Source organism: Ranitomeya variabilis, chromosome 2 (genome assembly GCF_051348905.1).
Source record: "Ranitomeya variabilis isolate aRanVar5 chromosome 2, aRanVar5.hap1, whole genome shotgun sequence".
Classification (NCBI taxonomy): Eukaryota; Metazoa; Chordata; class Amphibia; order Anura; family Dendrobatidae; genus Ranitomeya; species Ranitomeya variabilis.
The window spans coordinates 225,720,728-225,864,906 of NC_135233.1; the positions used below are offsets into that span (position 1 = coordinate 225,720,728).

The 144,179-nt window shown below is 44.4% G+C and overlaps 1 protein-coding gene across 1 annotated transcript; it reads left to right on the forward strand.

The window, feature by feature from the left end:
* The first annotated feature begins 2,974 nt into the window (after window positions 1–2,974).
* DUSP9 (dual specificity phosphatase 9) lies at window positions 2,975–70,460 on the forward strand. Its single transcript, XM_077283791.1, has 5 exons — window positions 2,975–3,259; window positions 25,499–26,023; window positions 48,820–49,299; window positions 58,401–58,844; window positions 61,544–70,460. Exons 3-5 carry the CDS (start codon window positions 48,942–48,944, stop codon window positions 61,846–61,848), a joined length of 1,107 nt encoding a protein of 368 aa, XP_077139906.1. The 5' UTR covers window positions 2,975–3,259; window positions 25,499–26,023; window positions 48,820–48,941; the 3' UTR covers window positions 61,849–70,460.
* The last annotated feature ends 73,719 nt before the right edge of the window (window positions 70,461–144,179 follow it).

Below are 144,179 nucleotides of genomic sequence, written 5' to 3' on the forward strand. Positions count from 1 at the left end.
TAATTACCCCGGGTGCTTGATGGATTTGGTTAGTTTAGATGACTTTAGTGGTCTTTACATCTGTGAGTAATCTGGAGATCGGCTACGTGAAACAAAACAAGGAGAGGATCTTCCAGGTGAAAGCAGAGGCTGAAGTCAATTTTAGTGTATTCATGGCTGAGGGGGTGGGGTGGGGACTGTAGTCTTATTGAGAGTTTTTTTTTATTTGGAGGAACTATTTTTTTTTATGAAAATGTATGTAACAAAATAGAATTATTTTTATGTTAAAAAGCGATCAAAAGCACCTGCTGACAACCCTCATATAATACCATAAAGGAGAACCACTATCTCAGCTAATGCTTCATATCCCCAAAATATTGGCATAATTACCAGGGTACCACAAATAGCAGCTGCCATAAGACTCAACATCTAAGGCCAGTTTCACTCGTCCATCTTCACGCTCTGAGTTTATCATGCATGGACTGGCTGCTGGTCTCCTGATCCAAACTCAAGAGCCTCACAAATGCCTGAAAGCCTGCAGAGTTCAGGTCAGGAGGTCCATGCCCCATGGATGCCCATGTCCACTCAAAGGCATGGTGCAACTAGCGTTTATAAATGGTGGAAACTGGCTTTGGAAAATTAAATTGGAACCCTGAGTTTTGCAATAGGGCCACCTGTCTCCTCCCTGGTTGCTTATTGTACTCCATCCCTCTACTTCAGCATCAGTTTTTGTATTGTCTCTGAACTGCCATGTCACACTATATGCAACACTACGGTACTGCAATATCATTAGGTGCTTTATACTTAGGGTATGTGCACACGATGCAGATTTAGTGCAGAATTGGTGCAGAACTGCAGCAGATTTTTCTGCTGCAGAAACACTGCAGTACTGCACTGTGATTGAGGCTATGTGCACACGTTCAGGGTTTTTCGCGTTTTTTTCGCGATAAAAACGCTATAAAAACTCATTAAAAACGCATACATTATGCATTCTATCATTTAGAATGCATTCTGCATGTTTTGTGCACATGGTTTTTTCCGTAAAAAAAACGCATCGCGGTAAAAAAAGCAGCATGTTCATTAATTTTGCGGATTTTCCGCGTTTTTTTCCCGCGATTCTATGCATTTGGAAAAAAACGCACAAAAAACGCGTCAAAACGCTGTAAAATCGCGGTAAAAACGCATGCAGATTTCTGGCAGAAGTGTCCGTTTTTTGTCAGAAACATTTCTGCCAGAAATCCTGACGTGTGCACATAGCCTGACAGTACAATGTAAATCAATGTGAAAAAAAAAAAGCTGTGCACATGGTGCAGAAAAATCTGCGCAGAAACGCTGCAGATTTCAAAGAAGTGCATGTCGCTTCTTTTGTGCAGTTCTGCAGCGTTTCTGCACCCCTCCATGATAAAAATCTGCACTGGTAAAATCTGCATATTATCTCTATAATGTGACATCACTGTGTATATTATCCCTGTACTGTGACATCACTGTGTATATTATCTCTATAATGTGACATCACTGTTTATTATCCCTGTACTGTGACATCACTGTGTATATTATCCCTGTACTGTGACATCACTGTGTATATTATCCCTGTACTGTGACATCACTGTGTTTATTATCCCTGTACTGTGACATCACTGTGTATATTATCCCTGCACTGTGACATCACTGTGTATATTATTCCTGTACTGTGACATCACTGTGTATATTATCCCTGTACTGTGACATCACTGTGTATATTATCCCTGTACTGTGACATCACTGTGTTTATTATCCCTGTACTGTGACATCACTGTGTATATTATCCCTGCACTGTGACATCACTGTGTATATTATCCCTGTACTGTGACATCACTGTGTTTATTATCCCTGTACTGTGACATCACTGTGTGTATTGTCCCTGTACTGTGACATCACTGTGTTTATTATCCCTGTACTGTGACATCACTGTGTTTATTATCCCTGTACTGTGACATCACTGTGTATATTATCCCTGTACTGTGACATCACTGTGTATATTATCTCTGTACTGTGACATCACTGTGTATATTATCCCTGTACTGTGACATCACTGTGTATATTATCCCTGTACTGTGACATCACTGTGTATATTATCCCTGTACTGTGACATCACTGTGTATATTATCCCTGTACTGTGACATCACTGTGTATATTATCTCTGTACTGTGACATCACTGTGTATATTATCCCTGTACTGTGACATCACTGTGTATATTATCTCTGTACTGTGACATCACTGTGTTTATTATCCCTGTACTGTGACATCACTGTTTATTATCCCTGTACTGTGACATCACTGTGTTTATTATCTCTATACTGTGACATCACTGTGTTTATTATCTCTGTACTGTGACATCACTGTGTGTATTATCCCTGTACTGTGACATAACTGTTTGTTATCTCTATACTGTGACATCACTGTATATTAACACTGTACTGTGACATCACTGTGTATTATTCCTTTACTTTTATATTATTAACTGATATTGACATTATCCTTATGGGGCCCTAATGGTTATATGGTCCAAAACCACGTCAGATGATTGTCTACTTCTCTCAAGAACCGATGCCCACCAGCATCTGGCAGCATCCATGCACATCAAATTGTGGTCAGATGCCTCTGATAATGAGAAAGAAGCAGCTCCAATCTCTATATACCCTGCTCAAAGAAAAAAAAAATGCATCGGCCTCAATGAATGCACTAGTTTTATTTTTTTGTTACTGCAATACATTTGCCAAAAAATCTTGATTGGCACTTCTACTCTCCTACCCAAATGGCCTCAGCAGTAATGCAGGAGTTAATTCTCTCTCATTCCTGAAGATGATCATTACACAGGCTCAGTCCTGAAAATGACTCAGAAATCCCCAGGCCCCCACTTTCCTGTGTAACCTGACATCAACCCAGGCCTCTGGTACTATGAATCCCCTCCCCGAATCCCAAATCATCCAGTATGGAGCAGCAGGCTGGGCTTCAGGTTGTACACAGCTTGCACGTGTACTGGGAGGAGGATACTGGGGAATGATGGAAGGAGAAGAGGAGGGAGGCATAAGGGTTTGCTTCTTTTTTTTTTTTGCAAGAGGAAACACAGCAGCCAAGCTGTGCTGGAAATCATTAAAAGTCTTGCTTGCCTGCCAGCGTGCAAAGACAAGAAGCAAAAGCCTGAAGCAGGTTCTCTCGCCCTTCTCTGGTCTTCTTAAACGTTCTTTGCATGTACCAGGACAACTGGGTTCAAGGGTGGACTTTATCCCATCTTCCCAGGTAAGATATTGCCATAGTGGGACATGCTGTCTACATCTGGAGTGGGCGGTGAGGCTCAGGGGAACTGCAAGGAGGTCCTCCTTTGCTGGATGGTTGGAGGATTTGTGGAAATAGCAAGGCTAGGAGGAGGCAAAGAATGGAGAACGCTGTACAGATGTAGACCGGGTTTTACTGAAAAAATGGATGGAAGTACTAACAAACAGGAAGATCCAATGTCTAAAATTCCCTTATATCATCAAAAATATTTAGAATTGAGAGTCCTCAGTGGTTGATACCTTTTAATGGCTAACTGAAAAGATGGTAACAAATTGCAAGCTTTCAAGACTACTCAGGTCTCTTCATCAGGCGTAGACTAATACTAAATCAAAATCTTACATCATCTATACATACTTAGTAGTAGATTCTGTTCTTTCAGGGGCTGGAAGATTGGAGTAGACTTGACCATTGTACCAAAAGTTTTTAGCTTGGGTATTAGTAAAGTGACACCCTTTGACCAGATGATAGAAGAAACCAGGACTAATTGCTACGATGCCCATAATGACCATAACGTCAACATTTTTTAGCTCTTCTCTTCCTCCGTCACTTCTTCCATAGTATTTTTCCACTTAATTTGAAGCAGACGGAGCACCACAGAGAAAGAGACAGAAGTTATATTGGGCGCCCATTGTCAACAGTACATTGTGTGATACCAAACAATTAATGTCCATAAATTTGATGAACATTTGTCTTTTTTTCGAAAATATTAGGTATGTAACTGGCAACACACAGTGTAGGAGTTTTTGGCTTCTATCAAACCCTCTCTTGGAAACCCCTAATTAACCATGTAGCAGAACAAATACGGGTCAAGTCGTTTTGGCCAGTAGAAAATAGTGTTAGAGACCTTATGGAAATGTGTTGATGCTAGTCAATGTGGGTGTTTGGGCAAACATTATGTGGTTTGGGATAAACAATTAATACATGTCGAGGAATCCAAAGGAAATGATGATAATATGCATGCAGAACGGACCAAATATGTCCCCTGTGCTTGCCAGGAGGATAAAATTAGTTCCATAAATGCGGTGATGATGATGCTGGGAACATGCTTTCCCAGATCTGTCATATGCATGGCAATGTAGACCATAAAAGTCAAAGGATATTAAGGCTTTTCCATGACGGGTATCAAAAAGCTTTCAACAAAATTAATCTTTCCTTAGTCAAAAACTGTTAATAGCGACCTATTCCATGCACTTCGGGATGTCCATTGGTGCCCTAATATAGGCACATCAGGTCTTATTTGGCAATCTGGGTGTTCAGTGATTGGTGCTAAGCTTTTTTGGAGTCGATTGATTCACATCTCTTGGGAATTTCTACTAGTAGTTTCTAGGTCTACAAGAGGCTGACCTATGCGAGTAGGATTCTTAGGTAGGACCATAGAGAAGAAGGGTTGGAAGCCCTGAAGCTCACCCTTTCTCCTTCCTATTTTTCTTCTTATTCTTTCCCATCTCTGATTCCTCTCTCTCTCCCGCATCCCTCTATTTCTTTCCCCTCTGTCTCTGCTTTTCCACCCTCTCTCCAGTACGGAGGCGATCAGCACATTTTCCATGCTCTGCAAAGCTTTTGATTCACAAGTAGGGATGTAACAGCTTCACGCAGATTCCTGCCCAGTCGCTGCTTCCAGGCTGATGTTATAAAGGAGACTTTGTGCCGAGCTGTGATGTAGTGGTGAAAAACCACAAAACGGAATTTTAAGGGGGATAGCCTGGAGGGCGGTTGACTTCAGAGAATAACATATATATAGTTTAGACCCCAATAAATATGAAATCTCATCGTATTTTTAAGACCGAGATCACGGGCCATGGTCTGTTACACGTCTATTGGAACCTCCTTGGAGTTGGTTTGTCCTTCCCTCATTCTTAAATGTCTCATAAATTCCTCAATGCCTTTTTCTTGGCATCTTAAAGACATATTACACACGGGACGTATTGTGTTGTCTACCAAATCTTCTACTCATTCTCTGAGAATTCCCAGTCCGAACATTTTGCATGGGTCTTGTTTTCATTTTGTAAAGTGGTTACCAAAGCAACTCTTTATATATATAAAAAACTTTTGCACTTAATATATGCTAAAGAGGGTGTACACTTTTTGGATATTTCCTACTCGGAATGAGATTGCCATATGCTCAATTTAAAGGGAAGGAGTGGGAGGAAATTTCATTGCAATAAACAGTTCTGGATAGTGGCTAGCCTCATGAAAGATAGAGATAGATTTAGGCAAGTAGAAAAATGGTTTGTATAATTCGGGTACAGGGTCACAGAGACTTTGAGCCAGAGAGGAGAGTTTGTAAGAATCAGTGACTCTTGTGGACGTGGCTTGTTCATGTAAGAGATGAATGAACTTAATCTGCATGAACTTCTACTATTGCTCTGTAGTCGTCAGTGCAGGAGAGATAAGCCAAATGCAAATTCTGCTGATCATTAAAGGTCAAGTTCGCGAGACCCTCAACCAATTTCAACATCTCAGGAGCCAGAGTCATGGGATCATCTCAGTGCACCAATGGCTATCATATAAAACAATTTGTTAATGCTCTTTCGAAAAATCCAGCAAATGGTTGGTGGCTGCAGACAACTAACAAGAATTATCCAAGGAAGGTGGAGAAGCCATTTACTTAGTCTGTGACATATTTAATGCATTAATCACTATACTAAATGGAAACTGTTGATAAATTGTTCAGTCCCTGGTGGGAGCAGTCATCCACTTTGCTTTTCTTTGTAGTCTTCAATGACCTCTGTTACGTAGAGTATATTCCTCGAAGAAAAGTTATGAAGTCCTTGAGATGTCTTCTTCTATAAAGCAGGTCACCATTTCCGCTCCCACAGATCTTGTTGTTTCATCTCTCATACTGATGAATGATTAGGCAGATTTATCATGGGAAAAAGGCTGCCTAACACCCCTATATTAGTTGTGATGGGATTTTAAGAAGCATCGAATGGATTTCTAAAAAAGCTTTGCTTAAGATGTCCTCCTTTAACGGTTGCAGCAGTAAAGTATAACCACTGGCATAATCAAATTATGACCGGCTGAATTCTGCAAGACAGTGGATGTTTTTTTTTTTTTTTTGTATTCTTATTTCTGACAACAGGAAACGTTCTTGTGATCACCACCACGCATATGTTTCTCATTAATTAGGACTACAACCCCTGCACTTGTCTCTGTAATGCCAAGAGTGACTGGTGGCAGACCTAAATTACTACATAAGCTTTTCTTTGGACAGTCATCCATGAAAGTCAGCTCCTGATCTATTTTGGCTAGGATCACCCAAGCGTAGCTGCAATTCTTGACTTGTATTTTTGGAAAGGAGATCTCTTGTATTGATGAGTTTGCAATCATGTTCAGTAGTTTCCCCTCTGTTAATGAGTTGGATGCTTAACCTTTACTCCGAAATGCTATAAATTCAGATTTTGGGGTCTTGCTTGGAACTCTAAAAGTACACTGGAAGATAGCAAGTGTTGGTAGTACTTAAGAGGTTGTCTTATGATGATCACCCCTATTAAGTTAATTCATTTCCATTGGTCCATCTCCAGGTGTTATCACCAGGAAAAGGTAAATATATGGTAGTTGAAAGTTGCTAAATTGGTGCTTTCATTCCTACAAAAGTTCCAAAGATAGGGAAAAAGATGCTAGCTTAATTTTCTTTTTACTCAAATCAGCTGTGAAAACCAAATCTAGAAAAAATACAGATTTTCCTATGTCAAGTGGTGGAGAATGCGGGCAGATAACAAGTAAAATAACATACTGGCAAATTATGGATTATAATAGCTGATAATTTTCTTTATTATTGACAACCCTTTTATATTAAGTATGCAGCTACTGTTCGGTATCCCTATTGATAAAAAGTTTGGAACTACAGATATAATCTTATAGCTATTGAGGTGCCCAAAAAAACCTGGGATGTCCCATGGTATATCAATAGACTTACTTACTGGAGAAGTGGAGAAAAAACTTCCTCAGATGAATGAAGAATGTACAGATGTTATCCAAATGCTGCCCTTGCTAGAATCAAACCCATGATTTCTGGCTACAATGATGACCCTGGTTCCTTGCCACCCATCTCCACATATTTTCTGAATCTCTTCCTCCCGTTTATGGGAGAAATGTTATAAGCAACTCAATTAAGAAGCTAATAATGTGTCGTAATATGCTGTATGAGAAAACACAAGAAGAAAAAAAAGAAACCACAAAGAAAAAAATTAAATCAAATCTAAATTACGAAAATTGTCCAAAATGTACTGTTCTTAGAAGAGTCTCATTTAGTTAAAGAGAAATCAACCCCCTAAATAGTTAAAAGAAATACATCTGTTTACTATAGAAATTGGAACCAGGTCTGAGTTTCTGTAATTGTGTCTTCAAGAGGCTCTGCGGCATGAGGAATCGGGGACATCCCAAAAGCAAACATCTCATATACTGGGGATGATTATTACTTTTCACTGGCGACTCCAACTGTAAACATGAACATATAAAATGTAATTCAAGTGAAATTACTATCGGTTTAATATTGATGTTATTTCATAAATTTCATGACTTTTTAAATCAGCTATATGGTTCTAGAGATATGGACCTTTTTATTTAGTGAAAATTTTTATGATCCAAATCAAATGGGAGTGGCTCACTGGATCCTCTGGGGCCTGTCTTTAGACTGCTCTGAATAATTACTATGTGAGCTACGGCCTCTTATGAAAGACCATAAATATTAGCACAAAACAGAAAAGCCCATATTTTTGTAACTCATTTACTTAAAAAGCTGAAAACTTAAAGAGAACCTGTCACCTCCAGGTAAGCCCCTGATGCCGGTGGGCTTAGCTCATCTTCGATTTTGGGGGTGACAGGTTCCCTTTAAGGGAGTAGAGAGAGAGTAAAATAGGAGCAAAATCTGGATACTTTTGACCTGGTGACAGATCCTTTTTAAAACATACCTACTGTATAGCCAAAATGTAAGATGTGAAGTGTTCTCCTGAATCCATAACATCAATTGGTCTCTCGTAGGCATACTTTACAGCTCTCCCAGAATGGGAGGCTCCTTTAAAAAGTGAGGACCTGCTAGACAGATTGGCAAGTTTTTTTAGGCTTTCTAGTGTTAGGGTACTGTCACACTCTGCAACTTTCCAACGATCACGACCAGTGATACGACCTGGCCGTGATCGTTGGAAAGTCGTTGTGTGGTCGCTGGAGAGCTGTCACACAGACCGCTCTCTAGCGACCAACGATGCCAAGGGCCCCGGGTAACCAGGGTAAACATCGGGTTACTAAGCGCAGGGCCGCGCTTAGTAACCCGATGTTTACCCTGGTTACCATCGTAAAAGTAAAAAAAACCAAACAGTACATACTCACATTCCGGTGTCCGTCAGGGTCCCTCGCAGTCTGCTTCCCGCTCTGACTGAGTGCCGCCGTAAAGTGAAAGCAGATCACAGCGGTGACGTCACCGCTGTGCTCTGCTTACTTTCCGGCCGGCAGTCAGTCAGGGCGGGAAGCAGACTGCGAGGGACCCTGACGGACACCGGAATGTGAGTATGTACTGTTTGTTTTTTTTTACTTTTACGATGGTAACCAGGGTAAACATCGGGTTACTAAGCGCGGCCCTGCACTTAGTAACCCGATGTTTACCCTGGTTACAAGCGAACGCATCGTTGGATCGGTGTCACACACACCGATCCAACGATGACAGCGGGAGATCCAGCGACGAAAGAAAGTTCCAAACGATCTGCTACGACGTACGTGGCCTCTGTTCACACAGCATGCATCATAGTTAGCACTGGGCAACCCGCCATAGCGCGTCATTAATAGGCTGAGAACCAGATGCTCTGCATTCATTGTGTGAACATTGCCACATACAGAGTATATATTTTAGTGCATTGGTGTACCACACGGCCAATCCCTGATTGAAGGCTGGCTGCTTCATTTGGTATTATTGCACCTGTGCAGTTGCCATTTTACTTGGGTCCGCTGCACCCTGGTAGTGCAATAGTATTGAGGCCCATTTAGACAGGTAAGCATCTCTTCCTGTTTTTTTTTTTTTTTAGTTATCCAATGCACATAATCCCTTTAAGCAGATAATGGGATTGGTGCAAAGCCCATTAAATATGGCATGGGGTGTTTTTGATTTCAGAACATATGCAGGTTATGACCACCCAATGACTAATCGCCATTTTTTCTAACGCTCATAAGGGAACTTTGGCAGTGTCTTGAAAACATTTTTTGCTAAAATAGAAATTGTATACATCATTTTCCACGCTCGGCCCATATATGTAATCCATAACCTCCTTCCATATATCATAAAGTGAGCAAAAACCAATAACTCCACCCAGGGCCGGCTCCAGGTTTTTGAGGGCCCCGAGCGAAAGAGTCTCAGTGGGCCCCCCCTTTAACACATACCACGATTCATGATTGCATATAACACAGCCATGTAGTATATAACACAGCCCACGTAGCAAATAACAGCCCATTTAGTATATAGAACAGCCACATATTATATAACACAGCCCTCGTAGTATATAGCACAGCCCACATAGCATATAACAGCCCATATAGTATATAGCACAGCCACATAGTATATAACACGGCCCATCTAGTATATAGAACAGCCATGTACTGTATTATATAGCAAAGCCCACGTAGTATATAACAGCAATGTAGTGTATAGCAGACATGTAGTATACAGCACAGCCCACGTAGCATATAACAGCCCATATAGTATATAGCAAAGCCCACGTAGTATATAACACAGCCATGTAGTATATAGCACAGCCCACGTAGCATATAACAGCCCATATACTATATAGCACAGCCCACGTAGTATATAACACACCCATGTAGTATATAGCACAGCCATGTAGTATACACCACAGCCCCCCTTCCCCCAAGAATGGCCCCATAGTCCAGTACTCACTGTTATAGTTACAAAAAAAACCACTCCTCACCTCTCAACTTGCCTGCGCTGCGTGCTGCTCCCTGCTCCGGTCTTAGCGGCTGCCGCTGCACTGCCTGACACACAGCGAGTGCACAATGACATCATCGCGCACCCACAACGGCAGTGTCAGAGGCAGAGTGGGGAATTATGGGAGAGGGAGCGTCAGGTGACGCTCTCTCCTCCATCATTTGCTTTGAACTTTACCGGCAGACACCACTGGTATAGTTCAATGTGGCGGCGGGGGAGTTGAGCTGGCGACAGGCGGGCCCCCCTGCCTCACCGAGGCCCCATAGCGGCTGCTGATGTGCCGCTAGCTGAGGACCCCTGGGGGAGCGGGGGCCCTAAGCAGCTGCCTGCCCCTAACGCTGGCCCTGAATGGGCCCCCCTGTCTCGCCAGGGCCCCGGCACTTGCCCGGGTACGCCAGGTGCTGGCGCCGGCCCTGACTCCACCAAGCAGAAAAAAAAAATCAAGATGTGTAGAATATCGTATGAAGCTTCAGCCTTGGAAGCCTAGTCAGTGCCCGGGTAGTTCCAGAATTTGGGTGGTCAGATATCATGGCACACCACTACATTTATATCCTGGCTGTCTGCAGTACTTGTTGACATCTTGGACAAGGCTTGGTGGGCTACAGCTTCTACCAGTGGCATAACTTGAAGCTCGTGGCCCGATGCCCACTCTACTACAAAATTCAACGGTATCAACATCATGTTGACGGTGATACAATTCAAAGTAATACTCACCCGGAGATCTGGGGGCATCCGTCCAGAAGTCCGGAGTATATGCCTATCCCTGGATCTTCTTCTGATTAGCTGGCTTTTGTCCACACCATCGTTGCGGCACGACACGCATATGACCTTGTGCCAGAACGGCTAATCAAAAGAAGAGCCGCTTATGTAGTCAAGTAGGAGGTGGTTCTCAGGGTTCCCATCCAGTAACCACAGATTTACGACATGGCCACAGAACCAGCTCCTGCGAATCCATATACACCATCTCTAATTCTTACTATGTTATTATTAGCCATGTCCCATGAAACAGGAAGTGGAATAGAATTGTAGAGAGCCCCAAATATTTTCCCTTTGAAACCTCAATATAGTCTTGGGTTTGAACCCTTTGAAAGATCTGGATATCATCGTACAATCATCTTGGTCCATATGTCCAGATTTCTCCTCTATCCCTGATCCCTGAGATCAATGAATAGCGGAGACTTTGGACCTTTCTCACTTGCACCCTATGTGCCGGTGGAGCACCCCCTTTTCGTTTTAATAATACAAGGGTTGCGTTGGTTGATTAATCTTCTTGTGTTACATGCAAAGGCGTAAATTCCTCCCTCCGCCAAAAGTTGGCCATATGCAGAGCTTTGCTATAAATATCCCAAAGTCTGGTCATGCTGGAACACTTTTCTAAATCTTATTTTGCTCATAGTTTCCTTCGGGCACTGGGATAATTGATACTGCTCTTACGGCTTTTCAGTGTAGCGTCATCCCAGCTCTGCACAGGCAGTAAATGTAATTGTTTCTCGTCTTACCCGGGCAGAAGACATAAATGGCATGGTATCTGTTTATCACACCGTTGCAGCCTCGGGCATCACATCTGTCTTTTTTGTATATTGAGTGCCTTGTGTTCTTTTTTTTCTGGCTTCACGGGGGTTAACAGAACATGGCGCTGGTGGGTAGCCATGTGCCAGTCAAGTTCTAGCTTGCTCAGGTAGCAAACCTCCTGCCTCTCCTCACCTCAAACCATCCCACAACCCCAAACCAGTCGCTACACGTTCTCCCTGCCAAGTCCTTTTTTCTTTCTTAAAGGCCAACCCTTGGAAATGAGACACGGGCTGTTCCAGGAACCTGCAATTACACATCCAGGAAAATGAGGAGTGATGGCGGGCATGTTCCATGGCTATTTCTCTTGGAGTGGAGCACATTAACCCCATCACTGCCATTGATTGAGGGGGGAACCCTAGCTATGATGCCAGACGTGAACATTGGTTTTTGTTTGCTAGAGCCTTGTTTGAGCAGAGAAGATTGCTGGTAGGGTTTTTATTGGCAGTGGAAGGGGTTAAGGCCGACAGCTCGAGGACCCCTGATAGAAGTGCCATTGTTGGGGGGGAGAAAAAAAAAAAAGAGGCTTGCAGCTGCAGGCACAGTGTGGCGGTGTGGGCTCTGTCACGAGTTGGTATGGGGAGGAACAGAGCAAAGTCACATGATTAACAACATGCAATGATGTGATGCTGCTGCTAATGTCAATACCATCCAGTACCGGCCATGGCAGAAGCTGCAGATGAGCTGTAGCAAGCTGGTACATTTTATACATAGAGGTCTATGTTCCAATTCGATGTGAATATGCTATATGTATATATAGATGTGTGTATATATATATATATATATATATATATATATATATATATATATATATATTTTTTATATGCCAAATATATCTATATATATATGTATGTGGTGTGTGTATATGTATATTTTCATATATATCTGTCTCTCTCCCCATCTACAATATATATATATATATTTTATACCCACATAAAATATTGACCCGTCATTTGACATAAATATTAAATCCTTTTCCCTGGAGTAAATGCCGCTGTTCTCCTGAATCCGGCGTTGTTTTTCTCTTGTTCCTGCGCCTCTCCGTTCCTGAGATATGGCCATCTATTCCCTTTATATAAATGTAGTCTATTTAAACAACAGGGCGTGGCCCTTAGGTTTACGCCCACAAAGATGTGATGACCATGCCCGCTTGTCTAACAAGACTACATTTATATCTAGGGAAAAAAGGGCCATATCTCATGAACAAAGAGGCGCAGGAACAAAAGAAAAACAACGCCGGATTCAGGAGAACAGCGGCATTTACATCAGGTATATATATATATATATATATATATATATATATATATATATATATATATATATATATATATATATATATATAAAACATACTCGTGGCAAGTGACCGATCTTTTTTAGGAGCATACTATAACGCATAGCAGGCATAAATGAGTGTAGCATGATCAGTGATGGATAATTTCTACTAATTTACCAGGCACAGGTGATAAACTCCAGGCGCCCAAAAAAAGCCTTTCACATAGAACTAATCTCATTACTGTATGACGGGCTAAGGAGAAATATTTTGAAAAACATTTGTTCCGAAAGGTGAATGGAGAGACTCAGTATCCCTCACATTAATGCATTATATTACTGGAGGGTGTGCATTAAAAAGCATGTACAAAAAAAAACATAATTGTAAATTTTACTATATTTATGACAGTGCTGAGTTGGTCACCGGACAGGCAACAACAACGCCCAGTGGACTCGATTTACTAGAATGGAGTCCATCGGATCCCAGAAAGCTGGACTGTAACCGATATGGCTGCCATTATTACCATTGTCACTGGGGATGGGAGAGTGGAATAATTCTGCAGCCCCCTATACAGTTTTAACCCATTATCAAATATCTCCCAAATTTGCAGACAATGTCCTGAGTTTTGGCAAACTTTCCTGGTAATTGGTAATTGCACCAAAACGTAGCCGAACATTGAAAGGGGGAATCCAAAAATTGGTCTTTTTGTCTGGTAGCACATTTTCCAACCAAAACCTTTAAAGAAGTATTCACAGGGGTGATTATAACACCTTAGGGACCCTTCTTTACCCCTGCATCCATCGTAACGCCTGTGCATAGTGGGGCTATCTAGGGTCCAAGCTCTAGGGAGTGCAGTGGTTGTGATCACACTTGGATTTTGGACGTGCCCAAGATGGATAAATTGCTCCCTTTGCCCCATAAATGGATATCATACCACCATAATTGTGGACCACTGTTGAAGATTTGGTACTATTGCCATGAAACTCTACCCCAAGTTATGGAGCAATCTGGCCATAAGACTTTAGATTAATTTGTCCGGCCAACAGCTGTTCCTCTCGACTCCCCCATACTGTTGTGCATGGATGCCAGCGGGGACTTCTCGAGCTTTATCCCCCTTGAGACCTCCCTTACAGAGTGGATTTGAAGTAAAGTACTATATTGATTTCTTCTTTGTAAGTAACTTGTAAATGATTTCTCCTGCCTCTATCAGAACGTGGCCCATGGGAGCTCGGAGGATTAGTGGCGTTTTGTAGCTACTGTTAAACCGTGAGCGTCGCCGTTGCATTAAAAAATAAATCAGTTTTTTTCTTTATCCCTTGAGTGGATGGTGTGAGCTAAGTAGTGTACTGGATGAAAAAGATATGCTGGACTCTCATGGGGAAGAACGTCCAGAGCGTCCGATAGTAAGAGGAAGACTCCGGTGATGTCACTAATTGTCTAAATGGCTTTTTATGGTCTCAGGCTTAGCTTCCATTAGAGGCTCACTTTCACCACTGAAGATGCCCGAGGCTGTAAAACACAAATTAGGAGATTTTTGGTAATGAACTGAATATGGGAGATTGTCATGACCACAAAAATGTTACAGTACATACCAAAAGTTTGGACACACCTTCTCATTTAAAGATTTTTCTGTATTTTTATAACTATGAAAATTGTAAATTCACACTGAAGGCATCAAAACTATGAATTAACACATGTGGAATTATATACTTAACAAAAAAGTGTAAAACAACTGAAATTATGTCTTATATTCTAGGTTCTTCAAAGTAGCCACCTTTTGCTTTGATGACTGCTTTGCACACTCTTGGCATTCTCTTGATGAGCTTCAAGAGGTAGTCACCGGGAATGGTCTTCCAACAATCTTGAAGGAGTTCCCAGAGATGCTTAGCACTTGTTGGCCCTTTTGCCTTCACTCTGCGGTCCAGCTCACCCCAAACCATCTCGATTGGGTTCAGGTCTGGTGACTGTGGAGGCCAGGACATCTGGCGTAGCACCCCATCACTCTCCCTCTTGGTCAAATAGCCCTTACATAGCCTGGAGATGTGTTTGGGGTCATTGTCCTGTTGAAAAATAAATGATGGTTCAACTAAACGCAAACCGGTGGTAGTCATGCTGGTTCAGTATGCCTTCAATTTTGAATAAATCTCCAACAGTAGTCAGGTCAAGAGTGTTGCACTCTAAAATTTATGTGGTGCTCAAAGGAAAAAAGCCAAAATATAGAAAGAGAAAACCTTCGGCACTCAACTAGTCCACAACGTATTATTTTTTATATTATTTTATATTTATTTATTGACGGAGACAGCCAGCAAAAAAACAGACATAAAAAAAAATTCCAACGTTTCGGCATACAATGCCTTCTTCAAGGAAGTCTGTACACTGTGAGAGAAAATCCTCAAATTATATATGCCTGTGTAGGCTAATATAAGCGGTTCTGGCGAGGCGCAGCTCAGTGCCGGCGTGTGTCCCGTAGCTCCAAGGCAGGATGACCTACATCAGTGTCACCAGCAAAGCACCCCCACACCATCACACCTCCTCCTCCATGCTTCACGGTGGGAACCAGGCATGTAGAGTCCATCCGTTCACCTTTTCTGCATTGCACAAAGACACGGTGCTTGGAACCAAAGATCTCAAATTTGGACTCATCAGACAAAAGCACAGATTTCCACTGGTCTAATGTCCATTCCTTGTGTTCTTTAGCCCAAACAAGTCTCTTCTGCTTGTTGCCTGTCCTTAGCAGTGGTTTCCTAGCAGCTATTTTACCATGAAGGCCTGCTGCACAAAGTCTCCTCTTAACAGTTGTTGTAGAGATGTGTCTGCTGCTAGAACTCTGTGTGGCATTGACCTGGTGTCTAATCTGAGCTGCTGTTAACCTGTGATTTCTGAGGCTGGTGACTCGGATAAACTTATCCTCAGAAGCAGAGGTGACTCTTGTTCTTCCTTTCCTGGGGTGGTCCTCATGTGAGCCAGTTTCTTTGTAGCGCTTGATGGTTTTTGCCACTGCACTTGAGGACACTTTCAAAGTTTTCCCAATTTTTCGGACTGACTGACCATCATTTCTTCAAGTAATGATGGCCACTTGTTTTTCTTTACTTAGCTGCTTTTTTCTTGCCATAATACAAATTCTTACAGTCTATTCAGTAGGACTATCAGCTGCGTATCCACCAGACTTCTGCACAACACAACTGATGGTCCCAACCCCATTTATAAGGCAAGAAATCCCACTTATTAAGCCTGACAGGGCACACCTGTGAAGTGAAAACCATTCCCGGTGACTACCTCTTGAAGCTCATCAAGAGAATGCCAAGAGTGTGCAAAGCAGTCATCAAAGCAAAAGGTGGCTACTTTGAAGAACCGAAGAACCTAGATTATAAGACTGTAATAATCATATGGGTACTACGGAATCTAATAGCATGGGATAAAGCCAGTCCGAGAACAAAGTTGCAGCAAAGAATGTTTTAACGCGAAACAGAATTGTAAACAGAATTGACACAGATATTTCTGCAATTGCAACAAAGTCTTCAGCTCTATATAATAAATAGCAAACAGAGCATAATGCAGATATTCCTGCAGTAGTAACAAGGTCCTCAGCACAATAAAGTAAATCACAGCAGACTTAGAGGCAAACAGATATTTAAACAAGGAAGTCCAATAAGGTTATAGTGCGAATGCACACAGTACTTAAAAATGAGGAAGTCCAGCAAAACTTGATCACACATGTGCCAGTACTTGTTAGGCCGGTTTCACACGTCAGTGGCTCCAGTACGTGAGGTGACAGTTTCCTCACGTACCGGAGCCACTGACACACGTAAACACATTGAAATCAATGCATCTGTGCAGATGTCATTGATTTTTTGCGGACCGTGTCTCCGTGTGCCAAACACGGAGACATGTCAGTGTTCGTGGGAGCGCACGGATTACACGGACCCATTAAAGTCAATGGGTCCGTGTAAAACACGTACCGCACACGGACGTTGTCCGTGTGCAGTCCGTGTGCCGTGCAGGAGACAGCGCTACTGTAAGCGCTGTCCCCCCCACATGGTGCTGAAGCCGCCATTCATATCTTCTCTGCAGCAGCGTTTGCTGTAGAGAAGATATGAATAATCCTTTTTTTTTTTTGTTTGTCGTGTTTAACATAAAGATCCATGTCCTCACCCCCTGTGCGCCCGCCCGCTGTTATTAAAATACTCACCCGCCTCCCTCGCAGTGTCCTGTCCTGGCCGCAGCTTCTCCTGTATGCGGTCACGTGGGGCCGTCCATTACAGAAATGAATATGCGGCTCCACCCCTATGGGAGGTGGAGCCGCATATTCATGACTGTAATCGGTGGCCCCATGTGACTGCTCATACAGTAGAAGGTGCGGCCAGGACAGAAAGCAGCGCCAGCGAGGGAGCCGGGTGAGTATTTTAATAACAGCGGGCGGGTGCACAGGGGGTGGGGACATGGATCTTTATGTTAAACACGAGAAACAAAAAAAAAAAAGGATTATTCATATCTTCTCTACAGCAAACGCTGCTGCAGAGAAGATATGAATGGCGGCTTCAGCACCACGTGGGGGGCACAGCGCTTATCTCTAGCGCTGTCTCCTGCACGGTGCGTGTGGTACCCAGTCGGCACACGGGCAGCACACGTGTGCCGCACGTGTGCCACACTGATGTGCCACAGAAACGCACGGGCACACGGACACGGATAATTCCGGTACCGATTTTTCCGGTACCGGAATTATCTGGACGTGTGAGACTGGCCTTAGTAGGAGTCCAATAATTCACAGATGATGCGTTGTGTGAATGCAGTCCTGGTGTGGTTGTGCAAAGACGAACAACACTGGGAAAAGTTTTGCAAACAAAGAAGACACTTCCACTGGTGCGCAGCTCGTCGCAGAAGTTCCAGAGGCGTGAGGTAGCTGAATGAAGAAAGGCAGACCTCCGAGTAGTGAGCAGAAGAAGCAGGGAGTTCACCAGCAAACTGGCAGAAGCTCAGGAGCCAGCAGCACAAAATACTCAGGCACCTTAGAACACATGACCCGGACTTAAATAATGAGGACAGCCAGGAAGTTCCATGACAGGGCGAGATCCAAGACTCCATCTTGGATCAGGGCGAACAGGCACCAGGAAAGTCCAGAATCCTTACAAAGACATAATTTCAGTTGTTTCACACTTTTTTGTTAAGTATATAATTCCACATGTGTTGATTCATAGTTTTGATTCCTTCAGTGTGAATGTACAATTTTCATAGTCGTGAAAATACAAAAAAATCTTTAAATGAGAAGGTGTGTCCAAACTTTTGGTCTGTACTGTATATTATATTAGCCCTTATGGGGAAGGAAAAGTGGTTTCTGGCTAACTTGAGGTATCCAACATCATTGTTGTCATTTTTTCCAAATAGGTGGCTAGTGTATCCATAATATATCCAATGAAATTTGGGTTATGCCTGCCACCTACCGTATATACTCGAGTATAAGCCGAGATTTTCAGCCCAAATTTTTGGGCTGAAAGTGCCCCTCTCGGCTTATACTCGAGTCATGATCGGTGGTGGGGTCGGCGGGTGAGGACTGTCATATACTCACCTAGTCCCGGCGTTCCTGGCGCTGTCCCTGCAGTCCCACTGTCTTCGGTGCCTCAGCCTCTTCCCCTGAGCGGTCACGTGGGACCGCTCATTAGAGAAATGAATAGGCTGCTCCACCCCCCATAGGGGCGGAGCCGCATAATTCATTTCTCTAATCAGCGGTGCCGGTGACCGCTGACAGAGGAAGAGGCTGCGGCACCGAAGAACAGCTGTCCGGGGGAAGGAGCGGGACGCCGGGAGCAGGTAAGTATCGCATATTCACCTGTCCTCGTTCCACACGCCGGGCGCCGATCCATCTTCCCGGCGTCTCTCTCTCCGCACTGACTGTGCAGGTCAGAGGGCGCGATGACGCATATAGTGTGCGCGCCGCCCTCTGCCTGATCAGTCAGTGCGGAGAGACGCTGGGACGGGACGCTGAGGAGCTGCAAGCAAGAGAGGTGAGTATGTGTTTTTTTTTTTTTTTTTTTATTGCAGCAGCAGCAATGGCACAGAGTTATGTGAAGTATCTATGGGGCAACGGTGCAGAGCACTATATGGCACAGCTATGGGGCAACGGTGCAGAGCACTATATGGCACAGCTATGGGGCAACGGTGCAGAGCACTATATGGCACAGCTATGGGGCAACGGTGCAGAGCACTATATGGCACAGCTATGGGGCAACGGTGCAGAGCACTATATGGCACAGCTATGGGGCAACGGTGCAGAGCACTATATGGCACAGCTATGGGGCAACGGTGCAGAGCACTATATGGCACAGCTATGGGGCAATGGTGCAGAGCACTATATGGCACAGCTATGGGGCAACGGTGCAGAGCATTATATATATGGCACAGCTATGGGGCAACGGTGCAGAGAACTATATGGCACAGCTATCTATGGGGCAACGGTGCAGAGCATTGTATATATGGCACAGCTTTATGTGGAGTATCTATGGGGCAATGGTGCAGAGCATTGTATATATGGCATAGCTTTATGTGGAGCATCTATGGGGCCATAATGAACGGTGCAGAGCATTATATATGGCACAGCTTTATGTGGAGCATCTATGGGGCCATAATGAACGGTATGGAGTATCTATTTTTAATTTTGAAATTCACCGGTACCTGCTGCATTTTCCACCCTAGGCTTATACTCGAGTCAATAAGTTTTCCCAGTTTTTTGTGGCAAAATTAGGGGGGTCGGCTTATACTCGGGTCGGCTTATACTCGAGTATATACGGTATTTGGAAAATCCAGATATTTGGGAAATCCCCTACTGCTTTTTGCCTCTAGAGGGAACCATTCATCCCTGCAGCCATTCACCATTAGAGGAAGCCATTCACCATTGAAATCATTCAACTCTAGAGGGAGCCATTCACCACTTCAGCCATTCATCACTAGAGACAGCTTGTATTTATGTTGACCCTATTGGTCTGTATACATCTGTATGCAGTGAGCTCCCCCTTGTGGAGTCTACAGGTGACAGGAGTTTGATAATGTCAATCTTTGGCTTTGTGAAGAGAAGCTCTATGCTCGCACCCTGCTTGGATTGTGGCTTATTGGAGGCACAACACTGACGATAAAGGGAATAGCAAGTTAGCTTGGAGCCCTGTGGCAAGAACAGGAAAGGGGTCTGCAAATCACAATGACCTCATTAAGCTGTGATGTCACAGAGAAGGGCACTCAGCCAGGGTAGCAATCTGGCACACTCCCTCCGTAATTATCACAAGCTGCACCTTATTATTTATAAGGAAATGGGCATCTTTTGATGTATGGACCCATGTATTGTGAACTCTGTTTTTGGGCTCCCTCTTGTGGTCACAAGTGGTACTGTGTGAGTGCTGTCTTTGGGCTCCCTCTGGTGGCTCTTTGTGTCATTCTGCAGGTCTGAGGCCGGATCAGCTGTCTCGTTATCTGTTAGCTGGTTTCCTATTTAGCTCACCTGGACTATCAGTTGTTGCCTGCTGTCGATGTATTCAGTGCTATTTTGATATCTCCTGAATTCCTTCGCTATCAGTCTCTTCAAGAGAAGCTAAGTTTTCTGTTTGGTTATTTTTTGCTCATCAGTGTTTAATATGTTCCTTGGTTATTTATTTGTCCTTGTCCAGCTTGCTAATATGTGATTTCCTAGCTTGCTGGTAGCTCTGGGGGGCTGAGTTTCTCCCCTCACACCGTTAGTTGGTGTGGGGGTTCTTGAATTCTCAGCGTGGATATTTTGAATAGGGTTTTTTACTGACCGCACAGTTCCCTGCCTGTCTTCTGCTATCTAGTATTAGTGGGCCTCATTTGCTGAATCTGTTTTCATTTCTACGTTTTGTATTTTCCCCTTACCTCACCGTTATTATTTGTTGGGGGCTTCCTATATCTTTGGGGTCATTTCTCTGAGGCAAGTGAGGTCTTACTTTCTCTATAGGGGTAGCAAGTTTCTCAGGCTGCGTTGAGACGTCCAGGAATTTAGGCACGTTCACCGGCTACCTTCAGTGTGTTTGGTTAGGATCAGGTTTTGCGGTCAGTCCAGTTACCACCTCCCTAGAGCTTGTTCTATGTTCAGTAACTTAGCTCGTTCGTTCTGTGATCCTCAGCCACTAAGGATCATAACACCCATGGCAGCTCCTACACCTGCTTACATGTCACCCCTCTGCTGATTGTCTCCTGTGTTGCCCCATAAGATAGGGGTTAATAACTAAACTCTAGGGGTCCGATCGTTGGCGCCCCCAGTGATCCTGAGAACGAGTCTTTGGATCCTTGGCTGTGTCTTGAATGGTGTGGAGGTGCGCATGCTCGATCTCTGCTCCACTCATTGTCTACGTGACTGTCGGAGATAGTGGAGCGCTGTACTCTGCTTTCTTCAGCAGTCCCATAGACAAGGAATAGAGGCGAGGAGGAGCACGTGCATCTCCGCTCCATTCAAGATGGTTCTGGGGATCCTAATTCTCAGGATCACTGGGGATGCCAGCAGTCAGACCTCCTATAGTAAGGATAAGGTATAACTTACAATTAAACCCCTTAATAGATCACTGCATAGGATTTTGCCATGTAGTTAATTCATAACATCTTCCATGAATATTAATATGTAACAAGTGAGGATAACCCGATCTGGCAAGAACTACTGGGCATGTGCCATGAAGGCCAATAGATCATCTTTTAAGATTAGCCAGATTCTGCTTCTAGGTAGAAGATAGCTATATTATCCGACCGTTCTGTGTCTACATCTCCTATGCACCCTTATGTATCTCCATGGTAACAGACTACAAACAAACCCTGACTCTGTACTCATCCGTCCTTACTTTTTTACTGACGTACATTCATCGGATTAACGAGAAGCAAGAGGCAGATACTGCAGGAAAACTCTATAATTGGGCTTGTTTGCATATTCATTGGAGACACATAAGTCTGCCTAGGAGCTGCAAACAGAAAGCGGTAGTTGTAAAGATGAGGAACTGGCAACCTATTGGAGGAGTAGAGGCAGCACCACAGCTCTGAAGGACCCTCCATTTCATGAATGTCACATTTTAGCTGGTGGTGGAGGACTTCCGGTAATGAGGCGCTTTTGCCATAATATTCTATATGTGCCTCGAGGACCATGAGAGATAGAATTACTTCATTGTACAGATGGGAAAAAGATAATTACCAGTTGTTTTCAAGTCATGTACATTTCCTGGAAAGTCCTTATGTCCCTATTCATGGAAATATAAAAGAGGCTGCGTATATTACATGCTCCATGATTGCCGGTGTAAATCAATATTCTTTTATATAGAGGATCTCGCCTACTCCTTAGTCACTATTCCGCGTACATAAGGAGCTTAGCACCCCCCCCAAAAGCCTAAAACTAAACTATAAAGCAAGCGCTCCCATCCAGAGAATAGCTATACTATTGTAACCTGCTTCTTTATATGTCACATAACAATATTCCTAATTTTCTAGCATTTTTACCACAATCTCCTGTGGATTTTTTATTTTTTAATCTCATTCCATTCACTGCAGTAAGCAGAGATCTTAACAATGAAGAATTGAAAGCACAAAAGGGCCCCATTCATTATCGCATTTGCGCTATTTTTGATTCACAGCAAATACTGTTTTTTTTTCCATTAACTTATTTTATATTTTTCCGCATGGTTTTTATTTTATTTTTTTTCCAGATGTTTGCAGGCAATCGATTGCGATTTGAAAAAAAAGCAAAAAAAAAAACTTGCCACATTCTTACACTAATAAACTCCAGTTTTCTTCCCATGCCCCCCTGGAATGATTTTACGTGCATGTCTAATTTGTGCACAAATTTTGCACCATTTTTAGAGGAATATGAGACTTTTTTTTTTTTTGCACAAAAAAATAGGTAAAAGATAAAAATAAAACAGTTTTGATTTTGTGCAAAAATATGTTGCTTACATGCGCCATTTTGAAAAATACGGCACAAAAGACCCATCTATAAATACAAGACAAAAAAATGACAAGTGACCAAAAGTACTGTGTATATCCACAAAATCTGACCGTAACCACATTCAGAACATTTTTGGACAGATTTTTTTTTTTTTTGCATATTTTACTTAGAAAAGTCAAAGATCAGACCTGTTGAATAACAATAGGACTAATCCTTGTTCAGATGCGTGGCAGGAAAAGTCAGACCCCTTGTGCATGTAAATAGTTTCTTTGGTAAAAAAAAAATTCTCTTTGAAACGTTTTTATTGCTTCCATAACTTTAGAGTTAAACATAAAAACACATACACAGGATAACAGAGAAAAAGGATTCACACATCTCGGTATCGATGTGAAATATACTAAAAATACAACATAGTTATACATAGCTCAGTGTAATAGTCAATGGCAGGCAAGTGGCAGATTTATCCAGTTCTGTCTGCTTGTTTGTTGGTTGAGGGGGCCAGTGACGTACAGAAAAAATCAGGGGTCCCTTTTGCTAAGGTCCAAATTTGTGCTTTAAACCATGGGCCCCTGGCTACCATTAAAAGAAATCTGTCACCATATTTTTGCTGCTTCATCTGAGAACTGCATGATATAGGGGCAAAGACCCTGATTCCAGCGATGTATCACTTACTTTACTAGGTGCAGCAGTTTTGATAAAATCACAGTTTTTTCTGCTGTAGATCTAGTAGTTCTCAGAACGCTGAGCTGTATATATCCCCGCCTACACCACTGATTGGCTGCTTTCTCTATACACTGTGCATAGACAGAAAGCTACCAATCAGTGGTGGGGGCGTGGTTGGACCAGGAAGCTCAAGGCACCTAGTCCTGTAGTGATAATCTCCTGCTGATAAAGCACTGATTTTCTTGAAGCAGTAGCACACAGCCTAGTAAGTGATACATCGCTAGGATCAGGGTCTCAACCCCTACGTCATGCTGATATCAGATTACATAGTAAAAGTTGCTGATTTAAACACCCCATTAATTCATACTATTGCGCCATGGGGAAAACATGGGAGTGACAAAAGGCAACCTCCCATCTAACCGCTTAGATGCCATGGTAGCTGGTAAGAAGGTCATCTAAGGGGGTTTAACTTCTTCTTCTGCAATCTGCTCAGTGTAACAATCAATACCAGGAAAGCGGCAGATTTATCCAGTTCTGTCTTGTGTGCTGGTTGAGGGAGTCAGTGCGCATAGATATCAGAGGTCCCTCTAGCTGACCTCCAAATTGGGCCCGATGCCATGGATCCCTTGCTGCCATTAATCAACCCCCTGACTATATGCATTTGCACCATTGGGGCAAAATTGGAATAACAGACAACAACCCTCCATCTAACCGCTTAGATGCCATAGTCACTGTTCAACATGTCATCTAAAGGGTTAAACTTTAGCCTTCAGAGCTAGCACTAATTTGAATCAGTTATAAGGGGGGTGTTTGCTGGGCAAAATAATCATCATTCGCTGGGTATAGAGTGGGTTCAATGCCTGAGCCCACTGCATAGAAATCCTCCTCAGTGGATTGTGGGAAACGTGGGAGGACACTAGACAAATGAAGACCCCATAGTAGTCGTGTGGCCTGTCACCATTAGAGGGCAAAAATATTCACACATTTTGCATGATTATGGAGGGGTGGCTGGGTAGGAGACCACTCGATCAGGTTCCACGGTGATGGGTTCCGCATGGGCACCCAAGTATTTAGGTGTAGGGTGAGGGTGAAAGACAGCTCAGCTGCTGTTCTGGGTCCATCTGTCAAGTATTTCAGCTCTTTAGGTAGGTTGTGATGGGACAACTATATCTTAGTACTCCATGTGTGGAAAAATATGGGTAAAGGAATGTAACAACAGAGGGTGGAGGGACAGAATTCGATCACCAGCCCTAGCACTTGATGAAGCCCAATAGGACTCCCAATGTTCTCCCATAGGAGACCATCAATACTATGGAAGGCACATGATGTTCGCTGACACTGGTAGAGTTTTGCATTGAGGCCTATGAAGTCCAATCTGCACCTCTGAGTGATTCGATTCCATAAAGATAACTCATTTGGGACCCATGGTAATAGAAGCTCATTTCATAATTTGCACAACTCTCTTTTAGAGATGAAACTCCATGACATTGGAGGAAAACCAACAGTAATGGTAGTCCTAGGCAAAGACTGGGTGTGAACTAGATGTGGAGCCTTCAACTCAGGCATAGGAGAGGAGCTTAATGTTGATTTTCGCAGTGATGACTTCTGCTCTATGACCAGTGGTGATGAATGATGAAGGAGCTCACTCAGCACATGGAACGATTGTGTCACATCCTCTACACAAGCTGAGGTCATGTCAGTAGGAAGCCTGCTAACAGCATGTAGAACAACCCAGGTCCTGGGGAGGAAACTGAGGGGGTGAACTTCCAGGAAAATGGGCAGTGAGCTCCTCTTAGTTTGGTTCTCAATGACTCCTCTCAGTCTTACTGTGCTGTTTTTTTGCCTTTGCAGATCTAAAAAACGTCAACGTGGGACACACTGGACCATTCAGCATTGGACCCCAAAAAATCAAGAAGCCGAGTTATCTGACTTCTCATACTGGAAGACACCTGGATGCCTTCTCGCCAAAGACGCATGACCAGAAGGAAGGCCGCTGTGTTATCTGAGTTGCAGCTTGGAATGTCTTGTGGTTTTGGATAGGCTGGAGAAGACGCCTGTAGACATTTCAGTTTGGGAGGACCATATCCAGAACTATTGCACGAAAGAGATGCTAAACGCAAAAAAGTATAGGACAGAAAGAGAAAACAGGATTTATGAATGAGTAGAAAGGGACATTAATCCGGAAAAGTCCCATAGATAGTCCTGTAGATGGAACATTGACGTTATTGAGCTGGATTAGTAATCTCACACCACTTCTTCAATCCTGGTAAATTCGATAATGATTGCCTGGAGGATCCGCCCCACATTCTGTTTTACATTGTCATAATAATTCTTGGTTTGAATGACCTAAACAAGAATGGAACATATATGAGCAAGGTAAGTGTTAACTTCAAGATGTGAGGAGATACAGAGGTGCCAAGGTAATAGAGAAGTGTTTCTTTTTTTCCCCCACTACCAGCTCCATTCTTATCCATAGGTTGTGGGTGATCCTAAGATTCAGCTCCATTCATAGTTTGGAAACTCCTTTGTCCATTGAATTCAACCTATGGCCTATCATGTTGATTAAGAGGAAGGCAAACCCCCCCATGAAGCAAAAGATCATTACCCCATATTAGGGGGGGGGGGAAGGAATCCTTCCCAATTACACATATGGCAATCAGACTAGTTTCTTAGATTAATATCCAGTCTCCAGAATCTGATATTTAAACCTGTGTAAGTGTATTAATCATTGAATTTGTTGAATCAACTATTACAACATATTGTGACAAAGTTTTATAGTCTCACTGCTCGTACAGTAAAGAATCCATAGTCGCACTATTAGTACAATAAAGAATCCATAGTCTTACTGCTCATACAGTAAAGAATCCATAGTCTCACTACTAGTACAGTAAAGAATCCCCAATCTCACTACTAGTACAGTAAAGAATCCATAGTCTCACTACTAGTACAGTAAAGAATCCCCAATCTCACTACTAGTACAGTAAAGAATCCATAGTCTCACTACTAGTACAGTAAAGAATCCCCAATCTCACTACTAGTACAGTAAAGAATCCATAGTCTCACTACTAGTACAGTAAAAAATCCCCAATCTCACTACGAGTACAGTAAAGAATCCATAGTCTCACTACTAGTACAGTAAAGAATCCCCAATCTCACTACTAGTACAGTAAAGAATCCACAGTCTCACTACTAGTACAGTAAAGAATCCCCAATCTCACTACTAGTACAGTAAAGAATCCATAGTCTCACTACTAGTACAATAAAGAATCCCCAATTTCACTACTAGTACAGTAAAGAATCCATAGTCTCACTGCTCGTGCAGTAAAGAATCCATAGTCTCACTACTAGTACAATAAAGAATCCATATTCTTACTGCTCGTGCAGTAAAGAATCCATAGTCTCAACGTGTACAGTAAAAAAATCCATAGTCTTACTGCTCATACATTAAAGAATCCATAGCCTCAATGTTCATACAGTAAAGAATCCATAGTCTTACTGCTCATACAGTAAAGAATCCATAGTCTTACTGTTCATACAGTAAAGAATCCATAGCCTCAATGTTCATACAGTAAAGAATCCATAGTCTTACTGCTCATACAGTAAAGAATCAATAGCCTCAATGTTCATACAGTAAAAATTCAATAGTCCTAGGGTACCGTTACACAAAACGATTTACCAACGATCACGACCAGCGATATGACCTGGCCGTGATCGTTGGTAAGTCGTTGTGTGGTCGCTGGAGAGCTGTCACACAGACAGCTCTCCAGCGACCAACGATGCCGAAGTCCCCGGGTAACCAGGGTAAACATCGGGTTACTAAGCGCAGGGCCGCGCTTAGTAACCGATGTTTACCCTGGTTACCATCGTAAATGTAAAAAAAAACAACAGTACATACTCACATTCCGGTGTCCGTCAGGTCCTTTTACTTTACGGCCGGCAGTCAGTCAGTGCGGGAAGCTGACGGCGAGGGACCTGACGGACACCGGAATGTGAGTATGTACTGTTTGTTTTTTTTACATTTACGATGGTAACCAGGGTAAACATCGGGTTAATAAGCGCGGCCCTGCGCTTAGTAACCCGATGTTTACCCTGGTTACAAGCGAACGCATCGCTGGATCGGTGTCACACACACCGATCCAGCGATGACAGCGGGAGATCCAGCGACGAAATAAAGTTCCAAACGATCTGCTACGACATACGATTCTCAGCGGGGTCCCTGATCACTGCTGCGTGTCAGACACAGCGATATCGTATGGATATCGCTGGAACGTCACGGATCGTGCCGTCGTAGCGACAAAAGTGCCACTGTGAGACGGTACCCTTACTGCTCATACAGTAAAGAATCCATAGTCTTACTGTTCATACAGTAAAGAATCACCATCTGTGATAATAATTAAACCTTCTTTTAATCATCATGTAAGAACATGGTGTGATGTTGAGTCACTTCTCAAGGACAAGCCGTGAGTTGGGATAGTCAAGGAATCCGAAGGTCAAAAGCCAGGAGGGTACGTCATAAACAGAAGTAAGAGATAAAGACATAGTCAGGTAACGGTCCGAGGTCAAAATATAGCGTTTCAGACAAAGGGGTTAAACAGGCAGAGTGTCAGAACGAGGTCCACGTTCAGGCAGTGACAGATCATTTAGCAAAACACTAGGCACAGTGAAAACCAACCACACTTAGCTGAAGCTATGTCTGGCAGAGGTCTGGGACTGACAGCCCAGCTAAGTAGCTGGGCAATCAGCTGGGACAGGGAACACCTGAAGGCAGCCCAGCACCATCCTATCTCAGATTGAACAGCTGAGCTGTCAATCAAAACACTGGCAGCTCAGCACGCCCCTGCACCAGACTGGATGACAGAGCTGTCAGTAACTGCATCCCAGACACACTGAGGGATGGAATCGTGACATATGGCAGACAAGACACAGCCCTTGTACAGGAGTAGCACTATGATAAAAAAAAACTAAATTTTTAATTTCAGGCAGCATTACTTAGAGTCTTATGGCTGCTAAACCATCTTCAGCAATAGACATGGGGCTTTAAGGCCACATTGAAACTTTCCTTTGTGGTCGAATATTGATTTAGGAACAAAGAAAGTCAACTTTGCTCAATAAAGTAGATGTGGTGACAAGTGCCCTGAGGATGGTCCCAGTATCAGAATGTGCTCCAGATCCTTGAAGTTAACGTACCTCCAACCAATGCATTCACAAATCCTTTTTTTTCTAGATTATAAGCCATATTTTTTACGCCATTGGGACTTCTTTATTTGACCTTAAGTCACTCAGTTGTTTCACCTTTTCTACTCTTGGGTCTTCCTGACAGTTGATCACAGTTTGGGATCTCTCCGTGTTCTGCTGTGGAACCAATCAGCCACTCTGCCTTGGCCAGGTTATTTAGATACAGGATTAGTGCTGCAATGTGAATATGTTCCTCAGCGGAAGACAAGCCTAGCTACAGCTCTGGCTTCACCTATATTATTTCAGGTTTTTGGCATTTTCTACTCATCTTATGTTCCATGACTTTACAGTATGAAACCGATCACTGAAAAAAAGTGTAGGAGTTGCCCAAAGCTAAAAAATGACAACTAGATTCTAATTGAAGCCACTTGTGCCAGTTTTCACAGAAGAAGCCCAGTTTGACTGATAGCTGCCAGGTGGTGTCAGCCTAGTGAATCCAACTCATAGAGTCAAGGGACTTTCATTTAAAGTGGATTTTCACCTTAAAAGAAAAATTGCTCAAATATTAGTAAATCATAAATGAGAGCGATGGACAAAGTTTGGTTCTTCTACTTTATTTCCTTATGAAGATATTGCCATTTTTCTGTGTTACTGTGGCGGCCATTTTTGCAAAGGTGACATCAGGAAGTGCATTCATATTAATGTAACTTTTAAATTAGCATTTTCAAAGAGGTTAGTTCATGTAATGTTAGAGTGGCTTATAAATCCACTAAATAGCCCCATGTTCTAAGGGGGATGGGGGGTGAAAATGTAATTACCTGCTGTTCTCATGAGGAGCCCTTGTAGCCAATCAGAAGTGCTAAGAGAAATCACATCTTGGCTATTGGCACTTCTGATTGGCTACAAGTAGGGTTGAGCGACTTTTGCTTTTTTAGGATCGAGTCGGGTCTCGTGAAACCTGACTGTCTCGAAAGTCGGATCGTTTGAAATCGGCTGATTATTGTGAAAAGTCGGGGGCCAACCGAAACACGAAACCCAATGCAGGTCAATGGTGATTTTTTTTTTCTCTCTCTCTCTCTTTCTCGCTCTCTCTCTCTCTCCTCCGTCCCTGAAAAGTTTGTGTTTCACTGTGCAAATCGCTATATCCCAAACGTTAAAATGGCGGTTTTACCCCCTGTGACGCCGCACAAAGCAAGCCGGAACCTATGTCATCATGCTGCCCACACTCCTTCATTGGCTGAAAAAATGGCGGGGAAAGCGTCATATGAAACGCGACTTTGGCGCGAAGATCGCCGACCGCATGGCCGATCCCACAGTGGGATCGGGTTGGGTTTCATGAAACCCGACTTTGCTGAAAGTCGGCGACTTTTGAAAATGTCCGATCCGTTTCGCTCAACCCTAGCTACAAGGGCTCCTCACGAGCATGGTACGTACAAAAACTTTGGTAGTACATGTGTACTCACTAAGCATAGATCATGGTTATCCTAAGAATATAAGCCCTCCGTGATAACAGATCCTGATCAGTGAGAACAAGAACTGGTCCTAGGAAGGACCATCAGTGGGATTACTATGACGCCGTTTTCTTTTTTTTAACATTGTTTATACTACAATACTACACCAGTCTTTGCGGTCCAGAAGGCTGCAGAATGTTCTTTTATTTCCATGTGCTTTATGAGTCCTTGTCGGCTTATCATCTCATCCCTTCGTGTTCGGGTGTGATTTATTAGACGCCTGTTAAATCTGGTGACTGATGATAAGTTCATTTGTCCAGTTTTTCAATACACATCCATAAAGCGTGCAGAGTGTTCCATGTCCTATTAAAATCTTTGTCCAATCTTTTTTTTTTGTTGGAAAGGTTTCCCTAAAAAAAATAAAATGGTCACAGGTTGTGTTGCTCAGGGATCAGCAGTAATTTACAGTGGCATGTAAATGTTTGGGCACCCCTGGTCATAATTACTGTTATTGTGAACAGTTGAGCAAGTTGAAGATGAAACGATCTCTAAAAGGCCTAAAGTTAAAGATAATACATTTCCTTTGTATTTTAGGCAATAAAAAAAATATTTTTCTTCATCTTTTACATTTTAAAAATGAAAGAAAAAAATGGTCCGATGTTAAAGTTTGGGCACCCTGCATGGTTGGTACCTTGTAGCAGCCTCTTTTGCAAGCAGCGTAGCTTGTAAATGCTTTTTGTAGCCAGACAAGAGTCTTTCAATTCTTGTTTGAGGGATTCTCATCCATTCTTCCTTGGAGAATTTTTCCAGTTCTGTGAGATTCCTGGGTAGTCTTGCATGCACTGTTATGTTGAGATCTAGCCACAGATTTTCAATGATATTCAGATGAGTGGACTGTGAGGGCCATTGTAAATCCTTCAGATTGCGCCTTTTGAGATTGTCGCTTTGTGGATTTTGACATGTGTTTAGGATCATTATCTGTTTGTAGAAGTCATCCTCTTTTCACCTTTAGCTATTTTACAGATGGTGTTATGTTTGCATCAAGAATTTGTTGAAATTTAATTGAATCCGTTCTTCCCTCTACCTGTGAAATGTTCCCCGTGCCATTGGCTGTAACAAAGCATAATTGATCCAACATCATGCTTAATAGTTGGCAAGATGTTTTTTACCTGAAATTCTGTGCCCTTTTTTCTCCACACATACCATTGATCATTGTGGCCAAAGAGTTTTAATTTAATCGCATTGGTCTACAGGACTTGTTTTGAAGATGTGTCAGGCTTGTTTAGATGATCTTTTGCACACTCCTGATGCTAAATTTTATGGTGGGGAAGCAGGAGAGGTTTTCTTCTGATGACTCTTCTATGAAGGCCATATTTGTGCAGGTGTCTGTGAACAGTAGAACAATGTACCACAACTCCAGAGTCTGATAAATCTTTCTGAAGGTTTTTGCAGTCAAGTCAGGGTCCTGATTTGCCTCTCTAGCAATCCTACGAGCAGCTATGACTGAAATTTTGCTTGGTCTTCCAGACCTTATCTTGACCTTCACTGTCCCAGTTAACTGCCATTTCTTAATTACATTTCAAACTGAGGAAAGGGAAACTTGAAAACACTTTGCTATCTTCTTATAGCCTCCTCCTGCTTTGTGTAACTCCACCATTTTTATTTTCACAGTGCTAGGCAGCTGCTTAGAAGAACCCATGACTCCTGTTTTTGGCACAAGGTTAGAGGAGGCTGAGTTTTTATAAAGCTGAGAAATTTGCATCATTTGGCCTTTCCTAATGATGGTAGTGAAGAAGTCATAAGTTCCTTAACAAGCTAATTTACCACTTTACCCACTAAGTTGGTTTGCACATTAATGACCAAGCCAATTTTTACAATTTTGACCAGTGTCACTTTATGACATTATAGCTCTGGAACGCTTCAATGGATCCCACTGATTCTGAGAATGTTTTTACATTACATATTGTACTTCATGATAGTTGTAAAATATATTTGATATGCCTTGTGTTTACTTAAAAAACAAAACAGAAGTTTGGCAAAAATTTTGCAACCTTCAAACTTATTCTTATAAACAATTCTTATGCCCTTAAATCAGAGAATTTTGTCACACAAAATAGTTAGTAAATAACATTTCCCACATGTCTACTTTACATCAGCGCAATTTGTGAAACAAATATTTTGTTAGGAAGTTATCAGTGTTAAATTTGACCAGCGATTTCTCATTTTTCCAAAAAATTTACAAAACCATTTTTTTAGAGACCGCATCAAGTGACAGAAAATACCCAAAACTGACACTATTATAAAAATTTCACCCTTCAAGGTGCTCAAACCCACATTCAAAAAGTTTCTTAATCTTTCATGTGCTTCACAGGAATTTTTGGAATGTGGAAGAAAAAATGAACACAACTTTTTTTCACAAAAATGTTACTTTTGACCCCATTTTTTTTTATTTTTGCAAGGGTAGAAGTAAAAAACAGACCCCAAAATATGTTTTGCAATTTCTCCTGAGCATGCTAATGCTCTATATGTGGGGGAAAGCCACTGTGTGGGCGCACTGCAGAGCTCAGAAGGGAAGGAGCGCCATTTGGCTTTTTTAATTCAACATTTGATGGCACAATTAGTGAACACCATGTTGTATTTGGAGAGCCCCTGATGTGCTTAAACAATGACATTTTGGAAACTAGGCCCCTCAGCAAACTTACCTAGATGTGTGGTGAGCACATCGAACCCCCAGGTGCTTCAAATAAGTTTATAACGTGCTGTGAAAATAAAAAAAAACAAATCTAATTTTTGCCACAAAAATGTTTTTAGCCCCAAATTTTGCATTTGAATAATGGTAACAGGAGAAATTGCACCATGTAACTTGTTGTGCAATTTCTCCTGAGTACACCGATACCCCACATGTGGGGTAAAACTACTTTTTTGGTATAGTGCAAGGCGCAGAAGGGAAGAAGCGCCACATTGGAGTTCAGATTTTGTTGGAATAGTTTGATGAGGGTGCCATATCATATTGGCAGAGCCCCTGAGGAGCCGGAACAGCAGAAACCCCCTATATGTATACTTTACAAACTAAACCCCCCAATGAATTCATCTAGGGGTGCAGTGATTATATTGACACCACATGTGCCTCACAGAAGTTTATACCATTGAGCAATGAAGAATTAATTGCATTTTTACCACTAAAATGTTGTTTTAGCCCCAATTTACTTTTTCTAAGGTCTAATAGGAGAATTTTTTTTACAAGAAGCTGAGGTCCATTTTTTCCTAAGTGCGCCAATACCCTACATGTAATCAGGAAATATTTTTCGGGCACAGTGCAAAGCTCAGAAGGGAATGAGCACCATATTTATAGTTCAGAGTCTACTGTTACGGTTTGCGGGTGCCATGACCTACTGGGAGAGTCCCTGAGGTGCCAGTACAGCAGAATCCCCTTAAGTGACCCCATTTTACAAACTACATCTTTCAATGAATTCATCTAGGGGTGCAGTGATCATATTGACACCACGGGTGTGTCACAAAATATTATACCATTGCGCAGTGAAATAAAAATATTTTTATTTTTACCACCAACATTTTGCTTTAGCACCAGATTTTACATTTTCACACAAGAAGTGGGTAAAATTGGCAACAAAATTTGTCCCACAATTTCTACTGAATGTGGCAATAGCCCATATGTGGCTGTACAGTAATGCTTAGCCATACGGAGAGACTCGGGAAGGACAGAGCGCTATTTGACTCCTGGAATGCAGATTTTCCTAGAATAGTTTGTAGACTCCATATACAGAAACTCTAAGTGCTAGAAGAGAAGAATTCCTCCCTCAAGTGACCCCATTTTGGAAATTATACCCCTTGGGAACTTATCTACAGGTGTAGTGACAATTTGACTCCATGGCTGATTTCCAGAAACAAGGAGCAATGGATGTTTACTGAGTGAAAATTGCAAACTGCCGTTGTAGTGACCAGTACGTTGTAGTAACCAGTACGTTATGCCCAGCTCATGCTTTTCGAGACATGCACCTGTAAATTAGGTGGTCTCTCATCGCTACAGAAATGACAAACATGTGGATGCTATATGTGGTTTAGGTACACTGTAGGGCTCACAAGGGAGGGGGGCATTTGGATTTGGGAGCGCAGAATTTGCTGAATTTCTTTTGGCGGGGGAGCCTTTGTACTACCAGTTGCGTGGAAGTCCCCTATATTTCTATTAACAGATGATGGATCTGAGTGGGGACTTGCTTTTTTGTGGATTGAGATGAAGCTTTTGTTAGGAACATTTTACATAATGTTTGCTATCACATTTATCCGGAGCTCTATGCTGAGCACTTACATCAGGGTTTCCATCTAAATCTCTGAGTGACGTGATTCAGATGAGACCTCCGAGGGATCCATTCACTATAATGAGGCAGCAGAGTTACTCTGGACTCAGTCTGGCCTATGTTCAGCAGTGTCCTTTTCAGGAGTGCACAAAACTGTGGCCGACTGCACTTTTATGTATACCTAAAAAGACGGACATAGCTAGATCACAGGTCAGACGGTGTCCAGAGTGCCTTCATCTGCCTCATTATAGGGAATCTTCCACCTTGGGTTCCACCTGAATCACGTATTTCAGAGATTCACACTGAAGCCCCAGTGTAAGCACTCAGCGCAGTGCACAGGATAAATGTTGTCCGAGCCTCACTGCGATCTTTGGAAGGCAGAATGAATAAATCAACAACAGGTGAAGAATTGGTTTTATTTTTTATGCCATTCCTCGTGCGGTATAAGTGATTAGATGATTTTAATCTTTGGGTCGATGCAATTACAGCGATATCAGATTTATATTTTTTTTATGATCGGCTGCTGTCACACAATAAAAGATGCTTTTTTTTGCAAAAACTATTTTTTGCATCGTCATATTTTGGGAGCTAACATTTTTTCCAGATTTCAGCCCACAGAGTCATGTGAGGGCTTGGTTTTTTTGTGAGATGTGCTGACGTTTTTATTGATACCATTTTCAGACACATGACATTTTTTGATCGCTTTCAATTCATTTTTTGGGAGACAGAATGAACAAAAACCAGCAATTCAGGTTTTTTTTTCTATACCGTTCGGAGTGTGGTAAAATTGATAAGGCAGCTTTATTCTTTGGGTCAGTATGATTTCAGCGATACCCCATTTATATAGTTTTTTTATGTTTTGGAGCTTTTACACAATACTAACTAAATAATACTAAATATTTATTTTTTGCGTCGCTTTATTCAGGGAGCTATAACTTTATTTTTTCACTGATGGAGCTGTATGGCGGCTTGTTTTTTTGTGGGACAGGATGACGTTTTCAGCTGTACCATGTTTATTTATATGTATTTTTGATTGCGCTTGGTTTCACTTTTTGTTTGGCAGTATGATAAAGCGTTTTTTTGCCTTTTTTTAAATTTTTTTTCATTAAAGGGATTAACTAGTGGGACAATCTTATAGGTTGGGCCGTCCTGGATGCAGCAATACCAAATATGTGCAGTTTTATTTTTATATATATATATATCTTTCTTGTAAAAATATTTATCCCCTTAACGACCGCCGATACGCCTTTTAACGGCGGCAGTTAAGGGTGCTTAAACCACAGCGCCGTTAATTAACGGCGCTGTGGAAAAAGTGAATAGCGCCCCCCAGAGTTGGATTTTCTCTGGGGTCTCGGTTACCGGGGGTAGCCGAGACACCAGAGAACATGATTCGGGGGTTTTTTACCGATCCCCGAGTTGCGATCGCCGGTAACTAACAGTTTACCGGTGGTCGCAAAAAAAAAATATTGCGATTTCCCATTTAATTTCTCTGTCCTCCGATGTGATCGCACATTAGAGGACAGAGAAATGGGGTCCCCGATCGCCCCCGATACTCACCTGTCTCCCCCGGTGCTCCTCGTGGCTTCCGATGGGCGCCGCCATCTTGTTGCGGCCAAAAAATGGCGGGCGCATGCGCAGTGCGCCCGCCAGCCGGCACCCGGAAGATCTTTGGGGTCTCGGCTGCCGGGGGTAGCCGAGACCCCAAAGAACATTATCGGGGTCGGTTTTTACCGACCCCTGTTTTGCGATCGCCGATAATTAACTGTTTACCGGCGTCCGCAAAAAAAAAAAGCGATGTGTAATTCTCTGTCCTCTGATGTGATCATCAGATAGGGGGATTTGGGGACCCTGTTATACTTACCGGTGTCCCTGGGTCCTCCTGTGTCCTCTCCTGGCCGCCGGCTTCTTCCTCCAGTAAGAAAATGGCGGGCGCATGCGCAGTATCCCCGCCATGATCTGCCGGCCGGCAGCTAGAGGAGTTGGGGCTAAAATTAGGGTTAGGGTTAGGGTTGGGGCTAAATTTAGGGTTAGGGTTGGGGCTAAAGTTAGGGTTAGGGTTGGGGCTAAATTTAGGGTTAGGGTTGGGGCTAAATTTAGGGTTAGGGTTAGGGGCTAAATTTAGGGTTAGGGTTGGGGCTAAATTTAGGGTTGGAGCTAAAGTTAGGGCTAGGGTTAGGGTTGGGGCTAAAGTTAGGGCTAGGGTTAGGGTCGGGGCTAAATTTAAGGTTAGGGTTGGGGCTAAAGTTAGGGTTGGAGCTACAGTTAGGGCTAGGTTTGGGGCTAATGTTAGGACTAGGGTTGTGGCTAAAGTTAGGGTTAGAGTTGGAATTAGGCTTAGGGTTTGGATTAGGGTTGGCATTAGGGTTACGTTTGGGATTAGGGTTAGGTTTGGGATTAGGGTTAAGATTAGGGTTGGGATTAGGATTAGGGGTGTATTGGGATTAGGGTTAGGTTTAAGGTTAGGGTTGAGATTAGGATTAGGGGTGTGTTGGATTTAGGGTTCTGATTAGGGTTATGGTTGTTTTGGGGTTAGGGTTGTGATTAGGATTATGGATCGGGTTGGGATTAGGGTTAGGGGTGTGTTGGCGTTAGGGTTGGAGTTAGAATTGGGGGGTTTCCACTGTTTAGGTACATCAGGGGGTCTCTAAACGCCACAGCCAATTTTGTGCTCAAAAAGTCAAATGGTGCTCCCTCCCTTCTGAGCTCTGCCGTGCGCCCAAACAGTCGTTTACCCCCACATATGGGGCATCAGCGTACTCAGGATAAATTGGACAACAACTTTTGGGGTCCAATTTCTCCTGTTACCCTTGCAAAAATGAAAACTTGGGGGCTAAAAATTCTTTTTGTGGAAAATTTTTATTTTTTTTATTTTCACAACTCTGCATTATAAACTTCTGTGAAGCACTTGGACATTCAAAGTTCTCACAACACATCTAGATAAGTTCCTTGGGGGGGTCTAGTTTCCAAAATGGGGTCACTTGTGGGGGGTTTCTACTGTTTAGGCACATCAGGGGCTCTGCAAATGCAACATAACGCCCGCAGACCATTCTATCAAAGTCTGCATTCCAAAATAGCGCTCCTTTCCTTCCGAGCTTTGCCATGCGCCCAAACAGTGGTTTACCCCCACATATGGGGTATCAGCCTACTCAGCATTAATTGCACAATAAATTTAGGGGTCCAATTTCTCCTGTTACCCTTGTGAAAGTAAAAAATTTGGGGGTGAAAAGATCATTTTTGTGGAAAAAATGATTTTTTTATTTTCATGGCTCTACATTATAAACTTCTGTGAAGCAGTTGGGGGTTCACAGTGCTCACCACACATCTAGATAAGCTCTTTGGGGGGTCTAGTTTCCAAAATAGTGTCACTTGTGGGGGGTTTCTACTGTTTAGGTACATCAGGAGCTCTGCAAATGCAACATGACGCCCGCAGACCATCCCATAAAAAGTCTGCATTCCAAGCGGCGCTCCTTCCCTTCCGAGCCCCGATGGGTGCCCAAACAGTTCCCCCCCCCCACATATGGGGTATCAGCGTACTCAGGACAAACTGGTCAACAGATTTTGGGGTCCAATGTCTCCTGTTACCCTTGAGAAAATAAGAAATTGCAGGCTAAAAAATCATTTTTGAAGGAAAAAAAAGGATTTTTTATTTTCACGGCTCTACGTTATAAATTTCTGTGAAGCACTTGGGGGTTTAAAGTGCTCACCACTAGTGTTGAGCATTCCGATACCGCAAGTATCGGGTATTGGCCGATATTTGCTGTATCGGAATTCCGATACCGAGATCCGATACTTTTGTGGTATCCGGTATCGGTATCGAAACAACATTAATGTGTAAAAGAAAGAATTAAAATAAAAAATATTGCTATACTCACCTCTCCGACGCAGCCTGGACCTCACCGAGGGAACCGGCAGCGTTCTTTGCTTAAAATGCGCGCGTTTCCTTCCTTCCGTGACGTCACGGCTTGTGATTGGTCGCGTGCCGCCCATGTGGCCGCGACGCGACCAATCACAGCAAGCCGTGACGTAATTTTCAGGTCCTTCTAGGCATTCAGTATTTTAAAATTACGTTCCGGCTTTGTGATTGGTCGCGTCGCGGTCACATGGGCGACGCGACCAATCACAAGCCGTGACGTCACAGGAGGCAAGAAACGCGCGCATTTTTAAAATTACATCACGGCTTGTGATTGGTCGCGTCGCCCATTTTAAAATGCGCGCGTGTCCAGCCTCCCGTGACGTCACGGCTTGTGATTGGTCGCGTCGCCCATGTGACCGCGACGCGACCAATCACAAGCCAGAACGTAATTTTAAAATCCTGAAGGACCTGAAATTACATCACGGCTTGCTGTGATTGGTCGCGTCGCGGCCACATGGGCGGCACGCGACCAATCACAAGCCGGGACTTCACGTAAGGAAGTAAACGCGCGAATTTTAAGCAAAGAACGCTGCCGGTTCCCTCGGTGAGGTGAGTATAGCAATATTTTTTATTTTAATTCTTTCTTTTACACATTAATATGGATCCCAGGGCCTGAAGGAGAGTTTCCTCTCCTTCAGACCCTGGGAACCATCAGGGATACCGTCCGATACTTGAGTCCCATTGACTTGTATTGGTATCGGGTATCGGTATCGGATTGGATCCGATACTTTGCCGGTATCGGCCGATACTTTCCGATACCGATACTTTCAAGTATCGGACGGTATCGCTCAACACTACTCACCACACATCTAGATAGGTTCCTTAAGGGGTCTAGTTTCCAAAATGGGGTCACTTGTGGTGGGTTTCTACTGTTTAGGCACATCAGGGGCTCTCCAAACGCGACATGGTGTCAGATCTCAATTCCAGCCAATTCTACATTGAAAAAGTAAAACGGCACTCCTTCACTTCCAAGCTCTGCGGTGTGCCCAAACAGTGGTTTACCCCCACATATGGGGTATCGACATACTCAGGAGAAATTGCACAACAACTTTTGTGGTTTAATTTCTCCTGTTACCCTTGTCAAAATAAGAATTTGTGGGCGAAAAGATCATTTTTGTGTAAACAAATGCGATTTTTTATTTTCACGGCTCTACTTTATAAACTTCTGTGAAGCACTTGGGGGCTCAAATTGCTCACCACACATCTAGATAAGTTCCTTAAGGGGTCTAGTTTCCAAAATGGTGTCACTTGTCGGGGGTTTCCACTGTTTAGGCACATCAGGGGCTCTCCAAATGCGACATGGCGTCCGATCTCAATTCCAGACAATTCTGCATTGAAAAAGTCAAACTGCGGTGCGCCCAAACAGTGGTTTACCCCCACATATGGGGTATCGGTGTATTCAGAAGAAATTGCACAACAAAATTTATGGTTAAATTTCAGTTTTTACACTTGTGAAAATAAAAAAATGGTTCTGAAGTAAAATGTTTGCAAAAAAAAGTTAAATGTTCATTTTTTCCTTCCACATTGTTTCAGTTCCTGTGAAGCACGTAAAGGGTTGATAAACTTATTGAATGTGGTTTTGAGCACCTTGAGGGGTGCAGTTTTTAGAATGGTATCACACTTGGTTATTTTCTATCATATAGACCCCTCAAAATGACTTCAAATGTGATGTGGTCCCTAAAAAAAATGGTGTTGTAAAAATTAGAAATTGCTGGTCAACTTTTAACCCTTATAACTGCCTAACAAAAAAAAAATTTTGTTTCCAAAATTGTGCTGATGTAAGGTAGACATCCCCTGGATCAACATGTTAGGGCATGTTAGGTTAGCCTATGGGTTGAACTAGATGGACTTACAGTCTTCCTTCAACCTTAATAACTATGTAACTATGTGACATGTGGGAAATGTTATTTATTAACTATTTTTTGTGACATATCTCTCTGATTTAAGGGAATAAAAATACAAAGTTTGAAAATTGCAAAATTTTAAAAATTTTCGCCATATTTCCATTTTTTTCATAAATAATCACAAGTAATATAGAAGAAATGTTACCACTAACATGAAGTACAATATGTCCCAAAAAAACAATCTCAGAATCAGCAGGATCTGTTAAAGCATTCCAGAGTTATAACCTCATAAAGTGACAGTGGTCAGAATTTTAAAAATTGGTTCGGTCATTAAGTACCAAATTGGCTCTGTCACTAAGTGGTTATATATGGGTACAATGTACATATAGATGTATTTATTTATATATAATATTTTTCCCCCCAAAAAATCATTTTTTTTCACCTTTTAACTTTTGTTTACTTTGTCCCACCATGGGACTATCATTTTTTTGCAGGCTGATTGCTTCTATAGCATGGGCATACAGCAGCATCCCTATGCTATGCAAACTGTCAGCGCTGCACTGACAGACAATGTTTCTTCATCATGCTCTGAGCATGATCAAGAGACTTTGCTAGCTCTGGTGACAATATTTATATTTTTTTGCCTAAAATAGAAAAGAAATGTGTCATCTTTAACTTTAGGCCTTTTAGAGACCATTCCATCTTCAACTTGCTACAACAGTAATTTTGACCAGGGATGCCCAAACTTTGACACCACTGTATGAATGAACCATACAAGAAGTGTAGAATTTCCCTGCAGCGCCTCCACAGGAGAAACAAAGTATCACTTATTTGAATAAATGTAAATCACAGATGTGCCTCGTTTTCCGGAACATTGTATGTTGTTTGTCTTCTTTTCAGTTAATCAATTAATTTTTAGATGTTGTTCTCCTAATTTCAAGTAAATTAGTGGGGTCCGGTGACCCCTAGTGATCGCTCAAAATGCCACTGAGAGATGCACAGGTCAGGAGACAGGTGAATGAAACTCCTGCCTCAACGAGCACATACATGAGAGTTATGCACCCCCAGAGGTGTTCTTGAGCGATCGGTGGGGGTCCCAGGGCCCAAACCACCTACTAATCTACTTGCAATTAACAGAACAACAACATATAAAATATAACAACAAATGTTTAGTTACTCTACAAATAGATGACACTGGTGTAATTACTTTAAAAAATTCATGTCGACACAGCTGGGATACATATATGAGTATTTTATCAGTTCAGATATAAAAGCTCAAGTGTATTCAATCTCCACTCACCCAGCCTGCCTGCCGCAGCTTATACTGAACAGTGTGAGATTTCCAGCAGCAGGGAGGAGTGACACTGAGGAGCTGTCATTCAAGCTAGATGCATTGAGATTCAGCAGCATCAGGGAGGAGGGACACTGAGAAGCTGTCATTTAGACTAGATGGGCGGAGATTCAGCAGCAGGGAGGAGGGACACTGAGGAGCTGTCATTTAGACTAGATGGGTGGAGATTCAGCAGCAGGGAGAAGACACTGAGGAGCTGTCATTTAGACTAGATGGGTGGAGATTCAGCAGCAGGGAGAAGGGACACTGAGGAGCTGTCATTTAGACTAGATGGGTAGAGATTCAGCAGCAGGGAGGAGGGACACTGAGAAGCTGTCATTTAGACTAGATGGGCAGAGATTCAGCAGCAGGGAGGAGGGACACTGAGGAGCTGTCATTTAGACTAGATGGGCAAAGATTTAGCCTCAGGGAGGAGGGACACTGAGAAGCTGTCATTTAGACTAGATGGGTGGAGATTCAGCAGCAGGAGGGAGGGACACTGAGGAGCTGTCAAACTAGATGAGCAGAGATTCAGCAGCAGGGAGAAGGGAGGCTGAGGAGCTGTCATTTAGACTAGATGGACAAAGATTCAGCAGCAGGGAGGAGGGACACTGAGAAGTTGTCATATAGACTAGATGGGTGAAGATTCAGCAGCAGTGAGAAGGGACACTGAGGAGCTGTTATTTACAGTAGATGGACATAGATTCAGCAGCAGCAGGGAAGAGGGGCACTGAGGAGCTGTCAATTAGACTAGATGGGCAGAGATTCAGCAGCAGGGAGGAGGGACACTGAGGAGCTGTCATTTAGACTAGATGAGCAGAGATTCAGCAGCAGGGAGAAGGGACACTGAGGAGCTGTCATTTAGACTAGATGGGTGAAGATTCAGCAGCAGGGAGAAGGGACACTGAGGAGCTGTCACTCAGGCTGCTAGGCGGAGAATCATCAACAGGAAGGAGGGACACTGAAGAGCTGTCAATTAGGCTATGTATTGTGAGACTGCACAGGTACATACACAAGGTCAACGTACAATCCAAGAAGACTAATACTTAAACCTGACATATCCCTGATCAGACTGATAAAAGCCCTCCTCTGCCACCTCTGTAACTAGTCCCTGTTCATGCTGAGCCTTGTGTATTCCACCACTGGTCTACCTGTGCTCTCGCTTTCACCTCCTTTCCAACATAGACTACTCTTTCCCACTGGTCCCCCCATAGAAATCTGCCTCCTCCAGGGGCCGGCCTTGCAGTTAACCCTGCTGGAGGCTGACACAGACCACAGCCAATAGGGATAAAAACTTTTTATAATAACTGAGAATATAACAAAGCATATTTTTAATGTTAACTAAATGATGTCTTCATGACAGGGGTATAAAAGCTCGACCACCCCCTCACACTTAAAATTATACAGCTTTTCTGATGGGAACTCGTAGAGTAAAGACTCCAGCCTTATCAAGTGTAAGATCTATTTAACAATTTATGCAGTTTGTATTGCAGTTCATAATAGTATTTTCTGGTCTAAACCCTTAAAAGGTTTTCCCTATCCTAACAGAGTATCTTACCCAGAGGATAAGTGATTACTTTCTGTGACCCCCACTGACCCCAAGGACAGACCACTGAAGGGTCTCATTTGAAGGGAGCAACAGCCACCCATGCGCACCATCACTCCATTCATTTTTTGATGGGACTGTCGGAGATGTCCCAAATGTTTTAGAAAATGCATGACTACAGTCTTTGGGAGGGAAACCAATACTAAATGCGGCTTCCTAGCTATAGAAGCATCATAAAAATTTGTGGAACCTTGCTGTTAACCAAGTTCTAAATTACCTATCTGAACTCACGTTTTATGTATTGTTTATTGATATTACCCGTTATTTCATTTAGACCTAGTAATCCTTCGTACTGTTTTTGGTAGGTCTACAAAGTCCCCTATCTACTGCATTGAGGTCCATGGCTCATCTAATTATCTGTTATCCACTCGACAATACAGACACGGCGTCACGACGCATCATGGACAACATGCATACATTGTGCTGTACAGATGTTAATTAGACCGTTCACATTTTTCCCCTATACTACGCTATTCATTAATGCTGCAGATAAGTATCGCGGCTGTCACGAGATCACTCTCTTCAGCAGTTCTACATCGGCTCTTGGAGAGGACCTTCCATTAGGCTAGCAATGCTCTTTTATTAATACATAAAGTATTGTGTATTAAGCAAAAGATGAAAAGTGTTCTTTTTAAAGGAACAGTAACCCCAAAACAAGCAGTTTTCTTAAAGGGGATGATCAACATCTCCATCTACAAGCCTATGGATGAAATTAGTTTTTTTATTATTTGTCAGAATCACTGTGGACATTTGAGGAGTATAGTTTCTAGTCCCACCTAGCACCTCATTCACCACTTTCTCATGAGTGCTCCTATTACTATGGGATATCTCAGCAATGAGGAAGGGTACAATTTACTTTTCATATTAATTTGAGGTTGTAATAAGACCCTTTAGCTAATATGTTGCCATATTCCTCTTTAGTGGTACCCGTACGTTTTTTGGTTCCTGTTTTGAGTTGTATTCACCCTACCATGTTGTGCCTAATGGTAGACTTTTTTTGTTTTTAATAACCCAGAGACAAGTCATTTCCCTCACTGGTCACTGGCGTAGTTAGAGTCCGATGAGCCTTAGTGCAAAATTTTGACCTGGGCCCCCCTGAATGTTGGTCAGATGTATGGGCTCTTGAAGCATTCTAAATCCTATAAGGACATATGTCTCATCCTGGGCCCATTGTGTTATTTATGTACCCCATCCTGGTATATATGTCCCCCGTCTTGGGCCCATCCTGGTTTATACATATATATGTCCCACATCCTGGTATACATGTCCCCCATCCTGGGCCCATCCTGGTATATGTACTCCATCCTGGTATATGTGTTCCCTATCCTGGGCCCATTCTGGTATATATGTCCTCCATCCTGGTATACGTGTTCCCCATCCTGGGCCCATTCTGGTATATATGTCCTCCATCCTGGTATATGTGTTCCCCATCCTGGGCCCATCCTGGTATATATATCCCCCATCCTGGGCCCATTCTGGTATATATGTCCTCCATCCTGGTATACGTGTTCCCAATCCTGGGCCCATCCAGGTATATGTGTCCCCCATCCTGGTATATGTGTCCCCCATCCTGGTATATGTCCCCCATCCTGGTATATGTGTCCCCCATCCTGGTATGTGTCCCCCATCCTGGTATATGTGCCCCCATCCTGGTATATATGTTCCCCATCCTAGTACATATATTCCCATCCTGGTATATGTCCCCCATTCTGCTGCTGTTCTTTAACGCATAAAAAATATAAACAATTCCAGTCACCTTTTCCTGCTTTAACAACGTGTGGTGTCCTCTGCTGTAGCCGGCAGCTGACTTCAGCACGAAAGCGACAAGCAGAGCATTATGTATTTGCTATGTGCCACCAGTAACTTGAAAACCCAACATCAGCTGCTGGCTTCTGAATGGCCGCATCTTGTATTGCGGTGCAGGAACCCAGTGGGTCTCTGCACCACAATTCATTTCAGCTGAATGTGCGACCTCAGACTTACATCCAGCTGAAATATGCACTGGCATCGACGGGCAACCCTCCCACACAGACCAGGTCACGGTCTCACTCTCTGCAACTGCAATTCTTATACCAAAAGCCCTGGCAGACATGTTTCTCTCCTGGGTACAGGGTTGACACTATACCAGAATACAGAGTGATATTGCCAAAAGACATAGAAACTTGCCTATGCCAAGTCATCAGCTACATACTGCAGTGCCATCAGGAAAATCAACAATGTACAAGACTCTGAATTATTGAATTCCCCTTTAATAAAGGGTATACCCTTTAATAAAGGGTATACAGTCCGATGGAAGTGCTTTACCTCTCCACCGCACAATAAACCAAGATGTTTAACAAATCACACAGCAACAATACACCCATTAGCCGAGTGCAACTGCCTCCTAAGCCCAAAAACTTACTGACCACCCTCCAAAGACCAGTTGGGCTCTAGTTGCACTAAGCCGACCCCTATCTGTCCAGGGACAGTCACTTGTCCACCTGCCATGACCAACTAATGGGGACTTGCCATCACGTATACATCCACTGATGCATGGCCCTGCTGTGCCCAGGTAAGGTCCAACAATTGTGGCCCTCCTGGGCTGCAATCTGTAACTTTTGATTTACTATACAAGGTGGGCTTACTAAGCAGGTGACTTAATCAGTTTTAACCCTATTTCACTCACCTTTCCCTGCTCTTTCTCCAATCAAAGCCACAGATTTATTACAAGTAGATGTGTCCCAACCTAACCGCCATCGTTTCAAGACAGGTCACTAATATCAGATTGTTGGGGTCAACACTAGTGGGCATGTCCAGCTCCCGTAACAGCTTCTCGAATTCAACAAGGCATTTCAGAGTCCCATTCTCATGACTGGTGGTTGTTTCATTGTACGAACACCCAGCAATCTGCAATCCAGTGGATCGGTGATAACTTTAAATGTTGGGAATAATCTTCTAAAGGATTTGTCCACTTTGGACAATTCCTGTGAAGCACTGACCTGAGTTGAAGTAGTGATATTGCAACCACTAGGGGGAGCACCGGCAGGTAGCGTTGTCAGAATAAAGCCACAGGTTAGTACATGGAGCAGCAGTAGGATCTTGAGGATAAGCGTGAATTGTAGTCAAGATATAGCCACAGGTCAGTACATGGAGCAGTGGTAGGATCTTGAGGATAAGCGTGAATTGTAGTCAGGATATAGCCACAGGTCAGTACATGGAGCAGCAGTAGGATCTTGAGGATAAGCGTGAATTGTAGTCAGGATATAGCCACAGGTCAGTACATGGAGCAGCAGTAGGATCTGGAGGATAAGCTGGAATTGTAGTCAGGATATAGCCACAGGTCAGTACATGGAGCAGCAGTAGGATCTGGAGGGTAAGCTGGAATTGTAGTCAGGATATAGCCACAGGTCAGTACATGGAGCAGCAGTAGGATCTTGAGGATAAGCTGGAATTGTAGTCAGGATATAGCCACAGGTCAGTACATGGAGCAGCAGTAGGATCTTGAGGATAAGCGTGAATTGTAGTCAGGATATAGCCACAGGTCAGTACATGGTGCAGCAGTAGGATCTTGAGGATAAGCGGGAATTGTAGTCAGGATGTAGCCACAGGTCAGTACATGGAGCAGCAGTAGGATCTTGAGGATAAGCGGGAATTGTAGTCAGGATATAGCCACAGGTCAGTACATGGAGCAGCAGTAGGATCTGGAGGATAAGCGGGAATTGTAGTCAGGATATAGCCACAGGTCAGTACATGGAGCAGCAGTAGGATCTTGAGGATAAGCGGGAATTGTAGTCAGGATATAGCCACAGGTCAGTACATGGAGCAGCAGTAGGATCTGGAGGATAAGCGGGAATTGTAGTCAGGATATAGCCACAGCTCAGTACATGGAGCAGCAGTAGGATCTGGAGGGTAAGCTGGAATTGTAGTCAGGATGTAGCCACAGGTCAGTACATGGAGCAGCAGTAGGATCTTGAGGATAAGCTGGAATTGTAGTCAGGATATAGCCACAGGTCAGTACATGGAGCAGCAGTAGGATCTTGAGGATAAGCGGGAATTGTAGTCAGGATATAGCCACAGGTCAGTACATGTAGCAGCGGTAGGATCTTGAGGATAAGCGGGAATTGTAGTCAGGATATAGCCACAGGTCAGTACATGGAGCAGCAGTAGGATCTGGAGGATAAGCGTGAATTGTAGTCAGGATATAGCCACAGGTCAGTACATGGAGCAGCAGTAGGATCTGGAGGATAAGCTGGAATTGTAGTCAGGATATAGCCACAGGTCAGTACATGGAGCAGCAGTAGGATCTGGAGGATAAGCGTGAATTGTAGTCAGGATATAGCCACAGGTCAGTACATGGAGCAGCAGTAGGATCTGGAGGATAAGCGGGAATTGTAGTCAGGATATAGCCACAGGTCAGTACATGGAGCAGCAGTAGGATCTGGAGGATAAGCTGGAATTGTAGTCAGGATATAGCCACAGCTCAGTACATGGAGCAGTGGTAGGATCTTGAGGATAAGCGGGAATTGTAGTCAGGATATAGCCACAGGTCAGTACATGGAGCAGCAGTAGGATCTTGAGGATAAGCGTGAATTGTAGTCAGGATATAGCCACAGGTCAGTACATGGAGCAGCAGTAGGATCTGGAGGATAAGCGGGAATTGTAGTCAGGATATAGCCACAGGTCAGTACATGGAGCAGCAGTAGGATCTGGAGGGTAAGCGGGAATTGTAGTCAGGATATAGCCACAGGTCAGTACATGGAGCAGCAGTAGGATCTGGAGGATAAGCGGGAATTGTAGTCAGGATATAGCCACAGCTCAGTACATGGAGCAGCAGTAGGATCTGGAGGATAAGCGGGAATTGTAGTCAGGATATAGCCACAGGTCAGTACATGGAGCAGCAGTAGGATCTGGAGGATAAGCTGGAATTGTAGTCAGGATATAGCCACAGGTCAGTACATGGAGCAGCAGTAGGATCTGGAGGATAAGCGGGAATTGTAGTCAGGATATAGCCACAGGTCAGTACATGGAGCAGCAGTAGGATCTGGAGGATAAGCGTGAATTGTAGTCAGGATATAGCCACAGGTCAGTACATGGAGCAGCAGTAGGATCTTGAGGATAAGCGGGAATCGTAGTCAGTATATAGTCACAGGTCAGTACATGGAGCAGCAGTAGGATCTTGAGGATACGCAGATGGTGGGAAGAAGCTAGACTAAAGTCTGGGAGCTCAATAAATTCGCAATGAAGGAAGTGCAGTACCAGGTTTATGAAGGGTGCTCAATCATCAGATCACAGGGTGAGCCAATCAGGAACTTGGGGTGGAGACATCCGGGACAAAACAGGTACTAGTATCTGATTTAGTAAGGAACTATCCAGCAAGATGAATAGTTCAGCGGGAAGAGCTGCCGCCTGGTGCACAAGAGCTGCTGGGTTTGAATCCTGACAATTCCTGTTAAAAGAGTTCTTGGACAATAAGATGATTACAGAGTGTTTCAAGCAGAGAACCCATTTAATCACTTGTTTTTTATTATTTTAACTTTTCTCATCTCTTTAATTTTTAGGAAATGCCCTGAAATACTTAAGAAAGACCATAGGATTATTGGCAAGTACCATATTCCTGTCTAAGAGTATAGATCATCCTCTCCATTTCCTTTCCATGTTCCTTCCCATGTGAGTGGAACAGATGGAGTCCTTGTGTAAATCTACAAAATGGCTGCGGGATGAGCTGGACTCTCCTGCTCAGAATGTTCGTATCTTGGACTGTCGTAGCAGGGAGCTCTACGACTCCTCACACGTGGAGAAAGCCTTGCATGTAGCGCTCCCTGGGCTGATGTTGCGACGACTACGTAAAGGCAACCTCTCTGCCCATTCCCTCCTTCCTGGATCTCCTCCTGCCGTAAGGGAAGTGGCACTTTTGTATGATGAGTGCACTGCCAGCCTCCCAGGGCGAATGGGTGTCCAGTCGGAGGATCAGGAACCAGTTCTAGTGACCCTACTCCATAAGCTTAGGAAGGAAGGATGTCAAGCCTACTGCTTACAAGGTAAGACACACATTATTATTATTATTATTATTTATTGTTATAGCGCCATTTATTCCATGGCGCTTTACATGTGAGGAGGGGTATACATAATAAAACAAGTACAATAATGTTAAACAATACAAGTCATAACTGGTACAGGAGGAGTGAGGACCCTGCCCGTGAAGGCTCACAATCTACAAGGGATGGGTGAGAATACAGTAGGTGAGGACAGAGTTGGTCATGCAGCGGTTTGGTCGATCGGTGGTTACTGCAGGTTGTAGGCTTGTCGGAAGAGGTGGGTCTTCAGGTTCTTTTTGAAGGTTTCGATGGTAGGCGAGAGTCTGATGTGTTGTGGTAGAGGGTTCCAGAGTAGGGGTGATACGCGAGAGAAATCTTGTATACGATTGTGGGAAGAGGAGATAAGAGGGGAGTAGAGAAGGAGATCTTGTGAGGATCGGAGGTTGCGTGTAGGTAAGTACCGGGAGACGAGGTCACAGATGTATGGAGGAGACAGGTTGTGGATGACTTTGTACGTCATGGTTAGGGTTTTGTACTGGAGTCTCTGGGCAATGGGGAGCCAGTGAAGGGATTGACAGAGGGGAGAGGCAGGGGAATAGCGGGGGGACAGGTGGATTAGTCGGGCAGCAGAGTTTAGAATAGATTGGAGGGGTGCGAGAGTGTTTGAGGGGAGGCCACAGAGCAGGAGGTTGCAGTAGTCAAGGCGAGAGATGATGAGGGCATGGACTAGGGTTTTTGCAGATTCTTGGTTGAGGAATGAACGGATTCGTGAAATATTTTTGAGTTGAAGTCGGCAGGAAGTGGAAAGGGCTTGGATATGTGGTTTGAAGGAGAGATCAGCATCAAGGATTACCCCGAGGCAGCGAGCTTGTGGGACTGGGGAGAGTGGGCAGCCATTTACTGTAATGGTTAGGTTCGTTGGGGGGGTCGCATGAGATGGGGGAAAGATGATGAATTCTGTTTTGTCCATGTTAAGTTTGAGAAATCTAGCGGAGAAGAAGGATGAAATAGTGGACAGACAGTGAGGGATTCTGGTTAGTAGGGAGGTGATATCTGGTCCAGAGATGTAGATCTGTGTGTCATCAGCATAGAGGTGATACTGAAAGCCATGAGATTCTATGAGCTGTCCCAGGCCAAAGGTGTAAATGGAGAAGAGCAGGGGCCCAGGGACTGAACCTTGTGGGACTCCGACAGATAGGGGGCGAGGTGAGGAGGTGGTGTGTGAGTGGGAGACGCTGAATGTCCGGTCTGTTAGGTATGATGAGATCCAGGATAGGGCCAAGTCTGTGATGCCAAGGGATGAGAGGGTCTGTAATAATAGGGAATGGTCCACTGTGTCAAAGGCAGCCGACAGGTCGAGGAGGTGGAGGACAGAGTAGTGTCGCTTGCACACATTTAACACATTTTGTGACAAAAATTATGGTCAACGCACCATAATGTTCTATAACCATGGTGTCAATCTGCAAGCTACTTCATGAAACCTAAACCCCACTCACAAGATTCCACTAAACTGGAACAAGGTCAATGCAGGGTTATGTGGTGACATAGAGCTACAGATGTCCACTGTGTAAAATTAGCCTTAGGTTGATTGGCTCAATTTCAAAGAAAGCAATTTTGTATATATGTCTGTAATTATGATGGGTAAATCAAATCGAGAGCCGACCATGGCCATTGTGAGAATATATTTTATGTAGCACTAGATAAATTGTTTAGAAAATATAACTATAAACTATGATATAATCAGTATAATGAAGAAACAAAACACTATCATGGGTATAGTTATTAGGGTGAAGAAGCAGTAAAAATGGGGTCTTAGCACTTGAAAGGGCATTAGTACTCTATTTATACAGGCCATGCTACCTTGTTCTTGAGAACGATGGAGGTCCTCTGGATATTAATACAGGAGGCCACGCTACCTTGTTCCTGTGATCGATGGAGGTCCTCTGGATATTAATACAGGAGGCCACACTACCTTGCTCTTGTGATCGATGGAGTTCCTCTGGATATTAATACAGGAGGCCACACTACCTTGCTCTTGTGATCGATGGAGGTCCTCTGTATATTTAAACAGGAGGCCACACCACCCTGTTCTTGAGATCGATGGAGGTCCTCTAGATAGGTGATAAATGTTGTTCCTTGAATAACCCCTTTAAGTAACTCAATGCAGGGAAAATCTTGAAACCTTGATTCAGTGCTTGGAACTAAGGAATTGCAAGAACTTTCGGGGGATTTTACTATTTGATATTCAAAATGCAAAGCTTTTACTGTGAATTATATTCTTCACTTTTCCTGTCAAGTAAGTGACATCCATGTCAGATGATTGCAGTATAAAGATACCTCAAAGCATTTATAGAACCAGTCTGCCAATAACGAGACCTTCAGAGGAGATGACCACTATTTATAGCCCATCTCAAAGTCACCAGTCAATAGTCCATTTGTTGCTTCACTTCTCTGGGCGAAGATGTGTTGTAATTCATTGGATGGAGTCCTACAGTTACTGGGAATGGCTGAGTAGGGGACAGTGAACAGTGGCCTTAAAAGGCAGAGGTCCAAGGACAGGATGGGTTACACCATCCTCCAATTGTGGTCTCTGTGTTACAGTCAGTGGGAAAACCCACCAAAGAATTATCTTCTAAATTGTCATATCTTTCAAGATGGGAATTGCTGATGGTTCAAGAGTCCAGGACCTCACAGTTTCCTTAAAGTATCTTTTTTTTTTTATTCCGTAGAATTTTTTATTCTGTCCTGTATAGATGATTATGGGGATGGTCATCTTCTCTAAGCTTTGCTAACAGAATTTAGAGATATGCATTACAGCAGCTACATGCACCGTAGACAACACTAGTCTGGAGATATTCATTGACATCTGTGAGAGTGTTTAGTGGTCATGTTCTGTGACCTGTGCAGAGGTCACCATGCAGAGAGGGGGAATGAAATGTAGCTCTGTTCAGGATAGCCTGGAAACTCTTAATAGGGCTTCCTCCTAATAGGGCTTCCACCGAAAGGCTTTGTCTATCAGGCCTTCACCCTTTAACCCCTGAGCAGCAATCTGGACTTACATAGGGACCCCTGGGTTGGGTTCACAGAGGGGATGCTGGCTGGTGGAGCTGTCCAGCAGAGAAGGTCATCTAAGACAGGTCAAAGCTAGAGAAGTCAGAATGGTAAGGCAAAGGCAAAAATAATCAAAGGTCAGCAACTGAATAACACACAAGATTAGGACAGCAGAGGTGTGGAGAAGAACCAGGTGCAGGTATAACCTATAACTGCCAATTCGAGGCAAGAGGCTAGGGTTTTAGATTGACAGAAGAGAGATAACGAGAAGACTATGTTAAGAGTTAATCAGCAAACTACCTGCCTGGGCCCAGTGTCTCCAGCATTGCCCTAGTGTGTACTCCAGCATTGCCCCCAGTGTGTCCAGTTAGCTTATCAAAAAAAACAAAAAAAAACAAAGAGTCTCCTCACCTGACCAGCGCTCCAGGCGGCGAGATCCCTCCAGCAGCGCACACTCGCCGGCGAATGACAATGACGTCAGACACCGGCGACGTGTGCGCTGCGGCCGACTTCAGCTGCCAGCCTCCAATTGGCTGGCGGCTGTTGTTAACCATTGACGTGCGGGCGCGCGCCCGCACGTCAATAGGAAACCGCCGCAGCACCGGAAGGGGCCCGGTGAGCAGATGAGAAGGGACCCGATGCGGGCCCCCTCTCTCTGCCCACCGGGTCCGGGGGCACATAAATGCCGGCGGGCATTCACAGTCACACTCGGGCGGATTATCAGAGGGTCAATCTGCGCGGTAGCCCAGGGCCCCCCACACCACTGGGCCCTGGGCTACCGCCCTTATTGACCCTCTGATAATCCGCCCCTGCCTGGACTGTACCACCAGTCCCAGAATATGAAACAGACCTGTCACATTGTCGCCTTGTGGCACCCAAAATAACGGTGGGCAAAGACAGGAGCAGAGAGAGTGAGCACAGTCACGGTGGGAGCAGAGAGCAGGTGAGCTGTGCCATCAGCTATTGTGAACAGTAGAATCTCTGTTATTAAAATAGAGGTGTTACATCTCATTGTAATCCTGTCTGTGATGATAATGAGACTGCTGAGAAGAGCAGGAAGTATCAGTCTAATATTAGGCTTAGTTGTCAGTGTGAAGACTGCAAGATGTTTTTTTTGGTTTAAAAATAGATAGTAATATAGAAAAGCACCACAACAAAAGGGCACATGGATTGTTTTTTTTCCCATGCCAGAGACAAGGACAATATTTCTGCAAATGGGGAGAAGGAAAACTCCATCACTCACACCACTCACAAGAAAAGAGTGGGCAAACCATAAGGGGTGGTTTCATAAAGACTACCCTTTTCCCAATTACCTGTTAGTGTAAATAGACATGATAAAGGAGGACTCTACCTGGAATCTTTCCTCTGTTAGCCTGAGCTGGGGTGACTTGTGCTTCTAGCTCTACATGTGTGCTTCAAGTAATACTACACCTCTCCACTAGTGGCCACTGCAGCATTCCATGGTGATTATGGCTGATCACTAATGATGGACACTTGATCATTGGTTCATCTTCAGTTTAAAGAGACAGTCACTGATATACCACTGTAGTGCTACTAAATCCTTACAACTAAAGTCAACTTCACTTGTTTATTTTACTTAGTGATTTTTTTTGGAGGTTTTATATAACAAGCTGCAAAATGGGGAAAGTAAACAAATGCAGACATTCCAATTACAGCCCATTAATGCTCAGCGTGCCACTCTATATACAAAATGGTAAGCGCTCCTTCCAGTTACCAGGAAACAATCCGGTCTGGGGAGTGGAAATGCATAAATATAAGCAATTACCACTAATTATAAACTATGGACATTTGTTCTAGCAATGGATCCCATATAAAAAAAATGTATCCAATTAGTCCTGAAACAGATTATTGGAATTTATAGCATGACATTAAATTCTTAAATGTCTTCATCTAGAAGTGACATGAAAACAAAAACTTGAGTAAAAGTAGAAGGTCAAAAATGTGGACGTTGAGCGTGCTATCCTCTGTATTACCACTGGTCTATAATCCTAACATTCCCTACCAGTGGGTACATTATTCTCTACCACCTGGTGCAAGAGTCAAAAAGGCCCATATAGATTCCCATAAATTCCGCCAGATGCCATTTCTTAGTATGCAACCCCTATATGGCTGCATTGTATGATTCTAGTCATTGGTTACAGTCTGACAATATACTATGAGCACTAGGCAGCATATATTTACCCATTGTATGACACTATTATGTGTTCAGTGCATTACACCAGTATGTGGTTATTGTATGGTACTGTTATATATACTGCGTTTGACACTGGTGTTTGTTTATTATATGGTAATGTTATGTACTCTACTGTATATACAATACCGGAATGTGTTTATTGTATGGTACTGTTATATATTCTGCATGTGATACTGGTATGTGTTTATTGTATGGTACTGTTATGTATTCTGCTTGTGATACTGGTATGTGTTTATTGTATGGTACTGTTATGTATTCTGCTTGTGATACTGGTATGTGTTTATTGTATGGTACTGTTATATATTCTGCATGTGATACTGGTATGTGTTTATTGTATGGTACTGTTATATATTCTGCTTGTGATACTGGTATGTGTTTATTGTATGGTACCGTTATATATTCTGTTTGTGATACCGGTATGTGTTTATTGCATGCTACTCAAGTTTATTGTGCTAAAGCAAGGAAATGTGCAATACATGAAATGTGAACAGCATAATGGCTTGTGAAATTTATGAAAAAACACATGAGATTTTTAGCACAAGATTTGGCCAAAAGTTGTGAGCCCATTCACCAAACGTCAAGGTAATCTCAGATCGAATGGGTAACTAACCTGTCTGCCTAGTGTGAACACTTACCTATGGCTAATAAAATGGTAAAGCCTGAAAGTCTGACTTGAACGCCTCGCCCTTCACCATGCTGTGATTTTAATTACATCCAAACACAGTTGGTTCTAACCTCCCCTATAAATGCAGGCTTTACCATTTTATTAGCCATAGGTAAGTGTTCACACTAGGCAGACAGGTTAGTTACCCATTCGATCTGAGATTACCTTGACGTTTGGTGAATGGGCTCACAACTTTTGGCCAAATCTTGTGCTAAAAATCTCATGTGTTTTTTCATAAATTTCACAAGCCATTATGCTGTTCACATTTCATGTATTGCACATTTCCTTGCATTAGCACAATAAACTTGAGTGCAGCCATTATCTATTTGCTATGTAAGACTTTTTGGTTATGCACCAGTTCAGACTAGATGGCTGTTCAGTCAGTTTTTCTATATTTACTATGTATTGCATGCTACTGTTATATATTCTGCACGTGATACTGGTATGTGTTTATTGTATGGTACCATTATGTATTCTACTTGTGATACTGATGTGTTTATTGTATGTTACTGTTATATATTCTGCTTGTGATACTGGTATGTGTTTATTGTATGGTACCATTATATATTCTACTTGTGATACTGATGTGTTTATTGTATAGTACTGTTACATATTCTGCTTGTGATACTGGTATGTGTTTATTGTATAATACCGTTATATATTCTACTTGTGATACTGGTGTTTATTGTATGGCACTATTATGTGTTTAAGTTCATGATACTAGTATGTGTCTTTTGTTTGCTACTATTGTGAATTTATTCTTACACTAGTATGCATTTCTTATATGGCAACAATATAGACACGCACGGCACTGTTATTTGGCACCGTATTGTGGAAGTTTTTAGACACAGCATTAGGGTATGTGCACACGTTGCGGAAAGGTGTGCGGATTGTTCCGCAATGATTTTGGTAAATCCGCAGAAAATCTGTGGATTTACTGCGAAATTACCGTGGATTTACCGCGGTTTTTGTGCAGATTCCACCTGAGGTTTTACACCTGCGGATTCCTATTGATGAGCAGGTGTAAACCACTGGGGAATCCGCACAAAGAATTGACATGCTGCGGAATAAACAACGTAGTGTTTTTTTCCACAACATGTGCACTGCGGATTTTGTTTTCCATAGGTTTACATGGTACTGTAAACTCATGGAAAACTACAGCGAATCCGCAGCGGATCCCCAGCAAAATCCGCAGCGTGTGTGTAGCGCCCCCACTGCCGCAGGGCCGAGGGGTACCCGGTACTGGGCCTCTGAGTCTCTGTTCTGGGGTTGTCACGGTGGCTAGACCCGGTCCGTGACCCTGCTGAGGGGCGTACAATGATAGGTGTGCGTGATGGTGATGTTTGTTGTGGTGGTGCGGTGCAGGTTGCAGTAAATAACGAGGACACCAGGTTGCAGTCTCTTTACCTCTTTACTGAAGGCTTCAGGATCCTCAATCCGAAATACGGTTAACCGGGCTGCGCAAGCCTGGCCGGTCCGATGGCACCTCCAGAGTTCCCTTTGCAGGTGGAAATCTGTGCCTACCTTCTAGCGCTTGTGTGTTGTAGTCCTTCCCTGCTGAGCACCACGGGATAGTCCTCACAACTGTTGTGTCTGTTTCTCGTGTTCCCTCACAACTCGATTCTGATGTTCTTCTTCGTCCCCCAGATCTTATGGTTAGGACGCACCCGTATGACGGGGAGGCTCGGAGCTCTTCCGGGACTCTAGCGTCGCCCCCCCCCACTCCTGTTGTTACCCCCCTGTGTCTTCCTAGGTCACTTGGGTGAGACAGCCCGCCTATAACTGACTGTCCTGCCGTAGGTTTGAAGTTTGGCTTGGAGCTCTATACTTCCTCGGCGTTCCGGCCACCGGTTATGCGCCTCAATAGGATGTTGCCTCGTCTTACAGCACGACTCCTACTGGTAATCTCCTTGTTGCGTTGATCTCGTTTCTCACTCAGCACAATATACCTCGCTTCTTGTCCTTTTTTGGGGTACGGCCGCTATATCGTGCAGGCGTGGTCCCGTAACGTTCTCTCTGGTTGCTAGGCCTCTGTCAGGATCCCACCCCTGACAGGGACCCCTCTGAATCTTCCCCTACAACACCCTCTGCCACAAGGTGTTGCCTGGTTCCAACCCAGTCAGCTTTCTCCCTAACTTCCTGCCTAACCCCCAGTTTTACCAGATTGTGAGGAGTGGCCTAATAAATAGAACCCTTAGCTCCCCCTGGAGGCCAGACTGTGAAATGTATTGGTGTCTGTGATACCTGGTCAGATGAACTCTTTCAGTGCCATCAGACGTACCATAGCCCCCCCCCTAGCGGCGGAGCATCAGTACTGCAACGACCAGGACTCTGGGGCGCTGCATGTGCACATACCCTTACTCTCTATTTACTAACAAAAGGACTGTTATTACATAATGATAAAGCTGGATGTTGCTGATCTCTGGGCAAAACTTGCGGCCAGCCGGAAATCCCAGGAGATACATAGCAAATACCTTTAGATTATATTAGGATTAGGATTTTGTCATTTTAATTAATCCCTCCGTGAGAGACTTTACTCCTGTGCAGATGAACGGTTTGTTGTTGGAAAATCTATGTAATGCTAATGAGCCACATACAGTAAATGAGCATCTATAAGTAATTATTTATTATTTTCTCTAACATATACTGTAGAACTATTTTGTATAGCGATTGGGTTATTTATAGGGAAAATCATTACACAGATGTAGCAGAGATAGCGAGTGGTTTATTTGGGGCATTATTCGGAATATGTAACCTCTCATTGGGATTCATTCCACGTTTTAGTCAACCAGCCTCCAAACTATCTGACTATTTTGTTAGGCTATGTACACACTGACTTTATAAAGGAATTTTTTGAGCAGAAACTGAGCCAGAGCTCACCATATATTCCTCATAATCTCAGAAATCCTCAAAAACATTCAGTTTTGTCTTTGAAAACGTGACAAAAAGACTCAGCCATACGGAATACCCCCCAAATCTTCTTAAAGACATGACAAAGATGTCAACCTGAAGATCCTAGCTATGGTCAGTGAAATTTGGAGCTTTAGTAACAGATTGAGTTGCCTTTGTTTTACAATATTTTCTTTTTCTCGGAAGAGACAATTTGCATATAATATTTTCTGTAGACATTTGATATTTTTTATTGAATGATTTACCTATGATTCTCCTTCACAGGTGGCTTCAGTAAGTTCCAGGCTGAATTCCCTCATCATTGTGAAACCAACCTAGACTCTACCAGTTGTGCCAGTAGCTCACCTTTGCCACCAACTCCAGTTCTAGGACTCGGAGGACTGTGCATTGCTTCTGACTGCTCCGACGTTGAATCTGATCTTGACCGAGAACCATTAAGTGGGATAGACTCCGAAGGCATGAGCCCACGCAACCAGCCCCCATCCTTTCCAGTGCAAATTCTGCCCCATTTGTACCTTGGCAGTGCTAGAGATTCTGGGAACATGGATACTTTGGCCAAGCTTGGTATTCGCTATATCTTGAATGTCACCCCAAATCTTCCCAATATTTTTGAGAAGGACGGAGACTTCCATTACAAGCAGATTCCCATATCGGACCACTGGAGTCAGAACTTGTCTCAGTTTTTTCCAGAAGCCATTGAGTTCATTGGTGAGTATGAAATTGTTATCATCATCAACCAAAAGAGGTAGTACAGACTAAAGTACTAAAGTAGATCTCAACAGCTTTTCTAAAAGTCATCAGAAACTAAAGCTCCGCTAGATCACAAAACAAACGATTGAATTGAGTCTGACCTCGTCCACTGAGTTTATATTCATGGACATGACTAAAGATGAGAATTTTAGTTTTATTCGGTTGAGAATTTTTCTCTGTATATTATGTCATTAGTTTTTGGTGTTAAATATCCTAAAGGGTTTGTCCTATCTGGGACTTTTTTGGTGTAACCATAGGATTTTCCATAACTGTCCTGGATGTGAAGACCTCGATTTAAGACGTTTTGTAGAAATAGGTAAAGTAATTTGTTTTTTTTAAACTAAAACTAATAAATGACTCTTCATTTGACCATACAAAACGTTATGAAGGAAATAGGATCCAAGTAGAGATGAGTAAATTAATTTGCAGGACACTGGTCCAGTGGCCACATTAGTGCTCTGTGGCCACTGGACCGGAGCCCTGCAAACTGTCTGTTGCATGGTTCCCATCCAGCGGTCACGGAATACTGACCAAGGTCTTGAGAATCGATTTGCTCATCTCTAGATCCAACATTTTAGGCTAACCAGTCCTTCACCTTAAAGGGGTATTCCTATAAAATTCATCAAAGGAGATGCCATAAATGTATAGTAGATGCGGATACCATCAATGGAACCCACCAATAATTAGCCATTCAACTGTAGGAAACAAAGGGTGGTTATTAATGGAGCACACTCGGACTGGGTCGCGGTTAGCAGCGGGGTACCACAGGGGTCAGTATTGGGCCCTCTTCTTTTTAACATATTAATGACCTTGTAGGGGGCATACAGAGCAGAATTTCAATATTTGCAGATGACACTAAACTCTGCAGGGTAATTAATACAGAGGAGGACAATTTTATATTACAGGATGATTTATGTAAACTAGAAGCTTGGGCTGATAAATGGCAAATGAGCTTTAATGGGGATAAATGTAAGGTCATGCACTTGGGTAGAAGTAATAAGATGAATAACTATGTGCTTATTTCTAAAACTCTGGGCAAAACCGTCAATGAAAAAGACCTGGGTGTATGGGTGGATGACAAACTTATATTCAGTAGCCAGTGTCAGGCAGCTGCTACAAAGGCAAATAAAATAATGGGATGCATTAAAAGAGGCATAGATGCACATGAAGAGAACATAATTTTACCTCTATACAAGTCACTAGTGCGACCACACTTAGAATACTGTGCACAGTTCTGGTCTCCAGTCTATAAGAAGGACATAGCTGAACTGGAGCGGGCACAGAGAAGAGCGACCAAGGTTATTAGAGAACTGGGGGGTCTGCAATACCAAGATAGGTTATTACACTTGGGGCTATTTAGTTTGGAAAAACGAAGACTAAGGGGTGATCTTATTTTAATGTATAAATATATGAGGGGACAGTACAAAGACCTTTCTGATGATCTTTTTGATCATAGACCTGAGACAGGGACAAGGGGGCATCCTCTACGTCTGGAGGAAAGAAGGTTTAAGCATAATTACAGACGCGGGTTCTTTACTGTAAGAGCAGTGAGACTATGGAACTCTCTGCCGTATGATGTTGTAATGAGTGATTCATTACTAAAATTTAAGAGGGGACTGGATACCTTTCTGGAAAAGTATAATGTTACAGGGTATACTAGATTCCTTGATAGGGCGTTGATCCAGGGAACTAGTCTGATTGCCGTATGTGGAGTCGGGAAGGAATTTTTTTCCCCAAAGTGGAGCTTACTATTTGCCACATGGGGTTTTTTTTCCTTCCTCTGGATCAACATGTTAGGGCATGTTAGGTTAGGCTATGGGTTGAACTAGATGGACTTAAAGTCTTCCTTCAACCTTAATAACTATGTAACTATGTAATTACGGTATATATTCCTACAATACTTTATATAGTGGAGGCGTAAAATAATATTCACATAAGATACTACTTGTGATGAGATCCTTGGCTGTGTCTCTATCAGGGCATCTTGAGGACATGTTTGTCTGGGCATGTCCTTGAGACTGACCTTGTCTGGCTCCTCTCTGCCTCCCGGATAGGGTTACCTTAATGGATATCCCTCCTCCCATTTTCTTCACCACTTATTGCTTTTGTCTCCGAGCTATTTTTACATCACTTCTTTCTCAGCTGATATTGGGAGTGTTTTGCTCGATGAAGACACACAGATTACTTGATGAATGTTTTTTTGGTGGCATCTTCTCTAACCCTTCCCGCTGTATAACATCTATTCTCCTTGTAATAAACAGCTATGATGATATTGTCTAAGGAACAACACTAGGGCTGAGAATATACTGTATAGGTTAATACTTCGATAACTTTACGATTAAGATCAGAAATTGACACCACAATTGTTATTGAATTTGAAATGTTCTTCAGATGATGGAGCAAAACTCTTTGGTGAATTTCAGTAGATGTCCTGCAGACATTGAACATCAATAAGTATGACCTATAATCTAGGAGACACAATCATCTCTAGTCTATGAGGATACAAATGAAAGCAGAAGTAGATGAAAGGGACAAAGACAATCACTCTTTCAACATACATAGGTTCTCGAAGTGGATTTCTGAAGAGTAACCTAACAATTACCTTGAAACGAATCCACTTAATGTTCCATTTTTTTAATACCCATTTCTTTTCACAGATGAGGCAGCTTCCCACAACTGTGGGGTACTCGTGCATTGTCTGGCCGGTATTAGTCGTTCGGTCACTGTCACCGTTGCCTACCTCATGCAGAAGCTCAACTTATCTCTCAACGATGCCTACGATTTTGTCAAGCGCAAGAAAACCAACATCTCTCCCAATTTCAACTTTATGGGTCAGCTGCTGGATTTTGAGAAAAGCTTAGGACTCAGTAGCCCTGATGACAATCGGCCACCTGGCCATTCCTTCTTCACCAGTCCGTCCAGCGATGATGTGTTTGAACTGGACTCTTTGGACTCCACGTAGGAAAGTTCTTGGAGTGCTTTATTATGACCATTTTTGGGGGGGCTTGAGCAGCTCAAATATAGTGGACCATCTGCCAATTCATTGCAGTTGGGCTGAAGACCAACATGAAAGTACTTAGTCTAATATCTAACCTTTCCAGTATGCGTATCAGTGAATATAAAACTGGAAGGCAATACAAATGTACTTAAGAGTATTTCTAAAGTCCTACATCTCATGGGGGCGAGTCTGGTATGAAGGAGATAAGTCCTTGAAGTAAGATGATGAGATGTAGGACAGCAAATAAGAACCAAAGCATATAAACCGAAAGATAACCTTACAGTAGACTCTTGTTGACTCTTTCCACCAAGGACCAGCGTCAAAATATTGTAGCCTTCACACCCGAGGAGGTCAGCCAGTAGACTGTCAATACTATACTTTCCCTTCCAGCATCATATGGGTTAGTATCTTTCTATGGACTTATTCAATTTTTTAAAAAATTGCCGAATTTTAGAGCAGAGGCATCAGATGTTCTAAATGAAGTCTACATAACCGGGAATAGAAGCTCCGATCGGGAACGTTACCATCATCCTCTTCGAGATGGATCACGACAAGGACTGACTCACTTGTTGTTCTTTTTTTTTGCTTGCTTGATTGGAATGATAAAATCCTGTTAGCGGAAATCGAGTTTACAAAGTGAAGGAGCAGGTGGTGAAAATTCATGTTCCATCTGGAACCTACATACAACGATCAGACTCTGCTTCGCCGCACAGGATGGGTCCAGGCCAACCTAGATTGGGTTTAAACATGCAAAGCCATGTGTTTCTTTCTTGACTTTTGTATAGTATTTCTATGTGTTACTCCATGGCAGATCGCCATAGGCAACTTTTATAATGCCACTCTTCTCAGGCCCCAGGCTATTATATATTAACAAATATATATATATAAAAAAAAACAAATATATATATATAAAAGAACTCAGGATTACTTCTGGCATTTAAAGATCTGACATGGACTGACATGTGGATGGGAAGCGTATTGTTTCCATACAGTTCATAGAGGAGTATTATTACATATGCTCCATAGCCCTGCAGTGCGGGAGGAGCATGGTCACTTGTCATGGAGTTCAGAAAGGTCCAAAGTAATGACCTTTTAAGAGATTTGACCATACTGAACAAGGGAAACTGATAACTTTATATTTTTAGGGTGTTTTTTTTAATTTTTTTAATAAAAGGGACTTTTTATTATTTTTGCCTTTTCTCGCAGAATATTTATACCTTTACGATTGCAGAGAACAGAAATAAAGCGACCGGTTCTCTCAGCTGCCTTAACCCAGGAGTGGAAATCTCTTGTGAGTGACTCCTGATGTGTCATATCTGGCCAGTATGCATTATTATACATTGTATAGCAGATGGGAATGTATTAATGTAACCCCACCAGGTTAAAAAAAAAAAAAAAGTTGTATTTTTTTAAATTAGTTTCTACCATGTTGAATTTAGGGCCAATTTTCTGTTCTTTTTTTTTTTACAGCCTGCAAGCGCCACTAGAGGGAACTCAGGAGCCCACTGCATACTGGGTTATTATTGAGTTCCCAGTATGCAGTAAGCTCTAAAACGCCCCCTAATGGTGGCTTCTGGCAGTGACAATTTTAACATTCTTGTTTACCGAGAAGATTTGGACAGACAAGAACTGCTAAAAGTATATAATAAAAAGTTAAATCGGTCCAATATTTTTGACCTGTTTGAATATAAAAAAAACATGCTTGATTTCAAGAGCAGGCATTTCATTTAAAGGTAATCTGTCAGCAGGTGTTTGCTAGGTAATCTGACAGCGGCATGTAGGGGCAGAGATCCTGATTCCATCGATGTGCCACTGGGTGATAGAATCCCTGTTTTCTCTGCCGCAGATCTAGCAGAGCTCTGAATGTTGAGCCCTGTATATTCCTGCCCACACCACTGATTAGCAGTCAATGTACAGGAAGCTCACAATCAGTGGTGGGGGCGTGGTTGGACTAGGAGAGACGAGATACTGATTGTATTAAAGCAATAGCATAAAATCTAGTAAGTGACATCGCTGGAATCATGGTCTCAGCCCCTACATCATGCCGCTCTTGGATTACATAGCAAATACCTGCTGACATATTCCATTTAACTGTATATACTTAATTTAATTCCATCATATACGGGGAACAGGAACACCTTAAACATACATGGTATCCAGCTGAACTTAGCACTTCTTAAAGGGGAACTGTTACTTTAAGACTATTTTGTATTTCCCATTGTTCAAAGCAAGGGTCCCACAGAGCAAAGCAATCTTTGGGATAAAGGTTATAGCAACCAATCACATTTTACTTTTCCGATGCAACGGAACCTGATTGGATGCTGTGTGTCGAAAAGACTGTTTTTCTGAGATGGTTTGCAAACTCGAGGCACAAGGTGCAGTGACCAAAGGATATAAGTACATTTATAGGGTTTTGTATGGGGGAGGAGGGGGGTAGTGTAAAATTTTGTACCTATTTACTTCTGCTATCACCTTCTATGGTCACAAATGTTTAACATCTCCCTTATTAAACTTTTTTATTTCTTTTTTTTTATATATAAATTTGTCCAGCATGGAAAGCTATGAAAGTTTGCAAATCTTTTTTTTAGAGGATTTCTCTCCATTCCTGTAAAAAAAATTGCATGCAAGTGGCTTCCACACCCCAGGTTGTTCCCAATCTATTTTCCTGCCTTCAGCTGTATTGATACCAATATGTACTCCTAAGGAGTACAGCTGATGGCAGTGATGGTCGGATCCTGTCTCCTCCTCTGAGTGTTGCGCTGATCACAATAATTTTCTGCAGCAGCTGATCCCCAACATTAGTGACACAGGCGCTGACCCATCACTGCCATCACCTGTCCTCCACATGAGTACCTTCTGATAATAATGTTGCAATAGGCAGGTGAACTTACATGTAATATTTTTACTAAAATTAAGCCAAAGTAATTTGAAAAGTTTCAGAACTTTCTTTGCTGGAGATAATGAAATTATAAAAAAATTAGTTGATCCAAGTTTTACAAGCAGCATTTCATTAAAAGGGATTTTCCATATTAGAAATTCCATTGTCATCAACCTCACTATAGGTAATGTAAAGGGAAACTGTCACCCTCCCCCCCCGGACGTATATGACCTATTAATATGGGCACACTGGTAATAGAAATGTTGCTCTAGTCCTACCTGTATGCTTCATATTAATGGTCTTGTTGCTGAGAAATCTTATATTCTTGCTTTATGTTAATGATTTATTCCCTGCCTGCTCTCCTCATTGTAATACTTACCCCCTCCCATCAGCGTCAGTTACAGCCTCGGAATCCTGCACCCTGCACTCTCTCAGAAATCCATTCCTCATCCTCCCTTCTGTGGGCACTGCATTGTGCAGGCTCCAGTGACCAGTGGATGCCCATAAAGTGCTCTCCCCACTTCCTCCCTGCATAGTCATCGCCAGGTACACATGGTTCCAAGCGATGACTGTGCAAGGAGGAAGTGGGGAGAGCATATTATCGGCGCGCACACCGGAGGTCACAGTGGCTCACCTGCACAGAAGATCCCTGAATGCTGTGCCCAAAGAAGAGAGGATGAGGTATGGATTTCTGAGGGAGTGCAGGGCACAGGATTCTACACCGCATGCTCTGGAGCCTGGAAGAAATTGTTAACATAAAGAAAGAATATAACATTTCTCAGCAACAAGACCATTAATATGGGCATACAGGTAGGACTAGAATAACATTTCTATTACCTGTATGCCCATATTAATAGGTCATATGCATCCCGGGGGATGACAGATTCCCTTTATAGGGAACCTGCAATGAGGAAAAAAAAAACACTATTAACATGAAATTATGGGGTTAGCCTGCAGGCTAACAGCGTTATTATGCTTGTTGGCCCCTGCACTTAGCCGAACACTGCAGGGAGAAAATTAACTTTATTCTCCCCAGCAGCGTTCCCGTTTCAGTCACGGTGGAGGCATCGGCGCTGGTTAAGTTCCTGCTTTGAGTATACAGAGCTACGGGTGTATCTGCGCACCCAGCATTAGGACCGGCTGTCAGTCAGCGCCGGGGGTGCAGTAACAGTCGTCGCTCTGTATACCTCATATCTGCAGGGTAATAGCGTTTTTCTGGTGACAGGTTGCCTTTAAAATTAATGTTAATGGAGGGGGGTTCACTGTTCAGGGTCCTCATCTCTACGCCACATTAAGTTAGCAATTGCAAGGCGTCTCAAACTCTGGAGGATTTGTCTTATCCTGCAGCCAATTTTCTTTTAGTGGGAATTGTGTAATACTTTAGTTCCCCTGTAGGGGTGCTGCAGGGAAATTGAACACTTATAGATATTATAGCAGATGTCTGGGGTTCTCAGCAGGGGGACTTTTTTGATCTCCGTATTATTGTCATGGGACCCTTTTAATAAGTATTGATGAACTCCTTTAACAAATACATGGTTTGTGGTAACGAGAAAGCCTGTAGCAGCCACAGTACTCAGTATTAAAATGACTGTTATAATAGCCGTTTAGTCCTTTAGTTACAGTGAATGTCATCGTCTCTGCTGTCACATTTGATGTCGTGTGATCTTAGGACTTGAGCTCAGTAATATTGTCCTATATACTAGTTTATCAGCAACAGGGTCTGTAACATCAGATAGGCGACAAAGAGTTAAGCTTAATGCTACTGTCCAAGCCATATGGTGGAGGGACTGTCAAGGGAGTTGACCAATTTAGACAAAAAGGACTTTTTTCAGTAACAGCGCCACTCTTGTCCATGGGCCATGTATGGTACTGCAGTTGTTTTTTTCTACCTGAAACTAGTTGATCCTGCTGTTTGAAGTTCCTGCAATCGGCTGATATCAGTGGTGCCCACTTCTGAGTATATGTTGTAGCAGAGTTGTCTTGATGTTGTCAGAGTTGTCGTTGATGAAACCAACTCAGTAAATGTAACTACAGTCTTATGGAAAGCACATACAGCCCAATAAGTTCAGCTCTGCTACAGTAACAAACACTGCTAGCGACTCTCATTTGTAGCCAATAGAGGGGATTCTACTTAAGGGACCCTCTCTGACATCTACGCGCATGTCAACAAAGGGCAGCAAGGTCAGGGGTTATGTAAAGAGGACCTGTCTTCAGGTCAAAAGTCTGCAGTTTTTGCTCTTATTTTATTCCCACTGTTCCCCTGAATATTCCATTCTTACTTTTTCTTAAATCCGTCATATGGTTCCAGAGATATGGGCCTTTTTATTAAGCTTACATATCCTCTGGGGCGTGTCTTTAGGCCGTTCTGCATAACTATCCTGTAAGCACCGCCCCATTGTCAAGACCATGAATGTGTGGATTAAATAAAAAGCTTCATATCTCTGTAACCGTATGGCGGATTTAAAAAAAAGAAAAAACTGAATATTCAAGGGGACAGTGGGACATGCAAGATACCATAAATTCAGCAGTATTAATAACTTTAGTCACATAGTGCAAACTTATTTTTTATTAAAATAGTCACACCAGCATGAATGAATTTAGTAGAATTTCCCAGCTTCGCTGTATAGGGAATGTTTGGAGCTACCAGTCTACATCACTACGCTTCATTCACATGGAGCCAGTGTGACTGTAATATAGTGCCACAGCTACTCTGAATGCTGGTGCATGGTGCCTCAGTACAGCACCGGATTACAGAGCTTAGAACAGGGTTTACTGAGGCACCGCAGTAAGCATGCCTTAATGGTGTCATCAGATCCTAAGTAATACATTTCTTGTTTTAACAATAGGGTTGTCCAAAATTAGCAGAACATGGCTGCCTTTTTCGAAAAACAGTGCCACTCCTATCTATAGGTTGTGTGTGGTATTGTAGTTTAGCCTCATTCACTTAACGGGAGCTGAACGGCAATGCCTCAATACCAGATGGATAGCTAATGCAAGGCTTGAGTGGGCAGAGCATGGCACAAAGATTAACACAGAATTCATGTTATACTCCACCCCCTAGACCTCACAGAACGCAGTACCTGTATCTATTTTCTTGGACTGTTCCTTTAATAAGGATCTGTCATTTACCATAAATAAGTATTATTTAATGTGGTATAAACGCAGCTGTTCTCCTGAATCCGGCGCCATTCTTCTTTTGTTCCCGCACCTCTCCATTCCTAAGATACGGACCTTTTTTCAATATCTGTAAATCTAGTATTTTTTAGCCAACTGGGCGTGGTGCTCAAGAAAACCATGAAGACCACGCCCACTTGGTTATAAAAGACTAGAAGAGGGGCCATATCTTATGAATGGAGAGGCGCAGGAAGAAGAGAGAAACATCGCCGGATTCAGGAGAACAGTGGCAATTAGATCAGATTGATATAAAAAAATAAATTACATTTTAATTGCTAGGCACAAGTCCTCTTTAATCATGTGGTTATTCCTTTAAGAATCCTCTTTTAAATGAATAAAGCTTTAATTATAAAACCACTTGCTAGCACATGGACATCACAGATAATTATTGGTTCATTGAATTCCATGTACTTGAGAAAATAGCGCATTACAAAGACTTCATGTTCTAATCCCATGCCGAAAAAAAAGTGAGACAGCTACAGTCATTGATGACACGATGCTGCGGAGTCACCTGACAGCACTGCAGATGTCCTCAATGAGTCACAACTATGAAACATTCCCTTATTAAAACCTCTGTGCATTGTAGGCAATAACCAAAGATAAAACGTTATAACTATAGACCAGACCAGGTTTCACAAAGTTGTCCTTTTAGGCAAAGAAAGGATTGTAGAATCTTTTTTTAGCAAGTCCCTTTTATGGGATAAAGGACCTGTTAACACACTAAAGTTGGCCTTACTCAACGTTCGTAGCAAACAGCTATCTCGTTCTCCTCCACCATACACATGAACTCGCGGCTCGGTCAAGTGCTGCTCGTGTGTTCTCAACGGAGAGCGGAGAGAAATCACCTGTCAGAAAACAAAAGGCTGGGGCGTTGAACTGTCAACTGCTCGCTCCTTCTCGCCCCTAACAGATGATGATTGGGAGGCCCCCATGCACATGAGATGGTCGGCTGGTCTTGCAAAAATTGGCCGGTTCGGCCAACTCTCTTTTAATGTGCATGGAGGGGCATGTAGATAAATACTTGATCCTATCTTATCTTTAGACCATGTCAAGAAAGGACAACCTAAACCTATTCATGAAGGCAGCCAGGAAGTTCCACTTCAGTTTCATAATGTCTGCTAAAGAATTTAAGAACCCAATATGACAGTACAAAAAAAACATTGATCAATGTCCTAAAATAATAAGATGGACCAATAATGGATATGTTTGGAAGATCAGTGATCAGAAGGTTTGACTGAGTTAAGCAAGTGAAGTAAGCCCCCTAAGAATAAAAAAGATCAGGCAAATAGAAATCCAATTTTCTGTTTCTTTTATGTATTCCCCCAACATCTACTGTCAAGGGAGAGTTGAGAGCACCAGCACACATTAGATGATCAGGAGGTCCCACAGGCAGGTTTGCCCAATATTTATCTAATGTGTTTGGTGTCAAACTCAAGAAGCGCCTCTAAAGTTGACTATTCACCATGAATGGATCAATAAATGAAGTGGTTAAATTGGACAATTGTTGCTATATCACTTGGATTTTTGGCCGTAGAGCAGGATGGTGACAGGTTTGGTCATTTTGAAAATGCTATGAACTGGATAACCAGTTAAGATACTCCTACAAGAAATTAGACTCTTCTCAGTATCTATATATATAAATAAAAAATCTAATGAGGGCTTAAGAGGTTTGGTTGTGGCTGGCAGGCATTCTGGGGTGTCTACTCTTGGTTGGTGGTCAAAGAGAATTTCTTTGATCTTTACAACCTACAGTTCGATCACAAAGAAAAATCGGTGCTTGATTATGAGCAGTTAACTTCAGTGTACCTTGGGGTTAACCATAAATCATGGAAATCCTTACGTTGGGAAAATGAGGTCAACCATCCAAGAGTGGACATCAACCCCCAACCTTTCCTCCCCTAGAGGATTGTATATGTTTGGACACAAGGAATGTGCAAACTAATGGTGATGTTCAGACAGCTTTGACAGTAACTCCTGCTTATGGCCAGTTTTTAGTCCTTTGGAGTGGTCCAAAATAGTACGCCCAATATGACCAACAACTTCTTGTAGCAAATGATCAAATTCTAATGGAGGATAGTGGATGTTTGCAGATAACCAGATCTATGGCATCTGTCTGTACGAGCATGACTTCCCAGAGTATTATAGTATTTCAGTGTTTATTTTTCAAGCAGTATTTTCTATGTTGATAAATGGTGGACTTTTCCTAGGGGATGAAAAAGTATGGTGTAAAATGTAGAGTTCTCAGTATTAGACCTTCCACCAGGTGGTCTGCAAGGAAGAGGTTGCTGTACTCTGCAATTTTCATTCCACCACCTACTTGATTGTCCCAAAAAATGTCAAGCTGACCATGAGGAGGTGAGAAACAGAAGAAGTCCCTTCATTGACCTGTCACAATAACCGTCTAGGAGGGAAGATAAAGCAATGTATTATGCAAGTACGGTGAAATGTCTTTTTAATTAATGAATTGTATATTCATCATTTGTTGTACGATTTTTCAGTAAAATAAATTGCACCTTTTTACAAATGTTGCATTGTGGTTTATTATATGATAATTCCAAAAACACTCCTATTAGCTCTTGGACTTTCTTAAAATAGTAGGGCATTCTGTAAGGAGTGAGGAAAGAATAACAGCTATAGGCTGTTTTATGACAGACTGCTATCGGTTTCTATTTTTGAAACACACGTTTCTATTTTTGGGAGGTCCCAAGCCTGATGGCTGAAAGAAGAAGTCTTCCTCTAGTAAGCAACATGAATACAGTGGGATGTCCGTGTTACTGTTTCCGGTGATACTCACCTTGCTTCCCGGGTCCCTCGCCGCATCCAGCCTGCTCTTCCGGGTCCTCAGCCTCGCTGGGGATCCCGCTGCCCACACATGAGCGCTAGGCCGCTTAGGTCGCGCACACTCCCGGCTTCTGATGATTCCGGGTTGTACTGACCCAGACGCGCTGTCCTGCTTGGGCAGCGGCCTCTGGGTATATCAGGTCGCTTCCTGCTAGAGGAAGCACCTGATTACTATTGTGCCTTCTGTGCCTCCTTCAGGTCCTATTAGGTTTCAGTACGTCAGGTCCCCGTACCTCTCAGGGTACTGTTCCCCCTGGTACCTTCTCCGTTATTCTGTCCTTGTACTTTGCTCTATCCCTGTACGCTTTCAGTGCGTGCTCTGCTCTGTCCCTGAATGCTTCCAGTGCGTGTTCTGCTCTGCTTTGTCCCTGTATGCTTCCAGTGCATGTTCTGCTCTATCCCTGTATGCTTCCAGTGCGTGCTCTGCTCTGTCCCTGTACGCTTCCAGTGCGTGCTCTGCTCTGTCCCTGTGCGCTTCCAGTGCATGCTCTGCTTTATCCCTGTACGCTTCCAGTGCGTGCTCTGCTGTGTCCCTGTACGCTTCCAGTGCGTGCTCTGCTCTATCCCTGTATGCTTCCAGTGCGTGCTCTGCTTTATCCCTGTACGCTTCCAGTGCGTGCTCTGCTCTGCTCTATCCCTGTACGCATCCAGTGCATGCTCTGCTCTATCCCTGTATGCTTCCAGTGCGTGCTCTGCTCTGTTCCTGTACACTTCCAGTACGTGCTCTGTTCCTGTACACTTTAAGTACGTGCTCTGCTCTGTCCAGGATCCAGTACCCTCTGTGTGAACCCTGCCGTGTCCTGAGTCCTGGGTCTCTCTGTGGCTGCTCTGCCCATCTGGTTCTCAGTACCCTGATTCTTCTCTTTATCCTTGAGCTGCCCCTCTGGCACAAGCTTGTAATGTGCTGCTGCAGTGTGGTTTCGTGCAATCTCCACCAGGGGGAGCTGGTTCAGGAAAAGAGGTTGTACACACAGCACAGCAATACTGAACAACAACACAGGTGTCACAGGTAATGCAAGAGAAGTCAGACAAGCCAAAGGTCATACACATAGAGGTAAGCGCAGTACACAGGGGAAATCAGAAGAATGGTTGGGGACAAACAAGAAGTCAGAGCCTACCGGGAACGTGGTAACAAAACGTGAGACGTAAGACGAAGTCGGGATACAAGCCAAGGGTCAGAACAAGTCATAAACGGGTACAGGCAGTCAGAGGCAAAAAGGAACACTAGTACTAGTGACCAGGTCAGGTGCTCAAGCCGTGCAGCATGAACTATAGCAGACACTGGGCCACAGACTGCAGAGGACTTAAATAGCTCAGCCAGCTTTAAAGTGAGGCAGAGGGAATTAACTCCCACATGACCAGTCCAGAGACAAGACAGCTGAACATAAACACAGAACTGGATCATGACAGTACCCCCTCTCAATGGGGGGCCACTGGACCCCCAGGCTTCCCTGGATAACGAGCATGAAAGGCCCGGACCAGCCGATCTGCATGGACCGTAACCCCTCCAGTGGACCAAGTACTGTAGTGAACGGCGGAGCATACGAGAATCCACCACCCGTTCCACCTCATACTCAGTCTGGCCATCAACCACAACAGGCGGAGGGTGCGCGGGAGACTCATTTGAGGAAGGCACAGATGGCTTCAGAAGCGTCTTATGGAATACATTGGGGATCCGCAATGATGGAGGCAAGCGCAGACGGAAGGACACGGGATTAAGCACCTCCAAAATTTCATAAGGGCCAATAAACTTGGGACCCAACTTAGCAGAGGGAATCCTCAATCTAATATTCTTAGTGGATAACCAAACCTTATCCCCCAGCTGGTAAGTCGGCCCCACAGAACGTCGTTTATCGGCAAAAAATTTATACTTGCCCTGAGCCTCCCCCATGTTTCTCTGAACCTCCCTCCAGATCTCTCCTAACCGCAGAAAGGCTGAATCAGCCCCTGGACACCCCGAATCCAGCCGGGAAAACTCACCAAAGTGAGGGTGAAACCCATAGTTGCAGAAAAATGGGGACGTACCAGTGGACTGATTGATACGATTATTAAAAGCAAATTCCGCCATGGGTACCGCAGAACACCAATCATTCTGTCTGGATGTAGCAAGACATCGCAATATCTGCTCCAAGGACTGATTGGTCCTTTCAGTCTGACCGTTGGTCTCGGGATGGTAGGCCGATGAAAAGGACAGAGTGATACCCAGTCTTTTACTAAAAGCCCTCCAGAATTTTGCCACAAATTGCACTCCTCTATCAGACACCACACTGACAGGCACACCATGCAATCGGACCACATGCTCCATGAATAGTTTTGATAGAGTCTCAGCATTAGGGAGACCCGCTAAAGGTACAAAATGCGCTTGCTTACTGAACCTATCAACAACAACCCAGATCACGGTTTTGCCATTAGAGTGGGGAAGATCAGTGATAAAATCCATGGACAGATGAGTCCACGGTCTATCTGGAATTGGCAGTGGTAGCAATTCCCCGGCTGGCCGGCTACGGGAGGATTTAGCGCGAGCACAAGTTTCACAGGAAGACACAAATCCGATGACTGTTGTGAATTTACCTTTTGGCTCCCTCTAGTGGCTACTAGTGATTTTACTCTGGGTATGTCTATCATCCCTTGTATGCTCACCTGGGTCGTTAGGTCAGGGGTGTTGCTATATAAGCTCCCTGGACCTTCAGTTCAATGCCTGGCAACGTTGATATCAGAGCTAATCTGTAGTGCTCTTGTCTACTGATCCTGGTTCCTGCGTGATTAAGCTAAGTCCGCTTTCTTGCTTTTTGCTATTTGTTTTTGTTTGCATTTTTGTCCAGCTTGTTCATTATCTGTATCCTTTCCTTGCTGGAAGCTCTAGGGAGGCTGGAGTTCTCCCCCCGGGCCGTTAGACGGTTCGGGGGTTCTTGAATCTCCAGTGTGGAATTTTGTTAGGGTTTTTGTTGACCATATAAGTTATCTTACTACATTCTGCTATTAGTAAGCGGGCCTCTCTTTGCTAAACCTAGTTCATCTCTGTGTTTGTCATTTCCTCTTACCTCACCGTTATTATTTGTGGGGGGCTTGTATCCTACTTTTGGGGTCTATTCTCTGGAGGCAAGAGAGGTCTTTGTTTTCCTCTTCTAGGGGTAGTTAGTCCTCCGGCTGGCGCGAGACATCTAGCGACCAACGTAGGCATGTTCCCCGGCTACTTCTAGTGTTGGCGTTAGGAGTAGATATATGGTCAACCCAGTTACCACTGCCCTATGAGCTGGATTTTTGTACTTCGCAGACTTGCTGATATCTCTGAGACCCTCGCCATTGGGGTCATAACAGTTTGCCAGGCCAGTATTAAATGTTAAATGCATTGCAGAAGCGGGATTATAAGAAAGAAAGTTCTGAGGTTTTTTTTCTCTCTCTCATTTTTTTTTCTTTTCCCCTTTAACTCTGAGTGGCTTGTGTTTGCTGCAGACATGAATGTCCAGACCTTGATTACAAGTGTGGACCAGCTTGCTGCTCGTGTGCAGGGCATACAAGATTATGTTATCAGAAATCCTATGTCAGAACCTAAGATACCGATTCCTGAACCATTTTCCGGAGACCGATTTAAATTTAGAAATTTCAGGAATAATTGTAAATTGTTTTTGTCCCTGAGACCCTGTTCATCTGGAGACTCCGCTCAGCAAGTAAAAATTGTTATTTCTTTTTTACGGGGCGACACTCAGGATTGGGCCTTCTCGCTGGCGCCAGGAGATCCGGCATTGGCTGACATTGATGCGTTTTTTCTGGCGCTCGGATTGCTTTATGAGGAACCCAATCTTGAGATTCAGGCAGAAAAAGCCTTGCTGGCGATGTCTCAGGGCCAGGACGAGGCCGAAGTGTATTGCCAAAAATTTCGGAAATGGTCCGTGCTGACCCAGTGGAACGAGTGTGCATTGGCTGCAAATTTTAGAAATGGCCTTTCTGAAGCCATTAAGAATGTGATGGTGGGTTTTCCCATTCCCACAGGTCTGAATGATTCTATGGCCCTGGCTATTCAAATCGACCGGCGGTTGCGGGAGCGCAAAACCGCAAATCCTCTCATGGTGTTGTCTGAACAGGCACCTGATTTAATGCAATGTGATAGAATCCTGACTAGAAATGAGCGGAAAATTCATAGACGCCAGAATGGCTTGTGTTACTACTGTGGTGATTCTACACATGTTATCTCAGCATGCTCTAAACGTCTTACTAAGGTTGTTAGTCCGGTCGCCATTGGTAATTTGCAACCTAAATTTATTCTATCTGTAACTTTGATTTGCTCACTGTCATCGTATCCTGTCATGGCGTTTGTGGACTCAGGTGCTGCCCTGAGCCTTATGGATCTGTCATTTGCCAAGCGCTGCGGATTTGTGCTTGAGCCATTGGAAAATCCTATCCCTCTTAGGGGTATTGACTCTACGCCATTGGCAAAAAATAAACCGCAGTTTTGGACACAGGTTACCATGTGCATGACTCCCGAACATCAGGAGGTAATACGTTTTCTTGTTCTACATAAGATGCATGATTTGGTTGTTTTGGGTTTGCCATGGTTACAGACCCATAATCCAGTCTTGGACTGGAAGGCTATGTCAGTGTCAAGCTGGGGCTGCCATGGAATTCACGGAGATTCCCTGCCCTTGTCTATTGCATCTTCTACGCCTTCGGAAGTTCCGGCGTATTTGTCTGATTATCAGGATGTCTTCAGCGAGTCTAAGTCCAGTGCACTGCCTCCTCATAGGGAATGTGACTGTGCAATAGATTTGATTCCTGGCAGTAAGTTTCCTAAGGGGAGACTGTTTAATCTGTCGGTACCTGAACATACCGCGATGCGTTCATATATCAAGGAGTCTCTTGAGAAGGGGCATATCCGTCCTTCTTCTTCCCCTCTTGGTGCGGGATTCTTTTGTGGTAGGATGGGCATTGATTTGTCGTTTTCCTCCGCTTTTCATCCACAGACTAACGGACAAACGGAACGAACTAATCAGACTCTGGAGGCGTATTTGAGGTGTTTTGTCTCTTCTGATCAGGATGATTGGGTGACCTTCTTGCCGTTGGCTGAATTTGCCCTTAATAATCGGGCTAGTTCTGCCACCTTGGTTTCGCCATTTTTCTGCAACTCCGGTTTCCATCCTCGTTTTTCCTCGGGACATGTGGAGCCTTCTGACTGTCCTGGAGTGGATTCTGTGGTGGATAGGTTGCAGCGGATCTGGAATCATGTGGTGGACAACTTGAAGTTGTCACAGGAGAAGGCTCAGCGTTTTGCCAACCGCCGCCGCGGTGTGGGTCCCCGACTTCGTGTTGGGGATTTGGTATGGCTGTCTTCTCGATTTGTTCCTATGAAGGTCTCCTCTCCCAAATTTAAGCCTCGATTCATTGGTCCTTACAGGATATTGGAGATCCTTAATCCTGTGTCCTTTCGCCTGGATCTTCCGGTGTCGTTTGCCATTCACAACGTATTTCATAGGTCCTTGTTGCGGCGGTACGTTGTGCCTGTGGTTCCTTCTGCTGAGCCTCCTGCTCCGGTGTTGGTTGAGGGCGAGTTGGAGTACGTGGTGGAGAAGATCTTAGATTCTCGTCTCTCCAGGCGGAGGCTTCAGTACCTGGTCAAGTGGAAGGGCTATGGTCAGGAGGATAATTCCTGGGTGGTCGCCTCTGATGTGCATGCGGCCGATTTAGTTCGTGCCTTTCACGCCGCTCATCCTGATCGCCCTGGTGGTCTTGGTGAGGGTTCGGTGACCCCTCACTAAGGGGGGGGGGTACTGTTGTGAATTTACCTTTTGGCTCCCTCTAGTGGCTACTAGTGATTTTACTCTGGGTATGTCTATCATCCCTTGTATGCTCACCTGGGTCGTTAGGTCAGGGGTGTTGCTATATAAGCTCCCTGGACCTTCAGTTCAATGCCTGGCAACGTTGATATCAGAGCTAATCTGTAGTGCTCTTGTCTACTGATCCTGGTTCCTGCGTGATTAAGCTAAGTCCGCTTTCTTGCTTTTTGCTATTTGTTTTTGTTTGCATTTTTGTCCAGCTTGTTCATTATCTGTATCCTTTCCTTGCTGGAAGCTCTAGGGAGGCTGGAGTTCTCCCCCCGGGCCGTTAGATGGTTCGGGGGTTCTTGAATCTCCAGTGTGGAATTTTGTTAGGGTTTTTGTTGACCATATAAGTTATCTTACTACATTCTGCTATTAGTAAGCGGGCCTCTCTTTGCTAAACCTAGTTCATCTCTGTGTTTGTCATTTCCTCTTACCTCACCGTTATTATTTGTGGGGGGCTTGTATCCTACTTTTGGGGTCTATTCTCTGGAGGCAAGAGAGGTCTTTGTTTTCCTCTTCTAGGGGTAGTTAGTCCTCCGGCTGGCGCGAGACATCTAGCGACCAACGTAGGCATGTTCCCCGGCTACTTCTAGTGTTGGCGTTAGGAGTAGATATATGGTCAACCCAGTTACCACTGCCCTATGAGCTGGATTTTTGTACTTCGCAGACTTGCTGATATCTCTGAGACCCTCGCCATTGGGGTCATAACAGATGACGTCAGAAGCCAACGAAGGCCACCAAAACAGCCTAATGATGGCTTTACGCATGGCTGAGATTCCAGGATGCCCACTAAGAGCCGAATCATGGAACTCCCGAAGCACCCTTAACCGATACTGGATAGGTACAAAGAGCTTGATGAAGGAGCTAGAGATTGGGCCTCACGAATCTCTCGCTCCAATGCTGAGGACACCGCTGCCACCACCACTCCGCGCTGAAGAATGGAGGAAGGAGGTTCAGGTGGTGAAACTGGGTCCAGGCTACGAGATAAAGCATCAGCCTTCACATTCTTGGACCCGGGTCTGAAAGTAATGGAAAACTGAAATCGGTAAAAGAAAAGTGACCACCTAGCTTGTCTCGGGGTCAATCGTTTGGCAGATTCAATGTAAGACAGATTCTTGTGATCCGTAATGACAGTAATATGATGGGCAGCCCCCTCCAAAAATTGCCTCCATTCTTCGAACGCTAATTTAATGGCCAACAGCTCCTGATTACCCACATCATAATTCCTCTCAGCAGAGGAAAATTTTCTCGAAAAGAAGGCAGAAGGTCTTAAATTAGTCAACGTGGTGGGTCCTTGGGATAACACAGCCCCCACTCCCACCTCCGAGGTGTCCACCTCTACGATAAATGGTTTAGACAAATCAGGTTGAACCAGCACAGGAGCAGTCATGAAACAATTCTTCATAGAAGAAAATGCCACCGAAGCTGGAGCTGACCAGTTTTTGAGATCTGCCCCCTTACGAGTTAAATCTGTGAGGGGTTTGACCACGTGAGAAAACCCCTTAATAAATTTCCTATAATAATTGGCGAAACCCAGAAAACGCTGAAGACCCTTGAGATCTCTGGGTTGCACCCAATCCACAATAGCCTGTACCTTCCTAGGGTCCATACGAAACCCCTGAGCAGACAAAATGACCCCCAGAAAGGACAATTCCTGAGCGAAAAATGAACACTTCTCTGGTTTAGCAAATAGTGAGTTCTCCCTAAGCCTCAGAAGAACTGCACGGAGGTGGTCCATGTGACTCTGTTTGTCTGCAGAATATATGAGGATGTCATCCAAATAAATTACCATGAAGCGCCCAATAAAATCTGAGAAAACTTGATTCATGAAATTCTGAAAGACAGCTGGTGCGTTAGTCAGACCAAAGGGCATAACCAAATTTTCAAACAAACCTTCAGAGGTGAGAAATGCAGTTTTCCATTCATCCCCTTCCCGCATACGGATGAGGTTGTATGCCCCTCTGAGGTCCAACTTAGAGAACCACCTGGCCCCCGACAATTGATTATACAAATCGGGTATCAGTGGAAGAGGATAAGTATTTCTTATGGTGATTTTATTAAGTTCTCGAAAATCGAGGCATGGGCGTAAACCACCATCCTTTTTCTTCACGAAAAAGAACCCCGCAGCCACAGGAGAGACAGATGGCCGAATGTGCCCTTTGCGGAGACTCTCGGAGATATACTCCTTCATGGCAGCCCGCTCAGGGGCGGAAAGATTGTACAAACGGGCTTTGGACAATTTGGCACCGGGAACCAGATCAACCGAACAATCAAATGAGCGGTGTGGTGGCAGAACCTCAGCCACTTTTTCGGAGAACACATCCTCAAAGTCCTTCAGGTACTCCGGAATACCCTCCAGACTGACGGATGACACAGATACAGAAGCAAGACATCTCTTAGAACAATTGGGACCCCATTTAACAATGTCCCGAGATTCCCAGTTAATAACAGGATTATGTCATTGCAACCAGGGAAGCCCCAATACCAGTCCCGCAGGCAGATTGTCCATAACGAAACATGAAATGCGTTCCTGGTGTAAGGCACTCACTTTAAGGAGAAACTCTTCTGAAACCATTTTGATGACATTCTTAGCCAGTGGTGTTTTGTCAATGGCAACAACATGAATAGGAGTCTCCAGCCTAACTGTCCCTAACTTACACCTGGACACCAAGTCAGAGTTAATAAAGTTCATGGACGACCCACAATCCACGAAGGCAGAAGTGGATACGGAGCCACTCCCACAACAAAGTTCCACTTCCAACAAAATTTTTGAAAATGAAAAAAAAGGTACCTAGTACCCCTAGTCGGGGTGACTACCATGACAATCACCCGGACTCAGACGTTTGTAGGTTGGTGGACAGGAGGAGCAGTCGTTCTTCCAATGTCCAGGATCTCCACAGTAAAAACACAACTTTGCTTCAAACCGTCGTCTCCTCTCCTTCTCCTTGAGATTGGTGACTCCCACCTCCATAGGTTCAGACGGGGGTGAAACAACAGGACCAGCAGAAAAAAGTGGACCCTTTCGCTGAGCAATACCTCTCTCCCTCAGCCTTCGATCCATGCGGATAGCCTGAGTCATGGTCTCCTCCAATGTGCTGGGAGGTGGATGGAGGGCCAGAGCGTCCTTCAGGTAATCCACCAGTCCACTCCTGAACAGACATCTAAGCGTGGAGTTATCCCAGGACACCCCAGTGGACCATCGGCGGAACTCAGTGCTGTACCACTCGGCTGAGCGTTCCCCCTGAACCAGATCCATAATAGTGTCCTCTGCCAACCTGACACGGTCCGGTTCGTCATAGATAAGTCCTAGGGCCTCAAAGAACCTATCTACAGACATCCGTTCAGGAGCAGTGGGGGGCAGTGAGAAAGCCCAAGATTGGGGTCCCTGCCTAAGTAAGGAGATAATAATCCCTACCCGCTGAGTCTCATTCCCAGACGATCGAGGTCTAAGGGAAAACAATAGCTTACAGCTTTCCCTGAACAAGCAAAATTTATCTTTATCACCAGAAAAGGTGTCAGGAAGCTGAACCAAGGGTTCGGCAGAATGCAAAACAATATCTACAGGCTCACCAGGTTGACTAACAGCATGGGTGGTGGTTCCCTGCATGGTCTGAACAGTCTCCGTCAGTTCTTTTTGTAAGAGGGTATGAGACGTGACAAGGGCACAATGTTCCACCAAAAAATCCCGCACCATCTGTGTCAAACTGGACACTTGATCCGCCAGGTTGCAAAGCGGATCCATGACCAGAGAAAAAAAAAATGCCAAAATCCCCTTTAAATGTATTCAGGTCTGCTATAATGTAATGTGCTGCTGCAGTGTGGTTTCGTGCAACCTCCACCAGGGGGAGCTGGTTCAGGAAAAGAGGTTGTACACACAGCACAGCAATACTGAACAACAACACAGGTGTCACAGGTAATGCAAGAGAAGTCAGACAAGCCAAAGGTCATACACATAGAGCTAAGCGCAGTACACAGGGGAAATCAGAAGAATGGTCGGGGACAAACAAGAAGTCAGAGCCTACCGGGAACGTGGTAACAAAACGTGAGACGTAAGACGAAGTCGGGATACAAGCCAAAGGTCAGAACAAGTCAAAAACGGGTACAGGCAGTCAGAGGCAAAAAGGAACACTAGTACTAGTGACCAGGTCAGGTGCTCAAGCCGTGCAGCATGAACTATAGCAGACACTGGGCCACAGACTGCAGAGGACTTAAATAGCTCAGCCAGCTTTAAAGTGAGGCAGAGGGAATTAACTCCCACATGACCAGTCCAGAGACAAGACAGCTAAACCTAAACACAGAATTGGATCATGACAAAGCTATTGCGGTGTACCTCCCTCCTAGGCCTGTCCCTAAGGGCTCATACTCACCAGCGAGAAACTTGGATGAGTCTCGCATGTTAATACCCGGCACTGCACCCGGCACTCAGATCGGAGCGTGCGGCCGCATAGCAATACATGCAGCCGCATACTCCGCTCCTGAGTGCCGGGTACAGCGCCAGGTATTGATGTGCGAGACTCATCCGAGTTTCTTGCAGGTGAGTATGAGCCCTTACAGTTCTTGTATAGGGTTCAGTTCCACCTGGCCAGCTCGCCTGGGATCAGTCGTCACCGCGATCCAGTGTGTCCACTTCAGGAATCATAACAGTCCGTATATATCAATAGTCTAGTAGAGCGATCCGAGCCAAGGTAAGCAATCAGTTGTGAATATTGGAAGCCCATTCAATAAGCTCAAAGGCTTCATTTGTGGTAAACATGGAAGAAACAACCTGGGAAGATTAAAGGAAACACCTGGTATAAGGCATTGAAAGGAGCACCTGGGAAAGACACTGAAGGGGAGTGTCATGACTCTGTTGTCTCGTGTCCCGAGACCAGGGGCTCCTTGCCTGTCCCTACCGCTAGGGGGCGCCCTAGCTCGCCCTGCTCCCTGGTTTATTTCTAATGGTGAAGACGCCGGGGCCACGCACCTTGCCTTAGTTTCTGAATCAGTCCTCAGTCTGTACCCTTCCCCCACCCAGGGAAGAGGGGAGTAGTAGTGTTCCGTAATACACCAACCAGACTTAGCAAGGTAACACGAAAAGGAGTAACGGAAAATATCAAACATACACTCACATATAACAGAGGTATGCATCGGGGAATGGAGGATGGGGTTAAACCAAAGTAGGAGAAGAAAGGGAATTATCACACACTCAAAATCAAGCAATTGTCACAGATAAATCTACCAACCGCCTACTCAAATAACCACCAGCAACAATCCATTCTTGCAGCATAAGCTACTCTGACAATGAGTGCTAGCCAAGGCCCAGATTATATAGGAGATGGGAGTGACTAACAGTGCACAGCTGAGAGCCTTAGCTCCAGGAGCTCTCAACTGAGCAGTTTAACCCCTGCACTGCCCAAATAAATTTACACCAGTTAATATGCAGGTAAAGTGCTTGTATTCAGCGCACAAATAGGAGAAATCAGACACTGCATTCTTCTGCCTCCTCTCTGTCGTGGAAACCTGTGACAGGGAGGCATTGGGAAGACAGTGAAGTTTAGGTACACACCTGAGCCAGACACACATGTTAGGGCAGCTGGTGATGACACTGAAGAGAGCACCTGCGGAAAACTAGAGGTAATACCTAATATACGCATTGAAAGGAGCACCTGGAAAGATCCTGAAGGGAGGACCCCGGAAAGGCAGTATAGGCACAAAAGGGGGCAACTGAGCCATAGAGACTTAATAATGCATCCAATAGAGATACTGAAGAAAAATTCTGAAGAAAGCACATAGGGAAGATATAAAAAGAACTACAAGACTCAAAGATATTAAATGGGTCACCTGGGGAAGACTCTGAAAGGATGACCTAAAAGGACAATGAACTGTAGGCATCAAAGGGTACACCTTTGTCAAGGATATTGAACAGGATAACTGGTGGAAATGCTGAAGGAAGTACGTTGGGAAGACATTAAAGTAAAATACATGGGGATTACACCAAAGGAAGTATCAGAGATACTTAATGGTCCGCTTCGGGAGGACTCTGATGATGGGTGGGGGGGATAACCCAGGAAAGACAATAAAGTGAGCACCAGGTTCAAGCATTATTGGAATAAACTACAAAACATTATAAATGCCTGGCATAGGCTGGGCACCAAAGGAAGACTGAACTAGGAGGAATAAAAGGGGCGCAAATATCACCTGCCATACTTATTATTAAAATATCCAACAGATCTGATTATCTACAGTCGACCATAAGTTTTTTTTGACAGGGGGATAATTAGTTGTGTATGACTTACACTATCATAATATTTATAGTCAATGTCAACTTTTCAGAAATGGTGACACCATGGTCCACCAGTTACTGTGCTCATAACAATAAGAAAAGCCAGCAGCTCTCTTTTTTTTCCCTTTCCAACAACACCATTTCTACTTGCAAACATTTTTCATTCTGTATAATATTTTCTTCAGTTCCATCTGTTTCTAATGTGTTTCTGATCTGTGACGATAAAGCACATTAGCATTTTCTTGATTTATACCTCTGGATGATTAGCAATCCTTGCTTTCTCCAAAATAGCATCAGTAAACAATAAAGACCTGTCGGCAAAAAGTAGTCATATCTGTAAGTCAGCGCACAACAGATATCAGCCAGGAAGGCTAAAAATTGAACTGATTTGCCAGTATATATCAACCTACAACTTGGTTCTATGCTTCTCCTTTATTGAACCTTCTCAATTTTCTTGACCCTCAAAATTATCAGGTTATTCCATAGTAAACATTTTTCAATGCGTATGCCCACGAAAGCAGAGAAAGGGGTCTCTAGAAAAACATGGCCTCATCTCTATTTTAGTTGGTGTTGAAAATTTATATATGCATGTAGCCTCCACAAGTACAAAAGTCATGAAAATAGGATGGGGGCTCCAAGAGACCTTGATGCTTAAGAGTCAAAGGTGTCAAACTTGTGCCTGGGTATGGACTTTTAGTTTATCTCTACTAATAGGTGCCCATATTCTATGCATGCCACGGACCTTGTCCAAGTATTGAAGGCGCGGGTGAGATTTTGAGCCACCGGTGCTAGACTTACCTATGACACTTTCTCTTGACTATGCCTAAACCTGAATTTGAACCCTGAAACTGGGTTGAGCTCTACAGAGAGGCCATTTTGTTAGAAACCTGTTCAATTGTACTTGTATATTAAACCCCACATCTGATCTTGATACTGTACCCTGGAGTCTGGATGTGTAACCTGTACACCACATTTTGTGATTTTACTTGGAGTTCCATTACGAACCTGCCGAGACCACAAGTTAGAACGTGGATTGCTTGGTCATCATCCTGGCGTTTGTTCTTGAGCCATCACTCCTGAACACCAAAACCAAAGTATATATCCTGAATCCTACAATTTTATCCGGATTCTGTATTTGAATGTCTTTAATGCCCTTTGTTGCCTGTAGGCTTGTAAAAAAATGTTAAAAGGTAATCCAACTGTTTAGTGACCCTCTCCATGAAGACTAGAAGCATTGACTGAACCCAAAAATCAAATATGTACAACATAATACCATAAAGTGTCACTTAATTCTGATAGAGGCACCACTGAAAAGTATTAATCATGGAGATTCGTTTTACTTTGGCTTTAGGTTGTCCAACTTTTATGGACAACAGATTAGAGAAGAGCAGCAGAAGGAGCAATAGAGGTTCTACATCAAGACATGGATCTGTTGGCAGATTGACCTTAATGCAAGACAACAGTGCTACCCACATAGTCATGGATATGGGACAACTTTACAAGACTAGTCACAGTTTGTTTCAGTCACAAAATGGGTCACCGTAGGCTATAATGTTATTGTAGATGTGACCCACTACTTAGTATCAATGCAGCCATACAATACAACAGGTGGAACTTGGCGGGCCAATGTCTTTTTCCAACCATACTTTTTGAAAGCTCAGTCAAAATGAAATGAAAACCTCAGCCAAGACAGGACGTATTGAAAGAGACTTCACCCAGTGTCTTCTGCTTTATTATACGTGCATAATGTAGAGTGATGAGGTTTGTGGAACTGGGTGGGATGACTTCATGCTTCTATATCTGTAAAGACGAGAAACAAAATCTCAGCTTTCACATTCGGAGCAGAGCTGTAGGCTCTTTGGGCTTCCGTTCCCATGGTCTTCTTTCCCTCAGCCCTCACCAGCATCCTGCAACCTGCTTCCGGGGCAGGCGCTTTCCTGCACATAAAGGGGAAGTGTAGCTTCCTGATATGATACTGATAAGCGCTCCTAGTATATTGAGTGACAGAAACCTGAAATATTAACTCTTTCCAGGCAAAGCAACATTAGACAAATGTTCTACTTGATTCAAAGCCACCTCCAAATGTTCGATGTCTTTTGCTGAACCTTGTTGTACTAGGACCTATTCTTGTATTGGAGTCTCACTGGATCAGACTGGCCTACCAGAGTACAAGAGGACTATCCAAAAGGCCAGTCCAATTCTCTACTATCTACAGCTATTTATTTCAAATTCAAAACAGATTTATTGATGGCTCTGAAGAGAATCCATGTATTATTATTATTATTTATTATTATAGCTCAATTTATTCCATGGCGCTTTACATGTGAGGAGGGGTATACATAATAAAAACAAGTACAATAATCTTAATCAATACAAGTCAGGACTGGTACAGGAGGAGAGAGGACCCTGCCCGTGAGGGCTCACAATCTACAAGGGATGGGTGAGAATACAATAGGTGAGGGGAAAGCTGGTCGTGTAGCGGTTTGGTGGATCGGTGTATGCATTCTGCTATATCATATGACCTTGTTAAACTTCTCAATATCTCCAAAATTATAACGATAGTTCCCCTTACTAGTCTAATTATTGTACTGATGATGCTTCCAGACATAATCTGTGCTGCAAAATAGCCATCATCGTAGTTGGCCTTCCCTTGTTTATGGCAATTTTATCTAATCAGAATGACTCCAGCATGGCAGTGATTCAATAACTTGACTTGCTAGAATCATGCCTTCCAATGAAGGAAACCTCTAAAGTCTGAAGACCCAATGTATTTTTAATGTGCAGAGATGGTCAAACCAAGTCATTTAATTTTGTCCATGTGCTGGTTTTATTTCCAGATGACTTAAAACTTATGTCTGCCATACACATTGGTTTGGCCAGTCGTTCTGCCGACAGCCATCTCAGTCGCCTCTCCCATTTCTCTCTGTCCAACAGCTTAGGCTACTTTCACACTAGCGTCGTGCACTGCACGTCGCTATGCGTCGTTTTGTAGAAAAAACGCATCCTGCAAAAGTGCTTGCAGGATGCGTTTTTTCTCCATTGACTTGCATTAGCGACGCAGTGCGACGCATTGCCACACGTCGCAACCGTCGTGCGACGGTTGCGTCGGACCGTCGTCACCAAAAAACGTTGCATGTAACGTTTTTTAACAAAAGAAAAAAGGAATATAGTCAGCTTACCGGTCTTGGACGAAATCCCCAGACCTGCCAACGCCCAGCACGGTTCAGGGTGAGCGCCCACAGCAAATGAAGACAAAAAGAGAAATGATCCAGCTGGAGGTGGAGGCAGTTCAAACTTTGTGAGACTTTATTAGACAACTAAACCGATAAATAGTTCTTCAAAATGAAAAATCTTTACATAGCAAACACCTGGCACACCAGTGAGGAGGATCAACGCGTTTCAACTATGAAGTCTTACTCAAGATCATGAGTAAGACTTCATAGTTGAAACGCGTTGATCCTCCTCACTGGTGTGCCAGGTGTTTGCTATGTAAAGATTTTTCATTTTGAAGAACTATTTATCGGTTTAGTTGTCTAATAAAGTCTCACAAAGTTTGAATTGCCTCCACCTCCAGATGTAACGTTTTTTGGTGCGTTGTGTCCAGCATTTCCGACCGCGCATGCGCGGCCGGAACTCCGCCCCCTCCTCCCCGCACCTCACAATGGGGCAGCGGATGCATTGAAAAACAGCATCCGCTGCCCCCGTTGTGCGGCGTTTCCACAGTATGTGTCGGTGCACCGCAACGTCGCATTGCGACGTGCAGTGCACGACGCTAATGTGAAAGTAGCCTTATGTCCGGGAGAACAAAAGGATAGACAATCTGAAATCAGACATACCAGATCCGAAACTCCTAGACAATCAATTGTGTGGGCCCCATACACATTAGTATGCCGGCTGAGCTTGTGAATGTTGGGGGACTTTAGAAATCTTCTATGATCCTGTAATATTTTGGTCTTGTAAAGTATGATTTAGTTGTCCTTAAAACATTGAAATGGGTTAAAGAGAAAGGATATGCTCATTTCCTTCCCTCAATATATTTTTGCAGTCAAAGCAACACAATTATTACGGTCCCTCATCACTTGACGCAATGTGTCCAGATGACTGGGGTTAACAATCATTATTTCCTAGTCTAGTATAACTGGCTGACCCTGCCGTACACCGAGCGTTGGCGTACCCTCCTGTATGATTTATTTTGCCTATAGTTGAACATGGTATCAATGGCAACAGCACTTGGAGCTTTCCGGCATGAGATTGACAAGTCCGACTTCCATCCTTTCCTCCTTTCGATGCCAAAGAGAACTTTGACTTATTCGATAGGGAAGCAATCATCATTGCTGCTCCATGACCTCCACCCAAATAGAAATCTGGGAACTAGTTATTACCATCATAAATTTTGCATTGGGCGTTTTGGGAAATACAAGACCGCACATAAAAAAGACCTCTGTATAGATGAAACTCAGAAACTAGCAGTTATAAATAGATAGTTCTCACTTGCGTCTATTAGAAAAGTCTTATTACTGTACTGGAGAAGAAAGATATGGGGAACCCTGATCTGGTTTCCTTTCCTGGCCATTACTGTCGGTATTATAAGCAATGAAAAAATGATCTGGCTCCCCTGTTTCCCCGAACAAAAAACTCAAGGTGTCTTTTTGTGACTAATTTTGCATGATGAGGTCTTCTCACCAACTTCTTTTCGTATGAAAAATATGCAAACCGCAGTTTAATGGGGTCCTGCATATCCAGATGGAAAATAGTAGAAGGAAGGTAAGTAAATGGTCAGTATTAAAGAACTGATTTGTATGGCACTAAATAGCACTGTTTTCCTGGACACTGTAAGGCAATATGTATATCAGGATGATTTGACATTATTTAAATGGCCACGTCTTGAATTGTTAATTTAACCCATGCATGATGTCATCATGTTGTTCATCTGGGTACGATATTGTAGCATTTTTCTGGACACTGATTGGCACTTATATGGGTACTGAATGGCATTAATTGACAAATTAACTCTAAAGTATTGTAAGGCTGCGTGTCCACGATCAGGATGGCCGGCGGTATCGCGATTTCAAAAAATCCCCTCCACTATGCTGGAACATCTGGACGCTGCGTGTTTGACGCTGCAGCGTCAAACAAGCAGCGTTTACTTACTGTGGACACACGGCCTAACAGAGTCCTGTCAGTACAAGGCTCACAGCCCTTATTTGGGTGAGTCAGAGGTGAGAAGCAGGAGTGAACCAGAGTAAGTGTAACCTGTAACTGGCAACTGGAAACAGACTGCTAAGGATCTAAAATAGTGCCAAATTCTCACAGCAAGGAGCTAGTAGGATAACAATGCTCAGGTAATAATACACAAGCTCCTTGTCTGGACAGAACTGTGCTAGTGTCGCCCCGCCATCGTCCGCCATGAAGATGTGGCAGATGAAGGAGTAGAAGTGGCAAATTAAGACAGGTAAACAGACAGATCGATAGGTAGCTAGAAAGACATCAATTGATTGATAGATTTGTCTAATAAACAGGTTGATGGATTTTTTTGAATGGTAGAAGTAAAGCTAGCTTGATGGGTAGAGTTGCTTTAATACTTGGTGGTTACTATTACACTTGATGTGATCTTGCACTTGAGCAGTTGTATAATATCATTTACGCTGTGAATGCAGCGATCTTGTACCAGAACCTAAAGGACTGTGAAAATTACTACTTATCTTTCAGTGAGTCAGGTTTCACCCGAAACAATGACCAGCTCTTGTCCAAATCGTCTGTGCCACTGAGTTTCTTTAAAGTTAGCACAGCTTTCCTTCACTTGCCAATTCACAGACTCACTGGAATAGCTGCAGTCAGGTGCTTCACTTAATTTGACACAGAAACTCCATTTGTCTTCACAAGACTAAGTTACAGAAGATTACTTGATATCTAATGTTAGATAGATGTTAGGGCAGCACGGTGGCGCAGTGGTTAGCACAGCAGCCTTGCAGCGCTGGAGTCCTGGGTTCAAGCCCCACTAAGGACAACATCTGCAAAGAGTTTGTATGTTCTCTCCGTGTTTGCGTGGGTTTCCTCCGGGTACTCCGGTTTCCTCCCACATTCCAAAGACATACTGATAGGGAATTTAGATTGTGAGCCCCAACGGGGACAGTGACAATAATGTGTGTGCAACCTGTAAAGCACTGCGGAATATGTTAGCGCTATATAAAAATAAAGATTATTATTATTAATGTTCCCTGTAGAAGAAGAAGGTTCATTGGCAAATATTCAAATTGATCCTCGGGGTGGGTTTCTTTTCGTCAACTCACTGAATTGATCCTCAGGGGTTGGACTCCAAATCTCCTCTTTACACAAATTCTTGCTAATCCACCCAAAAGTCGGCATAGTTTATGAACCACGGTCCTACACTAACAGTCTCACATTCAGCAGCCTGCGGCTTTTCACTTTATCCTCTTGGGTCAAGTTTGCAGTCTTCTCAGATGTATCTTCCAGGGGTGGAATTAATGGCTGTAATTACTCCACTGCGACACCATCTTATTGCAGCTGCATCTCTCTCTTTAGGCTCCTTTGAGGATAATCCCTGTCGAGTCCTTTTTTTGTTCTCCTTCGATGCCTTTTTAGTAACTGGGTATTCTATGTGGTCTCAGCCACACACTAACATACTTCCTGGTTTCAGCTCTTATATATCCTAGACTAAAGTACTACAGGAGCCTTTAGTGGCAGCCATTAATATTGCAGGCATGCATTTAATGCATAGGATCATATACAGATCAAGCCAATAGAGAAAAATACTGACAACTATACAATTATAATATACTAGATGGTGGCCCGATTCTAACGCATCGGGTATTCTAGAATATGCATGTCCCCGTAGTATATTGCACAGTCCACGTAGTATATTGCACAGTCCACGTAGTATATTGGTCAGACATGTAGTATATTGCCCAGTGACGTAGTATATTGCCCAGTTACGTAGTATATTGCCCAGTGACGTAGTATATTGGCCAGCCACGTAGTATATTGGCCAGCCACGTAGTATATTGCCCAGCCACGTAGTATATTGCCCAGCCACATAGTATATTGCCCAGTGACATAGTATATTGCCCAGTGACGTAGTATATTGCCCAGTGACGTAGTATACAGCACAGAGCCACGTAGTATATTGCCCAGTGACGTAGTATATTGCCCAGCTACGTAGTATATTGCCCAGCCACGTAGTATATTGCCCAGCCACGTAGTATATTGCCCAGTCACGTAGTATATTGGCCAGCCACGTAGTATATTGCCCAGCCATGTAGTATATTGCCCAGCCACGTAGTATATTGCCCAGTGACATAGTATATTGCCCAGCCAGGTAGTATATTGCCCAGCCAGGTAGTATATTGCCCAGCGACGTAGTATATTGCCCAGCGACGTAGTATATTGCCCAGCCACGTAGTATATTGCTCAGTGACGTAGTATATTGCCCAGCGACGTAGTATATTACCCAGGACGTAGTATATTGCCCAGCCATGTAGTATATTGCCCAGCGACGTAGTATATTGCCCAGGATGTAGTATATTGCCCAGCCATGTAGTATATTGCCCAGCCACGTAGTATATTGCCCAATGACGTAGCATACAGCACAGAGCCACGCAGTATATTGCACAGCGATGTAGCATACAGCACAGAGCCACGCAGTATATTACACAGCGATGTAGTATACAGCACAGAGCAACGTAGTATATTGCCCAGCTACGTAGTATATTGCCCAGCCACATTGTATATTGTCTAGTCACGTATGTCACAAGTTAAAAAATAAAAAATAAACATACGGTACTCACCTTCCGATCCGAGGGCCCCTTGTAGTTCTAACATACTCACCATACTTGTAGTTCTGTCGCCTGTGCGAGGTACAGGCGGCAGCTTCCGGTCCCAGCCTGCTCGCGCAGGGCCTGTGATGACGTCGCGGTCACATGACCGTGACGTCACGGCAGGTCCTTCTGCCAGACCATCCGTGCCAACGGAACGTGGCAGTTGCATCGCGAGGAGCGGGAAAGGCGGCGTAGGTGAGTATATAATCATTTTTTATTTTTTTAAATTATTTTTAACATTAGATGTTTTTACTATTGGCGCTGCATAGGCTGCGTCAATAGTAAAAAACTTGCCAAAAGTTCAAAGTGAAGGACAGCATCCAATCCAGGTGAAGATCATAAACACTTTATTGTGCCATAGGTGCAACGTATCAACCTCAAAGGGTCTTTGTCAAGCATACATAACAGTCAAAATGGCGGCCTTAAATAGGAAGTGGACAACCACCACCTAATAGGTCCGCCCATAAAATTTACATGCAAGTCATCAGGTGATCTTAATTACAAGAAAAACATATAAACAGTGAAACATATACAATTAAAAACACATCATGATATCAGTAACAAACCCAAATATTGATAATTCTATTCACGATCGTATTAATGGACACATGTATCAAATCCAAAACATAAACAAACAAAGCTGGCTGTCAAATCTCAACCTATCAGAATATACATAAGTACCGACGAACTGCCAATCACTGCGCTTGTATCTCAACCCCTAATAACCTCACCAATCAGCACCTATAATACAGGAAGACCAATCGTGCCCCAATACATGCCCAAGGTTTATGCAGTAGAGCCAATCCAGGCACAATATCTATATCTATCGTGCCGCCCACAAAGCCTGCTAACCGTGACAGCCAATACACACATGACTCACCGGATAGAGTAGAAGACCCCATGTCTCGTGCACATGCCCGCCGGCTCCATAGCAACGCTGCACGTAAACAACATGCAGCGCCGCCATGGCCAGCCGAAGGACATGCCCACCGACTACAACAAATTGGCTATTCCCAACAGCAGAGCCAATCCAGGCTCTATGCTTACTCGTAATGAATCGCCGGCCACAGTGATCATATGACCTGCTGCCCGTGATAACTGACGCCCATCCGGCTCACCAGGCAGAGTAGAGGTTCCAGACCTAATGCGCATGCCCGCCGGATCCACGGCAACGAAACACACAAACCAGCATGCAACGTCACCCCGGACTGCCGAAGGACACGCCCATCAGCGGAGCCAATCCAGGCTCATCCAGGATGCCATATAGGGAAAAGTCCCAGGCACAGTGTGCATGTACACCGACTCCATGACGACGCGCCACAGGAACAGTGCCGCGCTGCCACGGACCGTCGCACAGCACAATCAACGGCTCATAGAAGTGCCCCCATGTCCAAATGATACAGAACTTATGTATGGAAGCATCATCTTTACAGATCTCACGTGCTGTCATCCCCATAATTGTCAGAAAGGGATACCCTATATCCAACAAAGTACCCATTCTAAAGAATGAAAAAGAGAAGGGGGGGGGGGAAGGGTGAAGGGAGGGAAGAGAAAGAAAAAAACATGGTCAATTAACTACATAGCAACTAACATTGCCCGTAAGAATCATCACAGGGAACAAAAAATGTAACCAACCACCATTTAAAAACAGATCCCCATGAATGCGGACCACACGAACCATATATGCTGATCAGGATATACATAATAAGAGATTATAATCAACATTTAACCCACCAGGCTGACGAGAGCCCAACCTAGAAATCCATCTGAGCTCTTTCTTTTTTAGTAATTTTACCCTATCTCCACCCCTACGAAGAGGAGGTACACTATCAATTACTCTAAATCGTAGCTGGCTAACTGAATGTCCACACTCTACAAAATGTTTGGGTACCGGTAAATCCACTTTTTTAGTTCTAATAGTACTTTTATGCTTGCTGATACGAGCCTTTATCTCCATAGTGGTCTCACCCACATAAGTGAGTCCACAAGGACAAACAATTAAGTAGACAACAAAACTTGAAGTACATGTGTATCTCTCTCTGATTGAAAATTTCTGACCTGTACGAGGATGGCTGAAAAAATCCCCCTTAATCATGTTCCCACAGCACGCGCAACTAAAAACAGGGAAAATTACCAAACTTCGGAGGACTCAAAAACCTCTGCAGGCTACCTGTCGTTGGTCCAATATCCGATTTGACCAATTTGTCTTTTAGATTACGACCTCTCTTGTAGGATAAAATCGGTGGCAGGGCAAATTCATCGATTTCAGGAAAACCTTGATGTAAGATATGCCAATGCTTCAAAATCATGTTTTTCACATGCCCGCTGGCTGTGCTAAAAGTAGATACAAAGGGAATCCGCTTTTCCCTGACCCTAACTCTCTTTTTCCTCACAAAAGATCTCGGTGTCTCCTTAGCCCTATCCAAAAAATTTTTAACATCAATCACCGGGTAGCCTCTATTTAAAAATTTGTTATACATCTCGTCCAATCTACTGTCCAGGCGTGATTCGTCAGAGACTATTTTCCTCACTCTGAGCATCTGGCTCCAAGGTAACGACTCTAACATATTCTTCGGATGATGACTATTAAACTGTAATAGGCTATTCCTATCAGTCTTCTTCACGTGTAGATCTGTCTTTAGAAAGGACCCATCCTTATACACCAATGTGTCTAGAAATTGAACCTGTTCCTGAGAATATGTAATTGTGAAGCTGAGTTCTGGAAATATTCAGGTACATGGCGGTGCTCGAGGACCAGTACGTGTATGTCTCCCGGTTTTGGCCCCGGGTCCGGGCCTGGTGGCGCTACATTGATGATGTGTTTGTTGTTTGGGAGGGACAACTTAAGGAACTGTTGGATTTTCATAATGAGTTAAATTACATATTTCCAGAACTCAGCTTCACAATTACACATTACATTTTGAGTCCTCCGAAGTTTAGTAATTTTCCCTGTTTGGGTTGCGCGTGCTGTGGGAACATGATTAAGGGGGATTTTTTCAGCGATCTTCGTACGGGTCAGAAATTTTCTGTATAAATCAGGTTTATTGAAGCAAATAAACAATACAAACAATGGTACAGTGCTGAAACAATTGTTAAACTCAACAGGGTACAACTCGTAGATCGCACCAAAGAAGAAAGTCTCAGCAAATATTAAATGAAGTTGGCCACAGCCAAAGATAAAACTTTCAAGTTAGCAGTGATACTTTTCATAGTTGAAACATATAAACAGCATCAAAGGTAATCAAACATTACTAGCTATAATAAGTATAATAGTAATATTAGTATAAAATGTCACTAAAAATAAGAAGTAAGCAGAGGTACAAAGAAGTAAAGAAACAGAACGAGGAGGAAAGAAAGAAGAGAAAGAGAGAAAGAAAGAAGAAAAAAAAAAAAAAAAAGAGGGGGGGGGGAAGGAAAGCGGGTGAAGGTAAGAGGGTACGCTAGGTATGAGGAATGCGGTATCCCTCCCGGGCCGACCCCAGGCCCCATGTAGTGGAGAGAAGAACATTAAGTCACCAATATTGGCTTTAGGCCACGACAGCAGGCCAGAGGATAGGGGCAACAGCCATTACGCGAGCGCTCCCAAATCGGCTCCAGATATGGATTAGGACCTGGACAACCAAATGTCCAACTCCGGGGTCTCCCTGAATACAATCCATGAAGCCCAAGTGTTAAAAAATTTCGCCGAATCCCCTATAGATTCACTTATCAATTGTTCCATTCTGTAAATGTTGTTAAGCTCCGCAACAAAATCGGAGCCTGAGGGGTAACGATCCTGCATCCAGTATCTAGGAATCAAATTCCTGGCAGCCGTAAGAAAATGTCTGAGAAGACTCCTCTTAAAACCAGATATCGACATGTCACACAGAGACAAGAGGGCTAGTTCCACTGTGGGTTGTATTTTGCGAAAGGATAATTTGTTATGGAGATCGAAAACTAGCATCCAGAATTTCTTTATGGGTGGACATTCCCACCAGATATGGACATAAGTCCCTTTTTCTGATGTGCATCTCCAACAAATATCCGGTATCACCGGGAACATAGTGTGTACCCGGCAGGGGCATCTATACCACCTCGACAGAACCTTATAACTCCTCTCCTGTGACACAGCCGACAGCGAAGTCCTAAAGGTGAACAGCAATATCTTGTCCCTTTCCTCTTGGGACAAAGAAATCCCCAAGTCACTCTCCCATCTTGAGAAGGGTCAGAAATTTTCAATCAGAGAGAGATACACATGTACTTCAAGTTTTGTTGTCTACTTAATTGTTTGTCCTTGTGGACTCACTTATGTGGGTGAGACCACTATGGAGATAAAGGCTCGTATCAGCAAGCATAAAAGTACTATTAGAACTAAAAAAGTGGATTTACCGGTACCCAAACATTTTGTAGAGTGTGGACATTCAGTTAGCCAGCTACGATTTAGAGTAATTGATAGTGTACCTCCTCTTCGTAGGGGTGGAGATAGGGTAAAATTACTAAAAAAGAAAGAGCTCAGATGGATTTCTAGGTTGGGCTCTCGTCAGCCTGGTGGGTTAAATGTTGATTATAATCTCTTATTATGTATATCCTGATCAGCATATATGGTTCGTGTGGCCCGCATTCGTGGGGATATGTTTTTAAATGGTGGTTGGTTATATTTTTTGTTCCCTGTGATGATTCTTACGGGCAATGTTAGTTGCTATGTAGTTAATTGACCATGTTTTTTTCTTTCTCTTCCCTCCCTTCACCCTTCCCCCCCTTCTCTTTTTCATTCTTTAGAATGGGTACTTTTTTGGATATAGGGTATCCCTTTCTGACAATTATGGGGATGACAGCACGTGAGATCTGTAAAGATGATGCTTCCATACATAAGTTCTGTATCATTTGGACATGGGGGCACTTCTATGAGCCGTTGATTGTGCTGTGCGACGGTCCGTGGCAGGGCGGCACTGTTCCTGTGGCGCGTCGTCATGGAGTCGGCGTACATGCACACTGTGCCTGGGACTTTTCCCTATATGGCATCCTGGATGAGCCTGGATTGGCTCCGCTGATGGGCGTGTCCTTCGGCAGTCCGGGGTGACGTTGCATGCTGGTTTGTGTGTTTCGTTGCCGTGGATCCGGCGGGCATGCGCATTAGGTCTCGAACCTCTACTCTGCCTGGTGAGCCGGATGGGCGTCAGTTATCACGGGCAGCAGGTCATATGATCACTGTGGCTGGCGATTCATTACGAGTAAGCATAGAGCCTGGATTGGCTCTGCTGTTGGGAATAGCCAATTTGTTGTAGTCGGTGGGCATGTCCTTCGGCTGGCCATGGCGGCGCTGCATGTTGTTTACGTGCAGCGTTGCTATGGAGCCGGCGGGCATGTGCACGAGACATGGGGTCTTCTACTCTATCCGGTGAGTCATGTGTGTATTGGCTGTCACGGTTAGCAGGCTTTGTGGGCGGCACGATAGATATAGATATTGAGCCTGGATTGGCTCTACTGCATAAACCTTGGGCATGTATTGGGGCACGATTGGTCTTCCTGTATTATAGGTGCTGATTGGTGAGGTTATTAGGGGTTGAGATACAAGCGCAGTGATTGGCAGTTTGTCAGTACTTATGTATATTCTGATAGGTTGAGATTTGACAGCCAGCTTTGTTTGTTTATGTTTTGGATTTGATACATGTGTCCATTAATACGATCGTGAATAGAATTATCAATATTTGGGTTTCTTACTGATATCATGATGTGTTTTTAATTGTATATGTTTTACTGTTTATATGTTTTTCTTGTAATTAAGATCACCTGATGACTTGCATGTAAATTTTATGGGCGGACCTATTAGGTGGTGGTTGTCCACTTCCTATTTAAGGCCGCCATTTTGACTGTTATGTATGCTTGACAAAGACCCTTTGAGGTTGAAACGTTGCACCTATGGCACAATAAAGTGTTTATGATCTTCACCTGGATTGGATGCTGTCCTTCACTTTGAACTTTTGGTATGTACTTCTCCATTTGGATCCTGTGGAGCTAGGACGGGCAACCATTTTCTACAGTAGTGCTGTCAGCCGCCATTTTGTTGTTGATATAGTAAAAAACTTGGTCACACAGGGTTAATAGAAGCGGTAACGGGGTCCGTTACCGCCGGCATTAACCCTGTGTGAGCGGTGAGCGGAGGGGTGTATGCGGGCGCCGGGCAGTGAGTGCGGGGAGTAAGGAGCAGCCATCGCTGATTGGTCGCGGCAGCCATGACAGGCAGCTGGCGAGACCAATCATCGAACAAATAACTGTTACAGACAGAAGGACAGACGGAAGTGACCCCTAGACAATTATATAGTAGATACAGATCCAGCAACACATTAGTGGGAACATAACAAGTCTTTTCAATATGGGGGTGGATAGCATCCATCCATCTTACATAACACAAATATGCTCAAGCTCAACATTAAAGGATCTGCCATAAAATGATTCCAAATCCTCTGCCCTCATTTACTCAGCAAGGAAACCCCTTTAAAAAGGCTTTAGCACTCCCATTTCTGTGACTCAAAATTCATAGCCAAATGTGATCATTTATTTGTGTCATCTCCTTTTGGGCATCAGTCAATCTGCTAACTGGCAAACATGCACTTATCAAAGCATTAATCTTTCCAAACTTGGCAAGCGAGCCCTTGTCAGCAGAATACGAATGAGGGAGATAAAACCGCAATGTATTAAATGGCTCGTCTGACGGTTATCGGAATACAGAGAGGTGTAGCAGAGCTGGGGGTCATCATGTCACCTTAGAGACACATTGTTTCAGCATCAAAATAATTTTCTAGGGTAAATAATCTATTATGTATATGCAGTCCCATGTAAATTCAAATATGGTACATGGTAATGGTAAATATAGCATTGTTTCTACAATCAATTAACATTTAATCGGAAAATAACCTAAATAAGGTTTTTAAGTTACATATGGAAAATAATTAAAAAATATATATTTAAACACTGACCACCAGGTATGCTTCCTGTACTGTAGAGAAGACACTTCAGCAGTCTCATTATCACAGACAGAATTACAAAACAAGCAACACCACTATATAGAGTATATAACACAGATACTATATGGAGGACTATTGGTCACATTACACTATATGGAGGACTATGGGGCTCATTATAATATATGGAGGACTATGGGGTGCATTATACTATGTGGAGGACTATGGGGTGCATTATACTATGTGGAGGACTCTGGGGAGTGTATTATACTATATGGAGGACTACAGGGTGCATTATACTGTATGGAGGTCTATGGGGTGGGCATTATATTATATGGAAGACTATGGGGAGTGCATTATACTATACGGAGGACTATAGGGTGCATTGTACTATATGGAGGACTATGGGTAGTGCATTATACTATATGGAGGATTATGAGGTGCATTATACTGTATGGAGGACTATGGGGTGTGCAATATATTATATGCATGACTATAGGTTGCATTATACTCTGTAGACTATGGGGTGTGCATTAGACTATATGGAGGAGAATGGGGAGTGTATCACACTATGGAGGAGTATGGGGTGTGCAATAGACTATATGGACTATGGGGTGTGCATTATACAATATGGAGAACTATGGTGCGTGAATTATACTATATGGAGAATTATGGTGAAACTTATACTATATGGAGGACTATGGGATGTTCATTATACTATATGGAGGACAATGAAGTGCATTATACTATGTGGAGGACTATGGAGAGTGCATTATAATATATGGAGGATTACAGGGTGCTTTATACTGTATGGAGGTCTATGGGATGTGCATTATACTATATGGAGGACTATGGGGCACATGATACTATATGGAAGACTATGGGGAACATTATACTATATGGAGGAGGACTATGGGGTGCATTATACTGTATGGAGAACTATGGGGTGTGCATTATACTATATGAAGGACTATGGGGGCACACTATACTATATAGAGGACTATGTGGGGCACATTATACTATATGGAGAACTATGGGGTGTATATTATTCTAAACAAGCAAAATGCTACCTATTCATCAAGTGATTGGATTGTTTATGCCAGAACAAAAATAAATTTTCCCAGCAGCACATCGCCCAGTGAAAACTGCTGATAACATGATACTGAATAGAGACAGATTAATCTAATAGTGATCGTTCTGTGCAAATTATTGTTTCTCAGCTGGTGTAAAGAGGCCGGGAAACAAGCGTCGAATGACTTCAATATTGTCAATCATGCTCGTTTAATGGCCTGAACTCAGCATATGTAAATATAAACAAAATGTTTCAATGTGATGGTGCAATATACTAGCATTTGGGGCACCACTTTAAACTTTTGCCCAGAGCCCCACTTTGTCTAAAACTGGCCCTGCCTGTGGACAGATTCCCCCACCTGAGCTGTGGACCTCCGCAACTCCCCCAAACTGACCTTGGGCCTCTTAGCTGCTTCTCTAATTAGTAGTGTTGAGCGATACCGTCCGATACTTGAAAGTATCGGTATCGGAAAGTATCGGCCGATACCGGCAAAGTATCGGATCCAATCCGATACCGATACCCGATACCAATACAAGTCAATGGGACTCAAGTATCGGACGGTATTCCTGATGGTTCCCAGGGTCTGAAGGAGAGGAAACTCTCCTTCAGGCCCTGGGATCCATATAAATGTGTAAAAGAAAGAATTAAAATAAAAAATATCGCTATACTCACCTCTCCGACGCAGCCTGGACCTCAGCGAGGGAACCGGCAGCGTTGTTTGTTTAAAATTCGCGCTTTTACTTGGTTACGTGAAGTCCCGGCTTGTGATTGGTCAGGGCGGCCATGTTGCCGGGACGCGGACCAATCACAGCAAGCCGTGACGAAATTACGTCACGGCTTGCTGTGATTGGTCCGCGTCCCGGCAACATGGCCGCCATTAACCAATCACAAGCCGTGACGTCACGGGAGGCTGGACATGCGCGCTTTTTAAAATGGGCGCGTGTCCAGCCTCCCGTGACGTCCCGGCTTGTGATTGGTTGCGCCGCGGTCAACCAATCACAAGCCGGGAGGCTGGACACGCGCGCATTTTAAAATTTTAAAATGGGCGCGTGTCCAGCCTCCCGGCTTGTGATTGGTTGATCGCGGCGCAACCAATCACAAGCCGGGACGTCACGGGAGGCTGGACACGCGCCCATTTTAAAATGCGCGCGTGTCCAGCCTCCCGTGACGTCACGGCTTGTGATTGGTTGCGTCTCCCATGTGACTGCGACGCAACCAATCACAAAGCCGGGACGTAATTTTAAAATCCTTAAGGACCTGAAATTACGTCACGGCTTGCTGTGATTGGTTGCGTCGCCCATGTGACTGCGACGCAACCAATCACAACGCCGGAACGTAATTTTAAAATCCTGAAGGACCTGAAATTACGTCACGGCTTGCTGTGATTGGTTGCGTCCCGGTCACATGGGCGGCACGCAACCAATCACAAGCCGGGACTCACGTAAAGGAAAGAAAAGCGCGAATTTTAAACAAAGAACGCTGCCGCTTCCCTCGGTAAGGTGCAGGCTGCGTCGGAGAGGTGAGTATAGCAATATTTTTTATTTTAATTCTCTCTTTTACACATTTTTACATTAATGTTGTTTCGATACCGATACCCGATATCACAAAAATATCGGATCTCGGTATCGGAATTCCGATAGAGCAAGTATCGGCCGATACCCGATACTTGCAGTATCGGAATGCTCAACACTACTAATTAGTGCTCTCCTTGCTTGGGATGTCAGTTTAGGTGGACAGCCATGACTTGGTAGGTTTGCACTTGTGTCATACCCCTTCCATTTTTGGATGATGGATTGAACAATGCTCCGTGAGATGTTCAGAGCGTTGACTATTGTTTTTATAACCTAACCCTGCTTTACACATCTCCACAGCTTTATCCCTGACCTGTCTGGTGTGTTCCTTGATTTTCATGATGCCCTTTGATCCCTAATGTTCTGAAACAAAAGCACTGTAGCCTTCACAGAACAGCTGGAGTCATACTGAGAATAAATTACACACAGGTGGACTCCATTTAACAATTATGTGACTTCTGGAGACAATTGGTCACTCAGGATTTTATTTAGGGGTAAAAGACTCAAGGCGACTGAATAAAAACGCACGTCACAATTCTCAGATTTATATTTTTAAAGCAATTAGAAAAAACATGTATCTTTTACTTTATACTTAAAAAATACTTTGTGTTGGTATATCACGTAAAATCACAATAAAATACATTTAAGTTTGTGTGTGTTACATGAAAAAATGTGGAAAAGTTCACAAGGTATGAATGCTTTTTTTCAAGGCCCTGTTTACATATAATCACCCATAAATCTTGGTGTTCCTTTCCAGCACTCACATGGTTATAGATGTGTGAAGGGCAGGCTGGATTATACTGTGGCTTCCATGTGGGTGCAAGTACATTGTTAAGTGCTCCCAGCAAGTACCCAGCCCCTAACAGCAGGAGCAGCAGTGACTGTGCCCGCGGGGGGATTATTGAGGAGGGGGTGAGTGGGCGTGCGGGGAATGACTGTTAATGCATGTTTCAGATGAGTCCATCCTGCATGTGTTCTGGTGATCTCACCAGCCAGCATCACCCCTGGGAGAAGAACGTGCACGACACTGGTGAACACTCCAGATTATCATCTCTGCACATTAGACGGAAAATTAGATTTAATACACAAAAGCCAATTAAGGGGCTGCTTATACCTCAGACTGGCATTTGTGTTCCTGATATGCTTATACCTCATTGCTCAGAAATTTCTCCTTACCTATGTCACCCCTCCCAAAAAAAATCCAGACCCAAATAATTGGGTGACTGACAACTAATGAGCATTAGGTAATGGAAAACCTGTGCTCCGATTATGTAATATATACTCTGGTAACTGAATTTTCAGGACTGATCTTGGTGACTGTGACTGCACAGGGGAAATTTGGGGAATTTATTGGTATATTATTGTCCATAGAGATCTAAACACAGTACTTATACCATCTGCAGGGTTCTGCATTTGTAAGCAAACATCGCCCCCCGCAGGTGCAATTCTACAGCAGCAGTCGGGAATTGAGTTTTTCAACTATTAAAACATTTAGCTCCATGTATGCTGAAATTGGTTCCTCATAGGATCTGATGTAAATAGTTAGGACCAGCTCTATCCCCAGGTAAGTGTAGCTGGACACAGGTGTCCATGCCAAGAGGATCAGGCCAATGTATGAGATGGTAACAAGTTTAAACTTAGCTCTGCCTTCACACAATAATAGTGCCCCCTCTATGGCTCCAAATGGTAATAGTGTCCAGTCTGTGCCTCCACAAGCTAATAGTGCACCTTTTGTGCCTCTATACAGTAATGCTGTCACAACACAGCTGTCGGGTGACCCGGGATCAGGGGCTCCTTCCTTGTCCCCAACACTAGGGGGCACCCTAGCTCGCCCTACTCCCCAGGATACTTCTGAAGGAGAAGATGCAGGTGTCACCACCCTTGCCTTATCTCCTGAATTAGCCCTCCATCTGTTCTCTTCCCCCACCTGGGGAAGAGGGGCGCTACTGTGCACCGTAGTACACCAACCCGACAAACAAGTCAACACAAGCAAGGGTTAACAGAAAACTCCAGGCAAACAAAATATTCACTCACATATAACAGAGGAATGCACTGGGATGTGGAGGTAGGAGAATAAACCAAAATACAGTATGGAGTTTCCACACATACAAACCAAGCAACAGTCACAGATAACTCCTCCAACTCTCCGTCTCATATGAACTCCTCTCCCTCCGTTAGCCATACAGCAAATGCTAGCTGTGACAAGGATTTGTATCAGAACCCAGATTATAAAGGGGAAAGAGTGGCTAACCGAGCTCAGCTGTGAGTACAGGGATTACAAACATGGCCGATTAACCCCTGTTCTGCCAGAAGGAATAAACACATTTAAAATGAATGAGAAGTGCTTCTTCTCAGCGTCGGAGTAGGAGCAATCATACGCTGCGGTCTTCTGGCTCCACACTATCATGATAACCCCATGACAAATGCTCTTTGAGCCCTACATAATGGTTCTCCTATCTGAAATGTCCCCAAATTGTGTCTTCAAACAGTAATGTCCACCATTTCTGCTCCCGTAGAATAGTAATGTCCCCAATTTGTGCCATATAAAAAAGCAAGATCAGCACTACTCTGTTGCCTGACGCAATCCTAGTTCAAATGGAAGTCCTAGGGGTTCACTTGGCCAGAAACTTTATGGTGTAGCTCAGTGTTGCTCAGAGTTTCACAGATAAAATTTGAGATGTTGTAAATGGGTGAATTAAGGGTAGTCAGGGCCCCCAAGTCACCTGATGTGTTATTTGACATCTCACAGGACCATGGTGGGGGGGCATGAGATAGATCATGTGATAAACTAAAAAGGTGCACTGGTGCACATTTGGCAGATGATACTGGACAGTGCACCATGCAGAGTTTTTTTTCACTATGGACTGCGCTATGCAAAACAGGAAAGAAAAACTAATAAGGGATGGCGCTGTGCATAACAAGAAAGGACACTATGTAATAAAACACTGCTATACTTAATGAGAGAAGACGCTATGTAATAACTGGTGGCGCTATACATAGCAAAGAGGACATGATGTAATAACAGGACATAGCTATATATAACAAGAAAAGACATTATATAATAAGAGAAGGCACTATACTTAACAAGGACACCATGTAATAAAAAATGCAGCTACACTTAAGAGACAACACTATGCAATAACACAATGATGCTATGCTTAACAAGAGAGGATGCTGTGAACTAAGTCATGGCACTATATATAACAAGAAAGGTCACTATGTAATAAGAAACAGTGCTACAGTGGCATGTAAAAGTTTGGGCACCCGTGGTCAAAATTTCTGTTATTGTGAACCGTTAAGCACGTTTAAGATGAAATGATCTCTAAAAGGCCTAAAGTTCAAGATGACACATTTCCTTTGTATTTTAGGCAAATATACAGTATATATTAGTAGATTTTTCATTTTAAAAATGACGAAAAGGAAAATTAGCTGATGCAAAAGTTTGAGCACCACTGGAGAGTTGAGTGCTCAGATAACTTTGACCAAGGTTTCAGACCTTAGTAAGCCTGTTAGGGTTATGGCTTTTCACTGTCATCATTAGGAAAGGCTAGGTGATGCAAATTTCCCAGCTTTATAAAAACCCAGCCTCCTCTAACCTTGTGCCAAAAAACAGCAGCTGTAGGTTTTTCTAAGCAACTGCCTAGCACTCTGAAAATGAAAATGGTGGAGGTGCACATAACAGGAGAAGGCTATAAGAAGATAGCAAAGCATTTTCAAGTTGTCGTTTCCTCAGCTCAAATTTAATTAAGAAATGGCAACTAAGGCAAGTTTCACATTTGCGTTAGAATCCGCAGCGTTTAATCTGCAACCGCAAATGCAGGAAAAACCGCATAGGAACGTGTACAAACGCAGTGTTTTTCAGACGCATAAGGTAACGCATGCGTTTAAAAAACATGGCGTTTTCACACTTTTCCATGTGTTTTGCATGCGTTTGCGTTTTCTGTGCGCATGGTGGAAAATTTAACAGGAGAAAAATCTAGATGAAAAGACACCGCCAATGGGACTACAGTGGGCGTGTATTATGGGATATCTTTATATAGACCCTTGGACTGCTGAAATCTTAATAGTTTGCTACTGTATCCTGTGTCATGATGGATCTTCGCATGGAGAGCTTTTATTTCAACCTGGATTTAAGCATCAAGCTGTTTCTTGTCTGTGCGTTTGCTTGGGAGCAACAAAGAAATAGAGAACGACAGAGAAGGAGACGGCGTAGGCGTTTTTGGAGACACCCCATTATTGAACTCCGGGAGAGCCATGGAAACTATCACACGCTATATGGCAAGCTTAAGGCCAACCCGGCTAAATTCCCAGAATATACCAGGATGTCTCAAGACTCTTTCCAGGAATTGCTTGGTCGTGTCCAAGGAGCCATCCGAAGACAGGACACCCAGCTCCGTAGAGCGATTCCAGCAGAGGAACGTCTGCTGGTTACATTAAGGTACGTAATAATTCTAAACAAATGCCAGTCATAATTATTATTGGTCTGCAATGTATTATTTGTATTTTCCTTTATGTATTTAGCAGAACACCACCATAAATAGAATTGATTGTAATTTTATTTTTTTATTTTATTTCACATTTCTGGCAACCGGAGAGAGCTTATCATCCCTAAACTTTCAGTACTGGCTTGGAATTTCCACCCTGTCCAGAATAGTTGCGGACACCTGCCGGGCATTGTGGAATGTTCTCCGGGATGAATTTATACCCATACCCACCGAGGACATGTGGATGGAAATTGCAGAGAAATTCTGGAGTGTGTGTGTGTGATTTCCCCAACTGTTTGGGAGCGGTGGATGGAAAGCACATACGCATTATCAAACCAGCCAGAACAGGATAGGAGTACTTCAATTACAAAAAATATTTTTCTGTTGTCCTCATGGCAATAGCAGATGCGGACAGTCGCTTCTTTGCCGTGGACATTGGAGCTTTTGGCCGTGGCAACGATTCCCAGACTTTCAAGAACTGATATGGGCCGACGTGTATATGGCAAAAATTTTAATTTTCCACTGCCACGACCTCTCCCCAACACTCAAGGCCCACCGATGCCATTTGTTATGGTTGGGGATGAGGTCTTTCAGATGTGTGAAAACCTACTGAAGACATATTCCAGCCAGGACTTGAACCACACTAAAAGGATCTATAACTTCAGACTGACCAGGGACCGAAGAACAGTAGAGTGTACCTTTGGGATTCTAGTCTCAAAATGGCGCATTCTTGGGACAGCCATTAATCTAAAAATGGAGGCAGTCGATGAGGTTGTCAAAGCCTGTGTGGTTCTCCACAATTGCATAATGGCTAAGGAGCAACCCAACATTGAACTGGATGAACCAGTTGCAAACCCATTGCCAGATTACCAGCATCACCCGCTGCGGTCAACTGTTGACCAATTTGCTGCCTATTTTGATTCTGATATTGGACTTGTGGCATGGCAAGACAATATTGTGTAAAATGTCCTGTTGGGTTTGGGTCTGTACCAGTTATGTTTTAAATGTTACTAATATTTTTTGTTAATAAACTACGTGTTTTGATATCTTGACCGAGTCTCCTATGTATTTCCTCTAAAAACCACTTAGGTTGCCAGTGGTAAGGTAGTTGATGTTATTACGTTCTGATTCTGTTCTGCAGTATCTATTGGACGGAGACTGAAGAGACGATGGAGGTATAATACAAAGCAGATCTACACTCATCAAGTCAGGTGTCATAAATAATGAATTCATGATGCACAAATAACAGCCTCATGAATTCACTATTTCTGACACATGTCCAGGTAAGTATAGATATGCCTTGTATGACCTCCATCGTCTCGTCCGTTTGTGTGAAATAGATTACGTACACTGAAGAAAAAAATGGAGGTTATACAAGGCAGTTCTCTACTCACCAGGTCAGGTGTAATAAATAATTATTTTTTTGAAACATGACCTGTTGAGTATAGTTCTGCTTTGTATTACCGACATTTTCTCTTCAGTCTGCGACACAGATTAATCAGACTGATGAGATTATGGAGAAAATACAAGTAATTTGGGTTTTTTTGCCACCTCATAGCTATATACCAAACACACAAAGGTGCAGTGTTCTACTTAATAACTACTGGAGTTATGAGTTGGCCAAAAATAAAGTGTGCAGCGCAGTGTTTTATTCGGCGCACGGTGTGTGTTGCCAGCAGCGAAATACACAATTAACCAAACATTATTGGGGGCAAAAAACATTATTATTTATTTTTTAACAAAAAAATTAATTTAACTGCGCCTGCTTGGGGTAGAGTGACAGAAATGGGGGGTGTGTAGCTGTGAGGCCTGGCTAACTGTGGACGACGCAGGGGTGGCAGGAGAAGAGGCAATTAAGGTAGTGGGGTCTGGGAGTTCGGGGATGGGGGCTTGATGCATGAGAGGGCAGAGACACACTGGAAGGGTAAGACAAACCTGACATTACAGACACATTGGGAGGTGAGGGGGAGGAATTGAGATCGTCCTTTGTTTTTTATTTTGTTTCCCTTTTTGGGATCGGCGCTGCGGTCTGGGGAGCCTCGGTGGGCGGCCTGGTCATGGTGGCCGACCTGTCAGGGTCTGTGTGCCGCTGCATGCTTGTGGTGGTGTGGAAGGCCATACCAGGGTCCGTGTGCCGCTGCATGGTTGTGGTGGTGGGGAAGGCCATGCCAGGGTCCGGGTGCTGCTGCTGCATCCTGTTGGTGGTGAAAGCCATTCCAGGCTCCGGGTGCTGGTGCTGCATGCTGGTGCTGAAAAGCATGCCAGGATCCTTGTGCTGCTGCTGCTGCAGCTGGAACCTGGTGATGGTGGCCAACCTGTCCTGATCCGGGTGCTGCTGCTGCATGGTGGTGGCAGTGGAGGAGGTCCAAGCAGGAGCGAGAGTTGTCATGGTGGTGGCGGTGGGCTGTCCAACAGCACTCGGCATGGTGGTGGTGCTGTAGTGGTGTCCGGCAGTACTTGGAATGGAGGTGGTCGTGCAGTGGTATGCAGCAGAGCTCGGCATTGAGGTCAAGCATGACAGTGTAGGCACAGGTGGATATGCTGCCACTGTCTGCTGAAAATACCGACTCTGCTGCATAGCCTGCACGTAAGTGCAGCGCCCCAGAGACCTGGTCGTTGCAGTAACATCGCTCTGCCGCTAAGGGGAGTGATGGTACGTCTGATGGCACTAAAGGAGTTCACCTGACCAGGTATCACAGACACCAATACACTTCATAGTCTGGCCTCCAGGGGAAGCTAAGGGCGCTATGTATTAGGCCACTCCTCACAATCTGGTAAAACTGGGGGTTATATAGAAAGTTAGACAGAAGCTGACTGGTTTGGAACCAGGCAACATCCTGTGGCAGAGGGTGTTGCAGGGGAAGATTCAGGGGGGTCCCTGTCAGGGGTGGTATCCTGACAGAGGCCTAGCGAACAGAAAAGAACGTTAAGGAACCGCGCCTGCACTACATCGCGGCGGTATCTCAAGAAAGGCAAAGAAGCGAGGTTTATTGTGGAGAGTGAGAAACGAGATCAAAGCAAAAAGGAGATGACACCAATAGGAGTCGTGCTGTAAGATCGAGGCAACATCCTATTGAGGCGCGTAGCCGGTGGCCAGAACGTTGAGGAAGTATTAGGCTCCAAGCAATACTTCAAACAGAGGCAGGACAGTTGATTTTAGGTTGGCTGTCTCACCAAAATCACCTAAGAAGACATAGGGGGCAATTGTGGGAGAGGGGCGACGCTAGGGTCCCGGAAGAACTCCAGGCCTTCCCGTCATACGGGTGCGTCCTATCCATATCATCTGGGGGACGGAGAAGAACATCAGAAACAGACACAACAGTTGAGAGGACTATCCCGTGGTGCTCAGCAGGGAAGTACTACAACACACAGGCGCTAGAAGGTAGGCACAGATTTCCACCTGCAAAGGGAACTCTGGAGGTGCCATCGGACCGGCCGGTCTCTTACAGCCCTGTTAACCGTACTCTGGATTGAGGACCTTGAAGCCTTCAGTAAAGAGGTAAAGAGACTGCAACCTGTGTCCTCGTTATTCACCGTGAACTGCACTACGCACCACCACCTACACCTTTCATTGGACGCCCCTTAGCAGGGTCACGGACCGGGTCTAGCCACCGTGACGACCCCAGAATCGAGACAGAGAAGCCCGGTACCGAGTACCCCGCGGCCCTGCGTTTGGGGGCGCTCCAAACTTGGCGTCACGAACAGGATCTACTCAAGCCTGAAGAATCAGGTCATGTGTGCCTTGGAACTGTGATCTATTGTGCTTGAACTGTGATTTATTACAAAGACTGTGCATTGCTGTTATCACCAAGAGTTCCCGCCAAAATCGCCGCCATTGCAGCACCGAAGAAGAAGAAGGGCGTGCCATGGGAGGAGACTACCAAAGTGGCGCCAGAAACGGCGACTACCCCCTCCGATTATTGCTGCAAATTGACGATCTGCCCCGAAGCAGAGAAGAACCACCCCCTGGTGTGCAACCGCGGGAACTCAGACAAAAAGAAGTCCGACCCCCACGAAATGGCGGAGCCAAATGCATGTGCAGCTATCGACCTCGAGACAAAGAAGGTGACCAGTGAGTGCCTGAGCAACGACGCAGTGATTCCGGATTATCCCCATCGACCGGAGACGGACCTGAACCCACCGCAGCTGAAGAATCCGAACCCGTTGGAGCCGCCGGCGGAGGAGCCGAGTCCACCTATCCCGACCATGGAGCCGGCAGATGCGAAGCCGAGGAGGGCGGAGCCGTGTCGGGGGGACGCCTTGGAAGAACCGCGGTCCGAGCTGCTGCCGTCTCCAGTGTCCTCGTCAGTGGAGCGGATCGGCACCGGTGGAACCACATCAGACACAGGTATGGGAAGCGCTCCTGCCCCACTGACCGATCCAGCTCCCGTGACCGCTCCCCACTCCGACAGTGACCGGTTCCTCTCAGCGGAGCTGGTGGTGTTAACCCCCGACACGATGGAGAAGCTGGTGCCGCCGCTACCGACCAAGATGGGGGAACCCTTAGATGTGAGCTCAGAGGGGGTGATCTTCCAGTGGGACACCCCCCGGATTGGGCCAGATGGAGCCCGGGAGGAGGGCCTCAACCTTGCTGTGCTCACTTGGGAACAGTATAAGCAATGTCTGATCCTACACTGGAAAAACCGAAAAGAGACAGAACGAATTGACCCACCAAAAGTACAACACCCAAAGCCTGCGCACGGCAGGAAAGACGTGGTAAAGCGGAGAACTGTGTTGGCCTTTCACCCAAAGCGGGGTTGGGGCTCCATACAAGAACCGGGACTACCGACTGACATCTTCGTTACCAGTTACAATGTGAAGACTCCCTTCCGCAACCGATATGGTGACCCATTACTACAAAGGGGGGACCAGGTGACCTACACTCGCCACCGGAGTGCACAAGGATGGTGCGCTCGGAACGTCCAACGTTGTGGGCCTGTAGAGGTGTCGCCTGTTGCCCCGAGCATGACCGATCCGGACTTGACAGACCTTGCTACTATCGCCACCGTGCGCCTTGTTGCTGCTACTGAGCTTGCAACCAGGGTTAGCCTTCGAATCCAGACACCGGGTGACCTGACTGCACCTGAGAGACGAACCACTGACACTGACACCGCATCGGCCGGAATCCAGGGACTGAAGCCTCCACGGTCAGGAGTCGTCCACTATCGGCTGATGTCTTGCAACTTACTATGAAGTCCTAAAGCTCTGCGTAATGTATATAGTTAACTGTTCGTCTTTTTTTGTGTTTCTCTGCTGCTATAACCCGACCAGGGTTATCTCTTAAAGGGATCCCTTAGTTGACCCGGGATCCCTATTTTGCCTTTTTGATTGGTTCATCACTGTTTTAAAGACTACCGAATCATGGACGGTGAATGGTTCACAAACTGTTTTGTACATAGTTCGCACCTTGTTAAAGGTGCCCCCTACTGGTTTTACAAGAAAAAGAACTCTTTGCGAAGAAATTGTTCCTGGAAACAGTACAGGAGTTCCTACCTTACACGAACTTGCAGCTTGAGAAGTTGCGCTACCTCCAAGAGACTTGGTTCCCTGTTGTGAATTCTATTGTGGGTTCTGCTCTTGGGCTCCCTCCGGTGGTTATAAGTGGTAGTGCTGCTGTTTGTCCTTCACAGCAGTCATCAGGTGCGTCCACTTCCGACGGGGCTATTTAGTCTGGCTTCACCCTTTAGTGAGTGCCAGTTGTTCATTGTTTCTGGAGGATTCACATCCCTTCCTAGTCGCTCCTGCTTGCAGTTCATTTCTACACGATAAGTTCTGCTTGTTTTTCTGCCCACATGTTGTGGGCCTCATTGTTCAGTGCATTGCATGTTCTTTCTTGTCCAGCTTTATCTGTGTAAGGATTTATGCAGCCAAGCTGGAATCTCTGGAGAGGCAGATTTACCCTCCATGTCTTTAGTTAGATGTGGAGTTTTTTGTATTATCTGTGGTGGACATTTCATAGTATTTTAATACTGACCGCATAGTTCTCTGTTGTGAACTCTGTTTTTGGGCTCCCTCTTGTGGTCACAAGTGGTACTGTGTGAGTGCTGTCTTTGGGCTCCCTCTGGTGGCTCTTTGTGTCATTCTGCAGGTCTGAGGCTGGATCAGCTGTCTCGTTATCTGTTAGCTGGTTTCCTATTTAGCTCTCCTGGACTATCAGTTGTTGCCTGCTGTCGATGTATTCAGTGCTATTTTGACTTCTCCTGAATTCCTTCGCTATCAGTCTCTCCAAGAGAAGCTAAGTTTTCTGTTTGGTTATTTTTTGCTCATCAGTGTTCAATATGTTTCTTGGTTATTTATTTGTCCTTGTCCAGCTTGCTAATATGTGATTCCCTTGCTTGCTGGTAGCTCTAGGGTGCTGAGTTTCTCCCCTCACACCGTTAGTTGGTGTGGGGGTTCTTGAATTCTCAGCGTGGATATTTTGTATAGGGTTTTTTACTGACCGCACAGTTCCCTGCCTGTCTTCTGCTATCTAGTATTAGTGGGCCTCATTTGCTGAATCTGTTTTCATTTCTACGTTTTGTATTTTCCCCTTACCTTACCGTTATTATTTGTTGGGGGCTTCCTATATCTTTGGGGTAATTTCTCTGAGGCAAGTGAGGTCTTACTTTCTCTATAGGGGTAGCTAGTTTCTCAGGCTGCGTCGAGACGTCCAGGAATTTAGGCACGTTCACCGGCTACCTTCAGTGTGTTTGGTTAGGATCAGGTTTTGCGGTCAGTCCAGTTACCACCTCCCTAGAGCTCGTTCTATGTTCAGTAACTTAGCTAGTGCATTTTGTGATCCTCAGCCACTAAGGATCATAACAGTACAGCAGGCCAAAAAGTGTTTAATGCATCGCAGAAGTGGGATAAGAGAAGTCCTGAGTACAATTTTTTTTTTTCCTCTCCCTTTGCTGCAGTCTGTCCAGCTTCTCTCATCCCCTTAATCTCTGGGTGGCTTTGAGTTCAGCTGCAGACATGGATATTCAGAGTCTGACTTCTAGTGTGGATCATCTTGCTGCAAGGGTGCAAAGCATTCAGGATTTTGTTGTTCACAGGCCTATGTCTGAGCCAAAAGTACCTATTCCTGAGTTGTTTTCTGGAGATAGATCTAGGTTTCTGAATTTTAAGAATAATTGTAAATTATTTCTTTCTTTGAGACCTCGTTCCTCTGGTGATTCCCCCCATAAGTTAGAATTGTTATCTCCCTGTTACGTGGCGACCCTCAGGATTGGGCTTTCTCCCTGGCGCCAGGAGATCCTGCATTGCTGAATGTGGATGCGTTTTTTCTGCCGCTTGGATTGCTTTATGAGGAACCTAATCTTGAGAACCAGGCAGAAAAGGCCTTGCTGGCTCTCTCTCAGGGCCAGGATGAAGCTGAGGTGTATTGTCAAAAATTTCGGAAATGGTCGGTGCTTACTCAATGGAATGAGTGTGCCCTGGCTGCAAATTTCAGAGAAGGTCTTTCTGAGGCCATTAAGAATGTTATGGTGGGGTTCCCCATGCCTGCAAGTCTGAATGACTCAATGGCTTGTGCCATTCAGATTGATCGGCGTTTGCGGGAGCGCAAATCTGCGCACCATCTGGCGGTGTTTTCTGAACAGAGACCTGAGTCTATGCAATGTGACTGAATTCTGACCAGAATTCAGCGGCAAAATCATAGACGTCAAAATGGGTTGTGCTTTTACTGTGGTGATTCAACTCATGTTATCTCAGCATGCTCTAAGCGCTTAAAAAAAATTGCTAAAACTGTCACCGTTGGTACTATACAGCCTAAATTCATTTTGTCTGTTACTTTAATTTGTTCTCTGTCATCCTACTCGGTTATGGCTTTTGTGGATTCAGGTGCTGCCCTGAACCTGATGGATTTGTCGTTTGCCAGGCGCTGTGGTTTAGTCCTGGAGCCTTTAGAATTCCCTATTCCACTGAGGGGAATTGATGCTACACCGTTGGCTGAGAATAAGCCTCAGTATTGGACTCAAGTGACCATGTGCATGACTCCTGTACATCAGGAGGTGATTCGCTTTCTTGTGCTGCATAATTTGCATGATGTTGTCGTTTTGGGTCTGCCATGGTTGCAGGCCCATAATCCAGTACTGGATTGGAAAGCTATGTCTGTTTCAAGTTGGGGTTGCCAGGGGATTCATGGCGATGCTCCTTTGGTGTCAATTGCTTCTCCCACTCCTTCTGAGGTCCCTGAGTTTTTGTCGGACTACCAGGATGTATTTGATGAGCCCAGATCCGGTGCCCTGCCTCCTCACAGGGATTGTGATTGTGCTATAAATTTGATTCCTGGTAGTAAGTTCCCTAAGGGATGACTTTTTAATTTGTCTGTACCAGAACATGCAGCGATGCGGAGTTATATAAAGGAGTCTTTAGAGAAGGGACATATTCGCCCGTCCTCCTCCCCTCTTGGTGCAGGATTCTTTTTTGTGGCCAAGAAGGATGGTTCTCTGAGACCTTGTATTGATTATCGTCTTCTAAATAAAATCACGGTCAAATTTCAGTATCCTTTGCCATTATTATCTGATCTGTTTGCTCGGATTAAGGGGTCCAGTTGGTTCACCAAGATAGATCTTCGTGGTGCGTATAACCTTGTGCGTATTAAGCAGGGGGATGAATGGAAAACAGCATTTAATACGCCCGAAGGCCATTTTGAGTACTTGATTATGCCTTTTGGACTCTCTAATGCTCCTTCTGTGTTCCAGTCCTTCATGCATGACATCTTCCGAGAATATCTGGATAAATTTATGATTGTGTATTTGGATGACATTTTGGTCTTTTCTGAGGACTGGGAGTCCCATGTGAAGCAGGTCAGGATGGTATTTTAGGTCCTACGTGCTAATGCCTTATTTGTGAAGGGCTCAAAATGTCTCTTCGGAGTACAGAAGGTTTCCTTTTTGGGTTTTATTTTTTCTCCTTCTATTATTGAGATGGACCCAGTCAAGGTCCAGGCTATTCATGACTGGACTCAGCCTACATCTGTTAAAAGTCTTCAGAAGTTCTTGGGTTTTGCTAACTTTTACCGTCGCTTCATTGCTAATTTTTCTGGCGTGGTTAAACCCTTGACGGATTTGACCAAGAAGGGTTCTGATGTGACTAATTGGTCTCCTGCGGCCGTGGAGGCCTTTCGGGAGCTGAAGCGCCGGTTTTCTTCGGCTCCAGTTTTGTGTCAGCCTGATGTCTCCCTTCCTTTTCAGGTCGAGGTTGATGCTTCTGAGATTGGAGCAGGGGCTGTTTTGTCGCAGAAAAGCTCTGATTGCTTTGTGATGAAGCCTTGTGCTTTCTTTTCAAGAAAGTTTTCGCCTGCCGAGCGGAATTATGATGTTGGTAATCGGGAGTTGTTGGCTATGAAGTGGGCATTTGAGGAGTGGCGACATTGGCTCGAGGGAGCTAAGCATCGTGTGGTGGTCTTGACTGATCACAAAAATCTGATTTATCTCGAGTCTGCCAAGCGGCTGAATCCTAGACAGGCTCGTTGGTCGTTGTTTTTCTCCCGTTTCGATTTCGTGGTCTCGTACCTGCCTGGTTCGAAGAACGTGAAGGCTGATGCTCTTTCTAGGAGTTTTGTGCCTGACTCTCCGGGAGTTTCTGAGCCGGCTGGTATCCTCAGAGAGGGAGTGATTTTGTCTGCCATTTCCCCAGATTTGCGACGAGTGCTGCAGAGATTTCAGGCGGATAGACCTGACCGTTGCCCACCAGAGAGACTGTTTGTCCCAGATAGATGGACCAGCAGAGTTATTTCCGAGGTTCATTCTTCGGTGTTGGCAGGCCATCCTGGGATTTTTGGTACCAGAGATTTGGTGGCTAGGTCCTTCTGGTGGCCTTCCTTGTCGCGGGATGTGCGTTCCTTTGTGCAGTCCTGTGGGATTTGTGCTCGGGCTAAGCCTTGCTGTTCTCGTGCCAGCGGTTTGCTTTTGCCTTTGCCTGTCCCGAAGAGGCCTTGGACGCACATTTCCATGGATTTTATTTCGGATCTTCCAGTCTCTCAGAGAATGTCTGTCATCTGGGTGGTGTGTGATCGATTTTCCAAAATGGTCCATTTGGTGCCCTTGCCTAAGTTGCCTTCCTCCTCCGATTTGGTTCCTCTATTTTTTCAGAATGTGGTTCGCTTGCACGGCCTCCCTGAAAATATTGTGTCTGACAGAGGATCCCAGTTCGTGTCCAGATTCTGGCGGATCTTTTGTGCTAAGATGGGCATTGATTTGTCTTTTTCGTCGGCCTTCCATCCTCAGACGAATGGTCAAACTGAGCGAACTAATCAGACCTTGGAAACTTATTTAAGATGTTTTGTTTCTGCTGATCAGGATGATTGGGTGACTTTTTTGCCATTGGCCGAGTTTGCCCTTAATAATCGGGCTAGTTCTGCTACTTTGGTTTTGCCTTTTTTCTGCAATTCTGGTTTCCATCCTCGTTTTTCCTCGGGTCAGGTTGAGCCTTCTGACTGTCCTGGGGTGGATTCTGTGGTGGATAGGTTGCAGCAGATTTGGAACCATGTGGTGGACAATTTGAAGTTGTCACAGGAGAAGGCTCAGCGCTTTGCCAACCGCCGTCGCGGTGTGGGTCCCCGACTTCGTATTGGGGATTTGGTATGGCTGTCTTCTCGGTATGTTCCTATGAAGGTCTCCTCTCCTAAATTCAAGCCTCGCTTCATCGGTCCTTATAAGATTTTGGAAATCCTTAACCCGGTGTCATTTCGTTTGGACCTCCCAGCATCATTTGCCATTCATAACGTGTTCCATAGGTCTTTGTTGCGGAGGTATGTGGTGCCTGTGGTTCCTTCTGTTGAGCCCCCTGCCCCGGTGCTGGTTGAGGGCGAATTGGAGTACGTGGTGGAGAAGATCTTGGATTCTCATATTTCTAGACGGAGGCTTCAGTATTTGGTTAAGTGGAAGGGCTATGGTCAGGAGGATAATTCCTGGGTTGTCGCCTCTGATGTTCATGCGGCCGATTTGGTTCATGCCTTCCATGTGGCCCACCCTGATCGCCCTGGGGGTTTTGATGAGGGTTCGGTGACCCCTCCTCAAGGGGGGGGGGGTGCTGTTGTGAACTCTGTTTTTGGGCTCCCTCTTGTGGTCACAAGTGGTACTGTGTGAGTGCTGTCTTTGGGCTCCCTCTGGTGGCTCTTTGTGTCATTCTGCAGGTCTGAGGCTGGATCAGCTGTCTCGTTATCTGTTAGCTGGTTTCCTATTTAGCTCTCCTGGACTATCAGTTGTTGCCTGCTGTCGATGTATTCAGTGCTATTTTGATTTCTCCTGAATTCCTTCGCTATCAGTCTCTCCAAGAGAAGCTAAGTTTTCTGTTTGGTTATTTTTTGCTCATCAGTGTTCAATATGTTTCTTGGTTATTTATTTGTCCTTGTCCAGCTTGCTAATATGTGATTCCCTTGCTTGCTGGTAGCTCTAGGGTGCTGAGTTTCTCCCCTCACACCGTTAGTTGGTGTGGGGGTTCTTGAATTCTCAGCGTGGATATTTTGTATAGGGTTTTTTACTGACCGCACAGTTCCCTGCCTGTCTTCTGCTATCTAGTATTAGTGGGCCTCATTTGCTGAATCTGTTTTCATTTCTACGTTTTGTATTTTCCCCTTACCTCACCGTTATTATTTGTTGGGGGCTTCCTATATCTTTGGGGTAATTTCTCTGAGGCAAGTGAGGTCTTACTTTCTCTATAGGGGTAGCTAGTTTCTCAGGCTGCGTCGAGACGTCCAGGAATTTAGGCACGTTCACCGGCTACCTTCAGTGTGTTTGGTTAGGATCAGGTTTTGCGGTCAGTCCAGTTACCACCTCCCTAGAGCTCGTTCTATGTTCAGTAACTTAGCTAGTGCATTTTGTGATCCTCAGCCACTAAGGATCATAACAGTTCTCTGTCCTATCTTTTCTATCTAGCTAGATTGGCCTCCTTTGCTAAATTCTGTTTTCAGCCTGTGTATGTTTTTTCCTCTCCTCTCACAGTCAATATTTGTGGGGGGCTGCCTATCCTTTGGGGATTTTCTCTGAGGCAAGATAGTTTTCCCTTTTCTATCTATAGGGTTAATTAGTCCTCCGGCTGTGTCGAGGTGTCTAGGATTGGTAGGTACATCCCACGGCTACTTCTAGTTGCGGTGTTAAGTCCAGGGTCTGCGGTCAGTACAGTTACCACATTCTCCAGAGTACGTCTCATGCCGCTCCTAGGCCACCAGTTCATAACAATACAACTGGCCAACAATGAGTTAACCGCATCTCAAAAGAAGGGAAAGAAAGTGCTGAGCCATTTTTTATTTCTGTACTCTGTTGTGTTTTTTTTTCCCTCTTTACCTCTGGGTGGCTCAGGAGTTAGGCGCTGACATGGATGTTCAGGGACTTGCTTCTCGTGTGGATCAACTTGCTGCTAGAGTACAGGGTATTTCTGATTATATCATGCAGACTCCTGCTTTAGAGCCTAGAATTCCTACCCCCGATCTGTTTTTTGGGGACAGGTCCAAATTTTTGAGCTTTAAAAATAACTGTAAACTGTTTTTTGCTCTGAAGCCCCGTTCCTCTGGTGATCCCATCCAGCAGGTAAAAATAGTCATATCTCTGTTGCGTGGCGACCCTCAGGATTGGGCATTTTCCCTGGAATCTGGGAATTCGGCCTTGCTTAAAGTAGACACCTTTTTTCAGGCGCTTGGGTTATTGTATGATGACCCTAATTCTGTGGATCATGCTGAGAGAACCTTGTTGGCCCTGTGTCAGGGTCAAGAAGCGGCAGAATCATATTGCCAGAAATTTAGAAAATGGTCTGTGCTTACTAAGTGGAATGAGGATGCTTTGGCGGCAATTTTCAGAAAGGGTCTTTCTGAATCTGTTAAAGATGTTATGGTGGGGTTCCCCACGCCTGCAGGTCTGAGTGATTCTATGTCTCTGGCCATTCAAATTGATCGCCGCTTGCGTGAGCGCAGAGTTGTGCACACTACGGCGTTGTCTTCCGAGCAGAGTCCTGAGCCTATGCAGTGTGATAGGTGTTATGATCCTTAGTGGTTGAAGATCACAAAATACTCCAGCTAAGTAACAAAACATAGGACAAGCTCTAGGGAGGTGGTAAACTGGACTGACCGCAAATCTGAACCTATCCAACACACTAGAGGTAGCCGGTGAACGTGACTAAAATCCTAGACGTCTCGAGCCAGCCTGAGGAACTAACTACCCTGTTGTGAATTAGACTTTTTGGCTCCCTCTTGTGGTCACTAGTGATATGACTCTGGGATTGTCTTTCTTCAGTTTGGCACTCACCTGGGTCGTTAGTCCAGGGGTGTCGCTATATAAACTTCCTGGATCCTTAGTCCAGTGCCTGGCATCGTTGTAATCAGATCCTTCTGTTGCTCCTGTCTGCTGGTCCTGGCTCTTGCAAAATTAAGCTAAGTCCTGCTTCTTTGTTTTTTGAGTTACTTGCTATGCTTCTATTTTTGTCCAGCTTGTACTAAATGTGATTTCTGACTTTGCTGGAAGCTCTAGGGGGCTGGTGTTCTCCCCCCGGCCGTTAGACGGTTCGGGGGTTCTTGAATATCCAGCGTGGATATTTTAATAGGGTTTTTGCTGACCATATAAGTTATCTTACTATATTCTGCTATTAGCTAGTGGGCCTCTCTTTGCTAAATACCTAGCTCATTCTTATGTTTGTCTTTTCCTCTTGCCTCACCGTTATTATTTGTTGGGGGCTTGTATCCAACTTTGGGGGTCTTTTCTCTGGAGGCAAGAAAGGTCTTTCTTTTCCCTTCTAGGGTTAGTTAGTTCTCCGGCTGGCGTGAGACGTCTAGAACCAACGTAGGCACGTTCCCCGGCTACTTCTATTTGTGGTGCTAGGATTAGATATATGGTCAGCCCAGTTACCACTGCCCTATGAGCTGGTTTTTTATGTTTGCAGACTTGGTATTTATTCCTGAGACCCTCTGCCATTGGGTTCATAACAGTATGCCAGGCCAATATTGAATGTTTAATGCATTGCAGAAGTGGGATAATAAGAAAGGAAATTCTGAGTTTTTTTTTTTTTTTTTTTCCTCTCATCCTCCCCTTTACCTCTGAGTGGCTTGAGCTTGCTGCAGACATGAATGTCCAGACCTTGATTACGAGTGTGGACCAGCTTGCTGCTCGTGTGCAAAGCATACAAGATTTTGTTACCAGTAGTTCTATGTCTGAACCTAAAATACCTATTCCTGAACTGTTTTCTGGAGACCGATTTAAGTTTAGGAATTTCAGGGATAATTGTAAATTGTTTCTATCTCTGAGACCCCGTTCATCTGGAGACTCAGCTCAGCAAGTTAAAATTGTTATCTCTTTTTTACGGGGAGACCCTCAGGATTGGGCCTTCTCGCTAGCGCCAGGAGATCCGGCATTGGCAAATATTGATGCGTTTTTTCTGGCGCTCGGATTGCTGTACGAGGAACCCAATCTTGAGGTTCAGGCAGAAAAAGCCTTGCTGGCTATTTCTCAGGGCCAGGATGAAGCTGAAGTGTATTGCCAAAAATTTCAGAAATGGTCCGTGCTTACTCAGTGGAATGAGTGTGCTCTGGCCGCAAATTTCAGAAATGGCCTTTCTGAAGCCATTAAGAATGTGATGGTGGGTTTCTCCATTCCTACAAGTCTGAATGATTCCATGGCGCTGGCTATTCAAATTGACCGGCGTTTGCGGGAGCGCAAAACCGCTAATCCTCTGGTAGTGTTGTCTAAACAAGCACCTGATTTGATGCAATGTGATAGAATTCAGACCAGAAATGAGCGGAAAAATCATAGACGTCAGAATGGGTTGTGTTTTTACTGTGGTGATTCTACACATGTTATATCAGCATGCTCTAAACGCCTAACAAGGGTTGTTAGTCCTGTCGCCATTGGTAATTTGCAACCTAAATTTATTTTGTCTGTGACTTTGATTTGCTCGTTGTCCTCTTACCCTGTTATGGCGTTTGTGGATTCAGGTGCTGCCCTGAGTCTTATGGATCTGTCATTTGCCAAGCGCTGTGGTTTTGTTCTTGAGCCGTTGGTTAATCCTATCCCTCTGAGGGGTATTGATGCTACGCCATTGGCGGAAAATAAACCGCAGTTTTGGACACAGGTAACCATGTGCATGACTCCTGAACATTGGGAGGTGATTCGTTTTCTTGCTCTGCATAAGATGCATGATTTGGTCGTTTTGGGTTTGCCATGGTTACAGACTCATAATCCAGTCTTGGATTGGAAGGCAATGTCTGTGTCAAGTTGGGGCTGTCAGGGTATTCATGGTGATTCCCCGCCGGTGTCTATTGCTTCCTCTACTCCTTCGGAAGTTCCTGAGTATTTGTCTGATTATCAGGATGTGTTCAGCGAGTCCAGGTCCAGTGCTTTGCCTCCTCATAGGGACTGTGACTGTGCCATAGATTTGATTCCAGGTAGCAAATTTCCTAAAGGAAGACTATTTAATCTGTCTGTACCTGAGCATACCGCAATGCGTTCGTATATCAAGGAATCTCTGGAGAAGGGACATATCCGTCCTTCCTCTTCCCCTCTTGGTGCGGGATTCTTTTTTGTGGCCAAGAAGGACGGATCTTTGAGACCTTGTATTGACTATCGGCTTTTGAATAAAATCACTGTTAAATTTCAGTATCCTTTGCCTCTGTTGTCAGACTTGTTTGCCCGAATTAAAGGTGCCAAGTGGTTCACCAAGATAGATCTTCGTGGTGCGTACAACCTTGTGCGCATTAAGCGAGGAGATGAATGGAAAACCGCATTTAATATGCCCGAAGGTCATTTTGAGTACTTGGTGATGCCTTTTGGGCTCTCTAATGCTCCTTCAGTGTTTCAGTCCTTTATGCATGATATTTTCCGGAAGTATCTGGATAGATTTATGATCGTTTATCTGGATGATATTCTGTTTTTTTCTGATGACTGGGACTCGCATGTGGAGCAGGTCAGGATGGTGTTTCAGGTTTTGCGTGAGAATGCTTTATTTGTTAAGGGCTCAAAGTGTCTCTTTGGAGTACAGAAGGTTCCCTTTTTGGGGTTTATTTTTTCCCCTTCTGCGGTGGAGATGGACCCAGTCAAGGTCCGAGCTATTCATGATTGGACTCAACCCACGTCAGTTAAGAGTCTTCAGAAGTTCTTGGGTTTTGCTAACTTCTACCGTCGTTTTATTGCTAATTTTTCTAGCATTGTTAAACCTTTGACGGATATGACAAAGAAAGGTTCTGATGTTGCTAACTGGGCTCCTGCAGCCGTGGAGGCTTTCCAGGAGTTGAAGCGCCGGTTTACTTCGGCGCCTGGTTTGTGCCAGCCTGATGTCTCACTTCCCTTTCAGGTTGAAGTGGATGCTTCTGAGATTGGGGCAGGGGCCGTTTTGTCGCAGAGAGGCCCTGGTTGCTCTGTGATGAGACCTTGTGCCTTTTTCTAGAGGAAGTTTTCGCCTGCTGAGCGGAATTATGATGTTGGCAATCGGCAGTTGTTGGCCATGAAGTGGGCATTTGAGGAGTGGCGTCATTGGCTCGAGGGTGCTAAGCATCGTGTGGTGGTCTTGACTGATCACAAAAATTTGATGTATCTCGAGTCTGCTAAACGCCTGAATCCTAGACAGGCCCGCTGGTCATTGTTTTTCTCCCGTTTTGACTTTGTGGTCTCGTATTTACCAGGTTCAAAGAATGTGAAGGCTGATGCTCTTTCAAGGAGCTTTGTGCCTGACTCTCCGGGAGTCGCAGAACCGGTTGGTATTCTTAAAGAGGGAGTTATCTTGTCAGCCATTTCTCCGGATTTGCGACGTGTGTTGCAGAGATTTCAGGCTGGTAGACCTGATTCTTGTCCACCTGACAGACTGTTTGTTCCTGATAAGTGGACCAGCAGAGTCATTTCCGAGGTTCATTCCTCGGTGTTGGCAGGGCATCCGGGAATTTTTGGCACCAGAGATCTGGTGGCTAGGTCCTTTTGGTGGCCTTCCTTGTCACGGGATGTGCGGTCGTTTGTGCAGTCCTGTGGGACTTGTGCTCGAGCTAAGCCTTGCTGTTCTCGTGCCAGCGGGTTGCTCTTGCCCTTGCCTGTCCCGAAGAGGCCTTGGACACACATTTCCATGGATTTCATTTCAGATCTCCCGGTGTCTCAGGGCATGTCTGTCATCTGGGTGGTATGTGATCGCTTTTCTAAGATGGTCCATTTGGTGCCTTTGCCTAAGCTGCCTTCCTCTTTCGATCTGGTTCCTGTGTTCTTTCAGAATGTGGTTCGTTTACATGGCATTCCTGAGAATATTGTGTCTGACAGAGGATCCCAGTTTGTTTCCAGGTTCTGGTGATCCTTTTGTGCTAGGATGGGCATTGAGTTGTCGTTTTCGTTTGCCTTTCATCCTCAGACTAATGGACAAACGGAGCGAACTAATCTGACTCTGGAGGCTTATTTGAGGTGTTTTGTTTCTGCGGATCAGGATGATTGGGTGACCTTCTTGCCGTTGGCTGAGTTTGCCCTTAATAATCGGGCTAGTTCCGCTACATTGGTTTCGCCATTTTTTTGTAACTCTGGTTTCCATCCTCGTTTTTCCTCGGGACATGTGGAGCCTTCTGACTGTCCTGGGGTAGATTCTGTGGTGGATAGGTAGCAGCAGATCTGGAATCATGTGGTGGACAACTTAAAGTTGTCACAAGAGAAGGCTCAGCGTTTTGCCAACCGCCGCCGCGGTGTGGGTCCCCGACTTCGTGTTGGGGATTTGGTATGGCTGTCTTCTCGATTTGTTCCTATGAAGGTCTCCTCTCCTAAATTTAAGCCTCGCTTCATCGGTCCTTACAAGATATTGGAAATCCTTAATCCTGTGTCCTTTCGCTTGGATCTTCCGGTGTCGTTTGCCATTCACAACGTGTTCCATAGGTCTTTGTTGCGGTGGTACGTTGTACCTGTGGTTCCTTCTGTTGAGCCTCCTGCTCCGGTGTTGGTTGAGGGCGAGTTGGAGTACGTGGTGGAGAAGATCTTGGATTCTCGTCTCTCCAGGCGGAGGCTTCAGTATCTGGTCAAGTGGAAGGGCTATGGTCAGGAGGATAATTCCTGGGTGGTTGCCTCTGATGTGCATGCGGCCGATTTAGTTCGTGCCTTTCACGCTGCTCATCCTGATCGTCCTGGTGGTCTTGGTGAGGGTTCGGTGACCCCTCCTTAAGGGGGGGGTACTGTTGTGAATTAGACTTTTTGGCTCCCTCTTGTGGTCACTAGTGATATGACTCTGGGATTGTCTTTCTTCAGTTTGGCACTCACCTGGGTCGTTAGTCCAGGGGTGTCGCTATATAAACTTCCTGGATCCTTAGTCCAGTGCCTGGCATCGTTGTAATCAGATCCTTCTGTTCAGGGCCGGACTGGGACTAAAATTCAGCCCTGGCATTTGAAGTTACACAGGCCCACTTGTCACATGGTGACTGTATAATATCTTTGTACACTTGTAGGCAGGGCCGGTTTTAGGCAAAGTGGGGCCCTAGGCAAAGTTTAAAATGGGTCCCCAAATGCTAACATATTGCACATCACACAGAAGCCTTTCTGTTGTATTTACGTGCGCTGAGTTCAGGCCGCTAAACGAGTTTGATCAACAATACTGAAGTTGTTCAACGCTTGTTTCCCGGCCTCTTTCCACCAGCTGAGGAATAATGATGAGACAGAACGATCACTAATAGATCACCATACAGTATCATGTTTTCAGCAGCACATCTACAGTTTACACTGGCAATGTGCTGCTGACAACAAGGCTTTTTGTTCCAGCAAAAACAATCCGAATATGCAGCATTTTACTTGTTTAGTAAAATACACCCCATAGTCCTCCATATATTATAATGTGCTCCATAGTCCTCCATATAGTATAATACACTCCCTATAGTCCTCCATATATTAAAATACACTGCTCAGTCCTCCACATAGTATAATACACTCCTCATAGTCCTCCATATAGCATAATACAATCCTCATAGTCCTCCATATAGCATAATACAATCCTCATAGTGCTCCATATAGTATAATGCACCGCCACAGTCATCCATGTAGTACAATTCACTTCCCATAGTATAATGCACCCCATAGTTCTTCATATAGTATAACGTATTCCCCATAGTCCTCGATACAGTATAATGCAGCCCACATATAGTATAATGCAGCCACCCCAGAGTATAATGCAGCCACCCCAGAGTATAATGCAGCCACCCCACAGAGTATAATGCAGCCACCCCAGAGTATGTAACCCCCATAGAATATAATACAGCCCACCTCCCCATAATATATAATGTAGCCCCCCATAGAATATAATGCAGCCCCCCATAGTATATAACGCAGCCTCCCCCATAGAATATAATATACCCCCACAATAGTATATAACACAGCCACATAGTACATAACATGGCCTCCCCCATAGAATATAATATACTCCCCATAGTATATAGCAAAGCCCGCATATTATATAGCACAAACCGCATAGTATACAGCACAGCCTGCATACTATAGCACAGCTCGCATAGTAGATAACACAGCCCACACAGCAGTATTCAGCACAGACCACACAGTAGTATACAGCACAGACCACACAGTAGTATACAGCACAGCCCACGTAGAAGTATACAGCACAGTCCACACAGTAGTATACAGCACAGCCCACAGAGTAATATATACAGCACAGCCCACAAAGTAATATATACAGCACAGCCCACAAAGTAATATATACAGCACAGCCCACAGAGAACTATATACAGCACAGCCCACAGAGAACTATATACAGCACAGCCCACAGAGAACTATATAAAGCACAGCCCAGAGTACTATATACAGCACAGCCCAGAGTACTATATAAAGCACAGCCCAGAGAGTACTATATACAGCACAGCCCAGAGAGTACTATATAAAGCACAGACCACAGAGTACTATATACAGCACAGCCCACAGAGTACTATATACAGCACAGCCCACAGAGTACTATACACAGCACAGCCCACAGAGTACTATATACAGCACAGCCCACAGAGTACTATATACAGCACAGCCCACAGAGTACTATATACAGCACAGCCCACAGAGTACTATATACAGCACAGCCCACAGAGAACTATATACAGCACACAGTAGTATACAGCACAGAGCACAGCCCACAGAGAACTATATACAGCCCACAGTAGTATACAGCACAGAGCACAGCCCACAGAGAACTATATACAGCACAGAGCACAGCCCACAGAGAACTATATACAGCCCACAGTAGCATACAGCACAGAGCACAGCCCACAGATAACTATATACAGCCCACAGTAGTATACAGCACAGAGCACAGCCCACAGAGAGCTATATACAGCCCACAGTAGTATACAGCACAGAGCACAGCCCACAGAGAACTATATACAGCCCACAGCAGTATACAGCACAGAGCACAGCCCACAGAGAACTATATATAGCACAGAGCACACAGTAGTATACAGCACAGAGCACAGCCCACAGAGAGCTATATACAGCCCACAGCAGTATACAGCACAGAGCACAGCCCACAGAGTACTATATACAGCCCACAGTAGTATACAGCACAGAGCACAGCCCACAGAGAACTATATATAGCACAGAGCACACAGTAGTATACAGCACAGAGCACAGCCCACAGAGTACTATATACAGCCCACAGTAGTATACAGCACAGAGCACAGCCCAGAGAACTATATACAGCCCACAGAGAGCTATATACAGCCCACTGTAGTATACAGCACAGAGCACAGCCCACAGAGAACTATATACAGCCCACAGTAGTATACAGCACAGAGCACAGCCCACAGAGAACTATATATAGCCCACAGCAGTATACAGCACAGAGCACAGCCCACAGAGAACTATATACAGCCCACAGCAGTATACAGCACAGAGCACAGCCCACAGAGAACTATATACAGCCCACAGTATACAGCACAGAGCACAGCCCACAGAGAACTATATACAGCCCACAGTAGTATACAGCACAGAGCACAGCCCACAGAGAACTATATACAGCCCACAGCAGTATACAGCACAGAGCACTGCCCACAGAGAACTATATACAGCCCACAGTATACAGCACAGAGCACAGCCCACAGAGAACTATATATAGCACAGAGCACACAGTAGTATACAGCACAGAGCACAGCCCACAGAGAGCTATATACAGCCCACAGTAGTATACAGCACAGAGCACAGCCCACAGAGAACTATATACAGCCCACAGTAGTATACAGCACAGAGCACAGCCCACAGAGAACTATATACAGCCCACAGTAGTATACAGCACAGAGCACAGCCCACAGAGAACTATATACAGCCCACAGCAGTATACATCACAGAGCACAGCCCACAGAGAACTATATACAGCACAGAGCACAGCCCACAGAGAACTATATACAGCCCACAGCAGTATACAGCACAGAGCACAGCCCACAGAGAACTATATACAGCCCACAGCAGTATACAGCACAGAGCACAGCCCACAGAGAACTATATACAGCCCACAGCAGTATACAGCACAGAGCACAGCCCACAGAGAACTATATACAGCCCACAGCAGTATACAGCACAGAGCACAGCCCACAGAGAACTATATACAGCCCACAGCAGTATACAGCACAGAGCACAGCCCACAGAGAACTATATACAGCCCACATCTCTTCTCTTCCTCCCCTCACCTCCTCCGAGAATGGCCCCACAGTCCAGAAAAAAAAAAAACTCTCCTCACCTCTCCTCGTGCCCAGCGTTGCTTCCTGGTTCCTGCTCCTGTCTCAGCAGCTGCAGTCTGCCCGGGACACAGCAGGTGCGCGATGATATGACATCATCGCGCACCCGCAGTGTCAGAGGCAGAGCGGGGAATGATGGGAGAGGAGCGTCTGTAGACGCTCTCTCCTCCATCATTGCATTCAACTGTACCGGCGTCTATACGCCGGTATAGTTGAATGCGACGGCGGGGGCGGCGGATTGAGCGGCCCACCACTGGCACCGGCCCTTCTGGCATTTGCCAGAAGTGCCCTATGGCCAGTCCGGCCCTGCTTCTGTTGCTCCTGTCTGCTGGTCCTGGCTCTTGCAAAATTAAGCTAAGTCCTGCTTCTTTGTGTTTTGAGTTACTTGCTATGCTTCTATTTTTGTCCAGCTTGTACTAAATGTGATTTCTGACTTTGCTGGAAGCTCTAGGGGGCTGGTGTTCTCCCCCCGGCCGTTAGACGGTTCGGGGGTTCTTGAATATCCAGCGTGGATATTTTAATAGGGTTTTTGCTGACCATATAAGTCATCTTACTATATTCTGCTATTAGCTAGTGGGCCTCTCTTTGCTAAATACCTAGCTCATTCTTATGTTTGTCTTTTCCTCTTGCCTCACCGTTATTATTTGTTGGGGGCTTGTATCCAGCTTTGGGGGTCTTTTCTCTGGAGGCAAGAAAGGTCTTTCTTTTCCCTTCTAGGGTTAGTTAGTTCTCCGGCTGGCGCGAGACGTCTAGAACCAACGTAGGCACGTTCCCCGGCTACTTCTATTTGTGGTGCTAGGATTAGATATATGGTCAGCCCAGTTACCACTGCCCTATGAGCTGGTTTTTTATGTTTGCAGACTTGGTATTTATTCCTGAGACCCTCTGCCATTGGGGTCATAACACTACCCCTAGAGAGAAAGAAAGACCTCACTTGCCTCCAGAGAAATAATCCCCAAAGATATAGAAGCCCCCAACAAATAATAACGGTGAGGTAAGAGGAAGGCACATACACAGGGGTGAAAGCAGATTCAGCAAATGAGGCCCACTAATACTAGATAGCAGAAAATAGAAAAGGGGTCTGTGCGGTCAGTAAAAAAAACCTTACAAAATATCCACACTGAGATTTCAAGAACCCCCGCTGTCATGGTTCCCAATGGCAAGGGAATGTCAGAGAACTTAAATAACAGACTAGCTCTTGGGTGATGGAATCTCGAGCTGACCGTGAGCTAAACCTACCACACAACTAACAGTGGCCGGGTGACGTACCTACGTTTTATCCCTAGACGCCCAGCGCCAGCCGGAGAACTAACTAACCCTAATAGAGGAAAAAACAGACCTGGCTTACCTCTAGGGAAATTCCCCCAAAAAGGAGACAGAAGCCCCCCACATATATTGACGGTGACGGTGAGTTCAGAGGAAAAGACATACGCAGTATGAAGGTAGGTTCAGCAAAGCGAGGTCCGCTTACTAGATAGTAAGAAGATACAATAGGGAACTTCACGGTCAGCTGAAAACCCTATTAAAATACCATCCAGAAATTACTTTAAGACTCATGTGTCAACTCATGACACCGGAGTGGTAATTTCGGCCCACAAGAGCTTCCAGCTACAGAAACATAACATAACTGTGAACTGGAACAAAAATGCAAACAAACTTAGGACCAAGAGTCCAACTTAGCTGATAGTAGTCTAGAAGCAGGAACATGCAACAGAAAGGCTCTGGTTACATTGATGGCCGGCACTAGAATAACTGAGCAGCAAGGCTAAATAGGATACTCCCACATCCTGATGGAAACAGGTGAACAGAGAAAGTGAAGCACACAAGTCCAGTACCACCAGCGACCACCGGGGGAGCCCAAAAACCAAATTCACAACAGTACCCCCCCCTCAAGGAGGGGGCACCGAACCCTCACAAGAACCACCAGGGCGATCAGGATGAGCCCTATGAAAGGCACGGACCAAATCAGAGGCATGAACATCAGAGGCTGTCGCCCAAGAATTATCCTCCTGACCGTAGCCCTTCCACTTGACCAGATACTGAAGTTTCCGTCTGGAAACACGGGAGTCCAAGATCTTCTCCACAACGTACTCCAATTCACCCTCAACCAACACCGGAGCGGGAGGCTCAACGGAAGGCACAACCGGTACCTCATACCTGCGCAATAATGACCGATGGAAGACATTATGAATAGAAAAAGATGCCGGGAGGTCCAATCGAAAGGACACAGGGTTAAGAATCTCCAAAATCTTATACGGGCCGATGAACCGAGGCTTAAACTTAGGAGAAGAAACCCTCATGGGGACAAAACGAGAAGACAACCACACCAAGTCCCCAACACGAAGACGAGGACCAACACGACGACGGCGGTTAGCAAAATGCCGAGTCTTCTCCTGGGACAACTCCAAATTGTCCACCACCTGTCCCCAAATCCGATGCAACCTATCCACCACAGTATCCACTCCAGGACAATCCGAAGACTCCACCTGACCAGAAGAAAAGCGAGGATGAAACCCCGAATTGCAAAAGAAAGGAGAAACCAAAGTGGCAGAACTAGCCCGATTATTGAGGGCAAACTCCGCCAACGGCAAAAAGGCAACCCAGTCATCCTGATCCGCAGACACAAAACACCTCAAATAAGTCTCCAAGGTCTGATTAGTTCGCTCAGTCTGGCCATTAGTCTGAGGATGGAACGCAGACAAAAAAGACAAATCAATGCCCATCCTAGCACAGAACGCCCGCCAAAATCTAGACACGAACTGGGTCCCCCTGTCAGAAACGATATTCTCCGGAATACCATGCAAGCGAACCACATTTTGAAAAAACAGAGGAACCAACTCGGAAGAGGACGGCAACTTAGGCAAGGGCACCAAATGAACCATCTTTGAAAAACGGTCACACACCACCCAGATGACAGACATTTTCTGAGAAACAGGGAGATCAGAAATAAAATCCATAGAGATGTGAGTCCAAGGCCTCTTTGGAATAGGCAAAGATAACAACAATCCGCTAGCCCGAGAACAACAAGGTTTGGCCCGAGCACAAACATCACAAGACTGCACAAAAACTCGTACATCTCAAGACAGAGAAGGCCACCAGAAGGACCTAGCCACCAAATCCCTGGTACCAAAGATCCCGGGATGACCTGCCAACGCAGAAGAATGAACCTCCGAGATGACTCTACTGGTCCAATCATCAGGAACAAACAGTCTACCAGGCGGGCAACGATCAGGTCTATCCGCCTGAAACTCCTGCAAAGCCCGTCGCAGGTCTGGGGAAACAGCAGATAATATCACCCCATCCTTAAGGATACCTGTAGGTTCAGAATCACCAGGGAAATCAGGCTCAAAACTCCTAGAAAGGGCATCCGCCTTCACATTTTTAGAACCTGGTAAGTATGAGACCACAAAATTAAACCGAGAGAAAAACAACGACCAGCGCGCCTGTGTAGGATTCAGGCGCCTGGCAGACTCAAGATAAATCAAATTCTTGTGATCGGTCAATACCACCACCTGATGTCTAGCCCCCTCAAGCCAATGACGCCACTCCTCAAAAGCCCACTTCATAGCCAAAAGCTCCCGATTACCAATATCATAATTTCGCTCGGTGGGCGAAAATTTTCGAGAAAAGAACGCACAAGGTCTCATCACGGAGCAATTGGAACTTTTCTGCGACAAGACCGCCCCAGCTCCGATCTCGGAAGCATCGACCTCAACCTGAAAAGGAAGAGCAACATCAGGCTGACGCAACACAGGGGCGGAAGAAAAGCGGCGCTTAAGCTCCCGAAAGGCCTCCACAGCAGCAGGGGACCAATCAGCAACATCAGCACCCTTTTTGGTCAAATCAGTCAAAGGTTTAGCAACATCAGAAAAACCAGTTATAAATCGACGATAAAAATTAGCAAAGCCCAAAAATTTCTGAAGGCTCTTAAGCGAAGAAGGTTGCGTCCAATCACAAATAGCCCGAACCTTGACAGGATCCATCTCAATGGAAGAGGGGGAAAAAATGTACCCCAAAAAAGAAATCTTTTGAACCCCAAAAATACACTTAGAACCCTTCACACACAAGGAATTAGCCCGCAAAACCTGAAAAACCCTGCTGACCTGCTGGACATGAGAATCCCAGTCATCCGAAAAAATCAAAATATCATCCAGATACACGATCATGAATTTATCCAAATATTCCCGGAAAATGTCATGCATAAAGGACTGAAAGACTGAAGGGGCATTTGAAAGACCAAAAGGCATTACTAAATACTCAAAATGGCCCTCGGGCGTATTAAATGCGGTTTTCCACTCATCCCCCTGCCTAATTCGCACCAAATTATACGCCCCATGGAGATCAATCTTAGAGAACCACTTAGCCCCTTTTATTCGAGCAAACAAATCAGTCAGCAGTGGCAGAGGATACTGATATCTGACTGTAATTTTATTCAAGAGTCGATAATCAATACACGGCCTCAAAGAGCCATCTTTTTTAGATACAAAGAAAAAACCGGCTCCTAAGGGAGATGAAGAAGGACGAATATGTCCCTTTTCCAGGGACTCCTTAATATACTCTCGCATAGCAACATGTTCAGGTACGGATAAATTAAACAAACGACCCTTTGGAAATTTACTGCCTGGAATCAGATCTATGGTACAATCGCAATCTCTGTGAGGAGGGAGTGAACCAAGCTTAGGCTCCTCAAAAACATCACGATAATCAGATAAAAATTCCGGAATCTCAGAGGGAATAGATGACGAAATGGAAACCAAAGGTACGTCCCCATGAGCCCCCTGACATCCCCAGCTTAACACAGACATTGCTTTCCAGTCAAGAACTGGGTTATGAGATTGTAACCATGGCAATCCGAGCACCAAAACATCATGTAGATTGTACAACACAAGGAAGCGAATCGTCTCCTGATGGTCTGGATTCATATGCATAGTCACTTGTGTCCAGTATTGTGGTTTATTACTAGCCAATGGTGTAGAGTCAATACCCTTCAGAGGTATAGGAACTTCCAGAGGCTCTAGATCAAACCCACAGCGCCTGGCAAAGGACCAATCCATGAGACTCAAAGCGGCGCCAGAGTCGACATAGGCATCCGCGGTAATTGACGATAATGAACAAATCAAGGTCACAGACAAAATAAACTTAGACTGTAAAGTGCCAATTGAAATAGACTTATCAACCTTTTTTGTACGTTTAGAGCATGCTGATATAACATGAGTTGAATCACCACAATAGAAGCACAACCCATTTTTTCGCCTAAAATTCTGCCGTTCGCTTCTGGACAGAATTCTATCACATTGCATATTTTCTGGAGCCTTCTCAGAAGACACCGCCAAATGGTGCACAGGTTTGCGTTCCCGCAAACGCCGATCAATCTGAATAGCCATTGTCATGGACTCATTCAGACCTGTAGGTGCAGGGAACCCCACCATAACATCTTTAATGGCATCAGAGAGACCCTCTCTGAAATTCGCCGCCAGGGCGCACTCATTCCACTGAGTAAGCACAGACCATTTACGAAATTTTTGGCAGTATATTTCAGCTTCATCTTGCCCTTGAGATAGGGCCATCAAGGTTTTTTCAGCCTGAATCTCTAAATTAGGTTCCTCATAAAGCAACCCCAAAGCCAGAAAAAACGCATCCACATTGAGCAACGCAGGATCCCCGGGTGCCAATGCAAATGCCCAGTCTTGAGGGTCACCCCGCAGCAAGGAAATTACTATCCTAACCTGCTGTGCGGGATCTCCAGCAGAGCGAGATCTCAGGGAAAGAAATAATTTACAATTATATTTGAAATTCAGGAAACGAGATCTATCCCCGGAGAAAAATTCTGGTATAGGAATTCTAGGTTCAGATATAGGAGTATGAATAACAAAATCCTGTAAATTTTGAACCTTCGTAGCAAGATTATTCAAACCTGTAGCCAAACTCTGAGGATCCATTTTAATCAGGTGAGATCAGAGCCATTCAAGGATTAGAAGGAGAGAGAGAGGCAAAGGCTGCAATTAGAGCAGAAATGCAACTGAGTAAACTATAGAGCAAGCTCAGAAGGAAAAAAAAAAAAAAATCTGCAGACTTCTTTTTCTCTCCTTTCTTCTGCCAACGGTTTTAACCCTTGGCCGGCCATACTGTCAAGGTTCCCAATGGCAAGGGAACGTCAGAGAACTTAAATAACAGACTAGCTCTTGGGTGATGGAATCTCGAGCTGACCGTGAGCTAAACCTACCACACAACTAACAGTGGCCGGGTGACGTACCTACGTTTTATCCCTAGACGCCCAGCGCCAGCCGGAGAACTAACTAACCCTAATAGAGGAAAAAACAGACCTGGCTTACCTCTAGGGAAATTCCCCCAAAAAGGAGACAGAAGCCCCCCACATATATTGACGGTGAGTTCAGAGGAAAAGACATACGCAGTATGAAGGTAGGTTCAGCAAAGCGAGGTCCGCTTACTAGATAGTAAGAAGATACAATAGGGAACTTCACGGTCAGCTGAAAACCCTATTAAAATACCATCCAGAAATTACTTTAAGACTCATGTGTCAACTCATGACACCGGAGTGGTAATTTCGGCCCACAAGAGCTTCCAGCTACAGAAACATAACATAACTGTGAACTGGAACAAAAATGCAAACAAACTTAGGACTAAGAGTCCAACTTAGCTGATAGTAGTCTAGAAGCAGGAACATGCAACAGAAAGGCTCTGGTTACATTGATGGCCGGCACTAGAATAACTGAGCAGCAAGGCTAAATAGGATACTCCCACATCCTGATGGAAACAGGTGAACAGAGAAAGTGAAGCACACAAGTCCAGTACCACCAGCGACCACCGGGGGAGCCCAAAAACCAAATTCACAACACCCCGCACCAACTAACGGTGTGGGGGGAGAAACTCAGTCCCCTAGAGCAACAAGCAAGCGAGGAAATCACATTTTAGCAAGCTGGACAAGAAACATGATGAATGCTGATAATCAAAAAATAAAGAAACAAAAACTTAGCTTGTCTTGGAGAGACTGGGAGCAAGGTAGTCACAAGGAATCTGAAGAGCACTGAATACATTGAGAGCAGGCAAGGAACTGAGTATCCAGGTGAGCTAAATAGGAAACCAACCAAGGATAACGAACCAGCTGATGCTGCCAACCTGCAGAAAGACAACACTACACAGTACCGCTTGTGACCACTAGAGGGAGCCCAAAAATAGAGTTCACAACAGAAAGGATTGTGTCTAGAGCTGAACGCCAAGGATTCAGATGTCAGAATAGGTTGTGCTTTTACTGCGGCGATTCTGCTCATGTTATTTCTGATTGCCCTAAGCGTGCCAAGAGAATCGCTAATTCCGTTACCATCAGTACTGTACAACCTAAATTTCTGTTATCTGTGACCCTGATCTGCTCATTATCGTCATTTTCTGTCATGGCATTTGTGGATTCAGGCGCCGCTTTAAATTTAATGGACTTAGAATTTTCCAGACGTTGTGGTTTTCCCTTACAGCCTTTGCGGAGTCCTATCCCTTTGAGGGGCATTGATGCTACACCATTGGCTAAAAATAAACCTCAGTTTTGGACACAGTTAACCATGTGCATGGCGCCAGCCCATCAGGAAGATTTTCGTTTCCTGGTGTTGCATAATTTGCATGATGCTATTGTGCTGGGGTTTCCATGGTTACAGGTACATAATCCGGTGTTGGATTGGAAATCTATGTCTGTGACTAGTTGGGGTTGTCAGGGGGTTCATGATGACGTTCCTCTGATGTCAATTTCCTCCTCCCCCTCTTCTGAAATTCCTGAGTTTCTGTCAGATTTCCAGGATGTTTTCGATGAGCCCAAGTCCAGTTCCCTTCCACCGCATAGGGACTGTGATTGTGCTATTGACTTGATTCCAGGCTGTAAGTTCCCTAAGGGCCGACTTTTCAACCTGTCTGTGCCTGAACATGCCGCCATGCGGAGTTATGTTAAGGAGTATTTGGAGAAGGGGCATATTCGGCCATCTTCTTCTCCATTGGGAGCAGGTTTTTTTTTTGTTGCCAAGAAGGATGGCTCCTTGAGACCCTGTATTGATTATCGCCTCTTGAATAAGATCACGGTCAAATTCCAATACCCTTTGCCTTTGCTTTCTGATTTGTTTGCCAGGATTAAGGGGGCTAGTTGGTTTACTAAGATTGACCTTCGAGGGGCATATAATCTGGTTCGTATTAAGCAGGGTGACGAATGGAAAACTGCGTTTAATACGCCCGAGGGCCATTTTGAATATCTTGTGATGCCATTCGGACTCTCTAATGCCCCATCTGTGTTTCAGTCCTTCATGCATGATATTTTTCGGAATTATCTTGATAAATTCATGATTGTATATTTGGATGATATTTTGATTTTTTCAGATGATTGGAAGTCTCATGTGAAACAAGTCAGGATGGTATTTCAGGTCCTTCGTGATAATGCCTTGTTTGTGAAGGGGTCTAAGTGCCTCTTTGGAGTACAGAAGGTTTCTTTTTTGGGCTTCATTTTTTCTCCATCATCTATAGAAATGGATCCGGTTAAGGTTCAGGCCATTCATGATTGGATCCAGCCCACATCCGTGAAGAGCCTTCAGAAATTTTTGGGCTTTGCTAATTTTTATCGCCGTTTCATTGCAAACTTCTCCAGTGTGGTTAAACCCCTGACCGATTTGACGAGGAAGAACGCTGATGTAACGAATTGGTCCTCTGAGGCTGTTTCTGCCTTTCAGGAGCTTAAACGCTGATTTACTTCTGCCCCTGTGTTGCGTCAGCCGGATGTTTCTCTTCCTTTTCAGGTTGAGGTTGACGCTTCTGAGATTGGGGCAGGGGCCGTTTTGTCTCAGAGGAATTCTGATGGTTCCTTGATGAAACCGTGTGCCTTCTTTTCTCAAAAGTTTTCGCCTGCGGAACGCAATTATGATGTCGGCAATCGTGAGTTGTTGGCTATGAAGTGGGCATTTGAGGAGTGGCAACATTGGCTTGAGGGGGCCAAGCACCGTATTGTGGTCTCGACCGATCATAAGAATCTGATTTACCTCGAGTCTGCCAAACGGCTGAATCCTAGACAGGCCCGATGGTCCCTGTTTTTCTCCCGTTTTGATTTTGTTGTCTCGTATCTTCCGGGTTCTAAGAATGTTAAGGCTGATGCCCTCTCTAGGAGTTTTTTGCCTGATTCCCCTGGGGTTCTTGAGCCGGTTGGTATTCTGAAGGAGGAGGTGATTCTTTCTGCCATCTCCCCTGATCTGCGACGGGTTCTTCAGGAGTTTCAGGCTGATAAACCTGATCGCTGTCCAGCGGGGAAACTGTTTGTTCCTGACAGATGGACTAGTAAAGTGATTTCTGAGGTTCACTGTTCTGTGTTGGCTGGCCATCCTGGGATTTTTGGTACCAGAGATTTGGTTAGTAGGTCCTTTTGGTGGCCTTCTTTGTCACGGGATGTGCGTTCTTTTGTGCAGTCCTGTGGGACTTGTGCGCGGGCCAAACCTTGCTGCTCCCGCGCCAGTGGGTTGCTTTTGCCTTTGCCGGTCCCTGAGAGGCCTTGGACGCATATTTCTATGGATTTTATTTTGGATCTTCCTGTTTACCAGAGGATGTCGGTTATGTGGGTGGTCTGTGACCGGTTTTCTAAGATGGTTAATTTGGTACCTTTGCCTAAATTGCCTTCCTCTTCTGAGTTGGTTCCGTTGTTTTTTCAGCATGTGGTTCGTTTGCATGGCATTCCGGAGAATATTGTGTCCGATAGAGGTTCCCCGTTTGTTTCTAGGTTTTGGCGGTCCTTTTGTACTAAGCTGGGCATTGATTTGTCTTTTTCTTCCGCATTTCATCCTCAGACAAACGGCCAAACCGAGCGAACTAACCAGACTTTGGAAACTTATTTGAGATGCTTTGTGTCTGCCGATCAGGATGATTGAGTGGCTTTCTTGCCATTGGCCGAGTTTGCCCTTAATAATCGGGCTAGTTCTGCTACCTTGGTTTCACCATTCTTTTGTAATTCTGGGTTTCATCCTCGTTTTTCTTCAGGGCAGGTTGAGTCTTCTGATTGTCCTGGGGTGGACTCTGTGGTTGACAGGTTGCAGCAAATTTGGGCTCATGTTGTGGACAATTTGGTGTTGTCTCAGGAGGAGGCTCAGCGTTTTGCCAACCGTCGTCTGCGTGTGGGTTCCCGGCTTGGGGTTGGGGATTTGGTCTGGTTGTCTTCTCGTCATGTTCCTATGAAGGTTTCTTCCCCGAAGTTCAAGCCTCGGTTTATTGGTCCTTATAGGATTTCTGAGATTATCAATCCAGTGTCTTTTCGTTTGGCCCTTCCAGCCTCTTTTTCCATCCATAATGTTTTTCATAGATCTTTGTTGCGGAAATATGTGGTGCCCGTGGTTCCCTCTGTTGATCCTCCTGCCCCGGTGTTGATTGACGGGAGTTGGAGTATGTCGTGGAGAAGATCTTGGATTCTCGTTTTTCAAGACGGAGGCTTCAGTATCTTGTCAAGTGGAAGGGTTATGGCCAGGAGGATAATTCTTGGGTTGTTGCCTCCGATGTTCATGCTGACGATTTGGTTCGTGCCTTCCATTTGGCTCGTCCTGATCGGCCTGGGGGCTCTGGTGAGGGTTCGGTGACCCCTCCTCAAGGGGGGGGTACTGTTGTGAATTCTGTTGTGGGTTCTGCTCTTGGGCTCCCTCCGGTGGTTATAAGTGGTAGTGCTGCTGTTTGTCCTTCACAGCAGTCATCAGGTGCATCCACTTCGGATGGGGCTATTTAGTCTGGCTTCACCCTTTAGTGAGTGCCAGTTGTTCATTGTTTCTGGAGGATTCACATCCCTTCCTGGTCGCTCCTGCTTGCAGTTCATTTCTACAAGATAAGTTCTGCTTGTTTTTCTGTCCACATGTTGTGGGACTAATTGTTCAGTGCATTGCATGTTTTTTCTTGTCCAGCTTTATCTGTGTAAGGATTTATGCAGCCAAGCTGGAATCTCTGGAGAGGCAGATTTACCCTCCATGTCTTTAGTTAGATGTGGAGTTTTTTGTATTATCTGTGGTGGACATTTCATAGTATTTTAATACTGTCCGCATAGTTCTCTGTCCTATCTTTTCTATCTAGCTAGATTGGCCTCCTTTGCTAAATTCTGTTTTCAGCCTGTGTATGTTTTTTCCTTTCCTCTCACAGTCAATATTTGTGGGGGGCTGCCTATCCTTTGGGGATTTTCTCTGAGGCAAGATAGTTTTCCCTTTTCTAGCTATAGGGTTAATTAGTCCTCTGGCTGTGTCGAGGTGTCTAGGATTGGTAGGTACATCCCACGGCTACTTCTAGTTGCGGTGTTAAGTCCAGGGTCTGCGGTCAGTACAGTTACCACATTCTCCAGAGTACGTCTCATGCCGCTCCTAGGCCACCAGTTCATAACAGTTCCCTCTTAAAGGGAACGTTCACCAATAGCACTTAAAGTATAATGTTGCCTTAAGAGAAGTAGCAATAATGTTTATATGTAGAAGTAATATGTAGTTAGTTAGTTATAAGAAAATGTTTGATAATGTTGCTAGAGATTGAGGACAGGGAAGCGAACCCATACGGGGTTAGATGGTGAGTCCTCCTAGGAGCCATAGAGAGATGGTTCAGTGTTCCTGTGCTAAGAAAAGAGGCAGTAGGCCTGGGCAGATAGACAGGCGGTCCTGCATAAGACAAATCAAGAAGAAAGTGTTGCACTTAGAAGAGAGAAGTGATAAAAGTTAATTTATATTTTGGGAGTTTTATAGTAAGCCTTTAGTGGATTCAGCTTATACGTCCTTAGAGGCAAAGTTAAATTATTGTTGAGAATTTGCACTAAGTAGAATACCCGGCTGGGTAAGAAAAGTTATTTATTGGATGTTATTTAAAATATTTAACCATGTTTGTAACGTTCAAGTGTTCTCACCTCCCATAAAGGGAAGCTCTGTTCAAATTTACTTGTTTCTGCATTTCAAAAATTGTATGTCTTTTTGCTGACATGTATTGTTGTTTTCTTCCCAGTCCAGGAGTACTGGATTTAACCGGGGGGGGAGTGCAGCGCCTCAGAGACCTGGTCGTTGCAGTAACATCGCTCTGCCGCTAAGGGGAGTGATGGTACGTCTGATGGCACTAAAGGAGTTCACCTGACCAGGTATCACAGACACCAATACACTTCATAGTCTGGCCTCCAGGGGAAGCTAAGGGCGCTATGTATTAGGCCACTCCTCACAATCTGGTAAAACTGGGGGTTAGATAGAAAGTTAGACAGAAGCTGACTGGGTTTGAACCAGGCAACATCCTGTGGCAGAGGGTGTTGCAGGGGAAGATTCAGGGGGGTCCCTGTCAGGGGTGGGATCCTGACAGATGCCTAGCGAACGGAAAAGAACGTTAAGGAACCGCGCCTGCACTACATCGCGGCGGTATCTCAAGAAAGGCAAAGAAGCGAGGTTTATTGTGGAGAGTGAGAAACGAGATCAAAGCAAAAAGGAGATGACACCAATAGGAGTCGTGCTGTAAGATCGAGGCAACATCCTATTGAGGCGCGTAGCCGGTGGCCAGAACGCCGAGGAAGTATTAGGCTCCAAGGAATACTTCAAACAGAGGCAGGACAGTTGATTTTAGGTTGGCTGTCTCACCAAAATCACCTAAGAAGACATAGGGGCAATTGTGGGAGAGGGGCGACGCTAGGGTCCCGGAAGAACTCCAGGCCTTCCCGTCATACGGGTGCGTCCTATCCATATCATCTGGGGGACGGAGAAGAACATCAGAAACAGACACAACAGTTGTGAGGACTATCCCGTGGTGCCGTGGGAAGTACTACAACACACAGGCGCTAGAAGGTAGGCACAAATTTCCACCTGCAAAGGGAACTCTAGAGGTGCCATCGGACCAGCCGGTCTCTTACAGCCCTGTTAACCGTACTCTGGATTGAGGACCTTGAAGCCTTCAGTAAAGAGGTAAAGAGACTGCAACCCTGTGTCCTCGTTATTCACCGCGAACTGCACTACGCACCACCACCTACACCTTTCATTGGACGCCCCTTAGCAGGGTCACGGACCGGGTCTAGCCACCGTGACGACCCCAGAATCGAGACAGAGAAGCCCGGTACTGAGTACCCCGCGGCCCTGTGTTTGGGGGCGCTCCATAAGCAGCATTGCAGGCCTGCATGACACTAAGCTGGAGATCAGGAGTAAGGTGTTCCAACATGCCCTGTTCAATTTGATTAAAAAAATGATGTGCTGGCCTCTGGAGGTTGGCTTTCACTTGGTCAAGGCTTTTGGTGATCTCCTGGATACGTGTATTCTTATGGTTTATGGCACTATCCCGTCGGTCACCCATCGCCTTGAGTTCATCATGAAAGACCGAGCTCAAGTGCAAAAACTCGGGCATGAGTGACCAGTCCGAGGCCCTCTGCCGCTGCCGGGAAGAGCCCCCCAAAAAAGAGGCAGAGGCAGAGGACTGGGACAGGGGAACACCTGATGGACCAGCTTCCTGGTCTCCAGTCTGTGTGGCTGGCCCACTTGCTGCAGCGCTGCTGGATGGCTGGGACGGGTCCATGGCTGTCTGATGAAGGACCGCTCCAGAACCAGGGTCAACAGTGCTGCTCCATGTGCTGTGAAAAAAAGAAGAAAAAAAAAATAATACCAAACATTTACAAAAGTTAAGCGCCAGCTCCTGTGGAATAGAAACATACAGATTTAGGCAATACAACACAACCCAATACACCAAAAAAATACTTACATTCTCTGGGCAAGGACCGGTCTCAGAAATGCAAGGATTCGGTGATATTTGTATTTGCGGATCCTTACTCCAGAACCACTAGGAACCCGGCTCTCTTGAAGAAGGTCCTTGTTGAAGCGATCCTTCATCGAACGCCAACGTGTTTTGACTTTGAGCACTGTTGAAAAACAAAAAAGAATGGTTAGGCAATGGACTTTTGGCTGGGATCACACCACTGTGTGTAATGAGAGAAACTCCTGAGAGTTTCTCTCATCACACACAGTTGTGTGATCCTGGCCAAGGTCTCTGCTGCATCACACTGCATTGCAATACTTACAAAATGCATTTCAGACCCGAGTCGGGGCGTTGTCCCAGCCATCCCACATCGCTTTGGCCACCTCATTCCACAGCCGCCGGATCGTCACGTTGTCCGAGTGCTGCGGAACCCGGGTGTCCCACAGCGGGACTCGCTCATGGACAAGGGAGATTAGGAGGTCATTTTCAATGAGGTCCTCATCCCGTTCTGGAACCTAAAAAATAAATAAAGGCATTAATGTTGGAGACATTAACATAAGGTAAAGAAAGAAAACAGAGACAGGAGACTGGCATGAATATTGAAAGTCAAGAAAAAAATGGAGTCAAAAAGAAAAAGGTAAAGAAAGAGGAAAGTAAAGAAATGAACATTCAAGAATAGTAAAGTGAGGATACAATAAACAGTCAGCCAGGTATACGTACACGCTGCCGCCTTGCCACCCGACCGTGAACCCGCTGCTCCTGCTCAGCCTCTGCCGCAGTGGAAGAAGTGCTCTAAAAAAAAGGAAAAAAAAAATTGTCATATGTGTAGATGTGACAGTGAATAGTTACCAATCTGAAGAGGTGAGTACTCACTTCACTGACATGTTCGGCTTGTGCAGGCCCAGGACGTTGCTCCTCCTCAGAAGATAACATTCTGATGCATGCAGAAAGAAAAAAATGCCAGAAATTAGGACATATAGAGACAGAAAATAGAAAATAAAGACATTGGCTAGGATATACTCACATTGTTCAGTGTCGTTTCCTCCAAGGTTCTTGCCTGCGTCTGCTCTGCTTCTCTGTCTTCTGGGTAGTGATCTACAAATACCCACTCCCTCCTCTTATCAGTTTGTATGTGGGGGGTGGCTAACCAGTGTCTAGATATGTTTTCCTGTGGTGCAACGCATGCGTCGTCTAACGCGGCAAAACGCAACCGATCGCAGACACATGCATCCCTAATGTTAAAGATAGGAATACACGACGCATGTGGATAATTGCGGCACAAACGCTGCGGACACAACCACAAATGTGAAACCAGCCTAACAGGAAGATTGGAAGTCAAGATAAGGTCTGGAAGACCAAGCAAAATTTTACTGAGACATGGTGGTAGGATCACTAGAGGCACAAATCTGAATCCCCGCTGCTTGACTGCAAAAAACATCTTCAGAAAGATTTAGCAGACTCCGGAGTTGTGGTACATTGTTCAACTGTTCAGAGACACCTGCACAAATATGGCATTCATGGAAGAGTCATCAGAAGAAAACCTCTCCTGCGTCCTCACCATAAAATTCAGCATCAGAAGTATGCAAAAGAACATGTAAACAAGCCTGATTCATTTTGGAAACAAGTCTTGTGGACCAATGAGGTTAAAATAGAATTCTTTGGCCACAATGATCAAAGGTACTGTATGTGTGGAGAAAAAAAGGGCACAGAATTTCAGGAAAAAAACATATATTCTAGACGCGCGTTTTGCTGTGAAACCAGCTTTTACTAAGGGCCCTAATCTAAATCGAATCTATCTAATTATACTCGGCACTCTCATTCATCGGGACTCAGTGGATCACGGTTAGTGCAATACCATACCACTATAACTGTGATCATATATACATCATATTGGATGTATGTGAATTTATAATTATATTGATAAATTATAAATAATAAAAGTTTCATTTTACTACACATTCTTCCCCTATTTTCCTACCCTTCCTTGTATTATCTGTGAAGACTGAACACAGGCCAGAGACGGCAATGCAATGGACGCACCTACGAGTGATACGGTGGTGCAGTCACCCATGACAACGGGTTTGGTATGGACTGTAATGGATGACCCGGCTGCGATCCAGAAGATAACGTTTACCTTTTACTATATGAGTTGTGAAAATAAAGTGAAACAATGCCATTATGCATAGCAAAAGGGGATGCTATGTAATTAGAAATGGCACTCTACCCCACCCCCACACACAGTATGATGTCCCCACTACCTCACCCCCACACACAGTATGATGTCCCATCTACTACCCCACCCACACACACTATGATGTCCCCACTACCCCACCACCCCCAGTATAATGTCCCCACTCCCATCCCACACACACATAAAGTATGATGTCTTAACAAACACAGTATGACCTCCACAGTAGGAAAACTGTGTTAGGCCAGGTTCACATTGTGTTAAAGCAGCCCATTCAACGCATAGCATTAACGGGCTGCATTAATGCTATAGCATACATGACATCGCGTTATGCCATACCGCTAGCACAGATGATTCATCTGTGCTAACGGTGACGGACCCGGAAACGCTGCAGCCCGCATCTGAGGGTCCGTCACAGAATGACGGCACATCGCTAGCGCATGCCCATTATGGCATGCGTTGGCGATGCGCCCGATAATAGGAGATAATGGCATCGTTAACGGACTGTGTTACACCACATTATGCCGCAGTGTAACGCAGTCTGTCTAACGGACTGCAGTAATGCAATGTGAACCCAGCCTTAACCAGAACCCACACAATGCTGCTCTTTATTATTTCTATTACATCCCAAACTCTAGGATCTTTTGAACAAACCCACAAAGTATGCAAGGAGTGCAGACGTTGGAGGAGAAAAAACGGATTTAGGTTATGGGCACACAGTTTTGTTCGAGGCATTCAAAAATGAAAAGATTTCTAGTGTAAACCACTTCAGGAAATGCTCCTTCTTTGAAGAGATTTTGGAGCAGTGTTTCATTTCCTGAAGCAGTTTTGAAGATTTTTGGAAAGAGATTTTTTTTGTCCAGATGTGTTTTTTTTGCTGTATTTTGATTTTGTTCTTAATCATATCCAATGTTCATCACTGTCTTATACCTATACTGTGACATCACTGTATCTTATCCCCGTACTGTGACATCGACGAGTCTTATCCCTGTACTGTGACATCGCCGTGTCTTATCACTGTACTGTGACATTATTTTGTATATGCATGTAGAAGAGCCGCGGAGACACCATCACGTGTTTCTCAACGCAAGCAATTAATAGCCAGGTCTTTCACCGGGAAGGAACAACCACGGGAAGGGCAGCATCCAATAAAGGAAAACCACCTATGCCAAAACATGGTATCCATCCACAGACAGCTGTTTCGGGGTATTTGCCCCTCATCAGTGTGGAGTAGGAAACTGGCTATTAGGAGCAGTGCCTAGTGAAAGGACTATAAACATAAGGATGAATTACCTCGGGGGAGATCAAAACATCCAACACCCGTCCAACGGGTGGTCGGTCACAAAGCGGCGAGAGTCACAAGGGAACACCGGGGACACAATAACAACGGTGGGCCCTGCGATAGGGAATAGGGAAATGGACACCTCCTGCACTCTCCTAAGGATGTGCCCTAATCTTCCTGATGTCCCTATACAGGTTCTTTCAATCTGTCGCCGAGCTGGATACCTTAACCCTCACTCACCCTGCAGCTATCACTGGGTAGGGAATTGGCGAGTGAGAATACTGGTCCCACCACTGCACTAATAAACACAAAGGGAAAGAAAGACAAACAAGGTATCAGCAAAAAAACACTTAGCTTTCATCTGCTGCAATGCACCGCACAGACTAAGGCACCAGGAATAAGTATTCAGCTGAAGAACCACCGCACTCAGCAAACTCCTTCTCCAGCTAGGTTGATCACCAGAAGGACCTGTATAACCAACAGCCAGCTGATGCATCAGGTGACCTTATGAAGGATGGTGGGAATGGTCACCACCAACATTAGCTGACCCAGCAGCAATGCAATGCAATGTAATAACACCAGTGGCCCCTGGGGGGGACCTGCATTAACCCCTGATGACCAG

Excerpts from the sequence above, each read along its gene's own strand:
- DUSP9 (XM_077283791.1), top strand. The coding sequence starts at position 48,942 with ATGGAGTCCTTGTGTAAATCTACAAAATGGCTGCGGGATGAGCTGGAC. Across the intron at positions 49,300-58,400 it reads TCAAGCCTACTGCTTACAAG|GTGGCTTCAGTAAGTTCCAG; the intron begins GTAAGACACACA and ends TCTCCTTCACAG. Across the intron at positions 58,845-61,543 it reads AGAAGCCATTGAGTTCATTG|ATGAGGCAGCTTCCCACAAC; the intron begins GTGAGTATGAAA and ends TTCTTTTCACAG.